Genomic DNA, 144179 nt, shown 5'->3' with positions numbered 1-144179 from the left:
CTCTGCTGGACAAAGTAAATCTTACCACTTTCACTGGTAGATTTGAGTACTTCATCTCTAAGTATGGTAAAGTTTGTATTTTTTCTTTTATGAAGAGACAAAAAGCAGGAAAAATGTTCAAAACAAAATTTGCATTTCAAAAGCAATGAAGAAACTGTGTAGACTAAAAGACTACCACTACCCTTTCAAAAATATGCTTCAGTGCATCTTTTCTAACCTTGGTCTAAAGGGTAGGGATGAGTGTGGCTTAACAAGCACCATCCCCTCCAGGTCTCATTTAATACTTAATTCCAAGGCTAAAATGTTTGACCCTCTTGCCAACTGACAAGGCAGCACCCAGCCTCCATTGTAAAATATCTTTTCCTGGAATAGACTTTTTTTTTTTTTTAAAGATTTTATTTATTTATTTGACAGAGAGAGATCACAAGTAGACAGAGAGGCAGGCAGAGAGAGAGAGAGGGAAGCAGGCTCCCTGCCGAGCAGAGAGCCCGATGCGGGGCTCGATCCCAGGACCCTGAGATCATGACCTGAGCCGAAGGCAGCGGCTTAACCCACTGAGCCACCCAGGCGCCCCTTGGAATAGACTTTTAATGGAAATGTCATTTCTATGTATTAGTAGTAGTAATTCTAATTTTTAAATTTGCCCTTATTTAGGTAAACAACCATAGCTGTTAGGAAAACTTTCTGCCAATTAAAGCAACTTTTGAAAACATTTACAGAATATATAATCTTGGTTTCCTTCTTAACAGTGTCGCCAGTTATAATAGTATTCCACTATTTGAAAGATAACTAGTCTTTTTTATTTAGATGCCAACCTTTGGTTATTCACAAATAGAAACCATTTGTAGGCATGCGTCCCATTTCTGTTGCCATCTCATACTCTTGGGTGCTTAAGTATTACCAAGAGATCCCTCACACTTGGGAAGTTGTTAATTAGGATAATAGGGGTAATAGACTTGGTCAAATGAAAGAATGCTCTTAGAAGATTGGTTCTGTTTCTAGTAGCTTGGAGTGTATTCAACTATCTTCTAAGAATGCATTTTAGTCTTCATTTAAAATATAACAGAACTTACATGGCAGCTTCTAAGACTGTACTTTCAAATAATCAAATGAAAATATTGTTTGATTGGCATGCTGACCTGTGTGTGTGTGTGTGTGTGTGTGTGTGTGTGTACAGTACATATAGGGCAAATCTGATTAAATCAAGTTGATTTATCCAGATTTAAGTCTTTATTTTAAAAAACAATAATGTCTTTATTAAAAAAAAACACTAAAAAACACTAAATGCTATCTTATTTTCCCCTTTAATTGGCATTATCTTAATATACATTCATTACGAAACAGATAAAAGCAGTCATTATCTTAGATGGCATAAACTATGCACTTTGAAGCAGTTTGTTTTACTTTATATCTTGTCAAATTAACTTTACAGCATTATGAGAAAGCTGAAAGATCTGGTCATTAAAACCCCGGGCTCAGGAAGCACCTAACTTTAGATACTGGTGCTCTAGTGGTTCTGTGATCTTGGTTCTGTTTCTATACTGAAGCCTCCGTCTCCACATCTGTGAAGTGGGAATAAAAATAGTACCTCTGTCATGTGGTTGCTATGAAAATTAACTGACATAATTCATGTAGAGCACCAAGTATATGGATTTGGGGCCTACTTGTTAGCTAGGCAAACCTACAAAAATTAAAACACTAAGTAAGAAAATTTTGAAGTTGAATGTTGAAGTTGAATTTTTTTTAAAAAAGATTTTATTTATTTATTTGACAGACAGAGATCACAAGTAGGCAGAGAGGCAGGCAGAGAGAGAGAGGAGGAAGCAGGCTCCCTCCTGAGCAGAAAGCCCGGTGTGGGGCTCCATCCCAGGACCCTGGGATCATGACCAGAGCCGAAGGCAGAGGCTTTAACCCACTGAGCCACCCAGGCACCCCAGAATACCTCCATTTTTATACTCTTATGAGGGGTAGTTTTCCCTTTCTTATATACAATTAAAATAATCATTGTCAGAACAGGGGTATATATATATATATATATATATATATATATATATATATATTTTTTTTTTTTTTTTAAGATTTTATTTATTTCACAGAGAGAGAGAGATCACAAGTAGGCAGAGAGACAGGCAGAGAGAGAGAGGAGGAAGCAGTCTCCCTGCTGAGCAAAGAGCCCGATGCAGGGCTCAATCCCAGGACCCTGGGATCATGACCTGAGCCAAAGGCAGAGGCTTTAACCCACTGAGCCACCCAGGCGCCCTGGTATATATATTATTTAACTTAACTAAAACCTTAACATTGAGTATATTTTTTCTTCAGCAGACTGGTAATCATGATTCATCAATGTCAGCTTGCATATTTAAATACATCTTTGGTGTGACTGTGTGTTTTGAGGAGCTTCATTATAGGAATTTTTTTAAAAATCAGAAACATGAAATAAACATGAAAAAATAACTCTTCTAAGCGTGTACATGCTAATGGTACCAGTTTCTTTTAAATCCTGACCCATAGATATTCTCATACATGTATGTTTGTGCTTATGTATGTTTCTGTATACAAAGGCGTAAATTATTTGTGCATTTGTTTGCCAGACTCAGATCATAAAGTAATATTATTTTATATCATGCCTTTTTATTGAAAAATCTATGCTGTCAGGAATTTATTCCACAGATACCCTGCAAAAGAACATTATTTCAGAAGTATAAGATTAATCATTGTGGCATTGTTTGTAATAGGAAAAGCTAGAAAATTATTCTGAGTTTAAGATATCAAAAGTAGATTTAAAATAAAATAATATTTTAGCACCCTCCCCTCAAACCCAAGCTCTTACGCTAGCTTATCATCCCTTCCTTAGTTGAATCGAGATGATCTCTCTCTTCATTTATTGGGTTAGTTTGGGAAGTCACTTTTGGCCAGGGATCTGCTCCTGGCCCTGGGCCTTGTGGTATTGTTTTTGTTCCCTCATGTGGCTTCTAGTCTTGTGGCCTAGTTACCTCCTTTTTACTCCTCAGGTTCACGTACATTTCCCTTGGTACAGGAAACTAGTGAAGAATGGCTTAAGTGCCCACTTTTTGTTCATAGAGAACCCTGTACGTCCCCCTTCACTTAGCTTCTCGCACAGTGCTGGAATTGCTTGTTTGTCTCGGTATCCCCTGCTAGTCAGTAAACTCCATGAAAGCAGGGCGTGTGTATCCTTGGCTGATGTTTTGTCAGCATTTAGCACTGTGCCACGCACAGTAGGTGTGCAATGTATATGTTAACTGAACCAATCATCACCTTGCCTGAATATTGCTTTGACCTTTCTATTGTTCCTGTTTATATTTTTGGTTCATTTTCTTCTATGTATATGTCCATGCTGCCTGATCCTAATTGGGTAAGACATTGTCTGTTTAATCCGTCTTTCCCCATGTCCATAACAGAACAGTTCATGTGATCAAGGCTTTAAACTTAAAACAATTGGTTCCAAGATTAAATTATTTTAAGTTCAAGGACAGAGCTACAGTTTTTTTTCATCTCTCATACCTTCTGATTTTCTACATAACAGTATATTCAATAAATATTAAGTAATAGAAAATGTGATTTCAGAGAAAATATTGACTAAAGATGGCAGTGGAACAGCAAATATGTCTAATAGGGCAATGTACTAAGTAGAGCTTGATTTGGACAGGTTTGGCATCAGCCAACCTAAATTTGAATGTTGGCGCTGCTGTTGACTTTGTGATCCCGTGCCTCAGTTTTTTCCATCTTTAAAATGGGACTAATATAACTCACTTCACTGGGGGGTCTTGTGAGGAACAAATAGGATAAAATTTGATAAACGTGGGACATATAGTACAGTGGTCTATAGTAGTTGTTTTGTTATTTTCTTTCTCACCAATTTATAGCCTTTATTAAGATAAAATAAAAGATTCTTCACATTCATATATCATGCCTATATATTTACTGGTGTATTTTCTTTTACAAAAAAGAGATATTAAATACATATAAAAGCTCTCCAGGCTTTTATAATTCTGGGCATCTAGGAGTATGTACAATAAACAAATGAATTTTATGTTGCAGCTTCCAGAGATGGAGAAATCCGGAGACTGGACCAGAATGTTGGGAGGATACAACTCTGCCAATAGCCTACTTTCAATCAGCTGGCCACTTAGAAGTTCCAATTTCAAAATGAGTTACAGAAATTCCTATTTAAGTTAAAGAGAGTTGGCCATTTTAAACTGGAATGTAGGATATGTCATTTTATTATAAAGAAAATGATTGCTTTAATGATATACTTTTCAAAGCACAATATTTAAAGTTGGAAATGAAGTCTTTTAATATATGTACTTTTGTTTTTTTAAAAAAAGCAGTATTGAAATCACGTTATTTGGAGTCGCGACCGATGTTGGAAATGAAGTGCCTGAAAAATCTGGTCCTTGAGCTTTATCGTTATATCTCTATGTAAATGAGGAAATTAGAACTCAAAATAATCTTGCACATAATACAAGCAAAACAACTAGCTTAATTCTAGTGTTAGATTTCTATGGCATTCTCTCTTTCAGAATTAATTAAAAATAGAATCTGGGAGAGTTGATTAAGTTCTGCTGTTTTGTTTCCTGTATAACTACAAATTGAGAAATCGTAAAATATGTGAAGCTGGGTTTACTTCTTGAAGTACAATTTGAAAATAAAGAGAGGGAAAAATTACACACACACACACACATGCACACACACATGTTTGAGTTTGGGGGCCAGATTTGCTCTCCTTCGTCACAGATACAGCTGGAGAGTTGCAGGTCTTCTTGGCTGGAGTAAGGCCAGCCCATGAGACTTACTGCAGCTAGAAGCAAATCAGACCATCTCTCTGTGGGCAGGAAGACCCAGGATTATTGCTGAGAAGGTGGAAGTACATTTTCATGGTTTCTTCTTTTAAACCCCTATCATGTATCTCACTCTTCCTCCCCTGGAAGGAGCAAAGAAGTGAACAGAACAATACTCTGCCCACACTTTTCTCTCAGGGAGAATGGTTTGGAATTTCTTCTGTGAAAACACGAGGACCCTGTGTGTGTGTGTGTGTGTGTATTTTATATTGCCCAATACTATTGTGTAATATATATTTTTATTTCATCTCTCTTTCTATACACATTATATACATGTGTATGTGTATATGTACATACATGTATTTTCTCTTTAATGTTTGTATAAATAAGTATATGTATACATACACACACATAGTCCTTAAGAGAGATAAAGGGGGACAGAGGGAATAAACAGAAACTAGAAGGAAAACTTTCAATTCTTTCAACCTTCAAAGTAAAAAGTTAGGGTAGTCCTAAAAGTCCGGGAACATCAACTAATTTGCTGAAGATAAGCTGCTATTATTTACATTGGTCTTTTATTGTGATGACTAATAGTATTGTCGTAATATGTCACCAAAGTCAGAAAGAACTTAAATATTGATACCACTTTTCAGAAAGTTAGGCAAGAATGAGTATCCCTTAAAAAGTTTATTTTGCCTTTTCATAGCTTAATATCCATTTTTATGTAACATTTATTCATTTCTAGTTTGTTTTCCATGTTTTTTTTTTCCAGAAACAAACAGGATGGCACGATGTTATAAATTCTTCTATTTATATGCTTGATTGTGCTCTCAGAATCCAGAGGCATAAACTCTCCAGTGAATAAATATCTGTTTCCTTATTTAAAGGTCAAAAATTCCATCTGTATTATCTATCATATAAATGTTTAAAAAAAAAACCACACTAGTAACTTTAATGTATATAGTTCATGAATAATATATAAACCAAGGCATTCACAGCAATTTTATATAAGGACTTAAAAAAATCCAAGAAGGGAATTAGCTTGAAAGAATCAATTACATGTAAATTTATTGTTTATTAACTTTTTCATTTACACACTTTTTTCCTGTTCTCATTTTCTGCTAAAGGACACAGGATATGAAAGTAAACCGAAGGTGTGACTGTAGATTTTCTAGACAAAGTAACTGTCCTTTCTACTTAATAATACTTAAGTATTAAGTAATAATACTTGTATATTTAGAAATACCTAAATATATTTTACAGAATAAAAGAATGTTATTTATATATATTCAGACAATTGAAATATAAAGAACTCTATTGTATATCACTGACTCACATTTTCACTTTTAATTACTTTTTGAATTCCAGTTGAATTAATTTGCTCTGTTTCATAATATAACTAGGACAATCTTATAAAATAGAAGAGATTCTTTATAAGTATTGAATCTACAATTCTATTTATGCCTGTTTTAGTCATTTTTAATTTTAAGAAATTTGTTAACTTGTGCTTGTCTTTCTGTACACATTACTGGTATTCACTGAAAGGTTCATGTAACTAAAATGGTATGCAACTTTCTTGAAAAATTTACATGTTATTATAACATTATTTGTTTATTCTTATTACCAATAACTTGTTATTGTATAGAAAGATTGAGTTATACTGGAATAGTAATAGTTTTGCTTTTATTGAACCTTAGAAGAAATAAATGGCTTTTCTAGAAATAGCTTTTTGATCTACTTAAATTTTAGCTAAGGAAATGGGTGATCAAAGAGTATTCTTATTGTTCCTAAAATCATTGTGTCAGATGTGTGTGCTGGGGGTAGGGAGAGTGTGGAATTTGCATTCTTTTTCATTTCTTTCTTTCAGTGGATTAGGTCACTGCTTGGTGTCCACTGCGAGCGAGGAAAGGGCTCACCACTGTGTTCCTTTGCTTGTTCAACCAGCCCTGCTGCTTCTGCTCCAGGGCAGAGGAGGAAGCCTCCTTTGTCTCCATGACAACCTTGTGTCCTCCGGGAAGCTGCTCTTAGCTAAAGACCTTCTGAGAGCTGGGGGAGGGGCCGTTTCTGAGGAAATTCTCACCTCATTTTCCCTTTATCCAGTAATTTCCTTAATATTCTCTCTCTCTCTCTCTCTGTGTCTCTCGCTCTTTTTTTTTTTTTTTTGCTATGTTTCTACATAATGCTGATATCCAAAAGCCACTCACCTAAAACGTTATTGTATAAACAAAAATGTGCACATCACAAGGATTTTTCTAGCATCTGGTACATAGTTTCACATTTCCCTACCCCTTTTGGGTTAACTTTAACTTTGTCTCTAGTTCTCCAATTCTCTGAAATGATTTAAATATTAATGATCTTTGGAAAGCCAAACACAGCCTTAGCCTGGGAATATTGTTGTTATACATCATGGATATTTGAAAGGGAAAAATGTCTTTACGCCTTGTTTTAACAGCCTTATCAGCATAATTGTAAATTGCAGCCCCCCACAAAAAACCTGTTTTACCTTTAGACAGTATGGATGTATGCCCTAAACATTATACCTAAATTTATCAAGTTAATTCATTAGGGGTGTTTACATTTGCTACAAATTCTCGGCAATATTTTACATATATTCTTATTCCTTTAAATAAAGTCTGTTTCTAAAAAAATAAGACTGTTGGATTTTGTGGGTTTTGTGTCCCTCCCCCCCGCCCCCGCCCCCGTGGCTATAGCTGATAATGGTAGTGGGCTGGTACCATAATCTTCCCTCAATTCTATCTCCCCACCCCCTCCCGCGACCCCGGTTCTTTATGCTTTGTCTCTTATAGTTTTGTGGTTTTCAACTAGCATCCTGAATCAAATGAATTACAATTGTATCATAACTGTCCTGGACCCTTCCTTGGGTGCGTACTGTGGCTTTATGTAGAATGAATTTAGATAAGCTAGAACTACAGTTCCCAGAATGCCCTTCTCCATACGCCCTTATCTCAGCATTGCACACGCGCAAAGGTAAGGCTGCCATATTTTGCTCTGAAGGCACTGTATGGCCTGGAGCAAGGGGCTGAACTGGGCGTATTGCTGGTTCACTTATGGGCGCAGGGTATCCCTGGGGCCTGTGACTTCTCCAGCCCCAGGCAGGTCTCCTTCTTTACCTTCTTTGGGTTCTGGACCCGGGGTTCTGGATCCGGCTGATTATGGATCTCCGTGTCACCGAGGACTCGCTTCTCCCACATCTCACTCACCATCTGGAACCTCTCTTCTGGCTTTTCTGAATCTTGGACCGGGTGCGTGTGACCAGATTTAAAAGAGAAAGAAATCACGTAGAAATTACGTAGGAATTTTTACCTGTTGTTCTCGGTAACTAATAGAATACGCAGACCAAAACCAGAGTTGATTAAACGCTAAATATGTAGATCATTACCTCACCGGAGCAGAATAGACAATAGCGGAATAGCCACTGTTCTTAAGCATATGCATATCATTTACTGAAAAAGACTATATTCGACTCGTGAAGAGCTCTGGGTTTAGAGTCCCTGACAGGCCCCTCAGTAATGTCTGTTTGTAACTTTGACGACCCCAAGACTTAACTACTGATAGCCTCCTGTTGACTGGAAGCCTTACTGATATAAAACCGCGCGCTATAGGTATTATATACTGTAATCTTACAATAAGGTAAACTAGAGAAAAGAAAATGGTATTAAGAAAGCCATAAGGAAGAGAAAATGCATTTATATATAATACTATACTGCACTTAAGAGGAAAACGATGCATATAAGTGGACTCTGTTATGCCCGACTTTTTGCATCTGAGAGCCCACCAAGGAGCCAAGCATTGATGCAATCACAGGAGGGTTTATTTGACAAGCTTAAGCCTGGGCCCAAGTATACCCGACAGGGCGGAGTAGGGACTTGGACCCCAAGCCAGATTATAGTCAGAGTTTTTAAAGGCAGAGTAGGGATGGACTCGTTGGTCGGTGAGGACAAAGCGGGTGTTCGGAAGGGCTCTCAGGGTAAAGAAGACTGTCAGGATATTGAAGGCCTGGTTACTATCAAGCCAAGGCCGTTTTCCGCTTTAATGAGGCACTAGCATGAAGACAATTGGGAGTTTCCTGGTGGAATGTCACATTCTTGTTGTCAAGCGTCCTTGTTAGTGAGATTTGGATCTAGAAGAAATTTAACTTTATTTAGGGCTTGAGGAACTGAGTTATTTGCCTCTGGAAATTGTGCTATTGTTAGATAGCTTCTTTGTAGATCTCTCGGACATTTGTAAACCAAGGGAGACTCCTGTTTTGCAGGATTGTGATCTCTGCAAGTTAACTATTTGTTTTCTTTTTAGGGCAGTTAGAGGAGGCTGAGGAATGTCACACATACTGCCAGGGGGAGGGGAGCGGGTGGAGAGGGGGTGCAAGGTACCAGCTTTTGCTTTGCCAAGATGGCTGTACTTATGTCAGGGCTAGACTTGAGGTGGGTGCAGCCCTGTTTTTCTTGGCCTCCACAGATTCAATGCAGTTCAAACCTGTGTTGTTGAAGGATCAACTGTACATGTCACTTAAAAGGTCCCAACAAACTTTATTTATTTCTAAAATTTTATTTTATTGTGGTAAGAACACTTAACATGAGATTTGTGTGCTTAACAAATTTTGAAGTGTATAATACATTATTGCTGATGATAGGTACAGTGTTGTACAGCAGATTTCTAGAGCTTATTTGTCTTGTTTAAATGAAACTGTTTGTTGATTAATAACTCCCCTATTCCCCCCTCCCTCAGACCCTGGCAAGCACTGTTCCAATTTTTGAATCTATGAATTTGATTATTTTTAGATACCTCATAAAAGTAGAATTAGGCAGTGTTAGTCTTTCTGTGACTGCCTTTATTTCGCTTAGTGTGATGTCCTCAAGGTTCATCTGTGTTATCTCATATTGCAGAACTTCATTCCTGCACATTCACCACATTTTCTCTATCCACTCATCTGTCAATGGACATTTGGGTTGTTTTACCACTTGGCTATATTGATTAGTGCTTCAGTGGAAACAGGAGTGCTAATATCTTTACGATCCTGATTTAAATTCTTTTGGGTAAATAGAAGTGGGATTGATGGATCATATGATAGTTCTATTTTTAAAAATATTTTATTTATTTATTTGACAGAGATCACAAGTAGGCAGGGAGGCAGGCAGAGAGAGAGGAGGAAGCAGGCTCCCTGCTGAGCAGAGAGCCCAATGTGGGGCTTGATCCCAGGACCCTGGGATCATGACCCCAGCTGAAGGCAGTGGTTTTAACCCACTGAGCCACCCAGGTGCCCTAATAGTTCTATTTTTAATATTCTGAGGAAACTTATATTGTTTTCCATAGCAGTAGTACCTCTTGCATTCCCACCATATTGTGCAGGAGTTCCAATTTCACTGTGTGCTCGCCAATACTTGTCTTCTTGGATGTGTAGATGAATGTTTTTCATCAAACTAGGAAAGTTCACAGCCATTATTTCTTCAAATACTTTTTCTTTTTCTCTTTCTTCTCTCTGTTTGGCACTGCCATTACAGGTGTTGGTGTGCTTAATGGTGTCTCACATTTCTCTGAGGCTTTTTACATTTCTTTCTCTCTCTCTTCAGTTTGTGTAATTGCTGATGATCTTTAATCAACTGTTCTGACTTTTTGTTCTACCAGCTCAGATTCACTTGAATCTGAACCTCAGTTGAATTCACTTGAAACTGAAACTCAGTTGAACCCCTTGAATAAATTTTTCACTCTAGTTATTGTGCCTTTCCAATCTAGGATTTCTGATCCCTCCTGCCCTCTGAGCTTGTTGTTATTGTTTGGTTGCTTGTTTTTTATTTTTAAAAATTTGAGCAAGTTTTGTAAAGTCTATTTCCTCTTTAGTTTGCAGTCTCTGATTTTCCTGTTCAGATTGTTTTCCCTTATTTTTCTTTCTTAGCCTGGATACCTTGGTGTTGCCCTTGGGTCAGCATTAACTACTTATTAATCAAAGATTGTAGTTAGGCTCCCTTATCCAGTTAGATTTTTACTCTTTGCTGTTGAATGCATATGTGGCTTAGGCTGTTGTCCCTGTTCAGGGAGTTTGGGGTTTGGGCTTCATGTTCAGACAGGGACTAGTAACTTGAAATTCTCCTCTCTTATCCTGAGGGAGTACAACCTTGGACATGCACAAAGTCTTTCAGACTGCCAGGAATGATTCTGAATTTATTTTTAGTAAACAATAATCACCCTTGAGTTAGAATAGTTTATTGTTCGGTATTTGGTCAGAGGTTGTATTTAAAACCCTTTAGCAGGTGAACCTTGTGTCCCATGTTGATGGGTTTTTGTGCTTTAATGTCTGCCTCACGTCTTGTTCAGATTTGTTCTGAATGACTTAAGCCTAGCGCATGCATATAGCCTTCTTGACCCACAGAATTGGCTGTGACCTCAAGACGGTCCTTTTTAGCTTTCTTTCTTTCTTTTTTTAAAAAAAAGATTTTATTTATTTCTTTGACAGAGATCACAAGTAGCCAGAGAGGCAGGCGGGCGGGTGGGGGAGGAGGGTTGTGGAGGGTAAGTAGGCTTCCTGTTGAGCAGAGAACCCAATGTGGTGCTTAACCCCAGGACCCTGAGATCATGACCTGATCTGAAGGCCGAGGTTTTAACCCACTGAGCCACCCAGGTTCTGCATCAGCTTTCTTTTTCTTGGTTCACTCTATTAAACTTCTGGCTGTTTTGCTGTTTTGCTTGTAACGTTGTTACAGGGACTCTGTGCCTTTAGTGCCACCAGTTACTGATCAAATGGCTGCTTCAAACAATGAAGTGGTAGGCCAAAGAGCCGTGGGCACCAAAGCAAAGTGTATTGAGCCATAGTATAAAGCTCCTGGAGAGGGAGGGTGCCCTGAAAGGGTTGCCCCTGGAGTTTCTAAGTGTAGCAATTTTTATGAGCTCTTTTGGGGAACTATCTTAAGCAGTCAGGCTGTGCTAAGTCATGCAATCAGGGCTTTGGTCATGTATCTGTTTACCTGTTAGGTTAATGTCTACATTACGATGGTCTTTTTTGCTGTCATCTGGGGGCTTATGTTCATGATATTAGCAAATGCTTTGTGGTTAATTGTCTTATTTTATCTTATTTTAGGATGTTTTACACAAGTTGTTTCTACAGAGGATGCAAAACAGAATGCTAGTGCGATCCTGTCTAGCTGCAAAACAGTCTGTTAGTGCTCTTTTATCTTAGCTATCTTGACTCCATGTTTTCTTGCTAGGGACCCTGGCCCTGACTACTTAACTGTCCAACTAGCTCCTAATAACATGGATCTACTAGCATTCTCTTAATAAATGTCCACCAAGGTATCCTTGGTCTTCTGTAACACTCTTAGACATGGAGTTCTGCACTTTCTGTCCCAAATAAAGTCAGTCCTTTCAGAAATGGAGCTCTTTGTCTCCTTCCTTCCTTCTTTGGACACAACCCCCATACCACTGCAGCTGAATTGAAAGCAGAGTCCTGCTTGAGGAGTGGGCACTCTATGGTGAGTGACAGCCTCTTATAAAGACTTAACCTCCTGGAGAGGAAACAGTACCCTGTGAATAAGCTGTAATGGGGACCATTCGGATGCTAGGATTTTGGCCTGCCAAGCATGGAGTAGTGCTTCTGCAGTGCAGATGGGACTGGGGTGGGGAAGGGCTACCCAGTCCTCTCAGGCCTATTTGGAATAGAGTTTCTGCAGTATGTCTCTGGGGGTGGGAATGAGGATGGGGATGAAAAATGAAGGCAGCTTGTTCCTCCTCTGACGGGGCACTGGGGTAGAGGGAGTCCTGTGTTCTTGGAGTGCCCAGGAGAAAGCTTTTGTAACATGGAACTGGGAGCAAGGGGAGACAGTGAGTTGTGGCTCAAATGCCACAGACCATCACTGTTCTTAATGATATTTAGTAGATTTTCTTGAAGAAATGTCTCACTTCACTGTATACTCTTAAGAAAATGTCCAGAACTTAAATAATTGTTCTTAATAAATTTTGCCATTCAGATAGTTGTTTTGCTAGTAGGAGAGTCCTCTGAGTCTCTTATTCTGACATTCTAAAAAATACATCTGTTTTACATAAAAAAATATATATTTATATTTATATATTTTTTAATATATGTAAGAGTAAAATTGGCCAGTAATTTTTCTTTCTGCTGCTGTCCTTGTCTAGATTTGGTATCAACATTCAGTTTAGCTTCTAAGATGGGTTTGGGCATTTTTTTTTTTCCTCTTTCTAATCTGTGGAAGAGTTTTTATATGATTACTTTTTACTTGAAATTTGCTTACAATTTGAAACCATATGTGTCTAGTCTCTGTATGTTGGGGGGTGATTTTAACTATTAATTAAACTTCTTAAAAGTTAAAAATTTTACAAATATTTTTGTTACTATTTTACTTTCACTGTTGCTGTGCTAATTTTCTCCGAATGTTTTTATTTTGCCTATTTTTCAAAACTTTTGTGTAAAGCAGTCTATTGCATTCTATTCCATTATTATTATTTGTAATCTCAGCAATACCTGTGATTTTGTGCCTTTTTTATTACTCATATTGTTTACTTTTTTTGGTCAGTCTTGCCAGAGGTTTAAAATATATTAATTTTATTATAAGAACCAACTTTATTTTTATTCATTTTGTCTTTTTTCATTCTAATACATATTTTTTAATTTCATGAAGTTTTCCTTCTATCATCTTGCTTCTAATTGCCTTGAAATTATTCTCTTGTTTTTAAATTATCCCCAAGCTCACTAAGTTTTAGCCATCTTCATTTTCTATTTATAAATTTATCTGAGTACCACTTTAGCTTCATTTCACAATTACTACGGTGTAGTGATTTTCTATTATCAAACTCTTTTCTAGTTTTCATTTAAAATTTTTTTAAAATTTTATACTTAGAATTTTAATTGTTTTCAGCAATGTTGTGTATATTTTAGTAAATAAGACTTGTGCTTTTTTTTCCCCTAGAATTCCAGTATAATTAACATATGATGTTATATTAGTTTCAGGTGTACAATACAGTGTTTCAACGATTCTCTGCATTACTCAGTGCTACTAAGATAATTGTATTCTTAATTCCCTTCACCTGTTTCACCCATCCCCTTACCCATTTCCTTTCTGGCAACCACTAGTTTGTTCTCTATATTTAACAGTCTTTTGTTTGTTTGTCTCTTTTTCTCTTTCTGTATTTGTTTTGTTTCTTAAATTCCACATATGAAAGAAATCATATGGTATTCATCTTTCTTTGACTGACTTATTTCACTTAACATTATACTATCTAGATCCATCCATATTGTTACAAATGGCAAGATCTCATTCTTTCTTATAGCTAAGTAATATTCTGTTGTATGTGTATACCACATCTTCTTTATCCATTCATATATCAATGGACACTTGGGTTGCTTCAATATCTTGACTGTTGTAAATAATGCTGCAATAAACATAGGGGTACATGTATCTTATGAATTTGTATTTGGATAAATACCCAATGGTGCAATTGCTAAGCAGTCTTGAAAAAGAAGAACAAAACTGGAGGTATCATAATGTAAGAGTTCAAGATACAAGGCAAGGGAAACAAAGACAAAAATGAACTATTGGTACTGCATCAAAATAAAAGGCTTTTGCACAGCAAAGAAAACAATCAACAAAACTAAAAGACAACCTGCTGAATGGAGAAGGTATTTCCAAATGAAATATCCGATAAGGAGTTAATATCCAAAAGAACTTCTACAGCTCAACACCAAAGACCAAATAATTCTGTTAAAACATGGGCATATGAACAGATATTTCTCTAAAGAACATATACAGATGGCCAACAGACACATAGAAATATGCTTAATATCACTAATCATCAGGAAGATGCAAATCAAAACTACAGTAAGATATCACCTCATACCCGTTAGAATGGCTAAAATCAACAGCACAAGAAACAAGTGTTTTCAAGGATGTGGAGAAAAAGGAACCTTCATTTAATTTCTTTTAATATTCTTCAGTTATAAAGAACTGTATTTTCAGATTTGTTAATTTCTATTGATCTTCAGGTTCCTTACCTTTTTCTTCTCATATTTTTAATATCCTAGATTATATCAGATATTATATTCTTCAATTCTCAAATTTCCCATCTGATTTCTTTAGATTCATTTTATAATTTGTATTTTTTTCTTCTGATACTTCCTATCTGCTTGTTCATTATGAGCATGTATTCCTTTACAATTCTTGATGGTAATTAAATCCCTTTGGAATTCCTGCCTATTAAATCTAACATTTGGGCCTCCATTGTTTGCCTTTTCTTTTGAGTATTGTGAAAGAAGTCTTGCAGATTATCTGGTTTCTTCTCTGTTCCTTTGAAGAATATTGGCTGAACTTAACTCTAGACTCTATCTTCTTAAGTGGACAATAACTGGAAACTCTGAATCTGTATGCCTTGGCAATGACTGCTTTAAATCTAGACCACATATGCAAAGTTCAAGAATCAGCCAGATAATTCAGTTCATATGCTGAATCTGGGGCTTCCCACCTATGCTTCTGTAATTCTTCAGCTGCTATGGTTGTTTTAAACTCTGTTCTCTGAGTTCTCAGTAAGTAAGACTGCAGATTTTTATCTGAATTTCAGTTCACTACTAACTGGTCCTGAACTCAGACAAAAGCCATAATAAACAGGAAGCTCATCTAGTGCCATTTCTTTTCCAGTTTTCTGGCTTTTGGGGTTTAATCTCTAGTACCTCAAGATAAGTGTATTTTGTTCAAAATTGTAGTTGTTACCTCTTGGAGCACTGGTCTGATATTAGCTACCTCACCATTTCTAGGACTGGAAACTAGATGTACATTTTTAAGCTCTCAAATATTCCAAAAAGTTAGATTCTTAATTTAATTGCATTTTTTTTTTTTGAGAGGTGGGGAAGGGACAGTAGGGGAGGGAAAGAGGGAGAATCTTTTTTTAGAAAATTTTTAATTAAAAAAATTTTTTTAATAAACATTTAATGTATTATTAGCCCTAGGGATACAGGTCTGTGAATCACCAGGTTTACACACTTCACAGTACTCACCATAGCACATACCGTCCTCAGTGTCCATAACCCTACCACTCTTTCCCTACCCCTCTCCCTCTGGCCACCCTCAGTTTGTTTTGCGACCTTAAGAGTCTCTTATGGTTTGTCTCCCTCCCAATCCCATCTGGTTTCATTTATTCTTTTACTACCCCCCCAACCCCCCACGTTGCATCTCCACTTCCTCATATCAGGGAGATCATATGATAGTTGTCTTTCTCCAATTGACTTATTTTGCTAAGCATAATACCCTCTAGTTCCATCCACGTTGTTGCAAATGGCAAGATTTCATTTCTTTTGATGGCTGCATAGTATTCCATTGTGTATATATACCACATCTTCTTTATCCATTCATCTGTTGATGGACATCTAGGTTCTTCCCATAGTTTGGCTATTGGGGACATTGCTGCTATAAACATTCGGGTGCACGTGCCCCTTCAGATCACTATGTTTGTATCTTTAGGGTAAATACCCAGTAGTGCAATTGCTGGGTTGTAGGGAAGCTCTATTTTCAACTTTTTGAATAACCTCCATGCTGTTTTCTAGAGTGGTTGCATCAGCTTGCATTCCCACCAACAGTGTAGGAGGGTTCCCCTTTGTCCACATGAGAGGGAGAGTCTTAAGCAGGATCCATGCCCAGTGCAGAGGCTGACTCAGGCTTGATTTCACAACCCTGAGATCGTGACCTGAGCTGAAACCAAGAGTTGGATGCTTAAGCAGTGAGCCACCTAGGCACCCCTAATTGTATTCGAATTAGAGAATATAGTGTTCTCTGTTTGATACCAATTATATGAAATGCATTTTGGTATTTCATTTAATGCATCTTAACAAATGTAACATGTACACTAAAAAAAATCCAGAGACTTTTTCAAATGTTGTGGAGTTCTTTGTGTGCCCAATAGATAAAGCTGTTAATTGTAATCATAATTTGCATATTCTTTTAGGTTTTTCTGTCCACCTGAGCTATCAGTTATTCAGGGAAGTATGTTAATTTCTTTATTATGTGATAGATTTGTCTATTTCTCCTTGCGATTGAACGAATTTTTGCCTTGTGTATTTTAAAGATCAGTTTAATAGGTGGATCCAATTTGAAATAGTTGTATCTTGGAGTTTTATTTATTTTGAAAGATTTTATTTATTTATTTATTAAAGGTTTTATTTATTTGACAGAGAGAGAGAAATCAAAAGTAGGCAGAGAGGAAGGCAGAGAGAGAGCGTGAAGCAGGCTCCCTACTGAGCAGAAAGCCCGATGTGGGGCTTTATCCCAGGACCCTGAGATCAGGACCTAAGCCAAAGGCAGAGGCTTAACCCACTGAGCCACCCAGGTGCCCCAGGATTTTATTTATTTTTGCAAGAGAGAAGGAGAGAGACCATGAGTGGGGGGTGGGGAGAAGGGGGAGAGATCATGAGTAGGAAGGGAGGGGCAGAGGGAGAAGCCGGCTCCAAGCTGAGCAGGGAGCCCAATGTGGGACACAATCCTAGGTTCCTGGGATCATGAACTGAGCCAAAGACAGACACTTAATTGGCTGAGCCACCCAGGCGCCCATGTATTGGTGTTTTAAACCTATTTTGACCCTAATTATGAAAATAGTTAAGTATTTATTTATTTTTTTCCCTTATTTTTTTAAACTTAAATTCAGTTGATTAACATACAGTGCATTATTAGTTTTAGAAGTAGAATTCAGTCATTCATCAGTCTTTTTTTTTAATTTAATTTTATTTATTTACTTAACAGAGATCACAAGTAGGCAGAGAGGCAGGCAGAGAGAGAGGGAAGCAGGCTCCCCACTGAGCAGAGAGCCTGATGCAGGGCTTGATCCCAGGATCCTGGGATCATGACCTGAGCCGAAGGCAGAGGCTCAACCCACTGAGTGACCCAGGTGTCCCATCATCAGTCTTATGTATACCCAATGCTCATTACATCTCAAGCCCTCTTTAGTATCCATCATCCAGTTAATATTTCCCTGCCTTCCCTCCAAGCAAACCTCAATTTGTTTCCTGTGAGGAGTCTCTTATGGTTTGTTTCTTTCTCTGGTTTCATGTTGTTTTATTTTATCCTCTCTTCCCCTATGATCTACTGTTTTGTTTCTTAAATTTCATATATGAGTGAAATCACATGATAATTGTCTTTTTCTGATTGACTTTTTTTGTTTGGCATTATACCCTCTAGTTCCATTTAGTTCGTTGCAAATGACAAGATTTCCTTTTTTTTTTTTTTTTTTTGATAAGTGAGTAATAAATATTCTATTGTATATACATACACCATGTCTTTTTTATCCATTCTTCTGTCAATGGATGGCTCCTGGGGACATTCATTGCTGCTATAACCATTGGGGTACAGGTGCCCATTTGGATCACTACATTTGTACCTTTGGGGGTAAATACCCAGTAGTACAATTGCTGAGTCATAGGGTAGCTCTATTTTTGACTTTTTGAGGAACCTCCGTACTGTTTTCCAGAGTGACTGCACCAGCTTGCATTCCCACCACCAGTGTAGGAGGGTTCCCCTTTCTCCACGTCCTCACCAACATCTGTCATTTCCTGACTTGTTAATTTTAGTCATTTTGACTGCTGTGAGGTGGTATCTTATTATGTTTTTGATTTGTATTTCCCTGACGCTGAGTGATGTTGAGCATTTTTTCATATTTCTGTTGACCATTTGTATGTCTTCTTCGGAGAAATGTCTGTTCATGTATTCGGCTATTTCCTGGATTATTTGTTCTTTGGATGTTGAGTTTGGTTAATTCTTTATAGATTTTGGATACTGGTCCTTTATCGGATATGTCATTTGCGAATATCTTCTCCCATTCTATCAGTTGTCCTTTGGTTTTGTTGACTTTTTCCTTTGTTGTGCGAAAGTTTTTCATCTTTAAGAAGTCCCAATAGTTCATTTTTGCCTTTGTTTCCTTTGGCTTTGGAGCTGTGCTTAGTAAGAGATTGCTACAGCCGAGGTCACAGAGGTTATTGCCTGTGTTCTTCTCTAGGATTTTGATGGATTCCTGTCTTAGATTTAGGTCTTTCATCCATTTTGAGTATATGGTCCACTTAATGACTGAGCCATCCAGGCGCCCCTGAAGGCAGACTCTTAACCAACAAAGCCACCCAGGCATCCCTTACAGTGTGACTTTTCATGTAGAGTTGTGTAACACAGTCATTCTTGGTGTCAAGTATTATGATACAGTGATTAAAAGATTGTGTCTGGAGCCAGATTTCCTAGATTAATATCTCTGTTGTTTTTCTTCCTTAGCACTGCAACCCATGGACAAGTTAAGAATATTCAATGTCTTAGTTTCTTCATATTTCTTATCTTAATAGGGATAATATGAGAATTATCATGTAAGGTTTTTGAAAAAATAATTAGAAGGTAATAGGCACTCATAATGGGCTATTATTAATTTCTACCATGTATTGCATACTTTTCATTTGTCTTATTTTTCTCCTCCTTTTTGTGCTTTTAAGTTTATTAAATGTCAAGCTATTTCATTTTTCTTCTGTACTCTTTTAATCATTTTGTCCCATTTATCTTTCCATGTTTACCCTTGAAATTTTAGTAAGCATTCTAAGCAAAATTAGAAGTTACTATTTTTATAATCCTTCTGAACAATACAATTAGAATTCTTGAACTCCAAAAAAAAAAAAAAAAGAATTCTTGAACTCCCAATAACAAATGTTTTCATTTCTTTTTACTCTTAAGGATTTTTTTTTCTGGGTATAAAGTACTAATTTTAACTGACATTTTCTTTTTGATAGGATTGAAAACTTTTTATTTAGGGGCCAGATAGCAAATATTTCAGACTTTGCAGGCCATGCAGTAACAGACATTTTCTTACAACATTTTTGTTATTGCTGCTATAGTTGAACTGTTCTGTTGTGTCTTTTTAGTTTTAAGATTTTCTCTTGTACTTTATTGTTCTGAAATTTTATAAAGAATTGCCTGGAGATATATATATGTGTGTGTGTGTGTGTGTATGTGTATATATATATATATATATATATATATATATATATATATATATATATATTTTTTTTTTTTTTAGTTAAGATTTTTGTGATTCCCAGATGTTAGGATTTGTGTCCATTATCAATAATAATTAATTCTTAATAATTTTGTAATCAAATATTCACTTACCCTAATATGTCAGTTCTTCTTTTGTAATTCCAGGTATTTTGTATCTTCTCACCTTTACTGAAATTCTCTTATGGGTTTCATATATTTTAGCTTTTTTGCCTCTGCTATTTTGCTCATAAGTGTTTCAGATTCTGATTCATGATTTCTCTCTTCAGTGCCATGTAACCCAATACTTTAAGTCTTACAGATTGTTTTAGTTTCAATTTTTTATTTCTAGAACTAGCATAATTTTCTATTTTAAATGTGCCTTATAATTTTTATAATTTTTATTTCTCACCATTATTCATACTTTAATCCCTCTTTTTTTTTTTTTTTTTTTAAGATTTTATTTATTTATTTGACAGAAAGAGATCACAAGTAGGCAGAGAGGCAGGCAGAGAGGGAGGAAGGGAAGCAGGCTCCCGGCTTAGCAGAGAGCCTGACACGGGGCTTGATCCCAGGACGCTGGGATCATGACCTGAGCTGAAGGCAGAGGCTTTAACCCACTGAGCCACCCAGGTGCCCCTAATCCCTCTTTTTAAAATGCTGTTAAATATATTTTTATCCTATATCTGAAGAATTTGTTGACATGTTCTCTGTCTCTCATCTCTCATCTTTGTTTTCTCATTGTTGTTTTGTTATTTCTCTTATTGTGATTTCATGTTTCTTGGACTTTATTTGTGGGAAATTTTTGAGGCCTGGGGTGAGGTGTGGTGTTTCAAAAAGGATTTCAGTTAGTTTCTCACAGAAGCCTCAAAACACTAGCAACTTGAATTTTTGGCTTGTAGTATTTTGTACTAGGCAGATAGTGTAAATTTGTGCCATAAATTCCAGGTGAATTCTACACCAATAGCTATGAGTCTCAAGAGAGGCTTTTCTGCATATACTCAGACCTAAGACATGACAGGAAAATCTGCTTGCCAAATTACCTTCCTGTGTGCTTTTGCAAAATTGATTTTTGAAAATGCTTTTATTAAGTGCGTAGCTTTTGAGGAAAAAAAAAAAAGCGTGTAACTTTTTTTTTGTGAATTTTTTCAGGATCTCTAACCCATACTGGAGCCAAATCTTTGTGTTCTATTTCTTGGACCTAGGCAATTTAAACTGAGATGTAGGTCACTGGGATCAATAGAAGACCACTAAGTATCATTTGACTTCAATGTTTGCTTGCTTTTCTCCAGCAGTCCCAGGGAATTTCTTTTGCTTTTTTGTAAGTCCAACTATATGTAATAAATGGTCTTTTAACAATATTTTACCCTCCATTTTTAGATATTTTATGATGGGGTAGGTAACAATAGTTGTACCATTATATGGTGAAATATACCTTTATCCAGCAAATTTTCTGAAGTTATTAGTGTATTATTGGTGTATTCATGAACTATTAAAGTTAAGAATATCTACATCAAGACAGTGAGATAAAACCTGAGTCTGTTTTTATCTATGCAACATATTTCTACTAAAGACAACTCAATAAGATTATTTCACTGATAGAGTTTTTGTTTCAGTAGTTTTTGTTAGGTAAAAAACATGACTTGTAAACATAGTTACTAGGTATACATTATTTTCAAGATGTTTGTATATATTTCAACTGATTATAAAGGAGGATTGTCTGAATTTACATGTTAACAAATTTGAGAATTGTCTTCCATAAAGACTGAAAATTTTGTTAGTATTTCTTCTTTGGCACTTAAATATATCTGTGTGTTTCTGCAAAAACCAATTCTACTAGCAATATTATCTAAATATTGATAGTCACATATTCTGCTAGTCCTAAAGGAAAGAAGGGTGATGTAATTAATGAGAAGTGTCCCATACATTGGATGTGCTACAGTCTATTAAGAAGAGATAAAAGGAAGTAATACAGCACAGTGTGATCTATACCCTCACAGATCACATTAGGAAGTCTGAAGAGAAGTATTAACCTGTATAGAGAAGATTAATCACTTTGAATAGACAAGTTGCCTTTGAAGATAGAATTTTAGAATTAAACACCTATTTGGGACAATATGTTGTCTCATTCAACAAAGGAGAAATCTGAGGGACCAGAATTTGATTTGCCTGAATTACATTGCTAATTTGATGTCGGAACTGACACTGAAAGACAAATGTTAGAACTCCTGGTCTGGTCTTTTGGTATTTTCCATTTCTGCAAAAATGGTCAGCAGCAACTTTCTTTATGATTACTACTAAATGGTTTGAAATGCTTGTTTTTTTAATATTCTAGTTATTTGAAAATTAGTAAGCACATAAATTTATATAGCTATTATATTTTGGCTATAATATTTAAAAACTGGAATACCCATTTTTTCCTCCATACAAATGTTCTTCCCTTACTGAAGGGCAGCCAATCAGTATCACTTATTGGTGAGTTTGTTTCCTTAATTTCATAGTATTGTTATTTCTATGTCTAAGTTGATTATTTTTTAAGATTTTATTTATTTATTTGACAGACGGAGATCACAAGTAGGCAGAGAGGCAGGCAGAGAGAGAGGAGGAAGCAGGCTCCCTGCTGAGCAGAGAGCCTGATGCGGGGCTCATCCCAGGACCCTGGGATCATGACCTGAGCCGAAGGCAGAGGCTTAACCCACTGAGCCACCCAGACACCCCTAAGTTGATTATTTCTTTTCTTTTTTTTTTTTTTTAAAGATTTTATTTATTCATTTGACACAGAGAGATTACAAGTAGGCAGAGAGGCAGGCAGAGAGAGAGAGAGGAGGAAGCAGGCTCCCCGCGGAGCAGAGAATCCGATGCGGGACTCCATCCCAGGACCCTGAGATCATGACCTGAGCCAAAGGCAGCGGCTTAACCCACTGAGCCACCCAGGCGCCCAGTTGATTATTTCTAGTATGTTATTTTATCTTTAAAATTTTTTCTATTATCTTATTTTAAACAGAATTTTGTCATGAAGTTCAATAATGGAAGGATTTTTCTTGAGGAATTAGTTATTTTAAAAATCTTTTTTTTTTTTTAAAGATTTTATTTATTTGACAGAGAGAGATCACAAGTAGGCAGAGAGGCAGGCAGAGAGAAAGAGAGAGGAGGAAGCAGGCTCCCCGCTAAGCAGAGAGCCCGATGTGGGACTCGATCCCAGGACCCTGAGATCATGACCTGAGCCGAAGGCAGCGGCTTAACCCACTGAGCCACCCAGGCGCCCCTTAAAAAATCTCGATTAACAGCTTTATATTCTGAACAGTATTCTGAACAGTATTTTCAGCTTATCTGTTAGCTAACTATATTTTTAAGTTTTCTCAGCTGAAGGCTCTTGTGACTATTTTAGAAGATAACTATTTAGTTATAATGCATATCAACTAATAGAATACTTGGCTAAGATTATATGATGAGATGCATAAAAAGGCTAAGGGTTTTGCAAAGTAGTACTTGACTCCTCTATGCTATTGGGAAGATCTGAAAACTTACTTTAGCAGAAAGAAGCCATTGAGTTCTTCTGAAGTCAGTTTATGTCATTTACATTGAGGAAATTATGAAATGCTTATTTAGATCAACTTTGCTTTACAACTGGGGTTTTTCACTGAGTATAAACATTTGGATTTGAGATAACATAAATCCAAGGGTCTTGAAAAAAAAAGATAACAGGGGCACCTGAGTGGCTCAGTGGGTTAATCCTGTGCCTTCAGCTCAGGTCCTGATCCCTGGGGGATGGAGCCTGCTCAGCAGGGAGCCTGCTTCCCCCTCTCTCTCTGCCTGCCTACTTGTGATCTCTCTCTCTCTGTCTATCAAATAAATTAAAAAGACTTAAAAAAAAAAAAAACAAATTCTCAATCACTGCATCATTAGTACTTTATATGTAAATAGGAGTTGGTAAAACACATTTAAATAACAAAATATGTAACCTTTGCTACCTACCAAGAAATTCAGCGATGGTATCAATAACACTGAGAGGAGTTGAGATTAAAATGCTGACAGCCAAGAGAGGTGATTGGTATTGACCACCATTGTTAAAGACTACTATTATTGTTACTGAAACTGTAAGTTGAAACATGTGGATTTGATCCTTTGCACACAAAAAAGTTCACAAAAATGTCTTCTCATAGCTTTTAGTACTTGGTGGATCATGTGTTAGGCTGTTACAAAATCCATGTGAACTTTTATGCATACAAATGTCAGATCAAGTACAGGTTTCATATGTATTATTTCAAACATCCATCAATAAAAATAAAAGAGGCCAACAAACTAAATATAATAAAAAATGAAATATTTATTCTTTTGGCTCAATAATGACGTAGCTCACCATTCTTTTTAGTAATAGCAATTCCCTGCATGCAGTTCATTAGTACACTACAAGTAAATAGTTTTGTAAAAGGTTAACATTAAACTTTTGGTTTGTGCAAAAAACAAAAATTTATATCATGTTAGGTAATTGCACAACTTTGCCACTTTGTTCATGGCTAAAAAGGACCGAGCCCATGTTATTTCTCTAATAGCTCGAATGTAGCAAGAATTAAAAAAATAAGACTAGTCTGCATAAGCAAATACTACAAAAGTTTGAGTAAAAAAAAAATTCCATGAATAATGGGTAATATTGAGGCAACCATAGTTGGTAAAAAATGATCTAAGTTTGAATATTGACCAATGTATCTCCTATTGGAATGGTAGAAAATATATTATAACAAAGAAATCCACAAAACCCATTGTCTAACTTTTATTTTAGGAAATTATCCATTGAAAAGTCTTATGGATTCAAAAGTTTGGAGTTGTGATTAAAAATAAAAAGCAAAAGCATAAAGTAAAATAAAATTGCCATGTCATCAACCTGAAAATAATTTTCTTATGTACAAAATGCAACAAATAAAATTGATCATATTTTTACATTATTTATATTTAAACAAATTTTGGACATATTTTTAGCAAAATATGAAGTATAAGTTTTGACAATAGGCAGTATGCAGTGTGTTTCTTTGAAATATAGAGAGACACCATATGACACTCAAGTTGAATTAAAAATGTGAAAGTAAAGGTACTTTTAAGTAACTGCAAGCTATTCTGCTTGACATACTGGATAGAGCTCTTTGAATTCACTCTATCGACTGTGACTTCTTCTAACCAAGGCTTGTGAAGAATGGGTTGAGTAAAATAGAGCAGCATAGGCAATATTGACATGCATTAGTGATAGTCTTCAAACTATTTATGTTTAATGAATGGTACAGGATACATCCCTGTTGGAAACTTGCAAAAGACACATAACAGTGTGGTACATATTTGATTTAATAGATATTGTTTAGCAGAAAAAATATATATATATACACATATATATGTGTGTGTGTGTATATATATATATATATATATATATATATAGAATATATATGTGTATATATACACATATATATTCAATTCCTGCCCAAACATGCACCACAGGATAAAATAACTATTTACATAACAGGGGGTGTTGAATTGACATAAAATGTCAGCTTTGCTGAGAGTAGAAGATGGCAAAGCAAAACTGCAGCAGAAAGTGGGACAACTATTCTAAAGTGACACTTTAGATACACTTTTTCTAGATTTTTTTCATTTTGTTTTTGGAAAGCATTTAACCAAATTAAATATAGAGCTCTGGAACTTAGAATAAAATTTGCACTTGCTGAAACAATATTTGCATAAAAATAATCCTTTAAAAATTAGAGGTGACTTTACAGGCACATAACTGTTCAGATATAAACAAATGTAACAGACTAAAACACTTCTGAAATTAAAGCCATCTAGAAAATGGAAGTACCTGAAATTATTGACATTAGAATATTTTTTTCTTGTTTTGAGCATGAACTTTATCTCTCAAAACACTTTTGCTAATTATTTGAGAGACTTATGGAGTAGGAACACAGGGCTCTTATACGCTTTTTTCTCAACTTAAACATCATTTACAAAAATAGTGACATAGTATTATGAATAAACTATGAATTAGGGAGCAAGGGAATCCACTAGAACAAATTTTGTAAAAATATGGCAGATATGGAAGTTAAAAATAGAGTGGATGCAAGTACTGTACTAAAGGTGTTTGGTGTAGTTACAATGATCACTTTGCACAATTATCCCTACAGTCTAGATAGCCATTGAGTTTCTCTTCAGCAGTGTCAGCTGGTAATGAAAACAGCAACCTCTTGTCAATCTTGTTGATACCCTGACTCACAGAGTTGTAGTGATGGAGAGGTCACTGTCTTATTATAGGCACTGACCATATGTATTTATTAAAACAGTCAGTTTGGCATACACCTCCTCTGGGAGTCCAGTTGACACATAGACTTTACCATCATAGGCTGTAAACAATTGATCACAAAGATAATTCTTTGTTTCTTTTTTACTTTTGATTTTCCCTGCCCTCTTTCCCTTTGCTTTCTTTTTCTGGTTTGTCTTTCTCAAACTTTTCTTTGTCTGGCTTTGTTACACTGTCGTAGGAAGGAGGAGATGTGGTAGAGGAACTTCCATCTGTTTTTTCTGGGGTGGAGTTTCCATTTAATTTGTCAATAATCATGTCTTCTTTGATAGGTAAGTCAATCCTTCCTTTAATTGCTTCTTTGTTATATTCACTTGATACCTTTTTTAACCTTTGTCTTAAAAGATAACATCTGAAATTACGCTGAATAATAGCAGCGGACACCTCCTCTTGTTTGCGTTTCAAAGTGGTTGTAATGGGCTCATAGGAGACTTTGGAGGGGTTTGATGCCATGAACCGGTCTTCCATCTGTATTCGAAGGGCATCCATCTCTCCACTCTCACCCAAAACACGCTTTGTAAAGGCAAATAAAATATCAAGGCAATGGATCCGGTCCCCACTGACCATGGGCAAGTCCATGGCAATGAGCTGGACTTTGTTTGGTTTTGCTATGAGAAGAGGAGGATCCAGGGCAGCTGCAAAATCAGAGAGCTTGCAGAACTCTATAAACTGGGTGGCATCAGGATCAAACTTCTCCCAGACCTCATAGAACATCTCGAAGTCATCCTCACTCAGGGGCTCTGCACTTTCTTCCGTAGCAACACTGAAGTTCTCCAGGATGACAGCGATGTACATGTTCACCACAACCAGAAATGATATGATGATGTAACTCACAAAAAAGAAAATCCCCACTGAGGGGTTCCCACAGTCTCCCTTAACTGAGCTTCCAGGGTGAATTGTGTCAGGATCACAGTCAGGGGGTGCACTGTTGAGAATAGGTGCTAGCAGTCCGTCCCAGCCAGCAGAGGTGGTAATTTGGAACAGGCAGATCATGCTGTTGCCAAAGGTCTCAAAGTTGAACATGTCATCAATTCCAGCTTCCTTTTTAACGTAGGCAAAGTTGGACATTCCAAAGATGGCGTAGATGAACATGACCAGGAAGAGCAGGAGGCCGATGTTAAACAAGGCAGGAAGGGACATCATCAGAGCAAAGAGCAGCGTGCGGATCCCCTTGGCCCCTTTGATCAGACGCAAGATGCGACCAATCCTGGCGAGCCGGATCACTCGGAACAGGGTAGGGGACACAAAGTATTTTTCTATCAGCTCAGCCAGAAACATGCCTGTGGAAAAATATAGAAAACAGCTAAACAGTGAGTATTTTATGTTTATATGAATGCTTTGTCTTTGCAAGGTTTATGAAAACAGCAGGATTGTTATGAGTATAAATTTTTACTAAATATTTGGGTCCACTCCCTAGTATTAGTAATTGGATTACAGAATTTTATTAAATGATTCTATAATGTTAAAAACCAATATAGATTTTTAGAAAATCCAACAATTAAATAATCTGAGAATGTCATGGCATTTTAAGATTATATACTCTTGGTTACTATGAGGAGTTATTCGCACACATGAAATGTGCTGATTACAAACAAAGATTATTTCTGAAATCTCTAAATATATTTTCTGTTTTTGAATACCGACATTCTTCAGTTAGAGGAAAAGGAAAGTATAAACTTTAGAATTATACATATTAACATTCTCAGATCTAATGTCTGTGTTTTACAGCTGTCAGGCTTTGGAGAAATTTACCTACAATGGTACCTCTCTATAATTAAACTATTCTTACCTACAATGGAGAGAATCACCACCACAAAATCAAAAATGTTCCAACCTATGGTGAAGTAGTAGTATCTGAGAGAGACGAGCTTTAGCACAAATTCTCCAGTGAACAAGATAATGAACACAAGGTTGATCCGGGACAAAACTAGAGTCATATATTTGCTCTGGTCATCAGTTTCCACCATCATGGTGACCATGTTGAGGCAGATGAGGATCATGATGCTGATATCAAAGACTTGTCTGGTTACAAAATCAAAGACCATTCCTTGGAATTTGTTCTAGAAAGAGAGAGAGCAGAGAGAAGCTTAATAAATAATGATCCAGTGAAATTGCAAGTGAAGTCCTTCCATATGTGGCCATGAGATATACACCCTTCTCACATTAGTCCAGACAATTCTTTGTGCTCCATTTCTCTTCACATTAAAATATGAGGAGGAAATGAAAAAAGTCATAGGATAAGAACAAAACATATTTGGTATATTTAAGTTCCACGGAAAGACAAAACTCAGTAAGACATAAATTGATGACAATTGGCTGTTAATATGCATGGGCTTTGCTTGATTAAAAAAAAAACTATGATAATTTTCATAAAAAATTATGGAAACAAAGAAGATTTACAAAGTAGTTTGATATGGACAGACTTTTAGATGGATGAATACCCTAACTCATTTGTCAATACTTTAGGAATTTTGGTTTATATATTATTTCCATCTTTCCCTCCTTCAAAATATATAAGTCACTGTCTATTTTATTCTAACTTCTAACTATGTGTGTCTGTGTGTTTGTTATTTATTTGTCTTTCTTTAAGATCTATTCTTTATCTATGCTTCAACAAAACTGCATGACACTTTTTCTTTATTTTGTTAGCAATCATCTCAGGACTCACATACTTTCAAAGATTACTGTACTCTTATGGTCATTGAATATAGTTCTGTTAGGAAGATAAATTTTCAATAATTTAGAATAAAAATATCAAATGAAATTTCACAGCTTACTAAAAATCAATTTCATGAATTGACCAAGTTTCTTTCTTTTAAATATATTTAAATGACCTTCAGTAAAGCAGATTTATGCCCTTTTGTGTATCCTGCTCTACCTCCCCGCTTTGTCGCTTCTAACCTCAACTCCAAATTAGAAATATGGTAAAAAGTCAAGTCACTGATGGGCTTCCTGAGGGCTTGCCAAGTTCCAGTTCTGGCAATTATAGGCTTTATGACGTGGGGTACGATTTTTGGGGGGGCTCAGTTTCCTTATTCCTTACCCATCTAAGAGATAAGTTATAGTGCAAACAGCTCTATGACCATAATCCATCATTATTATGTCTTTTCATATATTATGAAGCTCTAGAGGTATGCATTCTGATTAAGTCTTTTTCTTTTTTGTGTATTTGGTGAAACAAACTATATTGACAATGCCCTTTTCCTTCCTAAGAAGGTTAAGAGTATTTTCTAGTCATATGAATGGAGAGAACAAATAGTATAGAGGGAAGTGCTGGAGTAGGATGGGAGTTTTCCAGACTCCATTTATTTAAATGGCAACACAGTGCCATGTAACAAGATTGGGTACGTTCTGGGAAGCAGTAGGTGGCAGCAGGAATATGGAGGCTGCTTTGGAAATAGTTATTGAGAACCTCAAGTTGGACTTGTTTCAACTGACAAACTTTAAAGAACATTACCTCCTTTTTAAGAATTTAGTAATTCTTATTGTGTGTGGCAGTTGTGAATGGTGTTAAACAATATGAACTTCACTATTAGGGCCTATGATATATTGGTGATGTCACTCAGTATGTTCTCATCCAAAGCACTCCCAACCTCATCATATGGAAGTTAGGCTTTAGAATACTAAAAGTCAGATGAGTAATTCTTACTGCTGGCCGAGGTATGGGCTTCTGAGGTTTCTTGGATCCAAGTTTCTTCATTGCATTGTAGTATTTTTTCTGTTCCTCTGTCATAAAGATGTCTTGACCTCCAAAGTAAAGATATGGTATAAAACTGGTTACAATCTCAATATGTATTACAAGAGCACCAGTACAAAAATATTTCTGAGTCTTTAGTCTTTTCTCAATTTTTAAATGGAAGTTTTTCCATTTCATATGTACGCGCGCGCACACACACACACACACACATATTCTGCTTTTCTCATTTATGTAAAATTTGGAGTACTTTACTATTATAGAAAACCTATAATCACATAAATCTCTGGTTAGTACAGGATTGTTATTTGATTATATTATATTTAGAAGGAAGCTCAGAGATCTCAAATATATTTTTGTGAAAGAAAAAGTGTTTTCTTAGTCCATTTCACTTTTGGCAGTTTTCTTTCTTTATTCAATAATTTTAAGTACCTCCTGTGTGCTAGAAAATGTAACTGTTATCAGAATTAAATAGATAATATGAGATACAATATCTTGTTGTCGTATGGAATAGGAAAATGAAGACAGGTGGAAAATGCATAAGGATATATAAAAAAGTAATGCAGAGACCAAAATAAACCCTGAAGACTCAGAAACAGTCTTTATAAGCTAGGCTTTAACAGATGATTAGAGTTATGCTAGGCAGAGCATTCCAGGTAAAGAAAATACCCTGTGTAAAGTCATAGAGGTACAAAAGCATGGCTTGCTCAGAAAGGGAAAAAAAAAATCCATGTGGTTATGTGTGTAACGTATGATAGTGGTGACGGCAGGTATTGACTGAGAAGTAGGGAAGGAGATATAGAAATGTGTGGGAGAAAATGAGGCTAGAAAACTGGGTGGAAATAATTCCCAAAATTCTCTGTAAGCAAGGGTAGAGCATTAGAGGAGGCCCACTGGATGCTTTGAAGCAGTTGTCACAAAGACACTAAAGCAGCTCTGCAGAGGACAAACCTAGAGAGGAGCCACCAACTAGGGGCTGGAAACTGCAGCTGAACTGACCACAGAGTGAACTGAAAAGAATATAAAAATGATCTAAGTCTGTCTTGACTATGAGTATCCTGACTATTTGGATGTACAACAGACAGAATCTCAGAATGGGGAAAGCTGAGAGCTGAGGAATACTTATCTTCTTTTTCTGTTGGTTGAAGTTATCTATGATTACACCAATGAATAGGTTCAGAGTGAAGAATGACCCAAAGATGATGAAGATGACGAAATACAAATACATATATAGATTTTCTTCATATACAGGCTGAAGTTTTACCTGAATAGTGTTGAAAATATTAAATAATATTTAAAACATTTAGACATTTAAAAACAAATACTTAAACTAAGTTAACAATTTAGTGAGTGTTGTTACTTAATCTAGAGCTATTTTTGCCTTGCCCTGAGATACTGTTCTGCAAAAAAGTTATTTTTTCAAACTGGTATGATCTAGGATAATGGAAGTTTGTAATTTTTATGCTTGTTCTTGAATTTATTTTTCCTTTGTGGCTTACCTGTACATTTTCTTTAGAGTAAATAACAGTGGTATAACAAAAAATATTTTGAATCTATTATTAGTCTTATAAATTTTTTTGCAGCATTTTAAATTTGGGTCTGGATTGGTTCTTGAAGATATGGCTTTAATAATAGAACATCAGCTTCTAAGGGGAATGTAATATAAACAGATACGTTCTGAGGAATTTTTTTAAATTCCTATTTTCAAAATTGAGTTTCCCTGAAACTTGCTTTTTTTTTTTTTTTCCCAAGATATTTTTGGAAGTTGCTTCACAAACTCTTGATTTATCATACTCTCCAGGGATAAGGAGAAGCAAGTTACTTTCTCATGAGCAATGTTCCTAATCTTGAGTCTCATTTATAGATCAATTTGATATCTTCTGATCCCATGCAGTTAGATATCCTTTCGTAGTAGATATCTACATATTGATAGATATATCAGACATATATTAACCAAAATACCATCTTTATTGAAGTACATTAGCTTAAGAGGATCATTTCTGTATGTAATTATAAATATTCTGATTGCATCTAATATGAAATTTTTGGTCATTCACTTAAATTATCACAAATGTTCACTACGGAAAATCTTGTAAATCTTGTAACTATTAATAGTATTTGAGTGATACTTACATCTCGTGAATCAACAGCTGCATACATAATATCCATCCAGCCTTTAAATGTGGCCTGTGAACAATACATATTTGAATTCTGCATAAAAACCTAATCCAAGAATGTGGCATTTTACCATATGAAAATCTGATAGTGTTACTACAAGTAGGTTTTTGTATGATATCATAAAATTCTGTATCAAGAGATTGAAATGAATTGAATCAAGAAATTGAATTGAAGTAGAATATGATTGTATTTAGAGTCTGGAATTCATTTTCTTTCTCTTGGAAGATATTAATTTTCTTCTTACAAAAATTTAACTAGAGGCTTGATTCATAGAATACCCATCTCAGTCTCAAATCCTTTCTATACTGAAATATAAGCTCTGAGATTCAAACCTATGGTGTGTTTAAACACAGCTTGGTTGTTGTTATTAGTGAGTTCCTGATTAGTTAATATGTGGTCAGTTAAGCCAAAATTATTAACATTATATATTTTGAAATCTATTACATAAGATTTGTATTTCTGCAAATAGTAGAACCATATTCCTTAGACGTTGGCACAATAAATTTTCTGGCTAATAATTTATTTTTTAATTTTTAATATATATTTTTAAGATTCATTTATTTATTTATTTGACAGGGCAGGAGGGAGACAGAGAGAGAGGGAACACAAGCAGGGGGAGTGGGAGATGGAGAAGCAGGCTTCCTGCTGAGCAGAGAGCTCGATGCAGGGCTCCCTCCCAGGACCCTGGGATCATAAGCTGAGCCGAAGGCAAATGCTTAACGACTAGCCACCCAGGCACCCCCTAGGCTAATAATTTATACATTTAATTAATCACTAAAATATGTATATTGTTATTTTAACATATAAAATTGCTCCTTTGGCAACGATTGCTAAGGAAAACTAAAAACAGTAATAATGCAATAGCACTCAATAATATAATAAGAAAAAAAAACAGGAAGCAGGAAAATAAGGCCATATTTAACATACTAAAAGCTGAACACTGGGGAAATACATATTAAAATAACTGCAAAACATCTGAAGGTCAAGTTAAGCTAGTAGTATAGGTGTTATTACCAACTGCTTTTGTACTGTCAGATAATTTTATTCAAGCAAAGAACATCAGAGAAATGATCTTTTGTGAAACATTTTGAAAATGTTTCCAGAACTCATACAGTGGTAACTTACCACTTGAAGCAATGCAAGATAGCCAGCGCCAACATTATCAAAGTTTACTTTGACGTTTTTCCACCGAGCTTGCTTGCCAAGAGCCTGACAGTCGCTCAGATTGTTGACTTCACTAACTTCAAACATGTTACCCGTTGTCGTGTTAACACAGTGGTAGAACTTGCCAGCAAACAAATTCACACCCATGATGCTAAAGATCAGCCAGAAGATGAGACATACCAAGAGTACATTCATGATAGAGGGAATTGCTCCAACAAGAGCATTCACAACAACCTAGAAGAGAAAATGAGGATAAGGCCACTTACAAATCGCTAGAATGAAAACCATTCCTTTCATTTATTTATTTAATACTAAAATGGGTGCAAAAAGAGTTAAATAAAAATCTAGGTGGGTAAGTTGTTTCTCGTTATGTTTTCTAGGACATATTTGAAAAGGGAAAATAAGCAGTAACACAACTAAATAGCTAAAGGATTTAAGGAAAGCAAAATATACCAAAGTGTGAAAAGAAATAAAAACCTGATATATAGTAAGATGGAGTCAGAAAATGTTTGTATGCTGGGGAAAAAAGAAAAAAAAAACACATTAAATGCCAACAGAAGAAATAATCGTCATTCAGCAATACATTTTAATTTTTAGGAGTGTTAATGAATGATGATCTGAAAACATGGTTAAACAAACCCTTTGCAAATAAAGTATTAGTAATGCCTTAAATCTGCCTCCTCAGATCAAGTCAACTTTTTATGACTACGAAGATAGGATTAAGAATTTGCAAGGTAAATTCTTTTTCTTCTCTATTGGTAAATCCCAATTTAAAAAACTATATTAAATGAGATGGACTTTATCTCTGTACATAAAAATACCAAATATGTCCTCATTATTATTCTAATTCTCTCAAATGTTCACTTTAGTGTACATGTTACTTCATCAACCTAAGCTGACCTGTTTCATGAAGAAGAAATCAAGTTACCTATTTTCTCATTAAATTCAAAAGCTTAAGATGTATTTTGAAATCCCTAGGGAGGCTGATAGCATCTTTTCTTATCTAATTTAATCTGATTAATAGTGGACTCTTCAGTTAAGCATTTACATTAAATGAAACTATTGTTTTAAAATAATGTAAATATTATGTTAGAAATCAATACCAAAAATTTTTAAATTGACATCAAAATCTGAAATCCAAAATTGTAAAAATTTCATATATTACTTGAATTTGATTTCTTTTAGAAATTAAGTTATATAATACTTGCCATGTTTCTTTGCTACTACAATTTGTGTAAAATGACCTCCACAAATTTTCTTATCCAGTAACTGTGTGATACATTTTACCATGTTTCATAGCTAGAACATTAATTCCGTCATGTGATTGAATTAAAAATGCCAAGCAGAATATTTTTTCAGATTAGAGCAAATTTATATGTTTCTTATTTTGTTCATTGCTATCTTTTCTCAAAAAGGAATTGCTAATGTGAAACCATGCAAGCAAATGAGGGCTTCAGTAGTGTTAGTAATGGCAAAGATAGGTTTGAATAGAACTTGAAATTTTCTAACAATTTTTATGAATTTTGTGACTTTTTTTTAATCAAGTAGCACTGAAATGAAATTAGAATGTAAAACCAAATATTTCTTTGCTTACAGAGTTTCTGGAAAGTCTAGAGAGTGGTTTCATTTTCTGTGATGGGTGTATCTCTAAGTCAAGGCTGAAGTGTTTTTATTGCTCTAAACAAACCTTCTAACATAAAAGCCTATGGCTAGGGAGAAGTTCAATATCTCTGTGCATTTGCATGCTGGATTAAACAAACCTGGCCTTTGAAATAGTATTTCGAGGGGTGTGACAAGTGGTTGTGTATCTAAATAAGTGTGCACTTTATGTGTAAATGCAAGAAATATACACTAAGGTGAAGAGGAAAATACATGTTGTGGAAAAAGTGAACCTCATCCAGAATGCTTACTTAAAAGAGCAATCTTTAAAACAAACTCCAGGGGTTGCCTGAAATGCCTGGTTAATTATTCTAACCCTTTATTTTGGTTGCTTATTAGAATGTACAAATTTTATCAGAGACTACAATTTAGAGTTGTTTTCTTGTACAACAAGTATTTCTGTTACTGATACTAATTGAAGAAGTAAAGCAGACAAAAACCATTTACCTTTCATTCATGACCAGTGATTTTTTGAAGAATCAAACTGCCTATTGGGAGGAACAAAAACCCCTAGTAGGATGAATGTCTGTAGTAAAAAATTATTTAAATATGTATAATAAGCAATGAAAAGAAATAAATGGCAGCATATTTTTTGGGGATGTTGTGGAAACACCCTTGAACTATTGTCAGAAGACTTGGATTCCAGTCTTAGTTCTGCCACAAACAATTTCTGTGGACTTGTTGAAATAAACTTCAGTTTAAGGCAGCTGGCCTTAGTGATATCTAAGATTTCTGCTCTGAAATTCTGTAATTCCGTGAAGTAAATATCAGAGGACTATGGTACCCGTCTGTATCTAAATCATTACCTACATTTAATTCTGATATGAATCGTCAGAGAGATTTTATTCTTACCCTCATGCCTTCAAACCGGGATAGAGCTCTCAGAGGTCTTAAAGCCCTTAATGTCCGTAGAGATTTAATGGCACCAAGTTCTGAGTAGCCGAGAGCATTGGCCACCAAGCTAACCAAAGAAACCTACAAAAAGAAAAGATATTAATAGTTCACCTGGAAATAAACTGTTGACTGAAGGCATAAGATATGGTGTCTATTCTTTAACACCAACTAAATAACATTCAGACATATCTTGGCAGCCCTTATCTTCCACATAGTGGGTTCATTTTATATTCATGTTACTGCTTTTCTTACCAATGAAAATAATCTCTGTCTATTTTTTTTCCCCAAAGATTTTATTCATTTATTTAACAGAGAGAGACACAGTGAGAGGGGAATACAAGCAGGGGGAGTGGGAGAGGGAGAAGCAAGCTTCCCACTACGCAGGTAGCTCAATGCAGGGCTCCATCCCAGGACCCTGGATCATGACCTGAGCCAAAGGCAGCTGCTTAATGACTGAGCCACTCAGGCGCCCCTCTGCCCATTTTTATAAACATGTAAGACCTTCCAGTTAGATATTTCACCCCACGGAATCCCTTTCAACCTTGGATATACCACTGGTGATTCAGGATTTGGTTCTAAAGCCAGATCCTCCATGGGTCTGTGCTTAATATCATTAGTTGGAAATCATGTTTCTCTTCTGAACTTATGTAGTATCTTGGTTATGTGTACTGGAGGCATTTCCCATTTAATAGAATCAACTGATTATGTATCTTCTTTCCCCCTGCCAGGTCACATAAACTTTTTATGGGCTAGGATGAAACATTCTTCTCTTATGGTGCCTAATACTGTCTGGTTAAATAAGCTTTAGTCAATATGTGTTGGATAAATAAAAATAGAATAATTTTACCTGAAAAAATTTTATGACTATGTTGTAGTTTTCATGATAATGAAGAAATGTTTATCTGAACTTCTGGACTTATAATTCATAGTGATAATACATCTTCTGATATTTACACATATACTAAATTTTACTTAAATATATGAAAGGTTAAAGAAGACATACCTTTTTTGAGAGGAAGAGACTTTATTTGCTTATTTTTTCTTTCAATATAATAACATTGAACATTTACTGTATGCAAGTTTCTGTTCTAAGTGTCTTATGCATGTAAATCTTAAGAAGTAGGTACTATTACTATTGCATTTTCACTGGTGAGGGCGTTGAGCCCCCCTGCACCCTCCTTACACCACCCCAAGAAAAGGGATGTATGGTAATAAGAGGTGGAGTTGGGTGGGTCTTGAACCCAGGTGATCTGACTTCAAAACCATATCTTAACCTTTTGTACATGACCGAAAATTTGTTCCTTGTCTGAACCATAGAACATGGAAAATGGTTTGAGTGACTATCTTTTCAGTTCTTGCAAGGGCAGTACAAATCCATCTAGGACTTTCCTTGAGGCATAGGGAAGAGTTAATTCATTATATCAATGGGAAGTTTTAAAGGCATTGGGGCTTAATTTCTTGCAAGAAGGGTCATTGAAAATGAATCTATCTAAATGAATCCTTCCAAGAGTCTTGTGAGGTAGGATGGAAACTAATCTGCCCAAGAACACGTGGTTTAAAGGGTGACGTAAAAGCTAGAACTTGGAAGCTTTAGAGGCAAACGGAGCCTCTTCCTCATTGTTTAATTTAGCATACATCTCAGAGAATTTAACAGAAAAATAAATGACTAGTGGCAGGATAATTTATTGAGCTATTCATTTCTATCTACTGTTCGCTGCCACAGAAGACTGGAAAGATGGGAAAGGTTATTAGAGAATGTACGGGCTTATATTTTCTGGGCTCCTTTGCCTCGGAAGTATTAACAGCAGCTTTAGGCTTTTCGAGCTTCTTTCAGAATACTTTCCTCATGCTCTCCAAGTCCTTTATTTGAGAACTGAACATTTAAAGGGAAGTGGCTGCAAATTCCTCACAACCTGAAGTAAGAAAGCTTATGGTTTGAAAAGAAAAGAAAGGCAATGGCCTAAATCAGAGAGTACTGGATGGATAGGAAATTCGGGATTCAAAGGCTGGGAGACACCACTTCCATATAACCACCCCACAGTGGAGTGACTCTGTGAGTTTCTAGAGAATTGGAGCATTAGTGAATTTCTTTTAATAGACCTTATCCTATTTTGTGTAGGACAAAAATTCATTTATTGATTTAATGCAAAAAACTTAATATACCTTAAAGGCAATTTTGAAATAAACATTTTTAAAGATTTACAATGTACTTAAAATTTGAAGATACCAACACATATTGGTAGTGTGCTTTTTTACTTATTATCTCTGTCTGAGAGTAGCCAAATGACTAGTCTAAGAAAGGTAACAACGGGCAAGGCCGTAACTAGAATTTATGTCTTCTGTTTTGTAGCCCAGTGTGTCTTCCACCTCAACAAACATGTCCCCAACCTTTCAATATATAGTATTTTTATCCTCATCTCTTATGTGCTAAACATAAAAGGCACTTGCTAATGTGTGCGAGGTGTAACAGAAGCCCTTTGACAAAAACTGACATTTTAGTATAAATTTATATGAATCTAGGTGCCTCACAATACAGCAAATATATAACTGTCTATGTTAGAAGTTTCAGGGGGATGGCTGTCATCCACACCTTTCTGCATTCCTATGGCAGTGAGATTGAGAAGGAGAAATAATGCAGGAGGGATTTGATGGTTCTGATGAACTCTAGAAGTTCTGTGATTGTTTACTGAACCACATAATATGAATGTATTTCTCTTTAAAATGGCTAAAAATAATTTTTTTAAGTTCAGTATGAGCAAGTTGAAATAAGAATCATACAATTACTTCCATACATTCCAGTGAGACATTTCAAGCCAAACACTTGTATAATTTTTGACAGCAAAATCTAGAAGCATTCTCTTTAAAGTGGGCTAAAAGAAATGCTCACTACCAGCGTTCTTTTTTTTTTTTTTAACATTTTTTTTTTAACTTTTGGAAAAAGAAATGAGGCTGTATGAATTTGAAAAGCAGAATAATTCATTATTTGCAGATATATTGTTGTTGACCTCAAAAAACCAAGGGGAAAAAGTGAAAAACTATTATAAGCAATGCTATAATTTTTTAGGTGCTAACCAATATATTTTTTCATGTATTTTTTAAAAAGTTGTGTAGGAGTCTTTTGGAACTGGATAAACTTTAAAATATTAACATGAAAAAGTAAAACTTAAATATTATTATTATTTTAAAATTTTATTTATTTGTCAGAGAAAAAGAGAGAGCACAGGCAGGCGGAGTGGCAGGCAGAGGCAGAGGGAGAAGCAGGCTTCCTGCTGAGCAAGAAGCCTGAAGTGGGACCCGATCCCAGGATGCTGGGATCATGACCTGAGCCAAAGGCAGCTGCTTAATTGACTGTGCCACCCAGGCATACCAAAACTTAAGTGTTATTTTGAGAAGAACAAAGAAGACTGACTCCACCAGATAGTAAAAGGAATTATAAATATGCAATAATTAAAGCTGTCATATTAGTAGACAATGAAATGAATGAAACAAAATAAAGTCCACATTATACCTAAGATTTGCCAAGATTTAGCATGTACATAAGGGTAGCATTTCAAATGAGAGGTGAAAAAAAAAAATGAGAAACCATTTTGAAGAAAATAATATTGGATCCTAACCTCACACCTTATACCAAAACAAATTTCAGACTGATAAAAAATGAAAATAACGTAATAAAAATGGATGAAGAAACACAAAACTTAAACTGTAAAACTGGGGAAAAACATGAAAAAATGTTTTAATAATTTTGATATGAAAGGGTCTTAAGAAGCATGAACAAACCAAGAAGGAGAAAAAATAGACTGATAGATTTGACCAAATCAATATGAAACATTTCTTCATGACAAAAAAAAAAAAAAAAAAAAAAAAAACCCATAAAAAACAAAGCCAAGAAACAAAAGCCAGAATAGGAAAAACAATCACATCACATGTGACAAAATAGCTTATTTTTAAATTTTGTTTGCCTCTTTACTGTTTGTTCCTTCCTCCCACAGAAGGAACTCTAACAGGGCTTGGTCTGCTCTAACAGGGCTTGTAAGCTCTAACAGGGCTTGGTCTGCTCATCTTCATACCTCCTTTGTTTAAAATAGCATATGGTCCTTTTTAGGTGCTCAACACATTTATTGAATAAATGAATGAATTTGTTAAGAGGTTGGATAGATAGTCCACTGCAGTCTACTTTTAGGTAAGGAATTGAACAGATTATACATATACATATATATATATATATATATATATATATATATATTTAAATATACATATATATTTAAAGATTTTATTCATTTATTTGACAGACAGAAATCACAAGTAGGCAGAGAGGCAGGCAGAGAGAGAGAGGAGGAAGCAGGCTCCCTGAGGAGCAGAAAGCCCGATGCAATATGGGGCTCAATCCCTGGACCCTGGAATCATGACCTGAGCTGAAGGCAGAGGCTTTAACCCACTGAGCCACTCAGGCGCCCCCAGATTATATTTTTTTATACAAGTAAATTTTTCAAGGTTTGAAAGCATATTCCTTCTGGTTTGCAGTTCTTCACTTATACCTCAGATTTATTTTTTATTTTTATTTTTTTTTGGATATGCTTTCTGTAGTTTTTTAGTTTTTTTACATCAATGTACTTGATGGACTGGTGAAACTCTTTTAAGTATGTTTTTACTTGTACTTTCAAAAACAGTTTTAGCCCTCCATTTACTGAGGTTATATTAATCCACATATTTCTGCCCTGGCTTTGTAAAGAAGAATAGACCCATTTAGGGTAACATAACTTGTCCCAAAGTAGAAGGCTTTAATTACCCACTTTCAGTCTACTAATTGAGACTCACTAAAAGGGAAGTAATTTTTTTGGGCATATTCTTTGAAATTAAATTTATTCATTTAGACATTTTTCAGTAGATACTTAAGTATCTTTATTAGGTGTCTCTAGGATACAAACAGGATACAAAACCCCTGCTCTTGAGAGAGTTTTACATCTTACTCATATTTTCTGTATGGGCCAACTATATGGAAGTACTTGAAGTACAATGTAGTATTTTAGTAAATGTAAAATTTTTAGTAAATAATATTTCAGAAAATTTCAGAATTCTCTGGAGAAGTTCTGTTACATTTGTAAATGATCTTCAATGCATGACAAAATCTTTCTGAAGCAGAGAGGATTCTTAAATGTATTCAGTGTTCCATCATTTCAGGAAAAAGCTGGAGATTACAAATGCTAAATCCCAAAGCCAGTCCGAAAATACAGTATTACATTTATAACAGATAAGAAACCCCTGGAGTAAAGAAGAACTGAATTGGGATTTAGGAAATTTGGACACTGATCTCAGCTTTGTTACTAAGTAATTGTTTGATCTTAGGAAAATTATTTAAACTCAGGCTTCAGTTTCCTAATGTCTAGAATAAAGCCTAGATATTCTTTGAAGCTCACTCCAGCTGCAGACTATAAGAATATTAAACTTCCCTTTCTGGATGGCTTTTCAGGATAACATTGAAATTCACCTCTATTATCCATTTAAAGCCAACCATGGAAATTGGAAATCATTTCTGGTCTATTAAAGTGACTTGGGAGCAGATTTCTTATCAACTCAAAGGGTTAAACACATTTTGGTTATAGCACTCTAAGTATGTATGTGTCTCAGAAAGGGGAGTAGAATTTAGATATGCCCGTACTGGTCAAAATGATAAAAAGAATGAATGTACACATACAGCAATTATTGATTCTTATTGGCAAGTGTTAGAGCTAAAAATAAAGTGCTTTATGATTGCTAGGGAACAGCTAGAGATAGTGTTTAAAGTACCTTGTTTTGTTGGGAGGCTGTAAAGCCTTGTGCAATGGAATATCCCATACTACAAAGAACCAGATGACTGTCATTTTGCCCCAGTGCTTCTTCATTGCTTGGAATAAGAAAATAGGCTGCAAGTCAGACAGATCCTATAATTGGTAATGTTTTTATGACTACTCACCCCAGGGTAATCAGATTCAAAGCAGGGCTCTTACACCTAACTATTTGCAAAGTAAATTTCTGAATAGCTACTGGGGTATTTAACTACTGATTTAAGAAAAGAAATGTCTCTATGGGTATGTGGCTGAATAAATACAGTAAATCAGTTGTTTTAACATTATTTAGTAACAGTACTCTCATAAGGGATTAAAATGCAATCTCACAATTCGTGTCCCTAAATCTTTTTTTTAAAAAAATATTTATATTTATTTATTTGAGAGAGAGTGACAGAGATAGCAGGAGCACAAGTGGGGAGAGGGAGAAGCAGGCTTCCTGCTAAGCAGTTACTTGACTCGGGACTCGATTCCAGGACCCTGGGATCACGACCCGAGCTGAAGGCAGATGCTTAACCGACTGAGCCACTCAGGAGCCCCAAATCTTTCTTAATTTTACTTCCTGGAGTTTTGTGGGTTTTTTTTTTTTAATGTAACTGTTAATAAGGTAAGTGCTTAGATTGTCAACAGATTTTTAGCTATTTCCTACCTTCAGGTCCTTAATTTTTGGAAAAAAGAACTGTCTGCTTATGGCATGGAACACTCTGTGTTTTCCTTACCATTGTCCACATTTTTTGGACCTCTTCTACCCTTTCCCATGAAACTTTTCTAATTCTTACATTTATTGTGTGTGTGTGTGTGTGTGTGTGTGTGTATGTGTGTTTAAGTGCAGAGTTGTGTCAGCATTAGTGAAACTAGGTTCTCAAAATCAAGGTTTTAATCATAGGAATATATGAAATGTTAAACTTGCATCTTTAAAAAGTAATTTCATAGAAACAACTGAAGATACTTACATCAACAATCAGGAAATCTAGCCAGCACCAGGCATTGGTGAAATATGTTTGAAATCCATAAGCTACCCATTTGAGGAGCATTTCCAGAATGAATATGTAAGTGAAGACCTTGTCAGCATATTCTAGCATGGTTTTGATGGTCTTTCGCTGTTCAATGTATATATCTTCAAAAGCCTGTGAATCAAGAATGTTTTTATTTTACTTGAAAGGCTGGCCTCCCCCAAGTACTTGATAAAATTGCTTAGTATAATATCAGATACAAAGCAGTAATTTGATAAATACTGGCTAATATCTGACAAACATCAGACAAAAGCTAGAGACTAAAACTAACAGAAAATGTTGGCAAGGAAATGTCAATATCTTTACTGATTTAGTATGTTTTTTTTCCCCCTGCCTCTCACCCCCAAATCTCTATCTCAATTACTGCTATAAAGACATGTTTTTAGAGAAGTAATGTGAACTCAAGAAATAACTAGAAGTTCTGGTAATGAGGGATAGACTTGGCCTATTCCAACATTACTTTCAATGATTCCCTGACTGATTTGGCTTATTTTGAAAGAGTAAATTAATTATTTATAAAGAAAACAAAATACACTTTTAGTCCATAAATGTTAATATAATTATTAGGGCAAACTGGATGGTATTTGACATGGAAGTTAACGTAGTTACAGAATGTCTCTGTAAATGGATGTCTCAGTGAGGAAAACATCTATTAGATAAATACCAGATGAGAAATTCCATATGGCTGTTCATAGTTTTGATTTATTATGTACTTCATTTTGCATAGTTAAACCCTGGGTGCCATGCTTTGCCAGGCATAGATATACCTTCCCTTTTGCTTCTTAAACTCAGTGTCTGTTTGTGGTATTTTCAGAAAATAAGTTATTTCACTAGAACCTGACTCTTTTCACTTTGCATTTCACTTACCAAAGCACCGCTGCTGAGAAGAATCATGAAGACAATGAAAGTCTCAAACCAGTTGTGTTCAACAATGCTGTAGCAGGTTTTCCGAAGATTCCACCAGACCTTTCCTTTGCCTTCTTCTATACTTACTTGACAGAATGGAAACTTTTTAATACATCCTAAAATATAACATTAAATAGAAGAAGTTAGAAAAAAACATGTTTTGTACAACCTATGGATTCAACAATCACATACATACTAAGTGCTCACCGCAGTAAGTGTAATCACCATCTGTCACGTACAGTTATTACAGTATTACTGACTGTATTCTCTTTGCTAAACCTTTCATCTTCATGACTTGTTTGTCTTGTAACTGGAAGTTTGTACCTGTTAATCCCCTTTATCTATTTTGCCCATCACCCTACCCACCTTCTTTGCTTTCCCACCCACCTTCATCTTTTCTAGAAAATATACTTAAATCTTAGATGGGAAAAAGTAAACTTTGTTGCTTTCTTCCATGCCAGTCTCAGATCATCATTTACAGGGTAACGGGGTACTTCATTCCTTAGTCATCTCAACATCTTTCCTATACAATGAATCATTCTCAGTGTTATATATTTAGCCAGGCACCTAAAATTTAAGGAATTACTTTATCGAGGGTTGTATGAATATAAATAGTTTCATTTTTAACACTAGTTAGAATCTTTCTTTGCCTCAAGGCCACTGATGGAAATAGGGTCCAAGAATACCTCTCAGGTCTGGAGAAAAGCTGCATGTTAAAATTGCTTATTAATCTTTTGATGTGATCCCGAATTTTTCACTTCCTTCTTTTCATGCACAGAAAAGCCCCCTGTCTTCTAGGTATCATCCACTTTCAGTTTTCCCAAGCTAATTTATTTTCACCCTCAGTGCTTTTCTTAGTTATACCTATGACTCATCTTGTTAGTCAGTATCACTGTTCCTTTGTCCTCCCCCTCCTAGTTTTCATATTATTTCTCATTTCCATCCATTCCTTGCTCTAACTCTCTGAGCTACTACTCACTGGATTGAACCCAATCACATTGACTTAGCAAATCTTTATTGATTTGTGGACAAGACTTTGTACTGATCTCTACGAGAGCACTGTTTTGCCTGTCAAGGCTCTACAGTACATCTGCATCCCCAAACAGCTCTGATCACAGCACAAATTAACCACATTTGAAACTGTGAAGGATGGTGTGTAATTACTGCAGCATCTATAAATCAAATCACAATACTGCCAATGAGGTCTGAAGGGATTGCAGTCATTATCAATGAGATGACATTCCAGAATGCCATTTATCTCACAGGGTTACCTTCTCCACATTCTGAAGGGTAAAGAAAACAACAACAAAAACGACGGGTCAGATCATCTTAATTGTCCAGGCACAGTCACTGCTATAACATAATCTGGAAATATAGATAAGTTAACTTTTCAGAAGAAAAGAGAAAAAGCAAAGATAAACATGCCCTTACCATTGAAATAGTTCCCTCAAGTGGGGTATTTTTGGTCACTGTAAGAAAAGAGGGGAGGTTGAACTTTAATCCTATTAGAGCTTGTTTACCTTCAGTAAAGCAAGCTTCCGGTTTAAGGTCTTCCTCAGGTTCAATTTCAGCTTGTTCGCCTTCTCGGGGTGGAGCAACATCAACTGTGCTTCCTTCAGATGAGCTGGTTGCATTTAATTTCTAGAAAGAAACCCCATTGCAAATTGTGATTTTTCTCCCTTTTTATTCAGCTTATTTGGAAACTCTTTGTCATAGTGTGAAAAAATGATAGCAACACATTTGACTCTATTAACATTTCTGATAAATTATGTACTAATAATTTAACATAATTAAAGTTCTAATATTTAAAACAATGTAATTACTGACCTGATTCAGACAGAAAGAGGTTAGACAGCATTCAACGTGGGTGATTTGGAAAGGATGAACTGTACTGGTTAATTTGTTTTATGATATCTATTTGTATATGGATGTCATATGAAATAGTTTAATAAGTTAATTCTCAGGCCAAATCAAAAATAGTTTGATGAAAGTTTGATATGCTGACATTCACTACTGATTATATTAATTAAAATACATCAAATTAAATTGTAATTTCCACTTCTTACGATGGAATTTTTCAGAGCAAAGACCATTACCAGTTGTCTCTAACTACTGTCCATGTTTCTGTAATTTTAGAAAGGAAGAGCAGCATATTAACATTAGTCACAGTCATTATATTTCAACTTTGAGCTATATTTTTCCTCTGGCTTACATAATCTTCTAACTTTACTTAGCAGAAAAATGATGGATCTCTCTCTCTCTGAACTGCTTAAATGAATTCAATATTGCCAAAGAATTCTAAATGAAATGGAAATTTCTTCATAAATGACATTGGGCAGAATCTGTATAGACCTTTGTTAGGAGCACATTCTGAATTCAACATGTTATCAGGCTATGAATTTTTCCTTTAAATAAATCGTTGTGGCATGCCACATGGTTAGGAAGAACCCCTTTAATGATACAAAAATAAATATATAAGTACTTGGAGATCACTTGTGAAAACATTATGGATTTGCAGTGTTTTATGAAAACAGATGCAAAGACATGACATACAACACAGCCTGGCCAATGTAAAGCTTTTAGGATGAAAAAATGGCACATGGACATGGTAATGGTTTCTAAGTCCCCATTAACTTTTAAGTGGTAGGGGGTCACTCTGCCCTAGCCTTCTGAAAGAGTTAATGTGTTACTGAAAAATCCCCAAATGACTCCCTAAACATTGGTCATATTGGAGAAAATGTGGCTCAAGATTCTTGATTTACTAATATCATAACACAAATGTAGTTTAATATTTTATAATGTGAACTATTTGGAAAGTATTATCCAGATAATATTTTCTGTGATGTTACTTTGAAGGTGAGGTTAATCATGTCCAACTAAATATATTATGAACATTAAATATATTATGAAAAATAAGTCAAATTGAATTCGATAATAAAATATTTCCTAGTATGGAGTATGCTAATGAGAGAAGCTAGGCCATCATTTTTGGCTGATAGTTCTTAGGATCATTATAGTGCGAGAGTTTTTACCAATAAATTCCTCTACTCTTCTGGAGAGGTGAGAAAGGCCATGACATATTTTCTTCCCCCAGGATATTTCTGCTTCTTAACCAGAATATCTTTATTCTTTTAAGAAAATCCCAGGGAAGCTACCACTGTATAGAACTGTAATAGCTTCTGATAAAACGAAGAAAAAGCAGAATAGCTGTTTGAACTCAGCAACTAACTCTTCTTCCCTTCCAATTTCACTGGTGGTTGATGGGTTGAACACTATGACATCTGATGAGTGGAAGCAATAATAACCACTGTGTAAATAAATCCAGTAAGAAACCAAATTATTTTGAGGTTAGTTATAAAAAGTTTCATGTTCTTCCTGTTGGTCAAACCAAGTTGGATAATTTCTTCTGAATCTAGTCCTGGTCCACCTCCTCCATGAAGCCTTTCTTTCTTACATGATTTCTCCATGCTAAATTTTGTAGAATGTTAGGCCATTATGCTTTTTTGTTTGATCAGATATTCTCATGAATATTTATAAATTATGTATGTACATAAAGTTATACATAGATACAAATTATATATTTATTATTACATAAATGTAAACATATATACCAAAAATACACACACATACATATACAAAAAGACCCAAGCATAGAATGGACACAAAATAGTTATATCAAATTTATAAAGAGCCAATAAATGAATGATTGATTGCATTTCTGAATTACTCTCATAGAGAGAATTAGTGTTTAGATAGTTTCATCTCTCTACTTTGTTATATAACTCAATAATGTCCTTGACAGAAGTTTATTTAGTTGTATTAGAAAATACATTTTTAATGAATAGGAATTATTTAGTTAATAATATTTTAGCAATAAAAACACATGCTATTTCCAAAATGTTTTTCTAAAATACTGGCAGATAGTCAATAAAGAAATACAAGGGAAGAAAGTAATCAGTATATGTGTATATATACACAAATACATGTATATTTTTCCATTTGAAACCTCTAGAAAACATACTGTTCTCATTTTACCAGTGTTAATATAAGGTGAAATGTTCAATTTTTTGCATTATAATATTCTGCCATATAGTCTACAGGTTTCATCTTATATTTAAATACAAATATTTACATAAAACAAACCCAAATGGCACAACTACTAGTAGCCACTAATCTGAATGACAACTGAATCTACTCTTTATCAACGACTGACCTACGGATGTATTTTTGGATTAGTACTGTCTTTCAATATAAATATTTCTGTGAATGTGGTTAACATGTTTGAATAGAAATGCTTTCAATTTTCTAAATAGCTATGTGAGGTTATACATTTATATATTGTAAAGATTGTAAAGTAGAGGGTCAGTATTGAATTCATTTGCCTCTATCTGCATGGTATTATGAGGCATAACTTGTGTTTTAAAAACAGACATCTCTGAACCCTTGCCAAAGCTCCACATGTATTCTGCTCTTTTAAATGAGCAGAACCCATTTTACATGGAGAATTTCTTCACTATTATTCAGGAGTTTTTCTGAATATAAGGATAAGCTTTTTAAACTTACACTTCTTAAGGAAGCTTCTTAAAGAATGTTCAGTCTTAGACCCTCATGCACTAAAGCTTAAAAGGTAGTTGGTAGGCAAGGGTTCATTTCACTAAGAAGTGTTTTGTGGGGGGCTCCTTTCCTTATGAAGTTTGACATAAAGTTAATTCTTAACTTGGAGAATCAGGCTTATTCATGTTGTAAACTTCATAGGCCCCTTTTTCGCAGGAGGTCATAGGAGAGTGCATACATTTTATTCTATGAAGTTACAAAAATCTTGTATCAACTGCATAAAATTTCAAAAGTCATGAATTCACATTTTTATAAAGTATAACTTAGAGTGTATTCTTATTAATGTATAACAACTTAACAATTACGATATACTGCCTGATATGCTTTAGTCATTGTATACATAAAGAATTTTACAACTGTCTTTTTAAATAATTCATTTCTGCCCTAGAAACTACTTAAGCATTTAAAATCCTATATGTTGATATAATACCGTCTATATGTTCTAAGCAGTTCCTAATTAATTTCAGTACTTTGGCAGAGTGTAGTCTGTGATATATTTTATCATAGCCATACCAAAATGACTTCCGTATTTATTAAAAGCAAGTAACTGATTTAAAAGCAAGTGACTGATGATAAACACAAAGAATAACTTACTTTCTTTATATTGCCATAGCTGTGATACTACAACGGTATAAAAAAAAAAAGCAAAGAAAACTGAAATGAAATTTTCCATATTAAGGAACTCAATACTATACTAAATAACTAAATTAATACTTATTCAGAAGTAGTTAGAAAAATATAATTAGTTATATAGGCATAACTATAGAAAGCTTCCATATAAAACCATATAGTACAAGCTCCAACTTGTGTTCTTGTACTATTTTCTCCTTACCCCTCCAATATTTTATGGCACTTAAGGTTTGATTCTTCCATCCCTTGTAGAAAGTACTGAGTCTACAGAGGGATGATGGCTTATGCTCTACAAATGCACACTGGAAAGCAGGTTTTAAGATGCAACATTCTCCAGGCCTAATTCAGCCACAGAAAACATGCCTGGCTATAGCAGAAGCCTGGCGCAATACTGTGGAAGCTGCACGCTGATTCAAGAACCATGTTCTCGAGGACATGGTCCCTGAATATGAAGTTTTCGAGAAGATTAACTGCAAATACCGTTCATTAAGAAATGACAGAATCAGCACACATAAAGGCCACGAGACAATTTTCCCCTCTAATAACATGAACTTATTTAGAAATTCCCCGTTGTGATGAATATTGCTCTTGATTTTTATCCAATTAAATAATGAAATTTTAACTTTCAGAGATAGAAGAGAATGTTAGCAACTGGCCTACTTCCACTGAAATGCGCTTACATTTCATTTGTTTTCAATCAGCTATCAAATGTTTGACTCTTACAAACTGCTGTATGATTCAAGAGGCAAAAATAAAAGATTCAGCCATTACAGATTGCCTTTAAAATCTAGCCATTTCTCTCACAACTTCGGAGTTTTGTCTTACAAGTAGAAGAGGAAAATCTTTTGGTCACACATACTATTAGGGCCTTAGTCTGATCTTTTGGATATGCAAATCCATATCTTGACTTATAATATTTCCCTTAAAGAATAGGTAGACACACCAGGTGGCCGTTAGGCTGCTTGTCCAAGGCAGGAAGAATAAGACTAAAATCAATAGCTCTCTTTTCTAGACCATTTATTGAATGGTTAAGTGTATAAACCACATGCATGTGGTTTTTGCCTCAACATATTTTAAATGTGCAATAGCCCTGGTGCTTCTTTAATTTTAAAGTGGCCTTAAAAACAACATGATATTTGAAAGTGAAAATAACTGTGTGGTAGTTGAAGAGTAAGGTAAAAGGGCATCAAGAAGCCAAAAGAAAAAGCTGGTTTATCTTGAGAAGATATACAAAAATTTAAATCTAAACTAGTGTTAATTAGGTTTTATTTCAACAGAAGTACATGAAAGCACCAAAACAGTTCTCTGAAGGTCAATATGGGTTTAAAATGGTATTCATATACTCATCTGTGCTTCTGGAAGAGTTGCCTCACATTCAGTTTCTCAAAGAATGTTTGGAAGATGCTGAGAGCAAGACAGAGAAAGCCCATAGGTACTTCCATTGCTCTCCAGATTCTGAAAACAGAACACAGTGCCTTTTCCAGAAGGGCACATGCTTGGGATCTTAATCAAGTATCTATTTTCAGTTCTATGAAGGCTTTGTAAAGGAGGGAATATTGCTATAAACTTGATGTAAAAGATAATTTTCCAGTACCATTTAATTCTATTCTGCTTGTGAAGAAAGAATGAATTAGATTTTTTTCAACTGGTCAGTGTTGGTTTACACCACAAAATTAAAAGTAATTGCTAAGTAAAAATTGCATAAATCAGGGACCTATATACCTTTTTCTACAGTTCATTAATAATTTTATTTCTGAATTTGTTGCATTCTCCAGCTAATTCTCAGTTATCCCTAAGGAAGAAGAGAGAATGTATGAATTAAACCTAGAGACAACCCCAAACTCTAGTTAGATACTCTTTTTCACCAAAAGTGTTGAAGTTGCCAATACTCAAGAACTTTATTCTACTTTTGTTTTGTAATTTTCTTTCCAGAACCCACACTTCGGCTGAGATTCCAGTAAGCACTGATATCAATAAGAGAAGGTTGCACGAAGAGAATAAACTAAAGGCTTAATCCATAAACCTCTAGTAATCTTGGGAGATGCCCTTTACTTGTCATAAAACCATAATTAATACTAAAAAAACAGGACATTTTCTGTGTCTCTTTTTTAGCTGCTTAGTTTTAGGGAACATTAAGGTAGATTAGGGAAATTTTTTGAAAAATGGGTACACTGGACCAATTAATGATCAAGATGTGAACTACCCATATCATGATGCTTTCCTTCTTTTGATTTCTTTGCAGTGAACACTTACGATTTTACAATATGACTTAAAAACTTTCCTAAACTACATGAAATCCAAGATATGTGGTGCCCAAATACATACAGACTATGGCCCTTCATATCCAGAAGCTTATGATCACCCTGCTTTTATTTTTTATAGAGCCTTTAAAAAAAAAACATGAAAGCACACATTTTTGTCTGGAGCAAATGAATTAGAAGGGTTGGAAATTATATTCATGAATCTGAATATAATCTAAAAATGGCACTATCAAAAAAAATCCCATGAGGCTCATTTTGGTAATACAATTTACTTATAAGGGCTGAATCAACAACAACAAAAAATTGTGGTCTCATTTTAATGAAATAAAAGCAGAGAAATAAAAAAAAATGCATGCTCTCTTAAATTCTTGAGTATGTTGTACTTTAAACATTCCTGTCATGTTTTAAAACAGCTATAAATCCTATAGAGCATGCAATTATTGCTTTTCAGAGTTTAAAAGACTAAACTGGAAGACTCATTAGCAGAATCAAGTATGATATGGGACTGCCCATCTCTCCTGACCATGCTATGATGTGTCACACAATTCAGCAGAGAGCGGCTGGGCACATCTAGCGCTTCCTTGCCATGGCAGGGGAAGGAACAGCTGAGTAGCATGCAGGCCAGTCAAAATTCACTTCGAAAGTGATTGTACATGTACCACTTGCTTGGGTAACCTGGGTAAAAGTGGTGGCCCGAGCCTCTGGCTGGTTAAAAAACACCAGAGCTGCACTCTTGATGGCTCCAGCTTGATTTTACCCCTGTGAGAAGTAAGAACGGTAAGTAGTGAAGGTCACGGTATGATATTTCTAGAATGTGCTTTGGAATTCAACTTCAGATACGATTCTTAAGAACATTTATTCCATATCCTCATCTAGGAAGACAATGAAAGCTTTTAAAAAATTAAACTGTAAAAATTCATAGTTCTATAAATATTCCAAGAGATCATGATTACGTGAACTTCAAAAATACGAAAACAAACAAAATTCTACTTTTTATCTTGTCACAAGATTTGTATAATTACAAGATTTCCCACGATAAAAAGATCACTATTTTGCAGTTCATACCTTTCATTCTCTTACATTTTTTTCATGCCAAGCTTTGTAGTTGTTTTCATACCAGCCTGTTTATGTTAGTGAGCCATATATGTGGATATAATGAATATAGATATATAAACATATATTATAAAAATAATATCAGTAATTCTTATCTTTATTTCTAACACCTTTCAGAGATCATTCCTTCTTAATTGTACTATAGCTAGATATGCAGTATTATGAAAATGTAAAGAGTAGAGTGACTAGAGTTTTCAAATACTATCTAAGTTAGTGATTAACTTACTGTTCCCTAAAGCAGATATATTACAAGCTTTTTAAATCACTTATTAATCTTTTAATGATAAATGTATCACTCCATTTGTTTAGTTTGTATGATTTCTTACTTTGTCAGTAAAAAGAAAGGATATTCTGTGTTCTTCAAAACATAGCTCAATGTTCTTTTTCTATTTATGGTAAAAAAACTCAGAAGCATGAACCCAAGTGTTACTTTATGCATATGTTATTTTTCATTTGTGTGTATATGTGTGTGGGCAATAATTATTAAAAAAGAATAACCCAGCCAACGTAACTATGCATCTGAAACATGACCTGTGTTCACTGCCAGCAGTTTTCAGAAGTTCCAGGTTAAAATGAACTTTTCTGGAATTTATCTAAGCCTACTGTAAAATGTTAGAAAATGCTGATTTTTTGCTTTTTATTTTTTAGAAACATTATATTTTTAAACTTTGTGTGAGCATATATGAGAATTTCCTGTTAACGTTTTTTGTGCTAACTTTAAAAATCATATACAATTTAATTTATTGTTGAATTTATTTCTACCATGTGAAATAATTTGAAATTTTATCTTAGCTTTGTAAAAGTATTTGATTTTATATTTAGTTTGATAAATTTTCACACTATATATACATTTTAAACAATTTCATTACACTCTGTAATTGGTTTCCATGTACCCAAAATTTAGCTTGGAAGAGGATGAAAGGATTATAAAGAGTCACCTAAAAAGGAATTTTTGTTCAGATGATAAACTGTTTTCTAGACAGTGTGTCTCTATATACCAAATTTATGATGTTCTAGCCATTAAAAAGACATGGCAATGAGGTGGTATCTTTCTAGGCAGTCATTTGAAATATCTGCAGGCATTATAGAGTTTTTGAAATATTCTGGAAACCAACTTTTTGGTAGAAAGTAATTAAATATTTAATTTCCATAAATCCAATGTGATAAAACCTGTGATATTAATGTAACAGAATTTCTCTACCTCTTTGGTTTTTCTGCCTCTTCTTGACCCCAGATTGACCCCTAGTCTTGTCCCTAATCTTCCCTTATTTTCTCTTTATAATTCCTTCTTTGGTAAACTCGTCTATTTTTAAGGAGTCAGATAATTATCAAATCTGTTTTTAAACCCTGATTTCTCACCCAGCCTTTCCCCCCCAACATTCTCACTTCTAATTCAGTATATTCCAATTGACTTCTTCCCCTTACCACTTACACCTGGTAACCTTTCTAAAAAGGCCATTTCAGAGTGAAATTACTGTTTTTTCCAATTTCGTAGTCTTCACTAGTTTGTCAGATTGCCAGAATGTCTCAGTGCCCACACGTATTACCTTATCTTAGCCCAATATTTCATCACCTCTTTGCTATCAAATGGTTGTTACCACATTCCTCAAGATAAACCCTTTCATCCCTCACTTTGTTTTACTCATTGATATCAAATAACCTTTGCTAAAACATCACTTTCTTTTGCCCTTCCCCTGCTTCAGAACAAATAGCTCTGTATTGACTATGCAGGCAATTCTAAATTTTTCTACTTACTTCAGAGACTTTACAATCTGAAAATACCTGAATCACCCAAACAAATTTCCATTGTTTTCTCAACGAATACTTTATTCATGCTGATTGTTCCGCTGCTGTACCTCAATACCAAGCTCATTCTCAACTGTGGCTTTCCTTCGGTAGGGTTTTGCTATGACTTTTTAGTCATACATTTGACCCTAACTTGGAAGCCTATTTCGATTTTATCTCTTCCATTTAGCAACTTGCTATGTTCTTGCTGTTCTTAGTACCTATAATTTTTATATTCAGTCCTGCAGAATAAAACTTTTAAATAGGTCTTTAATGATTTTGAGAATTAGTGTCGGCTTCCTCAAAGATGTTGAGATTTCCCAAAGGGAGATATGTTGTAGAGCTCTCCTTTAACTCTTTTTTACTCTTAGTATGCAGCAGAATGCTGAGTTCACAAAAAAAGTTCAATAATTGCTCATTAGCTAATTGTTATTTTTTCTTAAATAAATCTTTTAAGTGATGAAAAATAAAATTAGACTGAATTTTTATTTTCTCAGAATGAGCAATACATACATTAGAATTGAAAACTCAGTAAGTGGACTTCAAGTGGAATTCCAGGAATATTATACATCATTTTGTATATGTTTTTACCTTTAAAAAATATTTTCAAATTTACCATCAAAATATATCTCAGCAGCACCAAAATGCCAGAAAGAAAGGGTCAGGAGCTATGAGTTATGACATTGTCAACTACTTATTACTTATACAAATTCTACAGATACCATTCTTAAAAAGAGAAGTTTTTAAAATATGCTCACAAAATCAGACACCATTGGTCTGATTCCTGTGATGCTAATATCATACCCTTAAGCTAAAATCTGTCTTATATAACTCTGTGGTAGACTTACTTCCCACTGGTGTATTAGAAGTCCAAAATTAAGTAATAGTAAAAAATTTTAATCCTGTTCTCCATAACACAAAATTGCAGAATTAATACCATTAAGCTGCCATTATGGGATTCTGTGAATTCTAATCATACAGTAAGAACAATTCCCTTTCTCCTTTGTTTTATTTTGAACAACTTGTAATGTAAGTAAGAGCAGCTTTTCAATTTTTACCTCTTAACTATAATCCTCAAGTGGAGCGTTTATAAGTAGATCTTAGCATTTTCAAGTTAATCTGGAACACTTAGTGGATTTGCTTACTCTTGACTGGGCAAAATTCAGTCAGTGCTACTTGTACTTTCCAAATATATGTAACACTTCCATAAATGTATAACATTCTATCATAGTCAGTAAAACTTTCAGAAGTAAACAAAAACTACATGAAAGTTTCACATTAAAAAATTCAGAGCAAAACCTAATATAGACAGTAAGGAGATGATACTTTCACAACGATCAATAAAATATGGTTCTTTGATTTGTCTGAAGAGTATAATGCAGTATATGGAATAGAAGGTATTAAATATGGTTTATTTTTTTGTCAGGCCACAATTTTAGCCAGATTTTCAAACTATCAAGAAGATGAATATACAAATTATTGAGAATGGTGATTTCCTTTTTAAAGCTGGAATTTCTATGAATAAATTTCCCAATAAAAAATATCTCATAATTTTCCAACACTGCTCTTGGAAAGTCATATGTATGACTTTCAATATACTTTGTAATAATGCACATAAACACAACAAAATACCTAAGTAACCATAATAGATGGTTATTATAGGAAAGGTGACAAAAACTTTAAAAGCATTCTTACCTCTTTGCTTTCTTCTAGTTCTGACTCACTGCTAAACTCTTCAGTATTTAAGTTTTCGAAGTCAGACTCTCCAACAGCAATTGGCACTGTTACAGTGAGGCTAGGGTTGTTTATGAATGACATGTAATCATTTTCATCGATTACGTATTTTTCAACACTGCTTCCGGTACCTACACCACTGGTGGTTCCATTCCCATCTTTAAGATAATTAAGTTCTTTGCTTATTTCTATTCCAGTATTATTGGATATGCAGCTGTCTATTTTGTTGCCTTCCTGGATCTCTATAACTTTTGGCTTTCTGAAAAAGGTTTTTCTGAAACACTCTCGTATCTTATTTTTCACATAATCAATTCCCTTTTGCATCCTTCCTACTGCAATCTGGAGATTGTTCATTTCATTATCATCATCTGTAGCAGCAAGATTGTCTGAACTAAATGAGCTCAACAATAAGGCCAGAAAGAGGTTCAGAACCTAAATGAAAAAAAGAAAATTTATTACATTAATATGAAGTATGCATAAAATAAGAACTTAAACAGGGAACTCATAGATCTTTGCTAAAATTAATTCAACAAATCTTTCTTGAATGTTTACTGTATTTTAGACAAGTGTCTTAATCACACACTATTTAAAGGACGTGACACTGTCTACCTGCTGTAAGGGCAATATGATAAAACAAGTGCCTTTTCTTTCATACCAGGAGGACAACAGGAAACCAGAACTTCTAAGACTTAAAGTTGTCTACTCAGGGTTGCCAGTGAAGGGAAAAAAATTCCATTTTGATGGGTTTGGCCAATGAGAAAAGATCATTTTAGTCATTTTACTTCATATTATTGGTTTCTCTGGAGAATGTCTAGCTTCCTGTGTATAAATAATGAATTTATTTATTTTATAGCCTGGCAGTATATGTTAAAACAGTATAATTTTAATGTAAATTCCTTTGTCCAATGGTTAAAAATTTATAACAATGAAAATTTCTAAATGTGAATTGTGTAAGGTTAACACATTTCCCATCAAAGCAAGAACCCTAGTTTGTTTCCTTATTTCTGTATCAAATTTTGTTCATCTAGAGCTTCCTAATTTACTATTCTGAAAAAAATTGCATGTCTATAGTTATCCCACATTCTTTCAAGTGGTCTTATTTGAAGTGTGCCTCAAAGGAAAGATTCAAGTATTATGGCATAAAGAACACTATGTACACACGTAATTGAGGAATGTAAGCATTAAAACACATAAAAATACAAATTGTGCTTTCACATTAGTGTTTTTAAGTCAGAACTGAAAGTAGCTTCTTAACTCTGGGCACTGTCCATATATGTGAATAATTTAAACTATAATAATTTATTTTCTTTTAATAAAACAAATTCAGGGAAGGATACATTTTGTCCCCTTCCAAGACATTTTAATAGTTACAATGCATAGCTACAATGTAATACTCTATTCTCTTGAAGTTTATCTTCAAAATTTGGTGAAATGCAAAATAAGCCAACACTATGAACTATGAATGTGTATGAATAAGCCAACAGTATGAACTATGAATGTGTAAGGAGCAATTTCAATATAGAATAGACAGTTAAAATTTTGGATTTACTGGAGATCATTTTCTTAACAGTAGTAATAGGGTAAAAAATAGTCCAGGCCATAATGGTAATATGGGGATAAAATTAGTCTTCATAAAAATATTTTCTTGAAAAACAAAGAAAAAAACTAGTATTTTTGTTCCCAAACTTTCACAAATACACTTCAGTTAATCCTCAAACCAACCATAAGATTTCAGCTTTCTTATTTAGCTGTCATAGCTGGGAAACTTCAGGCTCAAAGAAGTTAAGTAACTTGCCCAAGCTCAGAGTGCTAGTCCTGGGATTTGAGTCTAATTTATTGATGATGAAACCAGAGCTGTCTATTGCATCAGGCTACCGTGTGATCTTGTTCTGAATTATGCACATTTGTAATATATACGTACCACAAGGTTTCCAATGACCATGACCAACATGAAAACAATAAGGCACATGGTTTGGCCAGCAACCTCCATACAGTCCCACATGGTTTCTATCCACTCTCCACACAACACGCGGAACACAATCAGGAAGGAGTGAAAGAAGTCATTCATATGCCAGCGAGGGAGTTGGCAGTCACTGGAGATCTTGCAGACACATTCTTTGTAGCTCTTACCAAACAGCTGCATGCCGACCACGGCAAAAATAAAGACGATGATGGCCAACACCAAGGTGAGATTACCTAAAGCCCCCACAGAATTGCCAATGATCTTTATCAGCATATTCAGCGTGGGCCAGGATTTTGCCAACTTGAAAACTCGAAGCTGTAATTAAGTGAAAACATACCCTCAGTAGTAATCACAATATAATTTTGGAAGTTAGTTAGACAGAGTTTTGTTAATATGCCATATTGTAGACCTACCTCTGAGGGATATAAAATCTCAAACCATACTAAAATTCAAATCCAGAAAAAATAGTTAGTAATACACAAATTGTAAATCAAATCATTAAAAGCAAAACTAAAAAGATAAAATATGTCAAGATAAATAAAACATTTCTCATTGATCAACAGATATATCCCTGAAAACACATTAATATTTTGATTAGAGACATATAAATTGAATTTAGAAAACTAATGTCACCCTCAGACTATATTTTAGAGTAAAAAGAAATATGAAAAGTATGTTACATATTTTAATGGATATTTATAAAATAAAACTAAAATGAACTAATTTGATGAAAAATAAAGGCTTCTTTTCAATTTGAAAAAATACACATTTAGTTTGCAATTAAGTTTTATACATTTTTAAACAATTTTTTTGCCAAGTTTAAAAAAGTTGTTAGACTATTGTTTAAAATGCTAATGGTATTAAATATTTTCCTATAAGTTCCTTTAAAGGAGTTCCCATTAATATAAGTAAGGTTGATAAAAAGCAAAGGCTAATTGAGGCCTAGAATTATTATTTGCATTTCTTTAAAGAGTTGAAGCAAAAAAGTTTTTTGAGTGAATTTAAAACATAGTTTTTCATGGTTTTATAACAATGATTTCCACCATGTTTATCATTCTTAGAAAATAGTCACACTTAGCTTTAAAGAGAATGTTTATGTATCTTCTTAGAGTCTCACATGTATTGGTATAGATTTAAAATATTATTAATAGTAAATGTAAGATACGCACTGATTCATTTTCAAAATAAATTTTATGCCAGTGATGAATATAAACATAGTCTAAGTAGATACCAGTCTGAATGATCTCAGTACAGACAATCCCTCCACATTTGCCAGGCCAAGCTCCATCAAACTAAGGCTGACAATAATTCCATCAAATATATTCCAGCCTTCTTGGAAATAATAATATGGATCCATGGCAATGATCTTGAGAACCATTTCTGCTGTGAAGATCCCAGTGAAAACCTGAAGTAAAATAAAGATCACAAACACTGAAAACCTTTAGACACTGTAAGAATCTGTAAAGAATATGAAATAGTCCTGAATAAAAATATTTAACACTTAAAATGGAGAAATGTGACAAACTGATACAAGGTTTAACATATTTTTCCAGGAGCTAGATCTCCAAGAAAATGCTGATTTTAAAGCATTTCCTCATTCATATTGTAAATGTGATACTGAGTAGTAACTACTGAATTACTGCCCTTTTTGGTACACCAGATTTCTCCCATAGTCACAGTGAATTTTGTTTTTCATATTACTGCATTAGGAACAAATCTATATATTAATTGAAGTTACTCTAAATGTATTTTAAATTTGGTAAAAACCATATTTAATTCTTGATTTTTGTGGGTTTTTAAAAGGATACCATCTTATTTCTGTAACTTTGTAAGTATTCCTAAAATAAGAGTGAGTTTGCCACAGATGTTTTATAATAATATTCTCTGGATGCATGCCTCAGAATTAAGGTTAATGGATTAATAGAGCAAGGAGCTGCAGACTTAATTGAAAGCAGCAGGAGTACATTCTCAGTATGTATATACCCATAATTAAAATTAATAAATTATTTGAGTGGTTGGATGAATGTCTGTTTGACAATAGAAACAATCAAATAAACTCAGAATTTGTTTTTTAACTCAGAACCACAGGCTAAGAGACCCAAGGGCATGAAGAGTTATGAAATTACTCTTGCAAAAAATCTTTTAAAGCAATTAACCTAATTAACAATAAGTAAAAGCTGCATTTTATGACTATAAAGTCAAGCTTACCATTTATAAGGTAAGTCAGCCTTTACCTTGAAGGAACTCTGTCAAAATAACAGTATCAAAGTTATTTAAATTCCTAAAATACCATGTTAATTAAAGCAAATCATTAAATGCAGCTAACATAGGAGCAGTGGAGTGGTTCAGTAGTTTAAATGCCTGACTCTAGGGGCGCCTGGGTGGCTCAGTGGTTAGGCCGCTGCCTTTGGCTCAGGTCATGATCTCAGGGTCCTGGGATCGAGTCCCGCTGCTTCCTCCTCTCTCTCTGCCTGCCTCTCTGCCTACTTGTGATTTCTCTCTGTCAAATAAATAAATAAAATCTTAAAAAAAAATAAATAAATGCCTGACTCTTGATTTCAGCACTCGTCATGATCTCAGGGTCCTGGGAGAAGTGGAACCCTCCCTCTCCTGAGCTCAGCAGGGAGTCTGCTTGAGGATTTCTCTCGCTCTGCCCCTTCCCCAATGCACATGCCCTCTCGCGTGCCCTATCTCTTTCTCAAATACATAAATCTTAAAAAAGAAATTAATCTAGTAACATATTATTTTCCTAAACAATGAAAGACCTTAGGGAAATACCTAATATATCAAATATTTAATTAATATTCAAATATATTAAATAAATAGAATATATTATATATTATACACAATATAATACATATTATAGATAATATAATAAATATGAAATAATTTAATGTATCAAATATTAATAAATAATTTAATATATCAAATATCCTAACTCTGTCTTGTTTTCTTGAAGAAGCTTTTTGTCTCTTGAAACTCGGGTTATATGCCTCTGTATCCACTCATTCATTCGGAAAAAAGTCTGTTGAACACCTAAATGGTTGAAATTTTGCTGGCCTTTGAAAATATAGTAGTAATTAAGGTATACCTACTCAAGACTGCATAAACCTAGTTCATTTAGGCTGATAAATTTCTTATGGACAATGAATTTATAGGCTTCCTTTAATAATCCAGCTTCTTTAGTAAGGAGATAAGTTCAGTGAAAAGTTCCTAACCTATTGTACATGATGACACATGTTAACAGCAAAAGTGTAAGTTTTAAGGATGGAGATAAGAATCAGCCTGGGAGTCGGACCAAGAATAAAGAAATTCAGGGCATTTTGAGTTGTTATGGGGGGCACAATCCTTAGGATGATCAAATGTTGGGGAATAAGCTCTTATTTCAGGAATAGGAAGGTTTTCCTGTTGAGTATTAGTGAGGAAAATTCTGTTGATGTACATTAAAAGGAGAAATTTTCATTCTGAAGGCAGAGTATTGGTCAGTTTACTCTGCAGAACCTCGACTTGCCCAGACTGATGTTCCTTTCTTTTTTTTTTTTTTTTTTGGTAGTGAATTTGATGTAGCTGTAGTCTACTTTTGCTATATTATTATTAGCCTCTTTTAAAAATGGTTTTAGTTTTATTATTCCCATGCCTTTGGATACACATCTTTAAATATTTTTTGTTGTTGTTATTGATTGGGTGGGGAAGGTGAAATTGAAATGTACTTAAAGAAAAATCATGGGAAATGATTTAACATTTATGGTGTTCTTTTCTCTGATCTGTCAAATGAGGGTATTAATTGAGATGACATAAGGTCTGCATCTAAAATTCTTGGATTTCTGTCAGCAATGTACTGCCTATCAAATTTTATTTGGAAGTTGGTGTACACACAATTATTACACAAGACCCTCCTTATAAATTGTTGGTTTGGAGACAAGATAGCTTTATATTATAGTAGGAAAGTGGTTAGATGGGCTGGATAGCACTCTCTAATTGATGCGAGATGTCTCCAAGTGAATTTAAGGGTTTGGCTCCTCAGTTTTTTATCGTTCAATAAACAAGAGCGATTTTTTCCTTCAAAGACTTATCATGTCCTTTCCTGAGATTTTAAATTCATATCCTATACCATACCATTTAATTGAAATAATTTTCCTAATTGTATTTCATTAGGCTTTTATTTGCAAATGACCTGTAAGATCCTTAGTACAGGTACTATGTTCTGACTTCCCTTCAGGGTCCAGCAGAATAAGGGGATATGAACTCTTAATCACTGGTTACAATGAGAGTTATAGTAAGAATAGTAATCAGTGTAAGGAACTACAAACCTCTATCTGTATTCCCTGAAGAGTCACCGGTTAGTTGGGAATGTTTCTATGATAAAGAGGTTGTCTAACCTGCTATGATTGATGGAAGATTTCTTGCTTATAAAATCTCTAAGGTGGGTGTACCTTATAATGGTTATAACAAAAACAAAATAGAGCATCTTAGAGAAACTTAACAGATATTTGAGGTCTCTTGATACTCAAATTTGATCAGTCAATCCAATTAGTAGAGGACTGATGTAATTTTTATGTATTCCAGAAACAGGATACAAATGGGGCACATTGATCTAAATAAACCTGAAATTTCCGCAAGTCTTTTACAAGATATCCGTTTGTTAACAATTCAACCCAAACCTAGATGTCCTTATTTATAAGGTATTTTGCAATCATTTGAGTAGTAATAATTACTCCACAGAAACTAAATTTGTTTAAATGTGCAACCTATAAACTCCATAAAATATGCAATGCAACCATCCATAGTGGATAATGTAGTCTAAAGTTAGCTAAGTACCCATGATATAAGGAATATATTCTCTCCCTCTCCCCCACTTCCCATTTTTTCTTTTTCTTTTTTGTCTTTCTCTGTCTCCCTATGTATTGATTTTTTAATTATTTAATGTATAATTAAACATAGATATAATTTTCTATACATAGATACAATTTTCTATACATAGATATTTATGATAAAGCTTGTTATGGATATAAAATAAGATAAATGGGAAACTATGAAATGCCTTATATGTATGATATTATTATTAATAATAACAGGAGCTTTCAGCTAATAGAAACAGTTTACACATTTTCCTACTTTTACGGTTAGTAATAGTTAACTCAGGTCTGTTTCCTATCATGTGCACTCTTTATCTTGACAAGCCTTGTATCCCTATTGCTAACCTCAGCATAGCAGTGGTTTTACCATAATCTGTCAGTCACCAGTCTTCCATCCTGCTTCTGTACCTCATTATCTCCATTGCTACACATTAAGTTACAGAGTTTTGGAACTGGAAGGGACATAAAAAATCATCTTGTTCAATATAGTCTACTCATTGGAAAACAGACCGAAGATCTAAATGGCTTTTTCAAGAGCACCAGTTATTTAGCATGGACTATTGGACTTAAATCCAGATTTGGTGCTTTAGTCTAGTGCTTTTCCATTTGATTTTCCTAAAATCCAACCTCTCTTATCCTGTGCTTCCAAACTCTTGTGTTTCAACTTTGGAATTCTATAAAACCTCAATTTCCTGATTCACTCTGGCAAATTTCCAAAATTTCTTCCCAACTGTTCAACTTCCCTAACTGTACAGTATCTTGGGAAAAATACAGGAGCTAGAGAAGACTGTTTTCCATCAGTATTTTGGAGAAAGGTTACTAGAATATATTAGAGGAAGGAAATAGTTTATTGAGCACATGCTAGATGCCAGGCTCAGTATTGTTTTCATATTACCTCATTTGGCCTTCACGACAACTCCGGGAGATGGGTATCATTATATCCATTTCAAAACAGAAAACAAGGACTCAGATTTTTTATCAGACTTGTCCAGATGCTACATTATTAGTAAGCATTGGCAATGAAGCCAAATCCAGTTCCACCTAACTCCAAAACCCATATTCTTTCATGAAAACATGCTATTTTAAGCAGCCCATATGGGTAGGAAACAACCAGTTGGTTATTTATTGAGCTACAACCATGTAATCACTGTAGGTGATACAAAGGAAAAATGGACATAACCTTGAAGAATTGAGGGGATTTGAGTCAGAACACTCTAGATGAGAATGTAGAAAATAGTGAATATTTTCCCATATGCAAATATATAAACATGTGGTGTTTATGTGGTATAGTGACATGGCTGTTCTGATGGGCCAATCGTGGCTGGTTAGGAAACAATGGACAATAAGATGGTATAGAAGGATGGGATCAGATGGGGAGTCTTAAAAATCAGATAGGACTGTTGAACCATAAATACAGATAATAAATACTTCAGCACAGTGCAAACCTATTGAGTGCAGAGTCTTAAAAATATTATTTTAATCGTAGTTATAAGACTAAAAGAGAGATACCTTGAAAGAAGAAATAATGAGTCTTCTATCAACTTGTATATAAAAAAATAAAGGAAAAGTAAGTCAAAATGGCTATCAGATTTCTATCTTTGAAGTTGAAAGGCTCTTTGAAGCTGGAAGGCTGCTACTAGAGGTAACACAAGACTGAACTGAGTTAGGACTTTCAATAAGCTGTGAGAAAGATGATCTTTCAGCTGTCACATGTTGTGTTTAAAGTTATCCTTAAACCACGTTCTGTAACAGTTGGAAATATAGGACCAGGGCACAGCTTATACCACAAGAGTAGATAATTCCTACAGTTGCTGATTAAAGTTATCCTTAAACCACGTTCTGTAACAGTTGGAAATATAGGACCAGGGCACAGCTTATACCACAAGAGTAGATAATTCCTACAGTTGTTGAGTATATAAAAACATTGAGTGGAAACATAGCCTTAGTAGACATAAGAAGTCCAGAAAGGAAGGCAGACATGGAGTGATTGGAAAGATCAGAGAACAATCATTAAAAAAATCCATTCACAGTTGCCAAAGACGACGAAAATCCCAAGAATCTGGTAGGTGTTCTACTAAGTCAAACAATGGAATAACGTTGAGGTCACTTACTAGGTAGACATTTGTGTCATTGTCTGCCCAGTATTCCTTTTTCAGCTTTTCTTGGGAATTGTTCCTCCACCTGTATGATTGCTCAAGTCTGTCATGTTTTCACATGGCTCTACCTTCTGCCCCTGATTAAACCAGAATTGGGTATCTGACCCAAGCTGTGCCAAACAAGAGTCCTATCGTGAGTGTTTGAACTAGAACTGAAAAAGAGATAGTTTTTTTTCCCAGTGCAGAGGTTACAAGATGTAAAACCAATGCGCTATGGCTGAGCATATTTCCTGACCCAGAGACAAAAGATGAAGTGAACATATGGACTACTTCCAAGCTCTTGGTTAAAGCATTTCCTGAAGCCCAACTACAAAATTTCCTTTTATATGGTTTTGTAGTTCATCTTTTTCTTTCCATTCTAGGAGTCCGTTTTTAATTTTCCCTTAAGCTAGTTTGAGTTTGTTTCTGTCTTGTGCCAAAAAAGTAGCTCTCGAGTAATCCTTCTCCTACTTGTTTAACCATTTCAATTTTCTCATATAAAGGAGGAAATGTACTTGTCCACATACACCTACATAGATGCCTGCTCAAATAATTTGAACCAAAACTATGGCTAAATTACAAATTCATTTTCACCAACTATTTCTTCTCTCATGTAAATTCTACTGAAGGATTTTATTAAGTAATTCAGTTTGAAACAACTCTCCTCTTTTAGCAGAAATCAATCTTCATATATTTCCTTCAGTGGACATGATTTCTTCAGAGGATGTGTATATTAAAACTGAATTTTTGTGGAGCCAGAATTAAATTATGATTTTTCTGGACCTATATTTCAGCAAGAATGATGGTAAAAACTTTAATGAGCTTGCAACTGGTAAGACACCATGGTCAATTAGCATGGACTTTGGTTTGAGCAATCAGCATTCATACCAGTTGAATCTTACTATTTATTTATTTATTATGTTAAAAAAAGATTTTATTTATTTATTTATTTATTTGACAGAGAGAGAGAGAGAGACAAGGAGAGAGGGAACACAAGCAGGGAGAGTGTGAGAAAGAGAAGCACTCTTCCTGCTGAGCAGGGAGCCCAATCCTGGACCCTGGGATCATGACCTGAGCAGAAGGCAGATTCTTAACCACTGAGCCACCCAGTTGCCCCCACACATTGAGTTTTAGGTCTTATTGCTCTGATTCCCTACACAGCACAAATGGATTTTTTCCTCTGGTCTATAGCTCCCACTCCTACCAAAGGAAATAAGTAAACTGTAAATGAACTTACCAAGTTTCCTACAGTCAAGACACTACTGAATTGACCGGTCATTGGGTAGTGCTCCATGGCCATAAAGAGGGTATTTAAGACAATGCAAATAGTGATGGCCAGATCAACAAATGGATCCATAACAATTAAATTCACAAGATGCTTTACTTTTAACCATGCATCACAGCAGTCCCAGATCAAAAACACGTTGGCAAATCTGTACCAGCATGGTGGACATTTCTGTCTAGATTCTTCAAGTTCTAGGGGGAATAATAAAGAGGAAGAATGGTAAATAACAATAAAAATGAATTGTTGTTGCTATAGATTATACATTGTTTTATAAAATCAGTGCTTCTACCTGGGGATGGATGTTCATATCACTTAAGTAGCTTAACACTTGAGAAGGCAATCTCATTAGATATTTTCACAAAATATTCATTAAAAATATCATATAAACATATAAACATCTTTCTCCTTTAATTAAATACAGAAAATAAACACCATCAATGTAATATTTTGCTTAAAATTAACTAACTTTATTACCTAATAACTAGGCAATTGATTATATTGCCATATTCTTTTTATCAAAATAATTTCTATTTTTATTTTTTTAAATGTTATTTGTTTGAGAGAGAGAGGGAGGAGCAGATTCGCTGCTGACCAGAGAGCCAAATGCTGGTCTGGGTCTTAGGATCCTGAGATCATGACCCGAGCTGAAGGCAGATGCTTAACCAACTGAGCCACGTAGGTGTCCCAAAACAATTTTTAAATAAGCCTTACAGAAATATTAAATATATCAAACACTTATTATTTCTGTTGAAAGTGTCTATTTAAGAATGCTGTCTAAAGCTGTGATCCTTATTATTAATGTGTAGGACCAATATTCTCTTCTGATTGTCTCCACATCAGCATTAATCTTGCACACAATGAGAATGTGGTATGTCCTTTTTTAGTATAGATTCAAACCCATATCTACTTATGTTATTCATATTACCCATATCTTTCAGAATTTTAACATAAAATATTTTAAAAAGTTGCTAGTAATTTTAGTAGGTGAAACTTGTTATAATTATTACGTGACTGTTCAGATATCATACACACCAACAGGACAAGATACAAAATGTTAGTGATATTTTCTGAAGACCACATGTTAAACACTACTTATATAAAAGACTTATAAAATTGTGGAACTAATGAAATACCCTCCAAACTTTATGAAATGGAGAATTATTTAATGAATGAACAGGGGAATAATACAATAGTTGCTGCCCATTCACATGTGTCAAAATCAACAAGCATTTGTTAAAGTTCTCCTTTGGAGGAATGTAATGGTTTCTGGGTATGTGGAAGATGGAGAAGAGGTCTTTTCTTAGGGTCAGTGTTGAACACAAGTTTTCACTTTTTCAGTTCATTCACATGTCTCCCCCCACCATATCACTACCTCCTGGCCCAGAGAACAGATTAAAGCTTGAAAGAGATGTTTCCTTGTGCCTTTACATATAAAACTTAAGAAGGGAAATGTATATTCTGGTTGTTTAAGGATAATGTAACATAATGATAAAAACTCACTGACATAATATGGAGTGGGGGACTACCACTGTGCAGACAAGATAAGGAGTTAAAAAGAAAAAGGAACAGTATTAGTTTTTGTAACCAGTGTGATAACACTATATTTTGTGTATCATCTACCTAGGTCTGTTACACCATTCTGATCTTGGGTAGTTGACTTTGATAATTCTATGAGATGAAGAAATAGTTCCACAAAGCATATATAATCATGTAAAGCTATCTCATGTCTTGCTTCTTACCTTCCATTGTGTTGGTTAGGATGCTAGCTATGCTCATGGCTCTTTGCCTTCCAGAGGAATCCTCCAGCATCTCCATTGAAATCTGGTAAGAACTTAGCCTTCTCTTTCGGACTTCTGTTTCAGTGGTGGTGCCCTGCAAACCAAATACTAATGGTTCAAACCACCCTTTCAATGAATAATATAATACCACATAGCATTTCTTTGGAAAATCATGCTACATGCAGTTTTTCTAGGTAATAACTTTCAAGTAATAATAACATATTGCGTTTATTAAGTTATAAACACTTTTGAAAAATTATCACAGGTGATAGTGTTTAACAAGAATTCACCAGTTAGATGCAATTGTACAGGGCAAGTTTGTTGCAGGAATGTTTTAATTAACCTGTTGGAATTTTCAGAGAAATTTTCATAAGCATGCTAAAATCATATATTGTTTCATTTCACTCAAATGCAGATTATTTTCAGCTTATCACAATGATTAATAATTAGATCAATCTTCTCCCCCCCAAATAGTAGGATTATAATGTTGCAAGGCTTGAGTGTTTTCTTTGAAGCTGTATTGACAATATTGACGTATATGGGCCAATTTTTTTCCATGCACAAACACAGATGTACAATGAAATGTGTGTGCTTTCCTGAGATTTCTTTGATTATTTCTATATGCCATCCTACAAGAAATCAAAATATTTTAGAGTCATTTTAATACGTATAAAAACATTTTAGCATATAATACTAATATTTGTGTGGAAACTGCCTATTATCCATATATTGGTCTCGATAATACTAAATTTTAAGTATATTAAATTTAAAGAATATGAATAATTATATAATTCTATGTGAGCATACATTTATAATAACAATTTAGTTGTCACAGTACCCATTATTTTGTATTGGTAGGTTTACTGAATTTGCAGATATGTTTTCTCTCAGACTCTAAAAACTAAGGCATTTGGAAGGTAATGGTCCCATACGATTCAATTGGTTCTAAAGATTTATTGTTTTTCATTAAATAAATTGAGTATTATTTTTGAGGCATTTCATTTTGGGGAAGCAGGATGGTATAACAGGCTAAACCGCCCAGGCTTTGATTATTTCAAATTGGTGTGTAATGTCATAGCTAACTTATCTATTATCACCTCTGGCGGAAGTCGTCCAGTAGGTGAGGTTAGAGCTGACGGTCCACCCACCAAGGAAACCACACCATTGCAATCCACAGTGCTGTGCATCTTCCCATTTGCTGGAAGCCCTGGCACCATCCTGGATGACATACTGGCCTGACTAACGTTACTGTTGCGTCGCTCTCCATGTCTGTGCGGCACAAACAGTGAGTCTCTCCTGCTCTCGCTGTCTTCAAATGTGCTGTGCTCATCATCAGCAAAGTCATTTTCAGAACCGACGTCCTTTGCTCGTCCTCTGAAGCTGAAAATGCTTGTTTTGCTATTGCGTCGTGGGGAAAACAGGGAGCCACGAATACTTAACAGAGACTGGGGAGAGAGCAAGGAAGAAAGGAATTGTGGGGGCAGGGGAGGGGGACAGAAACACAGTTACTTAACAAAAGTCTTAATATTGCAGAATCGATTTACATTTGGATTAGAATAGTCTTGCTCTTGAACTATATAAATAGTTCTTATTTATGCTTTTAAAATATATAAATCAAGTTTAAAGAGAACTCATATGTTTTGATATTTTTATTAAAGATCACAATACTAGTTGAAGTATAAAGAGTTTTGTTTTGTTTTGTTTTGTTTCTGATTAGGAATCCTAATTTGCAATTTGCTAAGTGCACAACCATTTCATTTGATCTTAACTGTAATACTGTGAGGTGGTTTTTGTTACCATTATGTTACCGGTCTGAACATGATGCTGGAAAGGACAAATGATTCTTTTTGGAGGAAGTGGTGGTTAAACAAACAGTAGATGACTTTTACTGAGTTGCTATGATCTGAGGGACATGCAACTTGGAATATAAATTATGCCTCGAGAGAGTGTTGGCTCAAATTTAAAATATTGTATCAAATGTATTACTTCTAGATAATGATTTAAAAACAAAACTGTTATCTCTTACTCTCTTAAGTTCTAAAAGGAAATTAGTTTACTCTTTTTCTGAATCTGTTTGTCTCTGTCCACATGGGAATAAAAGTCATGAAGCTTACCTATGATGCTGTCTTCTGAATTTGCTAATAGTTTTCTAAATAGCTACTAGTGATTCACCTTAAGGGAATATGTGTACTAACAACCACAACAGAGAGAATTCCTGAAGTGCCATGTAAGTTGCTATTATTACTTAAAATTCAACACTAGATTAAAAAAGCAAGACGTATGTACATGACTTTACCAAAGAGGGTGATGTAGAAGACAGCTTATCCTTCTGAATTCACTTTAATTTTATTAGAAGGAACTGGATGATTCAGAACTTTTTTATTACATGTGTTCACAAATAAATTGAGCAGATGGGTTTCTGGTACTAGAAAATGAAGATATAACATGAAATCCATTCTTTAACCTTTTGGTTGAATTTTAAACCAGCAGCACCAAATATCTCTATTCTAGCCTTCATCATAGTTTTCAAAAATATCTCTATTCAGTCTGTGGAATCTTTGTTTACTCCTCTTTCTTAACAATGACAGTCCCCATTGCGCCCCCTGCTTGGACTCTCGTGACCTCCTCCACCTGTCTTCATAGCCAGGGTTTTATATATATGTATGCTTGTATGTATATATACCTATATATGTATATATATGTACACACATATATGCATATATATCCATATGACCACAGCAAATATTCCTGTACCTTCCCAGTCTTAGCCCAAAAGTCAGTATATAAAGCCAAATAAAATAATTTTAGTGGGGGTAAAAACATAGAAAAGACAGACTCCATCAAATTTATTTTTGGATCATCTGCCTAATTAGGTCATGCTGATTTTCTTAGGCCCCATTTTTAGCTTTATTTTTATGGCTTTTCCCAGACTGCAAAGAATCAGAATAATCGTTGTTGCCCTCTGTCATAGTGATGTTCTGGAAAGATATTACTCATTAAGAAATGTGCTCTTGTTTTGGTCTTAGTTAAAATATCCACAGAAACTATTATTCGTTATCCAGCTTGTCCAACCTGAGACTGTGCCTTTGTGACACTCGGTTTGCACACAGTTGGCTACCCGATGTCAGAGAGTAGTTAGACTGATTTTCTAGTTAATCAAAGTGATCAAGAAATCAGATATCATGAAGACTTAAACTTAACCCCCAGTAATAAAGAATGGTGATGTTTTACTCTCCTTAGACTCAATTTTAATTATCAGTATAATACTGGCTACTATCAGAATTGTGTTTCAAAACTTTAGTGTGTATTTTTAGTTCCAGGTTTTTTTTGTTTTGTTTTTTGTTTTTGGATTTAGTAAGTAGCGGATAGGACTCTGGAATCTAAATATTCAATACACATTCCAGGTGATTCTAATGCAGGTACTAGAAGAATCATAACTTTGTCTTGCATTAACCCCTAGGATGATTCAGTGTAATCATCTTAATATGCATATGTTCAGCGACTATCTTTGGAAACTGAAAATCAGTCTGTATGATATTGGTTGAGAGTATATGGTGTATGTACGTGTTTATAATGTATCTGGTACGTGGCCTTTAATTTGAATGTTTTTATGTTGGGGTGTTTTCAAAGGCGTTCCAGAATTTTAAGTTTATTTGAAACTTCTGTTAACTCTTTGGAAAGTATAATAATGGGTATGAGCACAGCTTTCAAGGCAACAGAGACCGAAAAAGAAGATAACAAAAATAGTATTCAGAGAAAATAAACCAAAAATAACACACTAGAAGATGCAGCAAAGTAGAGGAAATACCCACAGCTGTGGAAGCCCTTTCTCTAAGGAAAACAAGCTTTTATGCTTTAAGGACCAAAAGGCCATTTTTCTTTGCCTCAGGCATGGCAAAACATGAATCCCAAGTATCTTTATTTTTTATGTTTTGCCTTGTTCCGAGAAAGTAAATATGAACTTTCTCTCTTATAATTTTCGTTAACAAAAAGGAAAATAGAAGTAATTAGGCCTGTAATACACAGTCCTGCATGTAGGGATTGAACTTGAAGTCAGTTGGGAAGAGTCCAGATGGAAGATGACGCAGAGAATGTAAAGATGTTCTAGTGGAAATACTTAATAGAATTTCAAGTTAACTGTCTGTACCTATCAGAGTTTTCAATAAATCAACAACTATAACTGGTTATAGCAGCAAACCTTCTGGTTTAAAATAAATTGTCTTGGTGTGTCCAAACAACATAGCTAAAATCTTTGGAGGAGATTCACTTTGCATTGTACACCCTTAAGTACCTTTCCATGTTGTGCTATGAACATGATTTATCTATTTGAAGATAAAATAATGAAGTAAATGTAAAACAACATTCAAAAATTTATGTTAGTAGAGGGCAGCATTTCCATAATTTGTGGCCTTGACATTTTCAGAAGATAAATTTGTTTTAAATGCATGCCATGTCCATCTTATGCTTCCTATTCCTATGCTACCTTCATTGATTCTTTTTACTATCACAGAACTCTTTTTTGTTTATACAGCCAGAAATCATACACTGCTTCTGGTATATTTTTGCTTGTGAATTGTGTTAATGCTCCCTGTCTGTCTTTATTGGAATTTGTAAGTATCGGTTCATAGGATCTTTCTTTTACTTTTGAAATATCTTCTATATCTGTGTATCTCTCCATTTATCTACCTACCTCCTATCTATCTACAAATACTGTAAAATGAACTACATATAACATATGTATATACTGATTCTGTTTTTAGTATTAAAACTGTGTCTGCCACCTAATTTCTCTGTGCTCTTGCATCTCTGTGGTTCACTCAACACAGGCCTCCCAGCTGCTTCTTCAGCATTCCAGGCATACTGCTTTGCCAGGGCCTTACACTTGGCTCTTCCCTGAGTCTGGGATACTCTTCAAGGAGATAATCTCTTTTTTTGCCTCCTTACAAATCTTTGCTTAAATGTCTCCTTTACAGTGAAGACTTCCCAAACAACCCTATTTAAAATTCTTACATCCACTTAGTGCTCCTGATCCCCTTTTCATGATTTATTTTTTCCCATAGCACTTATCACCCTGTAACATAGTCTGTAACTTATTTATCTTATTTATTGTCTGTCTTCTTCTTTAGTATAAATTTCCATGAGGTCGGTGAATTGTATCCTTCTTTGGTTCACAAAGTATTTTCATTTTCTAGAACTACTTCTGCCACATAGTAGGTGTTCATTAAATATTTGTTGATTGGCTGAATGCACTAATCCAATTTCTATTTGAGCATGGTAATGAAACAAGGATGGAAACAGTACTGTTTTAAAAAAATGCTTCAATTTGCAAAATATGCAAAAATATAAGCTTATAAATATGCTTATGTAAATATTGCTACTGTGCATACACCTTTGTGGTAATTGCAACTACTCAAAAGTTTTTAGTTTCCTTCATTTGGAATCATTCATCAATTTTAACTTAATAAGAGCTTTACTATTTGTCACATAAGGTTTCTATATATTGCTTAATCTTTCACAACTCTTTAAGATAGACATTATTACCCCCTTTTACAGAAATCTTACAAAAATACAAATCACTTGAGTAGGGTCACAGGACTTACTTGAGAGTTGAGATATGAACACAAGTTTCAATGAGGTCAGTCATTATGGTATAGTGTCAAATAATCTTAATCCTAATGACTCTTATAGTCCTAATAATGCCAAAATCAAGGTGACAAAAAAATCTAGTCAGAGAAACTAACTTGCCCAGTAGAGCTTCCAGTTAATCCCAAATGTGCTGTATTTATTTAAACCATACTTTATATTTGTTTTATGCAAGATAATAATTGGACCTTTTGATATTGGCATTATCTGGAGGAAAATCGTTTTTATCTTTCAACTTCTCATGTGTGCACATCTATTTTGTCTTACTATGGGGAATTCAAGTTATTAATGTGATGTTTATTTATTTTTTTAAAATTCTATTTACATATTTAATACAAATGATAAACACTCATTGACACCTTGCATATGGTCCTTCCTCCCAACCAAGAGCTAAACACTATGCTGAATTTGTGCTTATCACTCCAATTTTTAAAAAGGTTTTTGTTCTTTATAAGGAGGATATCATACCTCTTGGTTGATATATAGTTTTTTGCTTTATCTTAATTATATAGTATCCCTCAAAGCATTATTTTTAGGGTATATTCTGACCCAGATTAATATGATTAGAAGAGTTAATAATTCATAGCACATGAAATTCTAGTGGAACCAAATAGTGTTCAAAGTCATAACTTTACTTATCACAGAATTCATAATTATTTATTCTTTACATTATGTAACCCATAAAATGTGTTAACAAACAAAGTTAAAACTACTTTCCCTCTTCGACTTGAAAATATGCTGAAGAACTGTGTAGTTGGCATAAAGTCAGAGCAAAAATAGACTGTGTTCAGTTTAGGTCTCTTCCTAGAGCATTTAGGTCATCATTTCATTCTGATGTCTCTTAGCGTGACACCATGTCAGCATAATGGAGACTTATGACAGCATGGTTCACATATCAAAAGATCAAGGCAAAATCCAGAGACTTTTTTTTTTTGATTCATGCATATGTGGCCATTACAACTCAGACAATAAAGGCAGACACCCATATGCAGAGATAATAAGTTCATTTGAGGTCTCAAAAGGAAAAAGTTAAACAAGAGATTGCCAAACTCTCACTGGGTTCTGATAGCTAAGTTTTACTCCCCTAACCCCCCAAAAACTGAAAATTAAGAAACATGGTCTCAAAATTGTGTTGTTTAAAGCTGATTGCCTTAAAAGTTATTAATGGTTTAAAAGTCTCTTTTAAAGACAGTTTATGATACAAATTAAAGAATCATGTTAAATGGTAGTTCCCTGTCCCTCATTTATATCAGATATTATAAAAATATACCAAAACAATATACAGTAATTACAAAGCAATAGTAATGACAGAACGGACTGGAGCTCTTCGAAGAAAACCATACCTGATGAGGGGAGTAGAATTTCTTGTCACTAGTCAGTCGGTTTCCATCCATGGAGAAAAGGAAGCTTCTTCTTTTGACACTGTCCTCAGATTCAGATTTGGGAAACCTGTCTCCCTCTCCTTTGTTGTTTCCTTCAAAATGCTCCCTTTGTCTTCTTTTCTTCCTTCGGTTCCTCCACTCCTTAGCGCTTTTAGAACTTAACTTTGATGCTTCTGAAGAACTTTCCAGGAGCTCTCCTAACCCACCTATTCCACTGAAATCTCTTGAAGCAGCTGATGCTGCTGCAACTGCCTGTTTAAGACAAAGTCAGGCACTGTTTACACCAAGTACTTATAGAAACAGTCGACTATGGTACAAATGTTGTCATTAAGACTGTGAACAATAGGTAACCATTGTGCCTTCTGGTCACTTCATTGTGTTTTAGAGAGTTTACTTAATAACGACAATTTAAAACAGTGTAAAGCAATATGCTAACCATTAAGGCAAGAAAAGTCTGGTTTAGCACATCTCTTCAAGAGGTTTAAAAAAACAACTCTTTTGAGACTAGCTTCATTTTCAAGAAAAGTTGATCTCTTAAAAATATCTTCTACATTTTAAAAACAAATGTTCTCTTAGTGATGGTTGCTGGTCTGATTACTGTTCCAATTCCATCCCAACAACTGAGTGGTATTTTTTTCCTTCTAAATCTAGGTCTAAGACTTTCTCTTTTCCCTTTTTGTGAACTCAAAGAATTTAAAGTGTCTACTATTTTACCCATAGATAGAAGTAGTGGGAATATATTGGCTCATTTGACCTCTTCTTCCATTTGAATTCCCTTACTATTGTCATTCACATCCCTGGGGTTATGTTAATCCCAGAGATGAACATGATTAATTTATTACATTGCACATTTAGCTTTAATTTTTTTAATGTTTATAAAATATCTATTATTATTATAAATAACAAATGATTAACATATCAATCAATAAGTACCTGAAATAATCATTTAAGGGATTATGAGATTTTCTTTAAAGATTTTCTTTTTTTGTTTCATCACTAAGTATATTTTATCATTTTGAATTTTTGTATATACTGAAGAAACAACCATCTCTAAGGTGAAGCACGGCAGATTGTTTTGTAATGAATAGTATTTTTAGACTGGAAGTGATCTAACCATGACTAGAGGATATGAAACAGTGATATAGTTCCTATCAAAGCTGAGTTCTCATTAAGCATATTCCTGTTTTTAAATATAATCATGGAAGTGGAAATTAATTATGAGAATACTGTTTCAACTCTTTACATATGTCATTATTAAATACAGACAGCTCTAATTTATCTACCCACTTTGTTTTATTTTCTCCACTAGATATATGCTAGGTAGGAATTTTGTCAAATGGGTTTATACACATTGTCTAGTATGTCACCAGACATAAAAAGTGTCCAGTGAATGTTTGGTGAATAAAAATGAAAAAGGCATTATGCTGTCAATTGTCTCAAACACTGGGGTGGTGTTGGGGAAGAGGAAGACCTGTACAGACTTGAATTTTCAAGGTTTCACAAAAGACTCTGTGTCAGAATGGTCTGTATAACAGAAATATTTTAGGAAAGAAGATAAAACTATATATAATGAGCTTGACAACACATGCTTTTTGTTTTTTGTCTTCCTGAGGAGAAGCAAACCCTCCACAGTAGCTTCCATTTCTGAATCTCATCTCAACTACAATTATAAAGAAAAAAAAAGAGGTTTAGACTAAAGGTACTATAAATACAAATTCTCAAAGATTATTGTGATCTCAGAGATGGGAACCACAGTACTACATAAGTAATAAATATGTGTGTTGGGCTAAGCAATGTAAAATGTACATAAAACATAAAACAGATATTTGTTCATATTAAATACTATATTCAATTTAAGACTCAGTATAGGACTATGCCTAGCAATTAAATGGAACAGTAATTCAGAATTTGGGTATTTATGGAATTACATACAGTCATGTAACCAGATTTTTTTATCTTGATCGTTAATATTATTTTTAATGTCAGTAATGGAAGATAAATATTAAAGGCCTTTTGTCAAATGAGGCTAATGTAAGTATATATAAAATAAAGTGAATAAATGAGGCACTTATTTGTAGCAAGTTCAATGTAGTTGCTTAGTACTTAATACATAAAAATACATAATATATAGCACTTATTGAAGGAATGAATATACATATATTTATTTTTATCCAAATAAAGTTCTTAATTCTTTTTTCCACTTTGTATACACAGTAACATAGTGCAATGCATAGTGTTAATCATTTATTGACTTGTTTGTAGTTAGAAACAAAGGAAGTGGTGGTAATATTCCTTTGCTGTAATCCTGAAACTCTTGTTCATTTAAATCACTTCCGGAATTTGTTTTGCATAAGACATGATTTCCCTACCTATTTTGGATAACAGTTCAAATAACTCAGAACTAAATTATTTCTAAGGCAACAATGGTAACCTCCCGACACAACACATTTTCTGTGTCACATATCAACTCAATCTGTCACTTGTTCCACTGCCAGTGATTTGCCAATTCGCTCAAAGGCAGATGTTTCCTGTCACCTCTTATGTCTGTACCTGTTTCTACCCATCTCTGTGACAAGACCAATGTTCTGCTTACTTAGACTAAGAGTATTGCATTCACTGGCTTGATGAATTGCTCTTTTTTTTTTTTTTAATTATTTATGTGACAGAGGGAAAGCACAAGCAGGGGGAGCAGCAGAGGGAGAGGGAGAAGCAGACTCCCCACTGAGCAGGGAGCTTAATGCGGGGCTTGATCTCAGAACCCTGGGACTATGACCTAAGCTGAAGGCAGACCCTTAACTAACTGAGCCACCCAGATGCCTCTTGATGAATTCCTCTTGTAACAAATAACAAATATATGCTTAATATTTACTCAAGGAGTAACATTTAATTCTCCTTATAACATTTCTGTGTGATTCAACATAAGCTCTATAACTCACTGTATGTGTGTGTCCTTAAGAAATAAATCCACATGACTGCTTCTAATTATACTTCACTTTAAACATAAATCCAGTTTAACAAACCTGTTCAAAATTACAAGACATTAACTATAATACCTGTTTCAGTTTTACTTCTAATTATATTGGCTATCTTAAATGCCAATATTTCTAACTTTGTCCCAAAGCTTACTATAAAATTCTTCCTATCAGACCTATATAAACTTCTATGAGATATGTTGTGTTAGGCCCCATTAACAAATTAAAGATCACAAATTAAATGCAAAACACAGTTATGATGATTCAACATAAAACATTTTTTTTGTTGTTGTTGGGTTTTGTCTTCAGTCATCCTTTAAAGTTACACTTGACTTGTGAGTTCAATGAGCTTACTGTTACTTTTTCATGTCTAAACAATGACTAGCTTTAGGAGGCCCTTCAACAGATACTAAATGAAAATGGAAGTGATGCTAGGCTTCATGAAGTCATTGGCTAGATGGTACCTTTGAAGAGTGACAGGTGGTTAATAAGATGTAAGTTATGGTGGAGCACCAGTGATCTCATGGGTAGACTACATCTCCTCCTCTGTCTGCTTCCAACACCTTCCTCTGTTTCAATATTGGTTACTTACTGGGCATTGTTACCTGTGTTCTCAGTAAGGAGGTAAAATTGGATTCGTATTGTGTCGTCTCAGTCCAAATTAAAACACTGGGATCAGTCACCCTAGGATCAGCGTAAATTTTTGTACATAGGAAGCTAAAGCTGAGCCAAATCATGGAATCCAATAATTGACTTTTAAGTGAAAAGAATGCACATTTTTTAGTTGACCTAATTAGGATATAGATAATTAGATTCTTTAAACTTCTAATAGACATTGTGCACTTTTACTTCTAAATTTAAAATCTTCTACTCTTTTAATTGATGCTATATTTTACCCTAAAGTGGCTGAATTTCAGAATGTATTCCTACTCCTGTACTATAGTATTTTTTAAGCACATTTCTGTTTCTTTTTATAATTGAAAGTAGAATAATCCAATGCTTTAAAATACATTTATATACAACAAATATTATTTCCCATATTTATTTAAAACTTTGAAATAAATAATTAGTCCTGTAAATAGCTAATGTACTTCATTATCTTACAATTGTGTTTTATTTATAGTGATATAGTTATATATATAGTGATCTGAAATAAACTTTTAAGTACTTGAAATATAGTAGAACTTTCTGCCAAGCATGAGGTATATTTTATGAGGTTTTTAAGTATCACCAAACATATTTAAAGCTTTCCTTTAAAATCACTAAACTATAGCCATGATACTACTCTGTACCCAGTGGTAAGATGAAATGAAGCATCAATTCATCAAAGATGCTTCATCAAAGATGAAAATAGCAAAGCCAGTATGTTTAACAAATACTAAGAATATGGTTGGGCTGGGTAACCAGCTAAACAATTCATTGTCAAATCCCTGTCTCACCAAAAAATGCCTCAGAAAAAAAGGACTTAATACTATATGTTGTGCATCTTAAGAGTAACTCAGAATTATTAAAAACTTAAATTTTAACTCTACCCATTGAATCTATAAATCTACTGTAATTCAAATAATGCTTTAAATGACCTGTCCATCTGAAAAAAAATCACTATCAAAAAGTCACTATGTTCAAAAGTTATTTGGACTACTGCTTCTGGCTAAGATAGATTTTCTCTCCGTCCTGAAACAACCACTAAAATGGACAAAATGTATGTAACACTTGTTTTGAAGACACATCATTAATGGGGCACTGGCTAGAGTGTTCAAAAGCTTCTTCACTTAGTGGTAGGGAACAGTGAGCCTTAGACTAGATGCTCTACGAGTCCTACCTAACAAATCTTCAGAGGTTTCAAGATGGAAAAGGATCAAGCTGTTTTTAAGTAATGTAACTAATGTCCCCAAATAAGGATCAAGAATCTTTATAGGAAGACAAACATATCTAGCACTCCAAAAAGGTAAAATTAATACTGTCTGGAATTCAACTGAAAATTGTCAGGAATGAAAAAAGAAGAAGGAGAAGGAGAAGGAAAGAAAGATAGATCAAGAACATATGACCAGTAATGAAGAAAAAATTTAAAACTAATCAAGATCTGAAACAGATATTAGAATTAGAAGAAAAGGGCTTTAAGGACTTTAAATAGTTACTATATTCTGTATGTTCAAAATATTAGAGACATGGGGAATATAAAAGAGATACAGGTCAAGGTTTTAGAAATGAAAATTACAAAAACTGAGATGAAAAATGCACTTTATGGGATTATTGGTATAGCAGACACTACAGAAGGAAATATGGTAAACTTGAAGACATAGCAATGGAAACTAATGGAACTGATATTGACAAGGTGATTCCAGAAGTCCCATGAAGCTGCAAAGGACTTAGAATAGTTAAAACAGCTTTGGAAAAAAAAAAAATGAAGAGCTATAATATCGATTTCAAGATTTATTAAACAGCTACAGTAATAAAGAGAATGTGTATTCCTCTAAAGAGAAACAAATCAATTGAACAGAATAGAATCTAGAAATAGTCTCATTCACATCTGGACAACTTTTTTGACAAGGTTCAGAGGCAATTTAATGGAGAAAGAATATTTTGTTCAACAAATGGTGCCACCCTAGTCAGAATGGCTAAAATTTACAAGTTAGGAAATTACAGATGTTGGTTAGGATGCAGAGAAAGGGGAACCCTCTTACACTTTTGGTGAGAATGCAAGCTGGTGCAGCCACTCTGGAGAACAGTATGGAGGTTCCTCAAAAAGTTGGAAATAGAACTACCCTACAACCCAGCAATTGTACTACTAGGTATTTACCCCAAAGATACAAATGCAGTGATCTGAAGGGGCACCTGCTCCCCAATGTTTATAGCAGCAATATGCACAATAACCAAACTCTGGAAAGAGCCCAGATGTCCATAGACAGATGAATGGATAAAGAAAATGTGGTATGTATATATAATGCAATACTACTTAGTCATAAAAAAAAAAAAAAGAAAGAAAGAAAGAAAGAAAGAAAGAAAGAAATCTTGCCATTTCCAAGTGGGTGGAACTAGAGGGTATTATGCTAGTGAAAATGTTAATCAGAGAAAAACAATTATATGATCTCACTGATAAGTGGAATTTAGGATCATAGGGGAAGAGAGGAAAAAATAAAACAAGATTAAATCAGAGAGGGAGACAAACCCTAAGAAACTCTTTTTTTAAAAGATTTTATTTATTTATTTATTTATTTATTTATTTATTTATTTATTTATTTGACAGAGAAAGATCACAAGTAGGCAGAGAGGCAGGCAGAGAGATAAGGAAGCAGGCTCCCTGCTGAGCAGAGAGCCGGATGCGGAACCCGATCCCAGGACCCTGAGATCATGACCTGAGCCGAAGGCAGTGGCTTAACCCACTGAGCCACCCAGGCACCCAGAAACTCTTAATCATAGGAAACAGACTGAAGGTTGCTGGAGGGGAGGGGGGTGGGGGGTTGGGGTAATTGGGTGATGGACTTTAAGTAGGGCATGTGATGTAATGAGCACTGGGTATTATATAAGGCTGATGAATCACTGACCTGTACCTCAGAAACCAATAAGACATTATATGTTAACTAATTGAATTTAAATTTAAAAAAGAGAAAAACTACAGCAAGAAAAACAAATGGTGCTATAATAATTAAATATCCATAGGCAAACGAAAAAAATCTCAACATATAAATTACAACTTACACAAAAAATTAACATAAGATAGGTCGTTGACCTAAGTATAAAACATGAAAATATAAAGCTCCTAGGAAGAAGAATAGGAAATCTTGATGATGTAGATTTGGCAAAAATATCTTAGACACAACACCAAAAGCATAACCAAACAAACAAACAAAAAAAAGTTGGTAAAGTATACTTCATCCAGATTTAATTTTTATCTAAAAATTGTATTAGAATGAAAAGACAAATTAAGAATTAGGAGAAAATATCTGCAAAGCATATATATCATTAAGGACTAAAGGACTTATTCCCAGGATATATAAAGACTGCTTGAAACTCAAGAAAACAAAAAGCCCAGTTTAAAAAACAAATGGGCAAAAGATTTAAACAACCACTTCACAGTAGAAGCTACACAGATAGAAAATAAGAACGTGAAAATATGCTCAACATCATTAGTCATTAAGAAAATGCAGAATAAAATGATGAGGTACTTAGTAGAATGGCTAATAAGACTAACCATAACCAAGTACTGGTAAAAATGTAGAGAAACTCTTACTACCATGAATCATATTTTATTGTCTTCCCATGACTTTCATCTATTTATTTATTTATTTTCCTTTTAAGTAGATACTATTCTGTCTCTTCCCTCAAGACATGGATGACCCATTCACCATGCCCTGAGTTCAAATAACCTATCAATATAGAGAATTTAAAGTTGTCATTTAATGCAGATGCTTTCCTGATATCCTGATAGGGGCTGTAGCAAATACCTTTTATGCTGCAGAAAACCCAAAGAGTGGTTAAGAGTAGGTATACATAAAGTTTTCTTGTTAATATTTGAGATAAATTAAATTCAGAATAAAACCTTAAATGTTATAATTAGGGGTGAAACATGAGTAGGTGGAAATGTCAGTTATGTATCTTTTCACATTAAACTGAATCTCAGATTCTCCCTTCAGGTTTCATGATACACTTTCATAGTCTGCCTTATCCTGAATGTGTTTTCTACCCCAAAGTAACTTCTTTATATATAATGTCAAAAATTCCTTTGATTTCAACTTCAGAAACAATTTTAAGTTTGAATAGCTTTCTCTTATTTCTAATGCCAGTGCTTGTATACCAAATGAAAAGCTGGTTCCAGTTTGACCTCTATGCTGCAACAATATTCTTAAAACTTACAGTAGTAATAACAATAGTAATAAAACTTTGCTTATTATCACTCAGTACCTGAGCTTCTTCCTGTTGCTTTTTAAGTTGTTCCAGCATTTGCTGAAATTCAGCTTCTTTCTGTTCTGCTTCTTCCAAGGTGGCCTGATTCTGTTCTTCATAGGCCATGGCCACCACAGCCAGGATCAAATTCACCAAATAGAAAGATCCCAAGAAAATCACCAGGACAAAAAATATCATGTATGTTTTTCCAGCAGCACGTAATGTCTAGGGAAACAAAGGATAATTTCATGAGTATTTTCTATAATGTCCCCAAATAAAGATTTGATTTCCATAATTAGATAGTGAGGAGATGAATACTTTTTATCATCCAATGTATTTTGGCCAAGATTTGTTTGGTATTAAAGTGAACACATGTAAGTGCACATGTGCACACACGCATACACACAAATAATATTTAAATTATCTGAGGCTTGACTATAGTGTCATTTGATACAAACACACACTTTTCAAATGAGTATATGTTGGATATATATATGTAAAACCTCACTAAAATCATAGAGTCCATAATGGGGGGCACTATTAATAAATAATTACCTTTAATTATTAATTATAACAAATAATTATCTTTAATTCCTTTCCATGGAGTTCTCTTTCCATGGCAGCCTATTCTCTACATCATCTAGAGATAACATCTTTCTTTCTCCCTTTTCTAGCTCCAATTAACCATGGGTTTAACTTGAAATTTTTTATATAATCGATTTTTAAAATATTTTCACATGCTCTTTTTATAACTACAACTAGAATATGAACTCAAAGCCTTGAACAATCTTGTATCATCCATTCTTCCTAGCAGAATGTCCTTCATATAAAAAGTTTTTATTGTACCATGTACTGACTGAATGATCAGTAGGGATTTTAGGCATACATGCTTTGTACTGGACTCTCCTATTAACAATATTGATATCGGTAGGTTCATATATGTTCATAAAATTAAATCTCACATGTGTTAATTTGAACCTTACTGCTGTGGTCTGAATGCTTGTGTTTCCCCCAAATTGCTAAGTTGAAAATCTAATGCCTAGCATGATAGAAGGTGGGGCCTTTGGGAGGTGATTAGATGGTGAAGGTAAAGCTGTCATGAATTGGATTAGCCCTTTCTACACAGGTGATGACATAGCAAGATGACAGCCTATGAACTAAAAAGGGGCTTTTGCCAGAATGAAGCCAGGCTGGCATCTTGATCTTAAACTTCCCAGTCTCCAGAACTGTAAGCAATGCACTTCTGTTATTTATAAGCTATCCAGGCTGTGGTATATTGTTGTAGCAGCCCTAATGGACAAGACACTTACCAGTTGGTAAAGGTTCTCCCAGTAGTCTTGAGTCATGAGTCGAAATAGGGACAAGAAAGCCCAACTAAAGGTATCAAAGCTTGTGTATCCATAGTTGGGGTTTCGACCAGCTTTCACACAGATGTATCCTTCTGGACACTGGCTATAAGAGAGAGAAATGGTGCTAGTGGCAGGTTGGCAATTACAGCTATTTCAGTCGATGTTGATTTATAGGAATTGTCAAAACCCAGGGTTGCTGTCTATGATGGATTTTCTCGCCTTCATTTCCAGAGCACTTTAGGTAATTGGTTACAGTGATACTGTTATTAGATGAAATTTATTAGGAAAACCAATAGTAAACTGGGATGCAAGGAATAAGATTTGCAGACATTTAGAATGGCAAAAAGGTAGCAACACATACTTTTGCCTCTGAGATCATCAGTGTTCTGCTCTTTACAAAATTGCAAGAATCAATAATTAAAAAAGAAAGGCCAGGAAACAAAGGATAGGGAACCACTTAATGAGCTATTTCAGTAGGCACTTCTGTAGAATTTTATAAAATAAAGCTTATATTTTAGGGTAATTTGAGATTTACAGAAAAATCACAGAGGGCCCAGAATAAATGCCCTGCTTCCATGCCCAGTTTCCTCTCTTGTTAATATATTAGTATGGTACATTTCAGTCAATACTGATACATTATTATTAACCAAAGCCCGTACTTCATTCAGATTTCCTCAGTTTTTCCTTAATATCCTATTATGTTTCAAGATCCCATTCAGGATACTACATTACATTTAGTCACCATGTCACTTTAGGCTTCTCCTTATAGTTTTTCAGACTTTCCTTGTTTTTTATTATCTTGATAGTTTTGAGGAATATTTTCAGGTATTTTGAAGAATGTCTTGCAATTGGGATTTGTCTGACATTTTTCTCATAATTAGATTGGGAATGGATTTGTGGGGAGGTAAAATACCATTAGAGTCACACCATATCAAGGGTACATAGGATGAATATGACTTATCACTGTATACGAACTTTCATCACTTGATTGTAATGTTTGTCAGGTTTTCCCACTATACATTTACTCTTTCTTTTTTTTTTCCCCCATAGTGGATTCTTTGAAATAAAGTCACTATGTGCAGCCCGCATATTAGGAACGGGGAGTTATGAGCCACCTTCTTAAGAGTAGAGTATGTACACAAATTTCTTGGAATTCTTTTGCATGGCGGATTTGTCTATTATCTCTCATTTATTTGTTTATCTATTTACTTATTCAATCATTTCTTTATATGAGTAGGTCCTTAAGATATTCATTTCATACTTTGAATTCCAGTTTAATTGTTTTATTTATTTTATTGCTTAAATTGTCCCAGTTTTGGCCATTGGCCATTGACTCCAAATGGCCATTGGCCATTTGGCCATTGACTCCAGTATCTCTTTGATGTAACCCCATGGTTCTGTGTGTTTTGTTTTTGTTTGTTTTTTTAACACTTTCTTACTCTCTGGCACTACAAGATGCTTTAGGCTCATCTTTTATATTTCCTGCTCTAGAATTAGTGATTTCTCCAACAAGTCTTGTTCTTTTATTGGAGAACAGTATTAGAACCCAGGACAAGTGTGTGTGTGTATGTGTATACACATATATCTCCTTGCTTTGTCAATTGAGGACCTAGAAGCAATGACACTGCCTTAGCAATAAACATAGCACCTAGATCCGGTTTCTAATAACAAGTTTGTGTATATATGTATATGAATATGTGTATGTATATGTAAACATTTGTGCCTCTATTAAGCTAAACAGGAAGTCATACTCTCTCCAACCCTATTTCATTACCATGATACCATTCTAGATTCCCACCTTTGCTTATCTGTAACTTCTTAGTCCAAAAGTGACTGGCTTCTATCATCTACTATCTATATGCTTAATTGTAACAATTCAGGATTGTTAATCCATACTAGCATGGGAATAAAATGTTATCAACTAGAGTACAGTTGTGTTTGTTTGTTTCTTTGTTTTTTGCCTTTGCCTTATAGACTCCACTCATTTCCAAAGTTGTTTAGATCAACACTTATTCTCATACTCCTTCAGTAAGGTTATCTTATACATTATAAATAATTTTTATCCCTTTGTTACATTCTGTATTTAACTGGGGATATTCCAACCATACAATGTTGTGTTGTTGTTGTTGTTGTTTTTGCATACATTGTTAACTCTTTGTGCTGTTAAGTTCTATGAGTTTTGACAAATGCTTAATGCTCATCAATACAGAATCATACAGAAGTTTCTCCACCCTAAAGAATCCCCCATGCATCACCCAGTCAACCTCCTACCTTGAACCCTTGAAAAACATTTCTACTGTTTATTTTTTTCAGAATGTCATGTAATTTGAATTAGACAAATATAGGTTCAGATGGTCTTCTTTTTCTTTTCATGTATTAATATGTATTTAAGGTTCATCAATATCTTTTTGTGGCTTGGTAGCTCATTTTCTTTTTATCACTGAATAATATTTCATTGGATGAATACATCACAGTTATCCATTCACCCATTGTGGGACATCTTGATTGTTTCCAGTTTCTTGTGATTATGAATACAACTGTTATAAATATTCACATGCATGTTCAAGTTAATTGGCTAAATATCTAGTAGGCAAATCTCTGGATCATATGGTTAAACTGTATTAATTTTGTAAGAAACCGCCAAATTGTCTTCCAAAATGGTTGCACTATTTTGCATTCCCACCAGCATTGAATGAAAATTCTTGTTGTTCTGCATCCTCACCAGCAGTTGGTTACTAGTTTCTTGGGATTTTAGCCATTCTAATAGGTGTGGAGTAGTAATTTATTGTTGTTTTAGTTTTCAATTCCCTAATGACAAATGATGTTTGGCATCTTTATATATCCTTATTAACCATCTGTATATATTCTTTTGTAGGGTGTCCAGATTTTTGCCTATTTTTAAATTGAGTTATTTGTTTTTTGTTGTTGAGTTTTAAGAGTGCCTTGTATAGTTTGGCTACAAGTCTTTTTTTTTTCCAGATAAATGTTTTGCAAACATTTTTTCCTAACTATGGCTGTTTTTTTTTTTTTTTTCATTCTCTTTAGAGTGTCTCTGCAGAGCAGAAGTTTTTAACTTTACTTAAGTTCAGCCTACCAGTTTTTTCTTTCCTGAATTGGGCTATTGGTGTTTAAAACTTATCACCAAATCTAAGTCATGTAGATTTTACTCTATACTTTCTTAAAGAAGTTTTATGGTTTTGAATTTTACATTTAGATCTATGGTTGATTTTGAGTTAGTTCTTGTGTAAGGTGTGAGATCTGTATCTAGGTTCATTTCTTTACATATGGATTTCCAATTGCTCCAGCATGATTTGTTCAAAAACTTTCCTATCTCCACTGAATTGAATTTTTGTCTGTCAAAAATTAGTTGATTACATTTGTGTAGGTCTACTTTTCTTGGGATGGGGTGTCTGTTCTCTTCCATTGATCTATTTATCTTCTCCTTCCCCAGTACCATTCTGTCTTGATTATTGTATACTTGTAAGAATTCTTCAAATTGGGTAGATTTATTTAGAATTTTATTTGATATTTAATAAGAGTGGCTATTAATTTTATCATGTACATCACCTAACCCATACTAAGTACTCAATAAATAGAAGTGATTTTTATAGTTTAATAATGATAAAGTATGCATCTTCCAGCCTTATCCAAAAATTTGTCAGGCTTTTAGATTAACTATTAATAATAAAAAATAATACCTAAAATGCAATACACACTTATGGTGGACCAAGTGCTAAACCAAGTGCTTATGTGTAATAAGTAATTAATCACCAGAACAACCCTAAGAGATAATATTACTCTCGACGTTTTGGAAATAAATAAACTCAGATAAAGAGAGCTTAGAACACACTTTTCTGAAGTCAGAGTTTGTAAATGGTGGAGTTAGGGATTTGAATCCAGATATATATGAACTCTAGAATTCTTGCTCTTATTCACTACATTCTCCTAACAAAGGTTAGGGAAAATATCAGGAAAACAATCCCGCCCCCAAACACCATCTCCAGGACTGATATACATTTTCAATAATACTCCTGGATCTTTATGGCTATATGAGTTTCCCATTTTCTAGAATGACTCAAAATTCTTCTGTGTAAATTCTGTGGTTTAAGAGTCAAAAACTATTGCTGTCCTTGGCTTCTAAAAAAATTACACCCTGACCTAAAATCAATTTATAATACTCTTGGGAAAATATGTTAATCATGAGTGACCAGCAGGATGACTAAGATACTAAAGTGTCTCTTACTGTAGAATGTGACCAAAAAGAACTATTAGGCATGCAGATTCAGACCTACATGTGCCTTTGACATATATCTGTCCCTTGGATTTTTTGCACACAGGGTTTTCATGCTATTTCAAGAATACCTAACTCTCTCAAAAACAGTTTCCCAACTGCTGAAGATCATGTTATATTCTGGATTTTTTCCAGCCACAGCAAAACTTATCATATCAGAACATACCGACATCAATCAAAATGTTCCCTGTATTTATTAAACAGCTCTAATGGGTTTACAAAAAAGACAGACTATGGGTCTTCACACTTTAGGGTAAAAATCAGGTACATCTTAACTATGGAATTCTGGAGAAAATGTCCTCATCCAGAGGGGTGATTTTAATGACCACAAGTTTAGAACTGAGAGCAGCCCTCTAACACAGAGAAGGTACTTCCTAAGTAGGTAGCATCACTATTACACATATGTAAGAATACCCTTGTATTTTTCCCATCTGATTTTTCTCAAAGTGTTCCACATTTTTTTAAAAAATTGTGTTTCTTACCCTGCATCTGAGCCATTTCCACAGAGTAGAGGGTCCTTTTGTCCATCCAAAACATAAAAGTGACCTATTAATATAAAGAATAAACTATTTCATTTCATATCTGTCCTACTGACATTAGGAATAAATGAGAGTTTGAGTATCTCAGTTATTTCCAAAGTGGATGACAAAATGAAGTATATTAACAAAGATGGTTTCAAGCCCACAGCCTTAGCTATTTATAGTTGAAAATTCATTCAGCAACACTAAGGTTAACAATGTAGCAATATTTCTTACTGTCATCTTCAATATAATCCTTCCAGTTAAATGTACTCATTGTTATATTAACAAATATCCCATTGGAATCCATTGTGCCATTAAAGTAGGATGTGGTGTTGGTTTCAAAAGCAGAATCGCTTGGGGGCCATTGCAAACATTTATTCCTCAGGTTGCCCATGAACAGCTGCAGACCAATTAGAGCAAACACGCTCAGACAGAACACAGTCAAGATCATGACGTCAGAAAGCTTCTTCACGGACTGGATTAGGGCCCCTACAATGGTCTTTAAACCTGAGGAGAGACAAAGTAGGTCATCCAAAGAAGAGTGTCATAATCTGCAATGTCTTTTTAGTCACACACATTATCTTTTCCTGTAAATGGTTGCTTGGCTATTTAGACACAAAAGCTTTATGGATAGCCAGATGGTTTAGGAGATGGATGAAAAGCAGATTTTATTTATGAATAGTATGCTTTCTGGAGATTTAAAATGGAAGTGTAAATATCTAGGCGGGAAGCTTTTTTGTGTGTGGTTTAATGTGTTGTCATGAACATCTAAAGAACTTGCAGTTATTTTTCATTTCAGATTGTGTGTCTTGAGGCATCTCCCTCCAACCCATTCTTTACACCAGCCTCCAGTAGCAATAATTCAGAGGAGAAAAGAATTTTAAAGTATTAAATATCCTAAGCCATGCTGTTCAAGAATAATCTTTTCTCCTTTATAAAAGGAGATCTATTTTCAGAATAGATCTACAGTGAATGGTAAAACCCAACTAAGTTAGTAAAGGCCTGGTAGCAAAGCTTTTTCCATATCGTAGAAGAGAAAACTTGACATCATAAATGCAAAAAGAGAGAGAAAGCATGAGAGAGAGAGTGCACACATGTGCACAAAACGTATTTTTATAGACAACTCATGCAATTCTCTGTTAAACTCAAAGGCTGACTTTACAAATAAGCGTGTAATTTCTAAAATTTTAGGAACTGAACAGCTTTGAAACATCATTTGGCATTCTTAAAGTTGACAAACAAGAATAGCAAACAAGTCTAATGATCTAAGTGTGATTTCAACCTAAATATTATTACAGTGTATTTAAAGTCAGCCCCAGTGTTTAACCTAGCTCTCACCTGGAATGACTGAAATTGTTTTCAGTGCTCGGAGAACTCTGAATGTTCTCAGTGCTGAGACATTGCCCAGGTCCACAAACTCTGTCACGTATCTGTAATAGGGAGTTCACACACAACACAATAATACACAAGAAAAGTTGGAGATACAAGGAGCCTATCTTCTTATACCAGTTTCTTACCTGGAATTACAGAAATAGTTTTCAGAGCTCTCAAGACTCTGAAAGTTCGAAGGGCTGAAACATTGCCTAGGCTTACAAATTCTGTTACATACCTGTAGAATTAAATCAGAGTTACTGATAGTTTTTGCAAAGTTTATACTAAATAAAGAATGAAATTTGGGCTTGGTGTATAGAGCCCCTTGAGTTTAACAAATGGACTTGCTACAGACCTCAGGGTGCCATATGCTGAAAGCTGCTTTTAAGGAATAAAATTTTGTTGCCTTATTTCAATGAAATATGAACAAGTTTTAAGAAATCAAAGTATAGTTGAGGTATCATGCTCAATGAATACTTCATCTTGATGAAATGGAAGACTATATGGCATGACAGTAATTGTTTATTTCTCCTTTACCGGATAGATTTACCTTACTGTATGTATTGTAATGTGTATTATCAAAATATATGAGGTATATAGTTAATTTGGCTAATAAACAAAGTCTGCATTTAAAATATGTCACAACCACTTGGTTTGTGCTACAACCATTTTCATTCCTTTGAGCTTAACAACTTTTCAAAAATACTCACGCCATCACAATGACACTGAAATCCAGCCAGTTCCATGGATCACGAAGGAATGTAAAATCTTCTAAGCAAAACCCTCTTGCCAAGATTTTTATAAGTGACTCAAAGGTGTAGATTCCAGTGAATGTGTACCTAGGAAGAGCATCCAAATAAAAATTAACAGTTTCATTTGAGCTGCTAATACACATGGTTTCAAATATGGCAAATGTATCCTCTTGTGTTTTATTTTATTTGCTAAAATCTTATTTCCTATTTCCATTTACAGAGACTTGACTAGTTTAATTAATTTTGTAAGCCTGAGTAAAGGGTTAAAGGGTAAAGGGTTATCTTCCCCAAAGAATCTTGTCTTGTTTAACTATTTAGGCTTTAGAATAATTTCATATGTTTTATGGATAATCATCAAGCTTGGCCCTCTAGAGCAACACTGTTTGATTAAGATATAATACCAGCTAAATATGTAGTCTTCAAATTTTCAGTAACCAAACAAAAAAGTAAGGAAAAACAGTTGAATTTAATTTTCATATTACATTTTATTTAAACCAACGTAGCTAAAATATTATTTCAACAACTAAGACTAACCAAATTTCAGGTTTCACATGTGGCTAGAGTCTCCCTCATTAGACAATACAGCTCTATAGGTAAAAGCTTCTTGGATTTATTTATTTATAATAAAATACTCCATTCAAATTTATTAATGATTAGAATTAGTTTTAGGCATATTTCACATATCTAACCTAGAAAATATGCTTCCCCTTTTTATCTTTAAGAGTCAGGCATACAGTTTTAAACTGCTTCTCTTATATATATCTATACAAGGAAAATTATAATTTATTAGTATTTTATATATGTGCATTTACAAATTACCAAAGCTCAGAGCAAAAGCAAATTTCTGATTCTTACCTGCATCAGCTACCATTTCTATACAATTGAGCCAAATCATTTAAACATGCTCACATTCAAATTTCAGCCTCCAAAATGGTGAAAAGCTTTTCCATTTACTGTTTGATATATAGTGCATTTTTAGCCCTCTCTCCTTCGAGTGTTGATAATATTCTCTATTTCTTCCAAAAACAGTTGAGAAAGAGTACTTGTTTTTCAACATTGTGTTCTTTTAAAAAGTGCTATTTAAGATTATTCTTCAGATTATTTCACCCCAGCCACAAAGATTTGATTTACTCTTATTAAAATTAATTGTATTTCCCACCTACTAGTATTTTATATGTGAATAAAGTGTGGAGAGTTATTTCTGCATTGCTTTCTGCAGAAATTTCTCTCAAATGAGGGTACAAAGAAATAAGAGGAAAATCTATGTAGAAATCTTCACATCAAGTTTTCCTAAGAACACCCCTCCTCCTTTTTAAAATAAGTCAGTTGATCTTTTGAGAAATAAATTTAATTGCTATTTTTACTTATTATGAAGTAGCTGACCTCTTTAGAAAAAGATATAATTTACAATGCCATGCTTATATTTACTTGTGTTTTAGTTTGGACCTTTGCACCTTACACATAATCACCATGACATTGCCTTTCGTAGAGAGCTATCTTGTGAAAAGCCATAAGAGACAGCTCAATGTATGTTTTATTTATCATATTAATGGTTAATGCCCTATGGTCTATGCTTAGGCAATTCTAAGTTATCTAATATTAAAGTCCGTACCCCTATCCCTGTTTTTGTTGATACCTATCCAAGGAAGAGTGTCCTGGAGCTTAACATGTGAGACAGAGCTTTGTTCAGAACAGGTGTTCAGAAGTGCCTATTAGCAAACTAGATAGAGCAAGTAAGTGAGAATTGAGGGGACCTTGATCTTTCTTACCTCTGCCTCACTAGGCTTCTGATCATACTGTTGATTCTGTCCATGTCACCCAGTTCTTTTTTCCCTGTAATTATGATGTCTGTAGATCTGTGCCTGCCTTTCATAACATGACCCTCACTATACCATATGGTCCTCAGCCTATTCTGTGTACCAAACTGTTTATGCTATCAGTGACCTGTTTTCATGTCATAACTGGTTTCTTTCTTCTTTGCACTCTTGTTTATTTGGTTTGGCTTACAGGCTATAACTACTAATTTTGGTTGTTTTCCTGCTACTTTGCTGTCAAGTGATAAATGATCCTGATAATTATACAAAGTTTTCCCACCAAATGAAGTCAAAACCTTTTGTACGCACAAGACCATTTTCATAATGGATATAGTTATCTCTAAAAATGACCTTAAAAAGAGAAACCTGCTGAAGGACATGATTGACTCAGTCGATTAATCACCTAACTCTTGATTTCTGCTCATGAGACCATGAGATTAAACTCTGGGCTCTGTGTTGGATGTGGAGCCTGCTTAAGATTCTCTCCTCTTCCCTTAACCCCTCCCTTTTGCCTCCCCCAAGAAAGGAAAGAGAGAGATGAGCATATTCAAGTAATAATATTCAAATGTCCTCTTTACCTATCTTTTAATAATGTTATACAAATAAATGTGACTGGTACTGTTTAAATGTTTCAGTAATTTCTTCTAGGAAGAGTACATACAGATTGGTTTTATATAGGTATGTCCATTTGTTAATCCACAAATTATAAATGATAACAAAGAATTCTGTTAAATTGCTTACCTCAGCACAAGAACTGGATTCTCTACTAAAATTATTTCTAAGGAACATTTCCAAGCTACTATTAAAAAAATTTTTTTTAATGTGTTAAACTGACAAATGATGGCTTAGATTAGTGCATTAAATCCCCAATAGAAGTATATAAAAGTGGCAATATTTGTTGTAATAACTTATTTCTTAGTAGATATTACTTTTAAAAAATATAACAATAAAAAGAACATACTAAAAACCTTTTTCACCAAATGTTATCATTGTATTATACAGTACATAAATAATCTACATAATAATCTACATAACCTAAACACCTTCTGTTTCACTAAATAATATGTTTCTCTGTCATGAATAATCTCACATGTGAAAGAAAACTTAGGAAATAATGCTGTTATAATGCAGAAATTATGTTAGTTAATGCAAAAATTTTCTCAGCACATTGATGTTTTGAATCAATTAGTGGCATTTTTATCCTTACATTTAAATAAAACATCTTTAGCATTAAAGGGAGACCTAAGTACTAATGCAGAAAGTTGACATATAAGAGCCTTCTTTAGTGGAAGCAGGGGCTAGTTTAATGCCCAAGAAATATTGTGCCTAGAGCTTTTCCTTTGTATTAAAATAATACATCAACTATTTTAGTTTGATGACATGATAGAAATGTCCCCAGATCTTCATCTTAAGGCAGAAAGGCCACAACCTGGTTGTGAGTCTGCAAAGGAGTTTCTGGCTGTGATTTTAAGTACAAATGTCTATAGAGCTTTAACTTGGCGGTATTTTTATTGGGATTGTTATGGTTTTTGATTAGCGTTTTAATTACAAAGTTTCCTAAGTTTTGAGTGATCTGCTCTTAATCATGTTTTCCCCTTAAGCCCTATTATTTTTTTTATTCTTTTTTTAAAAAAATTTTTATTTTTTATAAACATATATTTTTATGCCCAGGGGTACAGGTCTGTGAATCGCCAGGTTTACACACTTCACAGCACTCACCAAAGCACATACCCTCCCCAATGTCCATAATCCCACCCGCTTCTCCCAACCTCCCTCCCCCCAGCAACCCTCAGTTTGTTTTGTTAGCCCTATTATTTTTTGAGCTATGATTTTGTAGAGATGTTTTATTTCTTTTATGGAACACATCTATCGTGTTTTAGCACACATGCTGTGTCTGAATAAACTACATATCTAAGTATAACTAAATATCTAAGTTACTTAAACACCTAAATGTATTTTCCCAACTATAATGATATAACATATAACCAAAATACCTACTATAATAAATTATGCTAAACACCTAAATCTGTTTTATGAGAATATAACAATAATAGTAATATACCAGAATAAAATAATTTTATTCATCATATTACTCAAATGGCATTGTTGTTGTTTCTTTTAAATATTTATTTATTTGAGAGAGAGAGAATCCACAAGCAGACTTCCTGCTGAGTGCAGAGCTTGATGTGGGGCTCTGCATAGGCTCCTTGAGATCATGACTTGGGCTGAAATCAAGAGCTGGGTGCTTAACCCACTAAGCCACTCAGGTGCCCAAAATGATCATTTTTTTAAAAAAAAATCTAAAATGCATACCTATTATTGAATTTTAACTTTTATGCTAAATGATTGGTTTAGTTTACCAGCTAGTATATTTACTTTTTACAACCTTCCTTAAACAGATACTATCATGCATTTTTTGGAAAGAATACTTACCTCATAGAAGAGAAGCTCCCCCAAAGAACTTCCCTTATGTTCTTTCATGTTATGGAAATAACTGTTTATTAGAAATTTTTAGCCTGACTCCAGAAACGTGTAAAACTTAAGTCAGACCATAACCATAAGACAAATGCTAGGTAATTTGAGTGTGCATTTCTCATTCGAAGAAGTCATTCCTACTTACTCTACATTCTTCGTCCAGTCTGGAGGGTTACTCAAGGTCATAAATACACAGTTGGTCAAAATAGTGCACATGATAAGCATGCTGAATAAAGTGGATCATAGTTAAGGAATAAATGCTAGTATATTATCAAGACCATTTACAAACAACCCAATACAAAAAAAAATTGTCAAAGTTACCTGTGAAATATGTCTTACTTGTTTTAAAACAATGGCAAAAGTAATAAGAAACTTCAAAGCCTGTCATACATCCTTGGTCTACTCTTTTTCATTTTACATGAAATGTAAAACTTCACAGAACTGAATTTAATGGAAAGAGATCTCTGTTTTAAGCAATGGGAATTTTGCATTCCAATCAGTTATATGAAATAGCACTGCAAGGAGAAATGACCATTCTTTAGTAAGTTCACAATATAAGTGTAAAATGAAAGTGTAAAAAGTATGTTATTATATCTGAAGTACAACTTCAGATATAATTTAAAATCACCACTGACTGATAAAACATTAATGAATGCAATATAAAAACCTGAGAAAGAATACCCCAGTATATTCAAGGATTACATTGAGAATTATACTGTAATCAGGTACTTTTAATAATCTTATTGTGATGTGACTCATTCTTTCAGTGTTTTTATTAAGAGTAAAGGAAGAGAGAATTTTTTTGCTGATAAGTTAATATTGTTTTCTAACTTTTTATTTTCACTTTAGACTGTGGGAGAACTTAATGGACCATCCAGATATCCTTCTGTATCTAGTCCACACTGTTCTTAAATAGATGAGTGCTGTTTTGAAAACTTCCTGAGAATTAGCTGTATTTAATTTCTATTAGGATCTCACTCAGACCTCACTCTAAGGAAGATTATGGTTATTGGGGGGGGGGTAAATCTTTAATTTAAAAATATAAGTGCTTGCTAATAATCAAACCATAGAATGAAAAGAATTCAAATGAAAAAGTTTGGTCCTATTTTCCCTATCTCTAGGTTAACCAGTCTTTTGTCTCTCTTTTAGTAAGTTTTTTTTTTTTTAAATAAGGCTATTTTGAATCTATCTGTATAAAATTCCCATTCTTGATTAAATACCTCAATGTGAGACAGGAAACCATTAAAACCTAGAGGAGAACACAGGCAGTAGTCTCCTTGACACCAGCCATAGCAACTTCTTACTAGATATGTCTTCTGAAGCAAGGGAAACAAAAGCAAAAATAAACTATTGGGACTTCATCAAAATAAAAAGCTTCTGCACAGCAAAGGAAATAGTCAACAAAACTAAAAGGCAGCCTACAGAATGGGAGATTATTCGCAAATGACATATCTGATAAAGAATTAGTATTTAAAATATATAAATAGCTTATAAAACTCAACACCCAAAAAGCAAATAACGTAATTAAAAAATGGGCAGAAAATATGAATAGACTTTTTCCAAAGAAGACATACAGGCAGCCAACAGACACATGAAAAGATGTTTGGCATCACTCATCATCAAGGGAATACAAATCAAAACTATAATGAGATATCACCTCCCACCTGTCAGAATGGCTAAAATTAACAACACAGGAAACAACAGTTGTTGATGAGGATGTAGGAAAAGGGGACCCTCTTATACTCTTGATGAGAATGCAAACTGGTGCAGCCACTCTGGAAAATAGTATGGAGGTTCCTCAGAAAGTTACAAATAGAACTAACTACCCTATGACCCAGTAATTGCACTACTGGGTATTTACCCAAAGGATTAAAAAAAAAAAATACTGATTCAAAGGGGCACACACACCCTGATGTTTATAACAGCATTCTCAACAATAACCAAATTATGGAAAAAGCCTAAATGTCTATCAGCTGATGAGTGGATAAAGAAGATGTGGTATGTATACACACACACACACACACAATGGAATATTAGCCATCAAAAAGAAAAAAATCTTGCCATTTGCAATGACGTGGATGGAACTAGAGTGTATTGTGCTAACCGAAATAAGTCAGTCAGAGAAAGGCAAATACCATATGATTCCACTCATATGTGGAACTTAAGAAACAAAAGAGATGAGCATAGGGGAGGGGGGGGAAAGAGGGAAAAAAACCATAAGAGACTCTTAACTATAGGATTGATGGAGGGGAGGTGTGTGGGGAATGGGCTAGATGGATGATGGGTTTTAAGGAGGGCGTTTGTGTTGAGCATTGGAGCTTCGTGTAAGTGATGAATCACTAAATTCCCCTGAAACCAGTATTACACTATATGTTAATTAACTAGAATTTAAATAAAAAATTGAAAAAGAAAAAAATGATAACATCTCACAAGAAACAAATGATGTTGGCAAGGATGTAGAGAAAGAGGAACGCTTTTACACTGTTGGTAGGAATGCAAACATACAGCTGCTCTGAAAGACAATATGGAGGATCCTCAAAAAGTTAAAAATAGAACTACCCTACAATCCAGCAATTGTACTACTAGGCACTTGTCCAAAGAATACAAAAATACTAATTCAAAGAGATGCATGCACCCCAGTGTTTATAACAGCATTATCTACAATAGTCAAATTATGGAAAAAGCCCAAATGTCCATCAACCGAGGAATGAATAAAGATGTGGTGGGTGTACACACACACACACACACACGCACGCACGCACGCACGTGAATATTACTCAGCCATAAAAAAGATTGAAATCTTGCTATTTGCAACGACATGTATGGAGCTAGAGGATATAATGCTAATTGAATCAAGTCAATCAGAGAAGAACAAATACCATATGATTTCACTCATATGTGGAATTTAAGAAACAAAACCAATGATCATAGGAGGAAAAAGAAGCAAACCAAGAAACAGACTCTTATCTACAGAGAACAAACTGATGGTTACCAGAGGGGAGGTGAGTGGGGAGTGGGTTAAATAGATGATGGGGATTAAGGAGTGCACTAGTGATGAGCACTGGGTATTGTATGGAAGAGTTGAATCACTAAATGGTACCCTTGATACTAATATTACACTGTATGTTAAACTAACAGGAATTTAAATAAAAACTTTAAAAAAATAAAAAATGTCCATTCTTAAACACAGCCTCTGAATACCTTTCTCTTTTATCATTATCTATTGGAGAATTTGTTGAAATCCACACCTATTCTGTCCTTGTTTGATGGGTTTTGACTATCATTGTAAGTAGTCTTAAGTTCAGTGATTTAAAAATATATATTAGATATTTAGGCACATATACAGTTTAATAAATATTTAGTAAAGGAAGGATGGACAGATCCAGGTGCTGAAGATACAGAACCAATTAAGGCATAAAAGTAAGAATATTTGGTACTATGGATAATAATACTAACCACAATAGACTATGTTTCTTTAGCAATAATTATGTGTGGTCTGGAGGATAATAAAAGTGTGAAGTAGATTTGCTGCTTTTCCTTCTACACAGTATGTTTCATTTACACATTCACTAACATAGTTCATTTTTACTTCTAGGATCATAATAGTCATTCTATACTAATCTTTTAATAAGTGGCAGAAAAATTAGTGAGAACAGATTAAATAACAATGTCACAATTAATATTAAAGAAATTATATATAATATATAACACAATATATGTAAAATATAAATATAAAAATATGTATAAAAGAATGACATTTTCTATAAAATCAAGTACCAGCATTCAGTCACATGAAAAGGATATGAATGTACCAAAATCTTAATAGCAATTTTCCTAACAGGATTTAGCGGAGTTAAAATATACAAGGCAGAGGTGGCACTGAATCGGAAAATTGCCTTCCCTTTATTCAATACTATAAAAGTCTGAAAAAGAAAATATGAAAAAAAATTACTAGATTAGACATGTGGCTTACTTGAAGAGCTTAAGCAGATGAAGAACTTTTTACCTGATTTGTTTGTTCAATCTTGTTTGTTTAAACAAATTGGTTTATTGTAACTATAAACATGTTAGATGTTTCTTGCCTGACTTAACATAGTAAACATATGATTTACTATTACCTAATTTGTCTCTAGAGTTCCAACTTTCTGATACAAACTGATGATCCTACACAAAAATTTTTTTATCAAATTGTAACTTTACAGACTCCAATTTTATTTAAAGCTTACCATCTGTCTCCAGTTTTGGTGACTTTTTCAGATTATTCTGTACATATTGCTACAAAAATAATCTTTTTTATTTTAATTATTTCAAATCTTTGAACTCTAAAGTTTATGAATCCTCTCTATTTTCCCTATGGTAGTTGTCCTACTTTAAAATGTTCAAACAGGCTGAATAACCTGGTTTTGCTGATTCTGTAGATCTGCTGGTAATACTAAGAAGGGAAAGCTGCATTGAGAATTAGCCTTCGCATCATTTCAAAGGGCATTCTGTAGCTAAAATTCTATGACCTGAAACCTGTAACCATCAATTTAGCATTTAAACCATGTTACTCAGTGATTCCTACCACATCTCTCCAGGATCAACTTTTAGTATTTCCCACTAAGCCGTCTCTGCTCCAACAAATTGACTGTCCACCTGTCAATTTAACTCACAACCTGTCAGCTTTGCCCTCTGATTCTGAAAATGTATCCTAAAATCCTAGAGGATGGAGGTACCTGAGAGGTCATCTAATATAAACTCCCCCCTTTTCAGGTCCATAACAGGCCTGACAATGAGGTCCTACCAACTATTTAATCAAAGTTCTTAGTCCTCTCTCTATATTTGATTCTCTTGAGGTGATTTTAAATTTGCCAATATTTGGGTCCCATACAAAACCAATTGAGTCAATTTCTGGAGGATGGGCATAGACATGGGTATTATTTTTAAAATTTCCTCTGGTAATTTTCCAAACCTGCAGCCAGGTTTGGAAAGACCTACTTTCAAAAATGTCCTCAGTTATCAAAATCACCTCCTCTATCATGTCTTTCCAGATAAATCACTGCCTTCTGATCACTTCTAATTGTTTCCCTTTACCAGTAAGTCTTAGTATATAAATTTGCACACGTTGGCATGTTGCTTTTAATTACAGTCAAGTAGCAATTTACATGTAGGGTTCATTCCACTGAGGACTAGGTTAGAAGTTGTTAGAACCTATTGAGCATAAAAGCCTTAATCTACTTTTTCTCCTTTTTTTCCCCACAGTACTTAATAGTGTGGTTTGTAAATAAACACTTGTTTTAATTAAGTGCAGGCTTACCTTTAAGATGCCATTTACCTTTAAGACATCAGTACATCCATTTGCTTAATAATATGTTTTTACTCTTAAACTAAGGTTTGTATCCCATATAATCATGTTCACTGACAACATGGCAGTGTTTGAATAGGTAGACAGAAATACTTGGGAATACTGCCCTCGAAGCACAAATGCATTAAAGGACTTTCTTGAATTCACAGGATTAGATCATTTAATATTACAAACAATCTAGATACATTTAGGCATTCAATGATGTAAACTTCACAATAATTAAAAGTGCATTTACTCATTCTTTTGTGAGGCAGTTTCCCTGAAAAAGCAGTTACCACTTGTAACGTTAGGAGAGGAATTTATTTTGAAAAATCTCCAAAAACAGAGTGACAGGAGTGAAAATGCCCCTTTAAACACGAAATCCTCTGCTCTCCCGAAAGATTAGCCTTAGCCTTCATGGAACTAATGGGATTAAAAATGACATGTCAAGGGCATCTTCATTGAATTTGCAGGTTCTGGAACAGAGCAGGCCTTAAGAACACAATTTAAAGTTTATTTTGAACACCACCTAACACAAAACCTTGAGTTCTGAGAAATGAGGAATAAAATACTAATATCCTGTATAGTGAAATAATTACAAGGAAGACACTTGAAATTTGTGACTCTGAGGTTATTGAGAGATGTGCATAAACTGAAAATTACTGGAGAGAGTGACAGATAATTGGAGGAGGGATAAATAGTGTCAAGTCCAAAATCTGGCCCTCAAGTGATGATAAATAATGATGCGACTTGAAAAAATTATTACATATTAGTACTAAGGTGATGAATGTTATAGTGTAAGTATGACAGACTAGTTGCTGTTCACTCTGGAATGCTGCTTGCTTTTTCCCAGATGAATATACATCTGACAGATTCACTAAAATGTTTACTACTTGAGGCAAGAGTAAGCTTTATATCTCTGAATAGGACATTATGAAATAGAGAGTTCAAAAAAGCATACAGCCAATTTTTTAACGTTTTCTTTCATTTTATTAAAAAATGCCATATATAGTTTTGCTTAGTGCTTAAGAGTTCTGACTGCCTGGCTTCAATCCCTGAATTCACCACTTATGGAGTGTGACTTGGGCAAGTTACTTAACCACTCTGGGCTTGACCTCCCGTGTGTAAAATGAGGCTAATATAGTACTGCTTGACTGGTTCTTGGAATATTAAATGAACTATGACACTTAACGTGATGAAACAGTGCCCAACAAAGTAGGAGCACAACAAACGTTAGCTTCTTATGATTATCAGCGTCACTATTCTTCAGTTGTTACCTGGTCAATTTAAACACCATTGAAATGCATTGTGAGGTGGCTCATCTGATTATCTGATTAAATTAGGTATGTAAAATATATCATAATTAATGGCAGCAAATTGTTATATAATGCTTTATAGTTTTGAAGTGCCTTTTACCTGCGTTATTCAAATAACACAAACTTCATACCATGTTTTTAATTCCAGAACTTCTTCGTTAGCTTCTTACGTTAGCTCCTTCAATCCTAACAATCACAAACTACCTTTTTCTTCAATAGTACCTCAGTCTTCATTTTTATAGATTCTTCATAAAGAAAGGCAGTGCACCAACAGTAAAAAGTGAATAGTCTAGATGTCTCGCAAGATGGACCATGGCCACTAGGAATAAATCAAGGTCCAAGTCTGGTTCTCAGACAGGAAGGCCATAAAAACTGACTTCGTTAACATACACAGAACAATTCTGTTTCTTAGCAGCGGACTCACAGTAACCAAGGCTGAAAGCCTCACATACAAAATCAGAATGCCAATCTATTTATTTACAATGAGATGCATTACTGTCACGTGGACTGAAATAATTGCAGTGGCATAACCAGCATTTTCTTTCCTTTCAAGCAGATCTGTGGGAAGACAAATTATAATAAAAAGGTTCTCTGCAGAGGGTGGAGTCCAAATAAGCCGACTTAATCAAATGCTGCACAATGTTTAATGACACCTCTGTTAGGTAGCCCGGTATAGCTCGTCTACAATGAAATAGCCTTGATTTGGGGAGGAAAATGCTTTCAGGGCTACTCTAAAGACCTGTTTCCTTTGGAAAATGCCAGTGTTTGTCTCTGTTATTCTCCCCACCCCTTAATCTTACCAATTTCCTTTCCTAAGGATACTTCCTTTCTTTTAGTAGCTAATACTTCTCCCATCCAAGTACTAACCAGGCCCGACCCTGCTTAGCTTCCGAGATCAGACGAGATTGGGCGCGTTCAGGGTGGTATGGCCGTAGACTAATACTTCTAAGAATGTCAGAGTGAGCATACCCCTGTCTCTTAAAGACATCTTTGCAAATATATACTTTGAATCAGTAATTTTAAGGAGAATTTTATTCTAGTTTCTGGGGGGGAGGTCTCACTGTCATCATCATGTATAACAGTAACTGTAACTAAATTTCAAATTTTCAAATTTTTCCTTATCACTTCTATAGTAGAGTACTGGAACAAATGACTTTCAAAAATGTGTGAATCAGTATTAAATGCCACTTTCATGAAACTAGTTTCAAAGGAAAAAGAAAGGGCCTGTTTAACTATTTAAATTGATTTTATGACTTTTAGAAAGCATTTTAGAGCTTGCTCCTCCAAGTGTGGCCCGTGTATTATAGCAGAAGGAGTCTCACTCAAGGACTTGTTAGAGATGCAGGATCTCTGGCCCCACAGACCTCTGGAATCTGAATCTGTATCTTAACAAGATCCTTAGATGATATGTATACACATGTGAGTTTGAGAAGCCCTCCTTGAGGGCTAGTTCCACCTTTGGATGGTTAACTGTCAGGTTCTTTACCCATCACTGGTCTTATAAGATTAAATCACATACTGCTTAGAGAATGCAATTTCCTTAGCTATTCTTTCTAAAAGGACTGGCTCTGATTAATGAAGGCATTCAGTAACTTCTTTAAACCGTGAACCATCAATTCATGGTGATATTTATTTATCTCTAGTTTCTATATAGACCTGTTTTTATGCTTATGAATGTGAAATATAAATTGTGTGTTATAAAATGCCAAAATACCCAATTAGATGATGCAGTATCTATCATCCATTAAGAAAAAAATATTTGCTATAAAACTCTGCACAGCTGGTTTAACTTCAAAAACTAGTTAATTCTGACAGAATTATATTATTATTATAGCATTAGGAAGGCATAGTCATAACTTGATTCAAATCATATGTAGATAGAGAAAACTTGAGGGGTTTTTGTGTTTTGTTCTTGACATTTTTTTTGCTGAGTGATGTTTTAACAATAAGTAGGTGTGACTGTGCTTGTCAATGTATTATCTTCTTACAGGAGGATGCTAAGTAAGATTATTACCCTCTAGAATACAAATCTTTTGTGAGAATACTTCAAGACAATTAAGAACTAAAAAATAAGAAGTACATATGCCCATAACTCTTCTTTTACATGGCTCTTCTGTTGTCTACCATGTGCTGACATATGTCAGTGATAACAGATATTTTGCTTTGTAAGTGTCAATTTTAATTTTGACTATTTCAGTTACTGTGAAATTATAGAAAGTATTCGTTTATCTATCATAGCTCTTCACTGTAGCCAAATCTTGACTTTGGCTACTGTGCTTAAAAGTAAGTGGAAATAAAAAGTACAAAGTCTTTAACAGTAGAAAACTTACGATGCAATATGTATATGAGCCAGAGAAAAGTATATTAACATTAGTGTTTAATTAAAGACTTAAATTTGGAAATATAACTTAACTTTTGAAAGTATAAAATCAACACTCACTTTCTTATTGATATAGTACGGGTCCAGGTCCTCCAAGGGCTCTGACACCATCTCTGGAGGAATGTCTCCGTAAATAAATGGAAGGTTCTTCCCAGCTTCCAAGTCACTATTTGGCTTTGGTTTGTTCTCGTCATCATTGTCTTGTTCTCTCTTGGGCTTTTTGGCTTTCTCTTCTGCAGCACGTTTTTCGATAGCAGCAAGAGATTCTCTAGTAAAAAGGCGGAAGCTTTCAGGCCCCGGGGGTACCAGCAGTGCCTGTGCCATCTTTTCATCCTGCACATTTAATTACGTTTAGCTTCTTGCATAAGAATTGCCTACCAAGGAAAAAAAAAATGCACGAGAGATAGGAAAGCAAGTGAGTGAGAGGGATTAAGAAAATCAGCCAAGATGACATTTAATGTTTCTTCTAGTAAATTCTTTGGTAGTATATTAATAAATGAATATTTATTTTTGGTGGGAAAAAAACTTCTCTTCTTCAATGCATAGACTTCTTTTCTTTCTCAGTGCTTAGTATAAACATGTTACAATGTTCCTTTGGGGATTCTTCTGGTGACTTTTTAAAAGTATAAACATCTTAGTGCTGCACAACAACTTTTAACCTGGAAGCATCATTATCCAGTCTAATGTTCAATAAACTAGTTTTATAAGTCTATCAAAGTCTGGTCTGAGACCTTTGAACCAAAACACATTATAGTATACTTTGGTAAAAAGAGTAATGTCAGTAATGCTTATCAGTAATGAAATTACTTAAGGACCCATCATTCCCCACCCCCACTCCTTTTATCACATCTTACTAGCTCTCCAAATAAAGAAATACACTGGTATATGCCTGACTCCTAAAATCTCAGAATAAGAAAAGAAGTTTTGCCTAATCCAACCGCTGTTCTGGTTGTCACCATCATCATCACTGACCACTGGTTATCCAAACAAAGCCTGACCGTCAGCAGCGACGGAAAAGTTAAAACTATTTTCTTTTCTTTCTTCTTCTTTTTTTTTTCAAAGATTTTATTTATTTGAAAGAGAGAGAGAGAGAGAGAAAGCATGAACAGGAGGAAGGAGCAAAGGGAGAGGGAGAAGGAGACTCCCTGCTGAGTAGAGAGCCTGACATGAGGCTCCATCCCAGGACCCTGAGATGATGACCTGAGCCAAAGATAGATGCTTAGCTGACTGAGCCACCCAAGTACCCCCAAAATGATTTCCTTTCAGCTTCTCACCTTGGATCCTTCTGAAGCATCTTCTGAGGCAATGCAGAATGTATTTCCTTTTCCAGTCTGCTGTTACTCAACTACTCCAAGACACTTTTCATATTCTTTTTGAATCTTCCATTTGGTGTAGTGGTTGGAAGCATGGACTATGGAGCTAGACTGCCTCCGTTCTTAACCCTGGCTCTGTCATTGATGAGCTGTATGGCTTTGCAGAATGTAACCCCTCAGTGCTTCAGTCTCCATTTATAAAATGGGGATGCTATGAAAACTGACCTCCCAGGTTATCATAAGGAATAAATGAATTAATTTACATTAAGTGTCTAGAATAGTTTTGGGATTAGTAAGCACTGTGTTGGTGTCATCTATCACAATCTAATTATATTTTGTTCCTTCAGCTATTTCCTCTGTTGTGATTTCAGGCATTCTCACAATTCAAGCCACTCTCCTTTTTAAGTAAGGCCCTTATTTGGTGGAACCACAGCTGACCAATGAGCTCCTGGAGTGGGCTAGGAAGTACAGAGTACAGGGTCATATTCACCCATGCCAAGCAACTGTCTGGGATTAGAAAGGAAAGAAGGCTGACACCTGCTTAATTCTCCAGGAAAGGAAAAAAAAAAATCTGCTAGAAATGTGACAGAACTGTCAAAAATGCCAGAAATCCAAGCTGGATTATTGTATTTTTCTTGTATTTGGAAATCTAAGTTAACAGTTATTTTATTTTGCATTGTGCCAAAAATCACATTTAAAAAATTAGGATAGGAAAAAGAAACAGTAACAACAAAATACAGTTAGTACATCAATCCCTTATAGAACAGTCTACAACCATGACATCAGGGTAATCATCAAAGTCATCTGTGACATTTTCCCTATCCCAACCACCCACCTCATCTCTGCTCCCACACTTATTCTGGTCTCCATAGTAGTTTATCCCTAAATGGCCTTTTAATCTTAGCTGTTTATTTCATGGATATACTAAGCTTACAAAGAATGAGGAACTCTAGATCTTACAGCAATGTAAGAAAAATGATATAGACTAAAAATGATTATAGATTATTATGTAAGTTTTTTGAGTTTATATCTGAATTACTAGTTGCCTGGTCTATTCCAATGACTAAAGTATTTTTAATAGTTGTTTCTTTTCATTGAATTAGTATTTATAATATGACATTGCTGTTAGTATATTGCTGAAAGTATATTCCAAGTAAGTTATAAATATCCAAGTATATTCCAAGTAAGTTATAAAATATCAGCTGTCAAAAAGCCATGTCATTTTTGCCACTAGCTCTGAAAAAGAACTTCTGATTTATGGTGGGATGGGGCTGTTTTGTTTTGTTTTGTACCCTATCAAATGAATTTAGAAGGCACAAAATAAATTAGTTGGTTCATTTTATATTAAAATAGAAAAAGTATTCTCAAACCTTCTAATTCAGCTATTTAATTTGTACCTTCCAAATTCATGGTAGATGGCACAAACTAGAATTAAAATTTTTAGCCATTTTATGTCCATTTTGATGTTCACATAACCCAGCACTAGGCTGTATGGGATCATCGCATTTATACTTTTGAATGTGGAAGGAGTTTGCACATTAACTGCAAGCCTTAAATACCCAGAAATGTGTAATCCACCTATTTCTCATCACCTTTCATCAACTGAATGGATTTGCGTCTTACCAAGTGCTAAATGAAAATGAAATCTCAGGAAACAAACTGAGGGTTGCTGGATTGGAGGGGAGTGGAAGGGATATGGTGGCTGGGTGATGGACATTAGGGAGGGTATGTGCTATGGTGAGAAAAAAAATGCAACAGCATGACAAAGCTATCTTAAGACATTTCTATGAAACATGGTTGCTTTCTTATGGGAGGAAAAAAAGGTTACTTTTGTATTTGAGCATTTAGTTAAACTAATTTTTGCTTCTTTATTAACAATGGAATGAAAAACGTGCAGCAATTAGAATTTGAGTTCTGGGTTCATATTGAGCCTGTAACTAACAGTTTGCTTATGACATTTAACTTCCCTCAACCTCAGTGTTATAGAAATACCTTACCTATATGTGGCAACACTTTGCCGTAAAGAAATAACCAATCATACTCATTTAACTGGAGTTTCCTAATTCCTAACTTTTAAAATGAAATTAGGTTAAAAATATCTAATGAGATATTTTAATAATCTGTATAGATTACTTTGATTTCTTTGAGATGACATGGAGCAAGTTATCAAAAAATTGTAAAAACATATTTAAACAGAAATAATTTTTTACCTTCCTATTCACTTATCAAGGATTAGAACAACGAATTTGAGTCTTAGTCAAAAAGAGGTAAAGAAGTCTCTTTGAAACTGCCACACTATTGTCTCTAAATCCTGAGAAGGTAGGCCAGTTCCAGACTCTTGGCTTTTCCTTTAAGGTGAACTAAGGTTTGCCCAATATTTGGATAGGTTGAGATATTAAAAATCACAGTGAGGGGAGCTTCTCATGGCTTCTTCTGCAGCTTTGCTTTTTAGAAACATCTCATAGTTCCATGGCAGTTCTATTTTAATTTTTTCCCTTTTCCTCTTATTCTTTGCAAGCCCATTATATAGACCTCTTACATAATTTTATATTCCTATTAGAGCAGACTTTTAAAAAATTAATTCCTACTGATGCCTTGGTGTGAGATATATATTATTAATGAATATATATGCATTATAATTTATTAAAATACATCAAATTGAATATGCCAGATTTTCTCCAGAACTCTCCTTACAAGGACAAAAAAGATAAAAAAAGACTAAGGAGGTGATCTCTTTGATTAAAAACCAAAGTGTGTCTGTGAATGTGGATGACTAAAGGAAATGCATCCCTCTCTCAATCAACAAGAATACTAGAGTTCAAAAAATCCTATTATAGGATGGACCATAGAATTTTAAACCTGGAAGGATAAAGATCATTTATTTGAGCAATATTTATCGAGGAACTACTGTGTATCAATACTATGTTCGGATTAACACCCATGGTCCCTGCTTTTAAGGAGCTGACAGTCCAGGGTGAGAGATGTGGACACAAATAATTATAATACAATTATGTACTGCTGCTTATTGTCTGAGTTCCATAAATGGGAGCAAGGTAAGGACAGGAAGGGTAAATTCAGGGTATTTCCCTGAGGAAATTTTATTAGACTGGTTGGGATTTGACCAACTAATGTGGCGGTAGTGGTTCGGACAAAGTTGGGACAAAGACATATCAGTAGAAACATGTTAGACTAGGAGACAGTATATGCATGGGAAAAAGCAGGGAGGGCCTGGGAAGAACTAAGAAGTTCATAATGGAACCTGGCAATTTACAGACCTGTACCCCCGGGGGTAATAATACATTATATATTAATTTTAAAAAATTAAAAAAAAAAGAAGTTCATTATGGGTAGAGACCAACCTGCTCAAAAGGGATTGGTAAGAGCAAGGACTGAAATGCTGGCAGGATATAATCACCAAAGGTCTCATAGAGCACACTTCATAAGCCATGGATAGGAGTGATGGAATTAACTTGAAGAGTAGAAGAAACAGTGGCAGTAATGAAGGGTAAACAGGTGGGCTGATCCTAGAGGATGGTTTTCAAACATTTTGGTTTCAGGACCCTTTTATACTCTTAAAATTACAATGTCAAAGAGCTTTTATTTATAGGCAACTTATCTATTCATATTTACCATATTAAAAATTAGGAGATTTTATAACTTTTATTAATGTAATAATAAGCCCTTGTATGTCTACATATAAAATGGATTTTTAATAAAAATAACTATATTATCACAAATTTTAAAAAATGGTGTGAGAAGAAGGAATTTATTTTAGATTTGGGCAAATCTCTTTACTGTCTGGCATAATGGAATACAGCCAGAGTCTCTTATCGGGTTCCAAGTTCAATCTGGTGAGATACGTTGTTTTGATTGAAGTACATGAAGAAAATCCTCCTAAAATATATATGTAACTGAAAAAGGAAGGAGTATTTTACTTGTCTTTTCAGGCACTTGTGAATATTCTTTGATACACACCAAAGCTCTACAAATGGTAATTTTTGTATTAGTTTCAGTATGGAATCTGTATCAGGAACTTGTACTGATTTTGCCTCTTGGATGGATTTTGTGCCTTCGTGCATGGATCATTTGGAAACTATTGGCACAGTATTTTTCAGATTTCCCCAACTTTGACAAATTTCATTAACATTCAAAGATCACATTTGTTAATATCACCATTGATCTCATGAGAAAAGTCATAATATATTGGGAGGCTGTCTAGTTCCCAGCGGCAGGTAGAAGTTTTCCAAAATTCCAATTTCCACTTGAAAGCTCCAATTTTAACATTGATAACAAATGCTGTCATTTGCTTTTCCTGAAGTGACAGGCTTTTCCATAGTTTGTCAGTTCTTCTTTCAAGTGAAAATGGAGTTCCATGAACAAAAGAAAAAGTGGCTTTTTCACCTCCTGACTCACACAATCACACAGGTGCTTTTCCTTGAGACAGCCATGGTACTGTAGTGCACAGCAGAAATGCTTCATGTATTTTTCCAGTTTCATCATACAGAACATTAAAAACATGTTCCTTAGGTCAAGATTTAATATAATGAATACTATTTACTGCTTCATCAAAGATATTCTTATGTGAACTGGCACTTTTTTCTTACTGAAAGTGTGTGGTGGTGAAGAAAACAAGGATTCATCCTACAGAGTGATGCCACTCCCTTGCTTCCTACTAAGGCATGAACTGTTTCACTCCATGACTTTTGTGCCATCAGCGAGAAAGGCAAAGGTCTTCTTAGCATTAGTATTAGGAAAACAGTTCTGACCTTACTGTCCCCCTGAAAGGGACTTAGGAACCCCCAGTTGTCCACAAACCACCCTTTGAGAACTTCCCTAGAAGGAAACAGATGGACAACAGGAGTCTAAAGGAGAGGGCAAGGAAATGTGACTGTAGCTGTACTATTTAAGGGCCGAGACCTGGCAATCAGAACTGTATTCAAGCCCTGGCTCTGCTACTCTCTAGCAGAGTGACCTTGGGAAATTTTTTTTTTTGGTTGTTTTTTTTTTTTTTTTAATCCTTCATAATCTTCAGTTTCTCTGTCTGCATAATAAGAACAATGATAGCAATGATAGCACATACTTCATAGAGTTAATGTGACATTAAATGAAAAATCCTCTTGGAAGATGAGCACAGTGCCTGGAAGAGAGTAGGCCATCAATAAAATAGAAAACAAACCATAGCCAAGGACTGTATTCAGTGCAAAATTAGAAAATCAACAAGATTTTATGATGTTTTGATATGTGGCTTGATGAAGACATATGAGGTCAAGCTCAATCCCAGAATGGTTTAAGCCACAAGTTGTTATTAACCCAACAGAGAAGTAGAGAGGGTTGTAGGGCATGATAATAAATTCTGTTTGGAATTCATTTAGTTTGAGATATCTGTGAGACAGCTGGGTATGTAATTAAAATATGGGTCTGAGAATCGGAAAGCTGTCTGGGCTGGGAAAATGTTGATTAAAGAGTCACTGGTTGAAACTGAAAATAAGAATATGCACAACACTGTCTAGGAAAAGACTGGAAAGATGAAAATGCAGGACTCCTGTGACTATCAGTTTTTAAGGAGAGGAAAATTACACAATGAAGTCAAAACAGTTACATAGATGCCAAAAGAGGAATTTTGAAGATGCTAATTAAAAGGCATATATTGGGTTTGACAATTAGTCAACTCCCTGCACTTAAAATAAATGAAGAACAGGCACAGAGAAGCTCACTAACCTTCACCAAAACATCTACTGACAAAACAAATTGTTGCTCTGAGGCAAAACATTTTCCACACATTCTATTCTTGACTGACTTTTCCTATTATAGTTGACATTTTTATCTTGAATCTTACTATTGTATGATTTGATTTTAAAGACCTAAGCTTTATATAAATAACTACAGAAAAATAGATTTATATAGTTCAATTCAGTTTTCCAGGCACATATACACATATCTGTATGCTTTGATATTAACATAAGCTTCTAAAACTATATGAAACCAATAAATACAAATACAAAGCTAATATTTGTTAATGAATCAGATTCTGGAAAAAAGGGGCATGGTTAACATTTGGAATATGCCATGGCATTACATGGCAAGGACAGAAGTACTATTTTTCCCATTACTCATATAGCCTGTGAGTTCTCATCTTGCCCAATTTCAAGAAGAGCAGATAGTTTGGAAAATTGCATTGGCCTACAACCTGTTAATATCAATAGTTTCTCTCTCCCTGTGTAGGGATCTTTATGATTAGGTTACAGACAAAAATCAATTAGTTTTGGTCTGTTCCCATGGAGACAAAATTATGTCAGAGGCTGTAAATTTGCCATCTTCAAGGATGGAAAGCTTCTCTGTGTCATACAACTTGAGAGATCAGAAAATAAATACCCACAATGTATTTTCATGTCCTTGATGATGAGAGAGCAAATTGTTGGGAAAAGATGGAGTCCACTGCTAAGGAAAGGATGCTGTGTTTTCTTGGTATCAATGAGAGACTACTGTATGAAGGACATAAACTAAGAGACAAAATGGACTGGATAACTACCCTTCCTTTCAATAAAGTTATTAATATTTTCTAAAGGGGTTTTCATTTTGGGTTAGTGATTATCTGGTATTTACTATATTTTCAGGTAGCATATGTGACAAAGAGAATAATAATTTATTAAAGGCATACACAGAGCAACTGGCAATTATAATGATTACCACTGGACACTCTCCAAGGCAGAATTAAACATTATTTTCCATATTTTAGAAGATTTTTGAAATGACATCTGATTGGTGTGCTTACCTAACTAGGTGGCTTTGAGAATTAAACAATAGTAATAGATAAAACTGTTACACTATTGTTATGTCTCAGATACTCTGACATGTAATTTATATACATTAACTCACTTAATCTTATGAAGTTTAATCATCTAATCTTATTTAATCTTATTATTCCCATTTTAGAGATCATAAAACCTACGTACAGGTAGGTTGGATAACTTGTCCAAGTTCCAAAAGTAAGTCAAGAAGACAGGATTTAAACTCAAATAACTCGGGAAATAGCCTGGGCTCCAAGCCTCTGAAATGAGATTTTTAGTTCATATGTTCTGAAATGGCATTGAGATAAGTCCACTACCTCACTGGGAAGTTACTATGTATACAGCCTCATGTTAAGAATGGAGTGGTGCAGGGGCACCTGAGTGGCTCAGTTGGTTGTATATTTGTCTTCGAGTCAGATCATGATCTCCGGGATTTGGGATTGAGCCCCATTTCAGGCTCCCAGCTCAGCCGGGAGTCTGCTTCTCCCTTTCCCTCTACCCTTCCCCCTGCTTGTGCTCTGTCTCTCTCTCTCTCAAATGAATAAATAAAATCTTAAAAAAAAAAAATGGGTGGTACAATCTAAGAAACAGAGCAATATAGTCATCACCTTTGTTTTTAATGTAGAAAATAAACAGGAATGAATTAATAATAAACATAAAACCCACATCTAATGGGTACATATTGACATATATTTTAAGTAATTTTGAGTTATTTGAAGATAAATTAAAAGCCTGGGCTAGGGGCGCCCGGGTGGCTCAGTGGGTTAAAGCCTGCCTTCGGCTCAGGTCATGATCTCAGGGTCCTGGGATGGAGCTCCGCATTGGGCTCTCTGCTCAGCAGGGTGCCTGTTTCCTCCTCTCTCTCTCTGCCTGCTTCTCTGCCTACTTGTGATCTCTGTCTGACAAATAAATAAATAAAATCTTAAAAAAAAAAGAAAAAAAAAGCCCAGGCCAGCATCTTATGTATCATTACCTCTTGCTCTCATTGTTCTGTCAAGGAATTATGCAATACTATTGGTCTGAATAAACCTATCAAGAAAGTAATTGTATGACAAGGATATCACTATGACATGGCCAAATATAAATGAAATTTAGACTTTCACTGTCATTGTTCCCTTCCTGTTAGCTAAACTCGTAATTGTCCACACATAAGTGTTATTAATTGATTTGCTAACTTTTTAATAAAAGAATCTATTTCTGCCTTTCTCTACCTGGACTCAATGGCATACCTCCCGGGGTGGGGGGTGGGGGGGGGAGAATAGCTGAGTAAGAAAGAATGAGCTCATTTCTGTCATCAGAACAATCTTTATCTTGGAAATAATCGTTAGTTTCTAGGTGTTGATGTTCTCAGTGACTTTTTCCTTATCAAACAACTATAAGCTCAGAGAGACAACTGCTAAGTAATAACAAGTAAGCCAACATTGTAATAGACAAATTGTTTTATTAGCTCCTCAATTGTTCTACTATATGTTTTCAAACTGAACACAATTGCATGTTCAACTCCCCAAGATCCATTCAACTCCAAATACCTTCTCCAAGCCCCTTGCCAATCATTGGTTCACGAATAGTCTTGTGGCCTAGTTCTGCCAACAAAAGGTGAGGGGAAGCCTGCTAAATGTATGTCTATGGAAATTTTCTTTCCTCCTAATAAAGAGACAAGGAGGGACAGAATTCTGTTCCTGGACCTTATTGCATTGAGGAATGATACTGGGAGTACTTTAGTCAACTTATATCCAGAAGGGATGCCATTCTGAGGGCAAAACTGACACACTGAGGGTGTCAGATCACAGAGATAGATCTATCCCTGGGCTCTTGATGGGTCGCTCAGCCCTTGGACCCAAACAACCTCTGCACTTCTTGTTATATTCAATAAGCATCTTTCTTGACTAAGACAGTTTTAGACAGTATTTCTAGTTAGTTGCAGATGATACACCAGACAAGTAAATACTCCTTGGTTGGTACAAAAACTTGACCAGTTCAGAAACCACCTTACAATCAAATAAATACTAACCACATATTTGGATGTCCTTTACCCCATGCAAACAGGCGAGCTATGCATCCAATCACCAAATAAATATGATAAAATGCAAGTAAATACAGCCCTGGTTAGTTTATTAAATGTACAGAATGCATGTCTCTTTTAAAAGAAAAAGAAATAAAAAGTTAGGTCAATTTCTCTTTCTTAAATTAATAGCCTTTGGCACGATTCCACTCTTGTAGGTCATCTCTGCCATGTTTCTAAGTGTTTGCCTCTTTGGAGGAACAAACTAGCAGGAAGGGAGGTAATCAGTCTTTTGCCTCCTGTCCCCTGAAACAGCTGACCTTGTTAGCTGATAGAGATTTTAGTTTACCTTCACAAACACAAATTTATACCCACTGGTAGTTCAGATACCTTAGATAATTACAGCACGTTCTTCTGGAAAAACTTCAGGCCACTTCTGGAAATTATCTCATTTGTCTCTAGAAGAGATTCTGTATTTTTATTCCTGTAAGCCACTCCGCCACAAATCCTTGACAGATATCTCATCCCTGATGAACTCTGTTGCGACTTCTGTCAGCTTTCTTGCTGCATAATCTGTGTAGAAAGGGAAACAGGTGAAGTTATTCTAGCATCTTTGGCATTTGGGTTGAAATGGGTGCTCTGGGTCTGGGTCTGCATCTGAAAGCCCTGATGTGCTCAAGGAAGGATGGGGCCAGGAACCACTGCCAGAATCCTGGGGTGGGGGATGGGCCTCTTGGGCAGCCTTGATTTAATTACTCTTTCTGAACATGCCAGAGCTCCAGAGCATCTTTCTACTTTCTACTTTCTTTCTTCCTTCTTCCCTCTTTGCACCCCTTCTTTCTTTCTTTTTTTCTTTCTTTCTGTCTTCCTATTTCTTTCTTTCTCTTTCTTTCTTTCTTTCTTTCTTTCTTTCTTTCTTTCTTTCTTTCTTTCTTTCTTCAAAAGACCAAAGAAGGGGTGCCTGGGTGGCTCAGTGGGTTAAAGCCTCTGCCTTCGGGTCAGGTCATGATCCCAGGGTCCTGGGATAGAGTCCCGCATTGGGCTTTCTGCTCAGCGGGGAGCCTGCTTCCCCCTCTCTCTCTGCCTGCCTCTCTGCCTCCTCGTGATCTCTGTCTGTCAAATAAATAAATAAAATCTTTAAAAAAAAAAAAAGACCAAAGAGGAAGACCAGTGGAGTGTGTGGTCCACATTGGTATTGTGGGTCATTATTCTAGTTTGTTTTTCGCTCCTTTTCCTCTCCACCTAAAACCCCATCTGACTGGCTGGCTAAGATAAGACCAATAAGCCTTATTCAGTGGCTTCTAAGAGTAAATTTTAGACAGAAATAAAAAACTAGCATGCTAAGCCAAGACATAATATTAACCTAAGTATAACAGTCTGATATCATATGCCTTTCAACTATAACTGTTAGCAATAACTTAGCCCAGTTAAACTGGTCATTATTTTTGAAAGACAATATATGTAATTTTAAAATCAGCAATTGATATTTAAAACAATGTTTACATCAGTTCACTTAGTCAATGCTCATAAGCCAAATTGGTAATGGATTCTCACCAATAAATCTCCCTTTACAATTTACTATGACAAATAAACAAAACCATTAAATCTCATCTTTTTCTTTTATACACTGTCTTTTAAAATTTTGTCTTCAGATGTGAACTCATTCCTAAGCCACCAATCTTTTCTTTACTGTCATCAAAATGATCTTTCTAAAACACATATTCTACCCTTATTAAAAATTGTCAGTGGCCTTAGGTGACTTATAGTATGCCGGCACCTTTATGACTTTGCCTCTGCCTCCTCTCTTACCTTTCATTTGGTAATAGCACAGATCTAGCTCTGTCTTTCAGTAGCTAGGTCACATTGAACATGTTACCCAACCAATCCAGTTTTTAGTTCCCTATCAGATAATGGGGATTTCAATACCTCGTGAAATAGGGTTGTTGTTAGAACTAAATGAGATCTATATTTCATACACATACACACACACATGCACACGGCTGTAAGTCACTCATACAAGAGCTGGCAAAAGTAGATTTCCCATAAAAGCAGGAGGTTTTAGTAGTATTCGAAGTAAAAATACGTCGGGGTGCCTGGATGGCTCAGTCTTTAAGTGTCTGTCTTCCGTTCTGACCCTCCAGTGTCCTGGGATCGAGCCCTGCATAGGGCTCCCTACTCTGTGGGAAGCCTGCTTCTCCCTCTCCCACTCCCCTCTGCTTATGTCCTCTCTCTTGCTGTCTCTCTCTCTGTTGAATAAATAAAATAAAATAATCTTTAAAAAAAAAGGAAGAAGCAATAATAGTAATAATAGTCTTAGAGCTGTTACTGTACTACTAATAATACACATCAGACAGACCCATGCATTGGAGCTTGAAATAATGATTTGTTAAATAAATGTATAGCTCTTCGATAAATGTTCCCTCTACTTTACAGCCACAAACTTAATAAATGCTGCCTCTCCTCCCCAGAACACAGGTAACTGGGTTTAAATACCTTAATCTCCAGCCTGACATATAATGAGCATGATATTGAAAAACCAGAATATCAATTTAGATATATTTCCAAAATATTTATCATCTTTTAGTATGGGAACAGGGAGGGGTATAAGGTAGGGAAGGTGAGGGCGCCTGGGTGGCTCAGTGGGTTAAGCCACTGCCTTCGGCTTAGGTCATGATCTCAGGGTCCTGGGATCGAGTCCTGCGTCAGGCTCTCTGCTCAGCAGGGGGCCTGCTTCCCTTCCTCTCTCTGCTCTGCAGGGAGCCTGCTTGCTCCTCTCTCAGCCTGCCTCTCTGCCTGCTTGTGATCTCTCTCTGTCAAATAAATAAATAAAATCTTAAAAAAAAAAAAAAGTAGGGAAGGTGTATATCCATGGAAACCAAGGAGTTAAGCAGGAACAGGAAAGTGGTTTGAGAAAACATCCCTAAAAGTTCTGATTTGCTTGAATTCTCTCTCCTCTCTCTATTGTGAAAATCACTGATTGATGGATCAGAGAAAATATAGCCTATGGCCTGGACTCCAGATAGGAAAGATTTGCCAACCCCAAATACACATGGGGAATAGTAGTGATTTCTGTATATGGCCTCACGCTCCCATTTAGGCCTCCTACTTCAAATGGCATTGTGTCTTATTAAGATCTCTTCTCAGTCATCTTTAAAAGCAGACCATGGCTTACAGATTCACCAATACAAAATTGGCCTAATCTAGTTATTTAGAGCATGAGGATTCCTTAAAGTAGTTTTGAACTTCAGTGAGCATAGGAGACATTTGGGGTACTTGTCAAAGATGTAGATTTCTGGGTTCAGTCTCCGGAAATTCTCAAAAAGTTGGTCTGGGGCACGGCCAGGAGATCTGCATTTTAACAAGCTCCCTAAATGAAACTGGTGCATGTAGCACATGGATTACAATTTGAGGAAGCTGCTCTTAAGGAAATGAACCAAGGTTACTAGAAATTAGAGACAGGTACTTTACACAATAAAGCTGGAATTCAGCTCTAATGTTCCCAGTAGGCAAGAAAAAGTGGAAGCACACTAGATTTAGGAAAAAACAAAAACAATTCCTAATAGCTGCGTATAAAAAGACAAACTTTCTCTGAGAACTAAACCTGGAAAAGAAATCTTGCTTAGGACATAACACAAGGGACACTGGGTAACATGCTTACCAGATGTCCTGAATGTAATTGCACAAAAGAGCCAAACGAGGTTAAATCAAATAAATCTTCTACAAATGGCTAAAATTAGTTGAACTTGGTGAAATCCATTAAAAACTTACTGAAATAAGACAGTTCAGAAACTTTACTTTCAGATTATCTAATACAAGTATTGGCCCAGGAGAGCGCCCCCAAAGTTTGAAATCATCTTCATAGAATATCAGCATTTTGGAAATTAAGGGAAAGTTCATGCTACAGATGAGGAAGTGATAGATCAAAGAATGCAATAAGGCTTTACCCCGAAAAGGGGAGGGGTCACCAGCTGACGAAAATTGGACAAGGCTGCTTTGATTTTAATTTTCTTAACGAATTTATATTAATGTTATTAATTGTAATACTAATGTCAACAACTGAATTTTATAGAGGTGAGTTTAATTGTTTATATTCCTTTTTTTGTGGTATTTTAGTTTATCTATTCTATTTATTCTTTAAGACCTAGTCCCAGTAATTTAAAAATTATTTTGTCTTATTCCAGGTTCATTGGTTTTGACAATCATTTTTCCTCTTTAGTTTATCTTTTCACTGTTTTTCACCATTTAACCTTCAGTACATCCATCTTCCTTTATATTCATAATATGATGTACCTGTCTTAGAATTTTCCAGATCAAAACCATTTCTGTCAAGCATTAGCTTTGAAACTCTGGGGACTTAGTTAGCTCTTTGTGCAAAGGCTGAAGCAGATCCAAAGCCTCTTATTGAGGAACTCAAAGACATTGCCAGCCAGTCTCTGGCAGCATTTCCCCACAGGGAAGAGGCAGCCTTCCATCTGGGTGGGAATGCTGGTTGGCTCTCCAATGTCTGTAATCATCCTATCCTACCAGCTGCTCATTTGGTTTTAAGACTTGAGGCCCTTATCAAGGGGACAATTCCAAATGGCCAAATCACCAAGATACTATGAAATGAAACACAGAAGTTTATCTATAAAGTAAACCATACATCCACTCCTCTAGATACTCCAAAGATTCTCCTAGATCAGATTTGACCATCAGGAGACTTCATGGTGATTCACATTAACCTAAAATCTGATATCTGTTTCTCTGAGTTCTATAAAATTCATTCCTGCCTTCCTCTAAAAATGTTGAGTCCAGGAGGCCCAGAGCTAAATGTATATTCCAAAAGAGTAACTTCATTAATCCACAGTCTTAACAAGTTTATCACCTCCATTTTGTCCATTCTCCTTGTCTTCAACTTCCTATTGCATATGGACTTAAAAAATAATATACCACTTCCCATCATATTTGTATAAAGAGATGGGATATAATAAATGTCAAAATTTTCTACAAGATTTAAAAGATTTATTTGTTCGTGAGCCTGAGTCTATGCTTTTTTTTTTTTAAATTTAATTTCTTTTCAGTGTAACAGAATTCATTGTTTATGCACCACACCCAGTGCTCCATGCAATATGTGCCCTCCATAATACCCACCACCTGGCTCCCCCAACCTCCCACCCCTGCCCCTTCAAAACCCTCAGACTGAGTCTTTGCTTCTTACAATGAATTATTTTTCTCAAGGAATATACTTCATTTTATTATGAAAATAAATGTTAAAAATTAAACTTGGAAATCCAGTATCCTAAAATTGAAAAGGATCTGTCAGTCCATCTATTTTCACCATTTAAGTTTATAATAGTGGCTCTTCATAGTTAGCATGAGAGTCACCTAGAAGGCTTTTTGTTAAACACAGCTTGCCAGGCCTCACCCCAGAGTAGTTGAGTTTATTGATAGAGTGAGGCATTTTTGCATTTCTAACAAGCACACAGATGATGCTGGTGCTTCTGTCCCAGGAATCACACTTGGACAATGACTGGCTTGCAGAAACCATAATTTTATTTATTTGCTTTTTGAAGTTAGAAATATATGTGCCATTAATATTGCTTTCATTTTTAGGATTTCTCAGAGAGGACAGTCATAGCTTCTTCAGTCTCATTTGTTCATTCATTTAATGTCTTGTGGTGTAATTCCTCTGAACCCAGAACCTTGGAATGATTTATGGCAGTATTTCACAAAAGCCGGCAATAGCTTCCTGTCTCCCTGCTCCCAGACTATTTTCACCAGCAGTCAGAGCAATTTGGGAAAAATGGAAATCAAATCATGTCATTCCTCTGACCAGAAGCCTTCAGGAGTTGCCCAGAGAAAAGGCCAAACTCCTTACAGTTGCCTATCAGGCCTTATGATACGGGTTTACAGTTACCTAGCTGAGTTCATCTCCTCCTGCTCTCCCCTTCCCTCACTGCTTCTTAGTCAAGCTTAGCTTCTGTCTGTCTTCTGCAGCTTCCAGGCACAGATATACTGTTCCCTCTCTCAGGAATGTTCTTTCTCTAGGTAGATGAGTGCCTAACTCCCCCATCTCTTTTAGGTCTTGGTCAAACATTTACCTTCTCAGACAAGATCAGGCACGTTCAGGGTGGTATGGCCGTAGACAAACATTTACCTTCTCAAAGAGGCCTACTATGCTACCCCTCCAGCTTCTTACCACATTCTTTTGGTTTCTAAAGCATGTCACCTCATTATGTGCTACATAATTTACTTATTTGTAATGTTTATTATTCATGTTCTGTCTCTCCTGGGTAGAATATAAGCCTTGCAGAGTATTGACCTTTCTTGGCCTATTTTGTTCACTGGTGAAAACCAAGTACTTAGAACAGTGTATGACACATAGTAGGTGCTCAGCAGACATGTTTTTGAATAAACAGATTTTTAATTTTGGTTTCCTCCCCCAGATTAGTAATTTTTATTTCAACCTACAAGTACCCTTTAAAAAGGCTTGTGTTCTACTCATGGCAGCACATTTTATAATAACAAAGCCTAGAAAAAACTGAAATGTCTGCTAATGGGAGATTGGACAAGTAAATAAAGTAACTTAGTTTTGTATCACACAACCATTAACAAGATGAAACAAAAAGACAGCAATGAAAGCCAAATTCTCTATGGATACTCTATTTCCTAATTATGTAGTCCTCTTTAATCTAGATCAAAATACATGCATTGAAATCTTGTTTACCTCAAAGGTAATTGTATAAATAGGCTAAGCTTACTAGACTCTCTTTAAAACAAAGCAAAATGAAGACTGAATGCTTTACTCAAAGAATTCCCCACTCCAGAATGCCTTCAAGAAGAAATAATAATGATAATAAAGAACATTAAGCACTTACTGTGCGATAGGCACTGATTAGCTCATTTAATCTTCACAATAGCCCTATGAGATAAATGTGATTATTGCCCTCATTTTGCAGATAAAGGAGCTATAAGGTCCGGAGAGGATAAGTAACTTGTCCAAGATTGCATGGCTAGTAAACGGTGCTATCAAATCCAGTGTTGTTTTTCTTTAGAAAAAGTAATCAGAGTCTCTCTCTCTCTCTAAAAATATTTTACCATCTGTTTCTGAAGTTTCATCTTACATACTTTCCTATATATATGCTCTTCTCTAGTCAAACTGATCTATTTGCCATTCCCTGAAAGTTCCCAGTCTCTGGCCTCGGGCTTTCAAAAACATTCCTTCTGCCTGAAATATCGTTCACCACCAGTCATTGCCTGTTAAAATCCTACCTTCACTCCAAAGCCAGAAGTGATTTTGCATTTCTCTAAACTCCCAGAGCACACACATATTGTCTTTAAAATTCATATAATAATTACAATATTCTATCTTCTGTTGTTCTTAAGGATGTGCCCTATTGCTTCTACCTTTATGTATTAAGTTCCTTGAGGAATAAGGATTATTATGTTTCAACATCACTGTTAAATTCCTTGAGTCAATAAAGATTTTATTGACTAGCTACTGGTAAGCAGGAAGTTACAAATTTTACAAATGCCCTGTCCAGTGTAGTAGCCACTGGCCAGATGCAGGAATTTGAGCACTTAAAATGTGGCTAGTGCCAAATCTTGAAATGATAGTATTTGGGGCATTTGGGCTTAAATAAAACATAGCATCAATAACATTAATTTCCCTTGTTTATTTTGCCTTTTTTTTTTTTAGCACCTAGAAAATCTCCAAGTACATTTTAAGACTCACTATATTTCTATTGAGTAGTGCTGGTCTGGTATAGCCCTTTCTCCTTCCCACCCCCTGCCCCCAATCCTCGTCCAAATGATGAAACCCATGAACCAACACATGAGTTAAAAAGTAAAAAGGGAGGCCATCCTCTTTTCTGATGCTCAAAAAGGGTGGGGGGCTTTCTCTGGATGGATAATTTTTCTATTTTACTTGGTCAGATTGTTGTCTTTGTCCTTATGTCAGAGGATTTGGGACCAAGAAACGCTATAGTGAAGAAGTTACTTTGTCCATAAGCAAATATTTTGTGTGGGTGTGTGCCTGTGGCACATGTGTTTCTGGAGAGGAAACCACATTTCAATCTGAATATAGCAGAATTATAGAAAGCTTTCTATTTTGAAATAAATTGGCATCATGGCAAACAGAAAGCAAACAGCATTCTCAGACCAATAATAAATCCTTGATCGCTAACATCAGGGTAACATTAGTGCTGCTTTAGCCATAACGGAAAGCCCTCTGAGTTGCCCTCAGCCACGTTTCTCCTACTGCTTGCTGGTGCCGTGTGCTTTAGGCAGCTTCTTTCCAGGCAACCACAGACTGTTTACTGACTGTAATCAAAATGACAGCACACTGTTTTCACAACCGAGTGTTAAGAGTTGATTGCCTTTTTCACTTGGCAACCTGAGGGAACTTAGAACGAGGATCTTGAGGTACAACTTGCGTTCGTTCAAGATGGTGGTGCTTACTTTTCTACACGTTACCTGCATTCCTTTGAGGTTTAAAATACAGAGGACTGAAATTTATCTAGCCTGGAGCAGAGAAGTTGTAATCACTGCCTTCAGATCACTTCTGCGGGTAAACTCCACTGCAGCACAGGTTGATTTAGGCAGGGCTGAGTTTTGACTGTCATGTGATTCTTCATCCATCAGAACTCAGCCAGGTGAGGGACCTTCTCTATTCAGCATGCCCCAGGAATAGATGATTATAATGCCTTACACTCTAATCATCCTAAGATGGTACCACAGAAGACAGTGTAACATAATGGAAAAGTTTGCTGTGCTTAATCTTTTTAGAAACAAGACTTAATGAAAAGGTAAGGAAGAGGGAGGAAAACAAGAGGGGAATGGAAGCTGCAATTCAAAGAACCTGTATTCTAGATACAAGTGTGCTTGCCATCACTTGCTATGAAATATTGAACGCTCAAATCTTAGGTGTTCATTGTCCATATCTACAAAAGAGATGTAGAGGAGGAAAATTGACTAGCTCATTTGTAGTGCCTCTTTGGTTTCTAAAACTCTAGTTCTAGTGTCCAGACTCTGAAACTCAGTATCAGATACACTCCAACATCCATCTGTCTGGGAAGGAATGATGGATATAGCAATAGTCCTGTACTCTGAGCAAGGATTATTGAATATTGGACTAATCATGTAAGTGAGCTAGGCTGGACTATACCTGTTAGAGGCTATTTTCATTTCAGAATACTTTCATGAGGTAAGGGCTTGATCAGATTTAAACCATGTTTTTTTTGATAAACTAATATTATGAATGCCTTGAGTACAACATAGCTGGGTGGTTGGTTGCTGAAAAGAGCTACCCCTTACATCCTTCTAAATCTATATGTTCAATTCAATTCTGTATACATGATTTCTTCATGTAAGTTTTCTTTATGTAACTCATATATGTAATTTCTTCCTAGATGAGAGATTTATACAAATAGCAGTTAAAAAAAAAAAAAACAAAAAAAAACATGGGACGCCTGGGTGGCTCAGTTGGTTAAGCAGCTGCCTTCGGCTCAGGTCATGATCCCAGAGTTGGGATCAAGTCCCACATCGGGCTCCTTGCTTGGCAGGGAGTCTGCTTCTCCCTCTGCCTCTGCCTGCCATTCTGTCTGCCTGTGTTCAAGCTCTCTCTCTCTCTCTCTGACAAATAATAAAAAAATCTTAAAAAAAAAAACTCACAAAACATTATCTAGTTTTCAGTGAATATGACAAGTCACTTGGTTAAATCCCCCTCCACAACTGCATCCTGCCAAAATAGGGGCTTTTGAAGTAAAGAGAAGCTGAAAATATTTTTCTAGGATCTGAATTCAGGTCCCAAAAAGTCAATGTTTTTTTTCCAGCCACTGAGCACATCATTGGCACCAAAATTAGAGCAAGGGCCTGAGTGCAGTGCCCTGATTTAGGTGTCAATGATGCCACTTACTGCAGCAGGAACACACAGTGGAAGGTCTCTGCATGTAAAGGCAGGAAGGATGCTGTTCAGTGCTCAGTTCTGTTGAGGCTAAAGACAACCAGAATGCCACAGGTAAGAAAAAATTACATGTGATGCAAGCTTGTATTTCAGGCAAGGATTTGCAGCAACCAAACTGCTAATGAGAGCCAAGATGGGTGTAGCTTGTCCATCCTAGTTCTCCCCAGGGTGGAAGATCTAGCAAGTAAGGCCCTGGCTAGAGAGGACAACAATCACAAGGAGAAATGTAAAAGCTAAAGGGAGAAGATGCTAGGAAGGACAGAACTGGAATCTGTTGCGTTCCTTCAGTGTTCCATGTGTGCCCCTTGAGTTATCTCAAAGACGTGGGTCATTCAGGATTCTGATAAAATTGCTTCTGCATTATTGGGCATTGAATTCACTAATTCTTCAAGTCACCCCCTTTTTAAAAAATTAGTAGACTCTCTCTTTTTAGAGCCATTCTAGGTTTACAAAAAAACTGGTTGTGAAGGTTCAAAGAGACCCCACATTAAGTGTGCCTTTTAATTGCTTTAAATATTTAGCCCTGAGACTTTTTATTCGAGACGAATTCAAGAGAATAAATAGAAAGTATTTTCTCAGGCATAAAATTCTCTAAATTTAGCTTTCCTGAGGGATATGGATTGTTGAAAAAAAATGTGTATTTTTTTATGATTAAGTTGATCTCATAGTATGTTGTCTGAGACATGTCATCGCTATTGTACATTTATTGGATGTTTAAAAGAAACATGCTTTATAGTGTCTTCGAGTAATTTTAAGACACCTAGTAAACAACAGGTCTAACAAAGGTATGAGAGAGAGCTCACTTTTGTGGCTTTGGTGGTGTAGCTTAACTCCTTTGTGTTAATTTGCATAAAGATCTGCATCACAACGTGGATGTGCTCTGCCACTTTTTATTTACTCCTAAGCATTACTCTTTCCCTTTTCAATTGTACTAAATGCTTTTGAATGACATGTTAAAATGCTTTTCCCAAAGAATCACGTTAGTTATCACAGTTGTCACCATGTTGGTGGAGGGAATGTTTATATCAACCATAAATTTTTCACTTTCTATACTCATGGAATAATTTAAGGTGACCCTTCTCTGAAAAACATTTCTTCTCTGGTTCAGGCTTTAATTCTTATTAACATTTCCCTGGTTTGTTTTTATATTTTCATTATTTACTACCCAGGTACTTTGTATGGAAAGATAGCACATCAATTATTTTTAAGTAAATGATCCGATCCCAGTTTATGATCCCAGGCACTGTTTCACAGACATCCATCATAAATCTAGCCTCAAACATGATGTTGTATTTCTTCAGTTTACTATAGAAGCACCAGCCTCCTGCCTTAAAATATGGATATTCTCATCTTGAGATTTAACAGATCTTTTCTCTATGGGGTAATTTTACTGACCAGGTTGACAGAATGGTAGAGGTTGTGAAGAAAACAGAGTTAAGTAGTAAATATTAAATGATGTTTATCTAGAGGAAAGACTTTGGGGTATAATTTGCCCTGGAGACCATAGAAGATTGTTTTATTAAAGGCTACCGCAGTCTTTTCCCAGCTGTGGAAAGGACTGCACTGCAAGAAGCCAACATAAAAAAACGACTGGGTTGTTAACCCTGCAAATGTCTTCTTAAAGAGTTGAAAAAAGCTGACTCACCTTAGTAATGGAATTCCTTTTAAGAAATACAATTCATTATTAATTCCACTTAGCTATTAGGTTAATTCATTTCTTTCTTATAAATATCGCTTTCTGGAAAATACACTTTTAAATGCGTTTTGAATTTAAGAAATTTGTTGGTTTATTGGTCTGCCTTTCTTCTCAATCTGTCACAGTTGCTGTTTCAAAAAATAGAAATCAATGTGTGTGTGTGTGTGTGTGTGTGTGTGTGTGTTTCCCAGTTGGATGACCTGGACATTCAAAGAGTATCTTTCAATAGAAACTCTTATTTGATTATTTAAGACTTAATTTTCAAAGGAACAATTTATGAGTTACAGAATAAAAAGAGAGTGAATCTCTGGTTGTACAAACTGCAGTTCACAGATGCTTATTTCTGAGCATGCACAATTGTTTGTATTGTTAACTTGCAAAATATACCATAGCCAGCAGCTGGGTCAACTTTCAGATAAAGGTTAGGGTAGGAAATTAGCAATTTGAAATATAAAACTGCTTAAACATATAGAATAAATACCAGCCTTGCTAACCAAGGAAGAAGTGGACACGAATGTATTTTTTGTTATTTTCCTTAAGTATTTGCATAGTCTCTTTACCTAACATGCCCACTTACTAGAATTTTCAAATTATTTTGAAAGTCATTTCTCAGCTCTCTTTTACTTCACTAGCCAAACTTTCATTAGCTTCTCTTATTTTTCTCTGCCTTACTTCAGTCAACTGGTTTTCAAACGTGGCCACATATTTGAACTACACTAGCAGAGCTTTTAAACAAACACTGATACCCAGGCTCAGCCCCAGAGAATATAATTGAATTGGTCTAACGTGGAGCCAGCATTGCTCTTTTTAAGCTTCCCAGGTGAATCCAGTGTGCAGCTAAAGCTTATCATGTTGTACCTTTTTTGGTTTTTTCTCAGAATGTTTGCATATCTATTTCCCTTCAACTGTTCTTTTCTTCTGTCATTTTTATTAATGAGGTTTTAAAAATCTAATTTTTGTCATTTCTCATTTTGCCCCCCCCCCCCCCGATTTTTCATTTACTGGCCAAGAAGTTGTCATTCCAGGAGCATGTATCTGTTTTGTATTCTTATTTAATGCTACCAAATTTTTATGTCAATGAAAGAGAATGCAATATGATTGTGAATTATACTTTTGTCTGTTCTTCCAAAGCTGATAAAATAATATACTTTAATTTTTGGTATAAATAGATTGGTAGTGGAGCCCAACAGAGTGGTTGAAAACTAATGTTAAGAATGGATTTACTTGAACTATAATCATTGTTAACTATGATTAAAGATCATTTAATATGATATTTTAGAACTTTGAGACCATATGGGACTCAAGAACATGTAAATATCCTATTAAAGGATTGATTTTTGAATTTTAATTCAAAGACAGATTTCAGTAGTTTCAGAACAGGGCAGAAGTGGGAATATTACATATTATGTCAACTATCATAGCAGTAACATGATAGCTACACTAATAACAAAAACTGGGATAAAAAAGGATTTATGATGATAAGTAAAATTTGATGACTTAAATATCAGCAGGAAAAACAGAAATATGGAAGGCAATGCACAGAATATTCAACGGTTTGAAATGAATGTAATAGGAAAATTACAGGCAGTTGGTTGAGGCCTGGAGTAGTAGATAAGAAATATGAGTGTTATTGTGGCTGTGCCTTGAAATGCAGTCAAGCCATTTCCTCTCCATCGGGTTTATTTTTCCTCACTGGTGAAAATACTGGTTGGACTGGCAAAAACAAAACAAAACAAAACAAAACAAAAAAACCTGGCCAAACCCCTTGGCCATATCCTGCCTATAGGTATGTTTTGTTGGATATACCAGTATTGTAAATAATTTGAAATAGATGACAACATTTAATAAGAGGGAGATTTTTTTATTAAAGATTTTATTTATTTATTTGACAGCAAGAGGGAGATTTCTAATAAAAATTTGCTTTTTTAGAGAAATCGTTTGATTCATCAGTCTCCTAGCCCTAAGATGGGACTTCCCGTTCTTGGAAAGGATATGGTTGTTTATGACTGTCCAGTTCTGTACTCTCAACCTGGCTAGCTTCACTCTTTTTTTTACCCACTCTGCTTATGTAGAAATTTGGAGTTGTTTCCTTAAGAATTTATTTGCAAGGTTATTTCCAACATGATATAAGTTCCATGAAAAGAAAGTGCTCAACACTTCATTAGGTAGGACAAAAATAATTTACAGAGAGAAAAATAAATGTCACAAGCAAAAACACCGAGGAGACAGAGAAACTAACAGATGACTGGTTCTTAACTAGAGGCTTAAGCCCTTAAAATGTGTCCTGTTAAGCCCTATGCAAGAATATTTTGGGTTCTAGATCAAAATCACAATGTCACTTAGCAATAATAACTGGGATTTAGTGAATTATTCCAGTCAGAGCTCTTGGGAAAGGAAAGGACACAATGTTCTGTACAACCCGAGTAAGAATATTCTGAATATTAGGAGATTAAAATTCCCCAAAGTGAGCTTCTTGGCAGAAGATGGCCAAAGTTATTTAAAGAGTGACTTCCCATCTTTGAATTCACCCATTGAATAAAACAATATTCAACCACCGTTTAATAATTTAAGGACCATCATTTCTTTCACTTTGCGCCAGCACAGAGCTTAATCACATGAAGGGCTCCCTATGTGCAGTCTCCAAAAGGATGAAAACCTAATTCAATTATTACAGAAATAACTCCAGACTTTTAAAAGGTTTCTCTGAACTGAAACAACCCCTGAGAATTCCCTTATCCAAACCACCAACTAGCATATGTTTATATGCACTGTATTTGTACGGAATACATATATTTAACATTGTAAACCCTTCTCATAAGCTATTTTGAAGTTATTCTCTAGTCATATATCTTTAAAACTCTTTCTATGAGGTCCTTTATCACTTCAAATCCTGAAGAAAAGAGATAGAGTATAAAAAAAAAATCAATAAATAGGGCACATTAAAACTTGCGGTATCCAGGAGGCATTCATACAAATTTTAAAGAATTTTTCTACTGTGGCTAATTATACGTCTGGGTGTAGTTTCAAATTTTAGGTACCCCAAGAGTTGATACTTGTCAGGCAGTTCATAGAACAAAGTATGTCTTTGCATAATAGGAGAGCCAGATTTTCTCTATTACCACATTATCAAGTAAAAGAAAATTAACACTATTCTGCTCTGATATAGGTATCTACACTTGTTAATATTCCATTAAGATGTATCTGAGGAATGTGTTAACTCTACCCCAGGGTGAAAAATATCATCAGGTAAAACTGAAATAAAAAGTAGCATCCTAATCAAAGATAAATATGACCTTGCAGCACAAGCAATAATCCAATTGGGTTTTGTCTTTCCCAAATTTTTTAACTGCCTCAAACAAAATCTACCTCAAGAAGTAACAGTTCGGATACCAGATTTTCTGTTGAATTGCCATTAAAATTGTTTCTGGGGTAAAATTCAAGTGGAACAAAAGACAACTTAGTGTTGAAATTAATCAAAATTTAAAAATAGATCCCAAAAGTGCAGAAGTGTACTGTTAATATCTTAAATTATATTTCAGGGGCAGGTAGGTAATTAATCTTCATAGCTTTGGAAAATCTGGAAAACAACCATCAGTATTAAGGTATAATGAATAATATATTTTTAGCTGACAAAGCCCTAATTCCCAACCTGCAGTGAGTTCATAGTATTCCTATACGTGAATGATAATGAGAAAAAGTAATCTGTACGGCCACTCACACAAAGAAATTTCACTATCTAGTCACATGTTCATTCTTTGGTGGGGAAAAAAGTTGCATTTGTCTTCATATCCTTATATTTAGGAGTGCTTTCAGTTAATTTCAACCCTAAAGATAAGGAATCACAAAAGCTGGAGTTACCTAGAATCAAGGCAGACGGACTAACCCACAAATTCCAGGCAGAGCACAGTTTAATTGAGAAAACTTCCCCTCATATCTTTAAGTCTCCCAAACTTTCTCACATCTGTCTAGTCATGAGCCCATTAAGTCATCTTGCCTGCCATGAAGATGAAAATGACAGTGCAGTTACTTGAGTCTGTGTAAAGAGGCTCAGGGTGGCTGAAGGGCAGGATTAGGAGGCCTGGGGTGCTGAATGGCCATGCCAGCTGTAGCTCCCAAAGATCCCAGGAGCACAGAGCTGTCAAGAGCATAAAACTGCATGTAGAGAAAACCTTTGGAGGGAAGTAGAGGTTTTTCAGTATGTTCACAATTTCATCAGGCACGATTTGCCTTTCCACCTATTATTGTATCATTAATAGGACTTAAGCAAGAGAGAGTTTGTGTGTTGATCACATAGCCAACACATGTGGTCATTTCTGGGATTTAGGCTCCGTAATTTGATGGCCATAGTAGAAATTTTGGAGTATTTAAATGTGCTTGGTGAAACCTTAATTTTCTTTGTGAATCTTCAAAGAGGACTTTTTTCTGGTAAGTGTATCTGTTAAGGCACAAGCGAAATAAAGCTCCTTGCCCCTGATTTGTTAAAAAAAGAAAGCCTTTGAAGTGGAGTCATGGCAATATATCATTGGGCCAAAGAATGGTTTTCTAGAAGGTATTATGGAAGTTTTTTAAAATCCCAGGAAATGCTCAGGATGTTAACACTAATCGATATCATTGTAGGGAGCACATTTGTTATTGTTGTCGTTGTTGTTGTTTCATTCTTCCGGGATGAGAATTATAATTTTCAGCTACAGAATTTCTTGGCAGTTTCAGTCTGTCCTTCCTGTTGTGGTGGTGGATACTATATCACCATCACGAATAATGGGGGGCCGGGGAAAAGGGGAGGGTGGGCATTCAGTCCTGTCCCAGGATATATAATAAACACCGAACAGACACTTTATTTACACAGTCCTGCAGCATTAGATGCCCTCCTTCCTATTTTATAGATGATGTAATAGGGGCTTAGAAAGTTTAAATACTTTGTCATTTAATAGTGAAGCTAAGATTCAGTCTGTCAGCTCTGCTCTTCTTCACTTCTCCATATTGCTTCCTGTTCATTTCCACCACAGAAGGAATTGGCCAAGGACCTTAAAACATCTCTAGTCCTCTATTTTTCTATCTCCTTAGATAGTGTATATTACCACTGTCAACATTAGTGGTAATATACAACTCAGTATGTGTTAAAGATATATCAGATTGCAGTTAAGCTGAGAAATCAATTGAAGAAAATGCAGATAAATTAGAACCATAAAATTTTAAAAAACAGTAAGTGTTCTTATATATTTTTGATTCTAATAACCATACAGGCAAGGAAAATGTACTTCAGTGATATATGGTGTCTTTTCTGAGGTGACATAGCTCATGAGTAGCAGAACTTGAATCAGAAATTGAGCCTTCCAGTTCAATGCTCAGCTTATTTATCTCTACTACATCATTAAATTACAGTACAGTCTTATTTGGGGCACCTGGGTGGCTCAGTTGGTTAAGTGTCCAACTCTTGGGTTTTGGCTCAGGTCATGATCTCAGGGTCGTGAGATCAAGCCCCATGTTGGGCTTCACACTCAGCACAGAGTCTGCTCTAGCTTCTTTCTCCTTTTTCCTCTGCCCCTTCTGTTTGTGCTCTCTCTAAAATAAATAAATCTTATTCACTAAATAAATCTTACTCATTTACAATCTACTACAGTGAACATAAAACCTACAAGTATCTGTTTGAAATTATGTTTTTAGATTACCTTACACCTTGCATGTAGAGTTTTGCAAAAATCTCTCTTGTGGTCTGTGCTGGTCTTCTGAAAATTACAGTATTTTTCTTGATCTTACAAATGAAGTCACTGTTAGAGTCTTCTTGAGAGTAAGATGTCCAAACTTAGTTGATATATCACTTACTCAAAACAGGTTTGATTTCCAAAAATTTTCTAAGAGCCAGTTTTGTGAAGAACTCTGTGTGCATATACTCTTCACATCAGACTACATATATAGACAAATAAGTGATTATTGCAATTATACTGACAAAATTGCTGATATTGAGGGCTGAAATATAAACATTGATTCATAAATGTAAAACAGTTCAATCAAGACCAGCTCTTGTGTTTACATAGAACAAAGTTACTCAAATGCAGTCCCCTGTAGAGAAGCACGGAGTATACAATACACTGAAGCCAATTAACATCCATTTCTGGGAACCCTTTTCAAAGAAACAGTTTTCTTCATATCCTATGGTAGGAGTTCTTCCAAAATACATAAGACTCAGGGCTTTTCTCTGAGGCAACCACTATTTTATGTTTAGGGGGAGTATAACTGATACTCAGTGTAGAATATTGAGAAGTCAATATTTTGCCATATCATTAGGAATTACGATTGCTTTTAAATACTCAAGTTCTATCCTTAGGCCATTTTGACCATATAGACTGGAAGCCCAGGTTAAAATCAGAGGTCTTTATTTCACATAGGACGTACACTACTTGGAGTGGTTGTGTTGAAATTTTTTCATGCAAATTCCTACAAGCACTTATGCCTTTATCTTTGTCCTCATATGCTACATTACACCACCTGTTGTATTAAAAAATAACGACTTTATGATATTTAAAACCCTTCTTTCAATTAATACCTACAAATTATAAGAATAATTTCTTATTCTAAGTATGCAATTGCTAACTGAATACAGAATTTGTGGTTTTCTATAAAATATTTTAAAGAAAAATACATAAAATATATATTATAGTTTAAGTAAGTAATTGTTTAATAGCTGAAGTGGCTCTCCCTGGTAATTAATAATAATAATAACAACCAGTTGTTAAGTATACACAGAAAAAAATAAACAGAAATATATCAAGCTTCTGAGTAATTCAAGAAAATATAATTCCCTTTAAGTCAATAAATTTAAAGATAAATACTTAATATAAAAAAGAACATATTAAAATATAAAAGAAATAACACATTATGGAGCACATAGGGATCATTTTATCATTAAAAGCTAAGTCTCTTTTTAATGGTTAGTATTGGTTATCTTTTTCCCTCCATAAAAATAGGTTATTACACCTCTATATTGTTATCACTCCCTATACACATGGACCCTGCAAAGATGTTAAATAAAAGACTAAAGCACAAGAATTATAGTTCCAATTTCATTATACATTTATGTTTAAAAAATAGTAGGCACACTGGACATTCAAATAGATGATGTACAACCATGAAATCCATTAGGTCAGCTTTGTGCAATAAAAAATATTTTCCTTAAATGCAATGAATCATAACAATCTGCATGTCTCAAAAGCATGAGATCAGTAATGCCTAGTCTCTACCATAAGTCACCATTTCTAACAGAGGCTCTATTTCCTTTGAGAGATAAAGGATATAATAGTAAGCAGTTTACCCATCAAATGATGAGTTTGGTTCCTGTAATTTACACTAAACCAGCATTAAGTTAAAAATAGCAGCATGAAGATAAGTTTAAAGTAAGAAAAACGATCTGGTGGCTAGATTCTATGGTGCAGATAATTAAATGTTTTGCCAGCTTACCTGATAAAACAGAGCTTTACAGATCACAGCATAACAAAGCCCCGTATCCAAGATGGTTAGAGTATAAGGTGCCTTCCTCTGCGGTTGTTCAGATTTTTGGCCACAGAGATTTACAAATTAATTACAGTATTTTTTTTCTTTGCTTTCTCTGTGGACAAGAAAACAAAGAGACCTTTCCAGAATCCTCTCTGCTTATGCCTCCGCTTCCTGTTCTGAGATTCACTCTATGGTACCCAACATATATCAGAAAACAGCTTTGAGGGGGGGGAAAAAAAAAAAAAAGGCTGACAGCATTCAACATGGTACCGCCATCTACTGGCAGACACACAAAATTGAACAAAAGGGAAAACATCCTCATTATTCTTTAGCATAAGGTAAAATGTAACATTTCTCTGCATATGAGTATGTACAAAGAGACTCTTTCCCTACTCACTTATTTGCACCTCACCAATATTTTTTATACATTTACAAAGGTTATTCACTCATAATCTACTACAATGAACAAAAAACCTGCAAGTATGAGTTTGAAAATTATGTTTTTAGATCTCTCTTGTGGTCTGTGCTGGCCTCCTGAAAATTTGTTCTTCTCACTGGATGGATTATTTTCTGAGTGAGTAAAGAACAGTGTAATACACATTTACTGTTAGTCTTTGTGTTGCTTTTGGTAAAACATTTGCAAGAAACGTTATCTGAATGTGGAAAAGTATTCTAAACTTTAGCGAGGTCTAGCTAATTTAGATCTGTGGATTATTTTGGCATGTGTATATGACATGAGGAACAGTTAAATTCACCTTATGTGAGATAATTCAAATCAATTATTATCTATGTCTTTAAAATACTAAGAAAACATTGCTTATAAGAACACTGAAGCATACAATACGTAAGCAAAATGAAAAATACTTTTGTCAGTTTATTTGAAGATATTTGTCAACTAAGAAAACTCTTCATTTTATTTGACTTTTTATATTTACTTTAGAGCAAACAACTATAATTTTATTAGTTTGTCATTAATTGGTCAAAGTATATTGATATTGATGGAGAAGCCTAATATATGTTAAGAGTAATATTAGCTGTGAAAAGACAAAGATAAAAACGTACAGCGCCGGGGCGCCTGGGTGGCTCAGTGGGTTAAGCCGCTGCCTTCGGCTCAGGTCATGATCTCAGTGTCCTGGGATCGAGTCCCACGTCGGGCTCTCTGCTCAGTAGGGAGCCTGCTTCCCTCTCTCTCTCTCTGCCTGCCTCTCCATCTACTTGTGATTTCTCTCTGTCAAAGAAATAAATAAAATCTTTAAAAAAAAAAAAAAAAAACGTACAGCGCCTGCCATTAAGGAACTTCTGTATAATGAAGAGTCACATATAGCAGGTACCATAGTTTCAAGCTATGTGCTCAAGAAGTGTTATTTACTTAGTGTTTAACTCCATCCATATTTTACCTAATGGCAGAAAATAAATCTCATCAGTTAGAGGTAGGTAGACTGAGTCACTCGAGGCTTTTCCCAGTGATTTCAAGTTTATAATAAACTAATGTACAGTTTTCCTTTTCCATCTTCTTACACAGGGAATGGTTTAAGTCCAGGAATGCTTACCTATGTGGAGAAAGGAGAGTATGGTTCCCAGACTCCTGCTTTTCTATGGGGGCATCCAATGAGGTGTAGAATCCTGTATGATTCTACATACAGGATGTACGTACCTGCCTTCCCCTTTGGTCCCCAAAACACCATCCATCTGATTTTGCATGGCAGCATCCCCTTTCATAGGCATTAGTTACCTCAGGTTTGTAAGCTCTACCTCTCAGGTAACTTTTGTTCCTAACCTTGAGGAAGGAAGGAAGAAATACAGCTAGCACGCTTCCAGGTCACTCTGGGCTATAAGTGACTGACAAAGTCCCATATCTGAGGTACCCCACACTACCATCTCTTATTACTGTTTTCATCTCTTGGAGCATAGGTGCTCTGCGGGCTTCAGCCAAGTGAGGCGCAATGTCTGCTCCACTGGAATATTCCAACTTCTCATCTCTCTACGTTTTAAACTAATCCTAGGTGAGCAAGCTATGTAGGGGGCCCCATTAGGGACCCTCTTCGATTGGGTTCCCTTGCTTTTCCCCAAATTTCCTTTCCAGCCCCCTGAAAGTTTTGCTTCCATCTCTCTTCCTGCTGTGCCAGTAATGAACTGGTTCTGTAAGTTTTCCTCTCAAATCTTTCTGTCTTAACACATAATGGATTAGTTTTCTAGGGTTCCTAGTAACAAAATACCACACAGCGTGGCTCCCACCAATAGAAATTTGTTGTCTCACAGTAGAAGTCCTAAATCAAGGTGTCAGCAGGGCCCTGCTCCTTCTGAAATCTGTAGGGGAAGGCTGCTTCCTTACCTCTTCCAGCTTCTGGCAGCTCAGACATTCTTGGGCTTGTGGCAGCATAACTGCATTCTCTGTTTGCATCTTTCCATGCTGTTTTCTTACATCTCATGGCATAGTCTTTCTTCTGTACCATGCCTGCCTCTATGTCCAAATTTCCCCTTTTTGTAAGGACACCAGTCATTTTGGATTAGAGTCCAGCCTAATGATTTTATGTCAACTTGATTATCTCTGTAAAACCCTATTTCCACAAAACGGTATTTTCTGAGACTCTGGGGATCAGCACTTCAACATACCTTTTTTTTTTTTTTTTTAGGAGAAGGATAGACACAAATTAGCTTATAACGTTTAAGACCAAAACCTTTGAATTTAAAATGCAAGAATCTAATGATTCTTTTATCTGTTTCCCATGATAGTTTCTCTTAGGAAATAATAACTTTGGTATCTGTCCAGAATTTGGGGGCAGTCGAGGGGGAGGGAAGATCTTCAGGCATAATGAAGAAATTAATTAATAATAACAATAATAAAAACCAATGTTTATGCAGTATTATGTGTCAAATACTCTTCTAAGAACTTTGAGTATATTCACTTAACCCTCATCTGTAGGAAGAATAATACACATTTTACAGATGAAAAAACTAGGAAGGGAGGTAAAAATATATTAACTAGTACTTCATATTCATATCACCAGATGTATGACACCAGTATGCACCGAGTCCTGGAGAAGCATAAAGGAAATGAGCTTTTATTAATTTTGACCACTGCTACTCACATTTAATGAAAATTCTTGACATTTTACTCTTTAATTTTGTAAGTTTTCTGTCATGAAATATTTCTATTTTCTGGGAAGTTTTATGTTTTTTTCTCTAGTCACAGTCAAAGTATCCTTGCTTACCACTACTTTACTAAGTGTTCATTAATTCTGCCAGTCCCTAGCACCCTATACTAATTTCCCCAAGAGTAATAATAATTAAAAGTATATTCATTCTGATGCTCAATTTGGGGCATACACTCAAAAGATCATATCTGTACACTCCAAAGATTTTCCTCATAGTGTTTTCTGGGGAGCTGATTTTTGTATGAGCATGTATGTGTGTGTGTTTTAAACTACTCTAAGCAGAGTAAGATGGGATTATCATAGGATGAAATTTTGAGGAAAAAAGAAAACAAGGCAGTTCTATAAAAAATAGAATTACACAAATTTAATAGAATCATTAAAAATTTAATAGGACTATTTGAGTATAATAAACATATAAAATAAAAATATTATAATGCCAAATTAAAATAATTTACAGGTAGTATTATTTTCCTCTGATTTACATATTCATTGCTAATATTTTTAATTGCTTCACTAGATCTGCCAGTGAGTAACAATTATTATTCCAATGTCCAAACCTAATTCAGAATTCACTTTGAAGTGTTTTTAGATATGGAGTGCCTGGACCGTTTGGTGGTTTGAAGCCTCTGCCTTCAGCTTGGGTCATGGTCCCAGGGGCTCTCTGCTCAGCGGGGAGCCTGCTTCCCTTCCTCTCTCTCTGCCTGCCTCTCTGCCTATTTGTGATCCCTGTCAAATAGATAAATCTTTAGAAAAAAAAAATAAAGTGTTTCTAGATATCTCCTACTCATTTCCATCCCTACCTTACAATTTGTAAAGGTAGTCTCCTAGGTCTAGGCCAAATGCACAAATAGTATAAACGTAAATATGAAGAATCAAGACAATGTATGGAGACACAGTAAATATATATGTACTATAATCGGTATCCTGGAGAAATAAAAATATGTTGCATCTATGAAGCAGGAATGGGAAATCATGGGAGAATAATATAATAAAGAGTGCTCATAAATTATATATACCATACATAAAGCAGAGGAAAAATAAGAAGTCTGAAAGGAAAAATTAAAGACAACTTTTAGAAAGTTGAACTAAACATAAGGATATGAAAATATAATAAGAAAAAAAAAAAGCATCAATCCCCAAAGTAAAAAAAAAAAAAAAAAAAGTAAATGTATTGAGGCACCTGTGGGTGCTCAGTGGGTTGAGCCTCTGCCCTCAGCTCAGGTCATGATCTCAGGGTCCTGGGATTGAGCTTTGCATCTGGCTCTCTGCTCGGTGGGGAGCCTGCTTCCCCCTTTCTCTCTGCCTCTCTGCCTACTGTGATCTCTCTCTCTGTGTCCAATAAATAAAATCTTAAAAAAAAAAAAAAGAGTAAATGCATTACAAGAAAAATTTCCAGAAATGAAAAGACTCACTAAGGATTCACTTGATGTAAAAGAACATACATTAAAATGCATTATAAAATTTCAAAACATAAAAAATAAGAAAACAAAAAATCAGATTACCTTCAGACTTACTAACAGTGATAGTAGAAAACAAGGAAGGAAGGATATCAAAAGGTGTAAAGAACGTTGTTTTATAGTTTCAAGCTAGAAAATCAAATCTCGTATGAGAACCAAAGGTATTTCAGATAATCTAATCAATAAAATTTTAGCTTCTCTATGTCCTTTTTTGAAAAGTCATTTGAGCATGTACTCCAGCTAACTTAACCCCCTCCCCCAAAGAAAACAAGGAAAGGGAAGAAAGAAAAAGAAAACCAAGGAAGACAAAGACACGATATCCAGAAAACATTCAAATTCATCTGTGAATCTACCTAGTGAGGAGTAACATCTTATCCCAGAATCAAATTTTTGTAGAGGCTGAAAATAAGTCAGTTCACATTATAAGGTGGAAACAAAGGATATTCACAAAGGAAATCTGATGTAAGTATCAAACCCAAATGGGATGATTATTTCCTTTTCGTTGCCGGTTTATGTGATGGATTGCTTTAATTCATTTTTGGTTTTTGTTTTTGTTTTTTTTAAAGATTTCTTTATTTATTTTGGGGTGGGGGTAAGAGAGCACACAAGCAGGTGGGGCAGAGGGAGAGGGAGAGAGAATCTCAAGCAGACTCTGTGTTGAATGTAGAGCCTGATGTGGGACTTGATCTCACGTCCCTGGAATCATGACCTGAGCCAAAACCAAGAGTTGGACACTTAATCAACTGCGCCACCCGGGCACCCTGCATTAATTCATTTTTGAATGTTGAACTGATCTAGGCCACATTTTAATATTGGTTGAATAAGACAAGAAAAAGAAATGATAATTATTGTGCCAATATACCTTACAGCAAAAAGAAAAATAAATGTCAGTAAAAAGTTCTTCACTCTTTTTTTTGCTATAGTTCATTATGTGAGCAGGATTAACATTTTAATACAAAGGAAAAAAAGGAGAAGTGACCAGAAGGGTGATATAATTTGCTATGATTCTAGCTTCATTGTGGCTTATATGCTTTCCTTTTGCAGGTGGAAGGACAGGTGATTTTCAGGTCTTTGGTAAGTGGGTCCTGAGGTTTAGGTAAAATAGTTATTGGTTATGGGACACCTGGGTGGCTCAGTGGGTTAAAGCCTCTGCCTTCGGCTCAGGTCACGATCCCAGAGTCCTGGGATCAAGCCCCACATCGGGCTCTCTTCTTAGCAGGGAGCCTGCTTCCCCCCTCTCTCTGCCTGCCTCTCTGCCTACTTGTGACCTCCCTCTCTCTTTCTCTCTCTCTCTGTCAAATAAATAAAAAATATCTTTAAAAAATAGTTATTGTTTTCAAATGTAGGGCTTCTGGAACCTTGGTGGAATTTGACAACACTTTGTAAACATATCCTGCATAAATCATAGGTATTATTAACAGAATAGAACTAATAACCATCAGCTAGGACTTTTGAGTTGGTCTCTTACTTCCTTCAGCCTCTGGTTCCTCAGGATCTTCAAAAACTTTGTGCACAGAGCTCTAACTCTACTGGCTCTGTTTCAATTTCATAAGATTTTATAGCCAAATAACGCTTTTTCAGAACATCTATAAACTTTATAATAAAACTCCCAGACCCAGGGCACATTTTCCTGTTTCCTAGACTATTATTTCCAAAACAGTGTTTAAAGGAACACTATTATCTTGTTGGTTCCATACCATTTTATACCTACCAGAATGGCTAAAATTATAAAGGCTAATACTGCTAAGTATTGGTGAGGACCTGGAGCTATAGAAACTCTCATATACTGTTCATGTGAATGTAAATTAGTACAATAACTTTGAAAAAACAGTTTGATATTATCAACTAAAGCTGAACTTAAATGTAGCCTGTGAGCCAGGGAGTTGTACTCTTAGGTATACACATGACAGAAATGTGTGCATATATATAAGAATGTATAATGCAAGAGTATAGCATTATTGAACACTGTTCAAAGGAGTAGAACCCCATCATCCATCAACAAGAGAATGGATACAAAATTGATATATTCTTTTTTTTTTTTAATTTTTTATTTTTTATAAACATATATTTTTATCCCCAGGGGTACAGGTCTGTGAATCACCAGGTTTACACACTTCACAGCACTCACCAAAGCACATACCCTCCCCAATGTCCATAATCCCACCCCCTTCTCCCAAACCCCCTCCCCCCACAAAATTGATATATTCTTAATCCATAATATTGTGCATACATGAAAATGAAGGAACTAAAACTCCTCCCTGAAACATGATGGATTTCACAAATATAACACTGAGCAGAAAGAAGGCAGACACACATAATTAAGACACTGTGATTATTCTTATTAAATTTAAAAACAGGTAAAATGAATTTTAATATTTGAAGTAAGAATAGTGAATCACCTTGAGATAAGGTAGTCTTTGGCAAGAATGGTTAAGATTGGGGCTGATCTGGGAGCTGGTATAATCTTATATCTTCACCTGGGTGGAGGTAGCACAGGGATTCAATTCATGATCATTAATTGAGTCTAGCATTTATGTTAGGGGCATTTGTTTTGTATGTGAGTCACACTGAATTTTTTTAAAAAGGCACATTAAGGGTTTAACAGTTGTCACTTCTCATGGGAGGAAGGGAATAAAGGATGAAATGTATGGAAATTTCAGGATTTGCTCTGTCTATATTTCTGTTCTGTTTGAAATTTGTGCAATTACATCTGTGTGCATTATTAGTGTAATTTAAAAACATTTAAGATATTAAAAAGACATTAAATATATACCCGCATGCCATTTACATTTATTTGTCCCTCAGTTGTTCCCTTTGGAGTCTGGAATGGATCCTTTTTGTTGTTTGAAGAGATCCTGGAACCTGCGTTTTTCCAGAAGGGCTCATTCATACATATATTCAGCTTCCTGTGCTTCTGTCTTTAGTCACCTTCGCAACAAAGCTACCTACCACTGTGCTTGCATTTATTTTTGTTATTAATTTAAGTAAACACAATTCACATTATGTTCTCTGTACCTTTATACCTATAAAGGTATAGGTATATTATATAAAGATACAGATATATCTACCTAGAGATATATCTCGAGATATATATCTCTAGGTAGATATATCTATATCTATATTATATATATAATAATATATATCTAGATCTAGATATATATCTAGATAGATCCAGATATATCTATAGTCCATTTATATATATATATATATATAGTCCATTTTAGGTCTTAATCTTCTGCTGATAAATACTGAAACTAACTCATGTTTGCCAGTGTTTCATATATAAGGTGTTGTAAATTATAAAAAGGAACAATGGTCTTCTTCTGATAAGAGATAATGCAATATTTTTACGTTCATTACATCTTTTTTTTTTTTTTTTTTTTTACTTTATAACACCTCTAAAAGTTGAGAAGTATAGCTACTTTTCACATTTTTAAGGTGACAAAAATTAGTACAGAAAAGCAAAATCACATGGTGGTAAAAATCAGCCTAGAAAACAAGATAATTGTCAATTTAAAGTCTACTCAGTAGACAAAGTGATTTTATATCAAAGATGCAAATATCTCAGATACATTAACTGTCAAAATATTACCTATAAGGTGTGCTTTGATTCAGTAAAATATAGTAAAATATTTTTACCCTTATTATAAAAAACCAAAAAAATATTCCATTTTTAAGTGGTTTCTAATATAGATTCCCCTCCATGTTGTTGCTATACAACTAAGTAGTTGCAATTTTCAGAAGGTATGTTGGCCACTGTGCCTTTTTAGCTGCTATTCCTGGGTTTGAAATTGCTGTCATTGCCTTTCTCATTCACATTTCATTCCAGCATGTGGCCAACTACTATTTATTCTTAAAGACTCAGTTAAGGTAATAAACTTGATATCCTGTCCTGCTCTCTCCATAAATGATTTACAAATCCTTATCTGCATTCTTCAGAATATATAGGTAGCATTTATTACTTGGTTATATTTTGTCATACTCTATAGTAGCATTTTTCATACTGTATTGTAAATGTTGGCTTATCTGTTTCCAGTCTTTTTCTTAAACACTCTTATATGAGACTATGAGGTCTTTGAGAGCAAGCATTATACCTTTTTATATCCTTTTCTTTATTAATATAATGCCTGGCGCATAACATGTGCTCAATAAATATCTGTTACACATAGGGTGGTACTGTGTGACTAGGAATTCCTTTGTGTACTAATTACCTCTTCCATTCAGAAAACTGGTAGTGAAGAAAACCTTGTCACTGAATATCAGAGTTAGAATAAGATTTTACTCTGTTTTTAAAAGATAGGCAAGTTTATTCCACCTCACTACTAGTGTAACAACCGTGGTACCTATACTTATGTGCAAAGTATCAATTTAACTATAACTTTTATCTCTCATACTATTGTACAAATGACTGGAAGTGAGAATGTGTCGTCCATTCAGATGACTAAAGACTCTTAGATGCTTGCAAATGCCCATTGTTTACCATGTGGTTTCATTAGGAAAAGACAGATGTGAAGCAGATAAGTCTGGGTATTGGAGATAGACCTTTCTGCTGCTCTCAGGAAAGATCACTGGACAATTACCCATATGCACATACACTCTGCACTCTAGGGCTTTGTGACTAAGCAACAGTTTGTTTGTTTCTTTTTTTTTTTTTTCCTACACAAACTTTGCTAGTGTGACACTGTCAGACTACCAGCTCAGCTAAGCTAAAGGGAAAAATGCAGTGTTGTTTTTTCCATGAGCTCTTAGCATTTAGTATTAATTATAAGCAAGCACTTAGAAAATTCACTTATACAATCTCTCATTCTGTCTTCTCAATTTGGTGCATACAGGTAACTATGTTCAAATCTATACATGATTAAGTCAGTATAGGAAGATTTAAAATTTTAACTTGAAAGGCTTTCATTTTTTAAAATATTTACTTGATCTTACTTGAAAGAAAGGCTTTCTTTCATTTTTTAAAATATTTACTTGATCTTATGTTAAATTTTTACTGTTTAACATTTTTCAGTGTTACCTCATATGATAGGAAACTAAAAATAGGAAACTATGCTTGGACAATATATCTTCTAAGTTTAGAGAGTGTAAATCTTTGAAAAACTTTATTTTATGGAAGCCTACAAAAACTTTATTTTATGAAAACTTTTATTTTAGATTATCAATTTTAAAGGAGGAATTTAGCCCCAAAAAAATCCTTCACAGTTTGTATGTTCATTTTATTAGTGGAGGAAAGAAATCAAAGGAATCATTTTTTAACCAGAGTAATCATAATTGAAATTATATATTCATATTTCAGAAAATTGCTCTAAGCTTACAAAAGTAAAGAGGCTAATGCAACTTTCCAATGTGCTGTGGGCAGGGAGAGTAGTTGTTAAGAAAAGTATGAAGATAGGCAATGGGGAGGAGGAATTGGGAGATGCTAATGAAGAAAAATCTGGAAAAGAAACCAGACTACTGTATCTAATAAACAGAGGCCAAGAGGAAAGGCAGAGAAAACATGGAATGTTACTGTTGTAGACCTGAGAAAATAACGGTATGCATAAGCGGATAAAAGTGGAGATTGACAAAAGAATTTGGATTTGAAAGATATTACAGAGTTTATATTGTATATGTGAATTTCAATCTATGTTCAGGCATGTGAAAAATAGTACTGATTATAATTTCAACTTCAGTGATTACCAGGGCAACTCTACCCATCATATCAAAGTTCCAGAGTCTTGTATGGGACTGAGACATGAAGACGGAGGTGAGGGGGTCAATCTTTGGTCATATATTTGCATAGGTTGTGATAATTCAGTTATTCAATAAATATTATTGAGTGTCTGCTGTTTGATAGGAACTGCTTTTGGTGCTTGGAATATGTCAGTGAAAAAGACAAAGATCCCTGCCTTCCTGAAGCTTGTTTTTACGGGTAGAGAAGATACAGACAATAAATGATAATTATAATAAACTAATTATATAATATGTTAGAAGATGATTAGTATTAAGTAGATAAAAATTAAAATGTAGTGAAATGTATTAGAATAGTCAGTGGGGTAGGAGGTTGTAATTTGAAGTTGGATGATCATGCAAGAGGGTTTATTAAGATGGTAACATTTAAACAATGGCTCATGTCTTTGGCAAATTTTCAAAATATTTCATGAAGCTGGGAATCTAGGTGCCTGGGTTACATCTTTTGGATGGTAAAAATCAACCATTCCTCTTTAAAGTCGTGGTCCCTCTTCAGGCTGTTACTA

At 34.9% G+C, this 144179-nt stretch overlaps 1 protein-coding gene across 6 annotated transcripts; it reads right to left on the bottom strand.

Moving 5' to 3' along the window:
• Positions 1–24144: 24144 nt before the first annotated feature.
• LOC309844391 (sodium channel protein type 3 subunit alpha) lies at positions 24145–133510 on the bottom strand. 6 transcript variants are annotated; one of them, XM_082691199.1, is made up of 28 exons: positions 133296–133510; positions 114592–114774; positions 104159–104472; positions 98885–99002; positions 95225–95315; positions 90749–90877; positions 90185–90276; positions 88902–89174; positions 88629–88692; positions 83817–83958; positions 82525–82731; positions 74612–74902; positions 68723–69070; positions 67587–67719; positions 65800–66038; positions 58803–58976; positions 57530–57886; positions 55570–56040; positions 44992–45112; positions 43433–43587; positions 42506–42679; positions 35689–35811; positions 33139–33411; positions 31969–32022; positions 30962–31099; positions 29791–29895; positions 27931–28201; positions 24145–27421 (listed from the first exon to the last, which is right to left on the bottom strand). In XM_082691199.1, the coding sequence occupies exons 3-28, from the start codon at positions 104420–104422 to the stop codon at positions 26226–26228; spliced, it is 6003 nt and encodes a 2000-aa protein (XP_082547325.1). In that variant the 5' UTR covers positions 104423–104472; positions 114592–114774; positions 133296–133510; the 3' UTR covers positions 24145–26225. The 6 variants fall into 6 exon arrangements, with proteins under 6 accessions (XP_082547325.1, XP_082547324.1, XP_082547326.1 ...); XM_082691198.1 differs by lacking the exon at positions 90185–90276 and adding an exon at positions 90006–90097; XM_082691200.1 differs by lacking the exon at positions 90185–90276 and adding an exon at positions 90006–90097 and having other exon boundaries at positions 68774–69070.
• Between the last annotated feature and the right edge of the window lie 10669 nt (positions 133511–144179).

This window comes from Mustela nivalis, assembly GCF_964662115.1.
Source record: "Mustela nivalis genome assembly, chromosome: 11".
NCBI classification, from domain to species: domain Eukaryota; kingdom Metazoa; phylum Chordata; class Mammalia; order Carnivora; family Mustelidae; genus Mustela; species Mustela nivalis.
This window is presented reverse-complemented; position numbering and strand designations above follow the sequence as displayed.

Coding starts and splice junctions, on each gene's coding strand:
- LOC309844391 (XM_082691199.1), bottom strand. CDS start 104,422: ATGGCACAGGCACTGCTGGTACCCCCGGGGCCTGAAAGCTTCCGCCTT. Junction 29,896..30,961: donor TCAACCAACAGAAAAAGAAG/ATAAGTATTCCT, acceptor CCATATCTTTAC/TTTGGAGGTCAAGACATCTT. Junction 27,422..27,930: donor GGTGATTCTCTCCATTGTAG/GTAAGAATAGTT, acceptor ATTTTTCCACAG/GCATGTTTCTGGCTGAGCTG.